Source organism: Lepisosteus oculatus, unplaced genomic scaffold (assembly GCF_040954835.1).
Source record: "Lepisosteus oculatus isolate fLepOcu1 unplaced genomic scaffold, fLepOcu1.hap2 HAP2_SCAFFOLD_70, whole genome shotgun sequence".
Classification (NCBI taxonomy): Eukaryota; Metazoa; Chordata; class Actinopteri; order Semionotiformes; family Lepisosteidae; genus Lepisosteus; species Lepisosteus oculatus.
The window spans coordinates 751,744-894,648 of NW_027168257.1; the positions used below are offsets into that span (position 1 = coordinate 751,744).

Sequence of the window (142,905 nt, forward strand, 5' to 3'; positions counted from 1 at the left end):
CCAATAAATCACTGAGCATATATATATATATAGCACTGTGTTGAAGCTAGAGACCTGTATGTAATAATATGATGCTAAAATGTTATTTTCAGATATATTAATGTAATAAATGATTGCTTATGCTTTATAAACAAATCTAATTAAAATAAAAGCTTAAGTTTTGTATTTATCTTGTATCATAGAACATGATTTTCTTTGTATTTCAAGCCCACAAAGTGTCCAAATGACGCACTACATGATATAAGGAAGATTATCACATGCATATCGGTATTATCTTTCTTATGAAAATGCATTCCTTTCATTACCTTTTACTTTTTAAAATGAACTCAAATTGTGTATAATGTAATAATTTAAGTAGAATAGATTCTAATAATATAATGATCCAGTGTGTTGCACTACTTCACTGCTTCACTGCTCTATGCCGTCTGGAAATAAATCCTCAGACTGCTTACTGCCCTGGGCATGTACCAATAAATTACAGGAGCACATCTATATATCACTGCGTTGAAGCAGGGGACACACAATCACTGCAAACACATCCTAACTACAGTGTTCCAGCACCACTGACCTCATCCAGAACGTATCATTTCTTGAAAGGGATTGCTGTCCGAATGCACATCTGAATCCCAAACAGAATCTCTAGTAAAATACGATCATTTGTGAAACAGGTAAATGACTGTCTCAGGGGCCCATTCCTCATTCTCAAGACACATGTATGCAGTACGTACACCATGCATTGAGCAATAGGGATTAAAGACACCACAGGTAAGGTTAGAAGTCATTCTGACTATATTCTAAAATATTGGACTCATATTCTTATGATGGCTGACATGATGCTGCGTTTAAAACCGGGGTTAATGGACATTATATGACTGTCAATTCTGTTTTGTTTTGGAGACTCTTGGCTGCCTATGTGGTACAGTGCAGCGTGAAGGAAACATTTTCCAAAACTGTGTCAGCTCAAAAGTTGTAAGAGAACCTCTCCAGCTGCTTTAACTCTCTTCATTTTTGTCATTTAATTGTCTGTCGGCACTATGTGGCAGTGTTGCATGACAACCCATCTCACCACGGAAAGGAACCTAACAGCTTTGGTAAGAGAGGAGAAATGGACCTGGCCCGTACAGGGCTCGAACCCACAACCTTGGCGTCACTAGCACCACGCTTTAACCCACTGAGCTAACCGGCCTCACAACAGTGGTCCTCTCTGTGCTGCAAAAAATCGAACTCAGGGAATTTCTTTTGTCCTCCTTTGAATAGAAAGCTGTGTAATTCAGTGTACGGGCTTTCTCATGCAGTTTCATGGTTCTTGTAACCCAAATCCTACACTGGCCTGAAGTGCCCCCCCATTTCACAGCATTCTTCAGCTGATTTAAAATGTACCTAAAGGAGGAGCATTATTGAAGACCATCAATTACCAAGAGCTTTTGTCAAAGGTTTTGGTGGTCATTTTTAATGACCACAGAGCGCTGTGACCTCGGTTTTACATCTCATCCAAAGGACAGCACCCTTTTATAACACAGCTTCTCCGTCACTATGCTGGGGCATTGGGACCTGCACAGACCTCAGGGTGAGCGCCCCCCCGCCGGCACTGTTACGTCCCAGTGTGTGTTCTGTGTGTTTTTCTGTTATGTCCACACTGCTGACCCTTGATTGTTCTCCCTTCCCCATTGGCCAACCATCACACCACTGTTTCAATATGATGTCATCATCAATCAGCCTTCAGCCAATCAGAACATATTTTATTCACTATATAACATGGAGGCTTTCAGAAAGAAAAGGCCTTTTGTTTGACTTTGGTCCTGTTTGGTTTTGGTTTTCGCTTCGCTTCGCTTCGCTTCGCTTCTTGTTATTGCTTCGGCTTCGTTTGTTGGTTTGTATTGCTTTGTGTTTGTGTATTTTCGTATAGCTTCGGCTTTGTTGTTTTGTTGGTTTTACGTTAGTTTCTTTGTACTTTCGTTTGTTTGTGTGTTCATCCATGATTTGTCTTTACCTTGCCCAGGTGTTACATGTTCAACTTATGTGTTCTTTTGTACCCTGTCCTGTTGATTACTCTTGTTTTTCCTTATTTGTATTCCTGGTTCACTTGTATTTTTGTGTGAACTTTTGTATATAAGGTTAGTTTAGGTTGTTGGGTACACTTACACACTTAGTTAATTTTGTATTAGTACACTAGTTTAGTACGGGTGAGTGCCATTTGTCTTGTATGGTTTTGGGTAGTCAGTGCAGGTTAACTAGGGTGTTGAAGACGCAGAAGACCGTGTGTTTCTGGTTTTTCTTTTGTAGTCAGATTAGCTTTCCCTCACTGTCCTAGCCAGCTCCATTTTGTTTGTTATTTTCTTTTCTTTGGCAAAACTCTAGTTCCTTACCCTTATCACGCTTCCTAGTCCCTCACCAAAACCCATCTGCTTCCAAAAGAATTATCCTAAATGTTACACCCCTTTTCCCCTAGACACTTGGGGTCGTAACATTATTGGGGGCTCGTCCGGGATATCAAATTCCCGTCCTAAGGATTTTTTTTTGTGTTGCAGAATTTTGGTGTTGGTACAGGATTTTGATTTGTGGATTGTGTTTTGGCAAGGTACTGTAGTTATGGCTACTTTTGATTTGCGAAAGTTTGTGGAGGAACCTTCCTTTGAGCAGCTGGATAAGTGTAGGAAGGACGAATTGCTCCAAATTGCTGATTACTTCCAGATTCAGGTTTCGACGCAAGCTCTTAAAAGGGACGTCAAGAGACCTGTGATGGATAGATTGGTAGAGTTAGAGGTCATTGCATTAACGAGCAGGTACGCCGGTTCTCCTGGGGCTGGTGCTAAACCTGCTATGGTGGTGGAAGAACAGGACGAGGTGCAGGGGGTGGCTGAAGACTTAGTGGAGGCTGAGGTCAAGGCCACCTTGCCTCCCTTTGAACCGTTCTCTCCGGTCTCCACCGGGTCAAAAAGCGATACTCGCCTGAAAGTTCATTTGGCCCGCTTGCACATGGAGGAAAAAGCCCAAGTACGCCAGGCAGAATTTGAATTGCGCCTTGCAATTCGTAAGATGGAGATCAAGGCGGAGAAAGAGGTTAAGCTCCGACAGCTTGAGCTAGAAGCACGAAAGAATGCTCCTGCTGTGCAGCCGACCCACTCCGAGGCCTCTAGCATGTCTCCTTTGCAAGATCCACTCTCTACCACCTTTGATGTAAGTAAGCACATTGCTTTAGTACCTCTGTTTAGGGAGACGGAAGTTGATTCGTACTTTGGTGCATTCGAGCGAATTGCCACATCACTTCGTTGGCCTAAGGAGGTTTGGTCACTGCTTTTGCAGTGTAGATTAGTGGGCAAAGCTCAGGAAGTTTGTTCTACACTTTCTTTAGAAGAAAGTTTGAATTACAATACTGTGAAAGCTGCTATCTTACGGGCTTATGAATTAGTTCCTGAGGCATATAGACAACGCTTCAGAAATCATCGTAAAGTGTCAGACCAGACATTTGTTGAATTTGCTAGAGAGAAGGGCACTCTCTTTGATAAATGGGTTGTAGCCAGTAAAGTGAGTGACTTTAACTCATTGCGTGAGTTAATGCTCTTAGAGGAATTTAAGAACTGTTTGCCTGAACGCATTGTTGTGTATTTGAATGAGCAAAAAGTAACTACTTTATCGCAAGCCGCTGTTTTGGCAGATGAGTTCGTGCTCACTCATAAGAATGTTTTCATGTCTGTGCGTGCGGAGAAGACTTTGTCTACTCTAAGTTCCCAGTCTCAGTCTCCCCCAGTAAAAACTAGTTCCTCACGTCTTAAAGAGGAGCGTGAATGTTTTTATTGTCACAAGAGAGGTCATATAATTGCAGATTGTTTGGCCCTAAAACATAAGCAGCAGCAACAGCAACATCCTAAGAGTGCTGGGTTTGTTAAGACTGTCTCCCGTTCTGCTATTCCTTTGTCTAGTGAAAACAGTCTCCCTGACCCTAGTTATGAACCATTTATTATGGAAGGATTCATTTCGCTAACAGGTTGTAAGAAAACCGGCTCAGGGACGCCAAATATGTAATCATAGTGGCTCTCTGAAGGCACCAGTTCTGTAGGGTTTGGGCATTTACTGAGACAATTATTAATTGTAGCAGTAAATCACAAAGTTGATTCTTTTGATGGCTTTAGAATCCAACCATGCGACATAACTCAAACAACGCACACACACAGGTACTAATACACGAGGATACATTTATTAATACATAGAATATGCATGTAAACCTAACAGATCTTATCGAGAGGGTTATCAGAATACAAAAGGTATATATTCAGTCAGTTACTAAGTGTTACACATATCAAGAGGACATACGTTCAGTATATCATTCATTTATACCGTTTCGTAATTGAACTTGGTTACAACTTCTACATTAGATACTCAAAACAAGTACATAACTCTTAGGAAATAAATTGATATCAACTGGTTGGGATAACAATTGAATTCTCGAGCTGTAATGCATTGAAGTTGAATACTCATCCAATTTCTGGGGATTCAGATCTCCTGCGGGCACAAAGAAACAGTTGCAGGCTGTTGCTGTCAAATCCGCGCTCTCTGGCTCGGTGCCAGGCTGTGATGTGCGGCTTGCAACGATGCGCTGCTGATGCTCACTGTTGGCTTTAACTAGCAAAGTTTGTGCACAGGAGAAAAGATGACTGTGGGTCCCAGCAAGTCAGGAAGAGGACCTGTTCGTTCCTGATGAAGAGCTAGTTCTGAATAGTGATTCAGCTGTCCACAGTTCCGACCTGTTCACGAGGCTTGCTGCTGGTGCTAACCTCGAGTGGATCCTCTGGTTAGTCTCTGGCAACCTCCGCTCTAGACTCTTAGAACAAAGGAAAGTTCTGGCACTCGGACACACTGGCCGTTCCGTGGTTGTCCGGGCTGAGTCTCAGGATGGTCAGGAGGCGCGCTGCGAGAATGTCCTGCCCTTGGGATCCTTCTGCTCCTGGGCCGTCCTGCCCTGGAATTCTCCTTTGAATTCCCTTTAGAACAGTCCACAGAATCCTCTCCAGAATCTTACTGAATCTTACTGAAGCCGAATCTTGTTGAATCTCTCAGGCTCTCTGTGTTGCCTGTTTTTACCTGGAGGAACTTCAGCTCATTGATTGGTTGAAAGTTCCATGGGCATCAGAGTCCCATGTGGGTTACTCGGCCCTACCAGTCCCTGATTGGTTGATCAAGGTGAGATATGAGTCACTTACTCCTGACACTTAGGAATGCAGTCCAGATGTCCAACTGGCACTCCCTAGACAGATAGGCACCAATGGATGACCATTGATCATGATAGCCAGGCTTAGCTAAGTGCATCCCCCTTTGGGAGCTGTCCTAATCAAACCTTATATCAGCTTGCATGAATAGTTTCTCTGTGGCTGCACCACAGAGATGAACAGAGAAATAATTTGGGAAAGCTCAGAAACACTTAATTATTTCTTATTAATAAGCCTCGCCGCTACAAGGTAAACCAGAAGACCAGAAAACAATTCAAATATTTAGAGATAGTGGAGCAGCCCAGTCATTTATTGTTGTGGATGCACTGCCTTTGTCTGATAAATCTTTCTGTGGTTCGAGTGTATTAGTTCAAGGCATCGAAATGGGTTTTATGAAAGTGCCTTTACACTGTGTACATCTACAATGTGGTTTAGTTACTGGATTTGTTAGAGTTGGGGTATGTCCTTCGCTACCTGTTAATGGAGTAACTCTTATTCTTGGAAATGACCTGGCTGGGGGTAGAGTATAGCATATTGTTTGATTGGTTTTGTCTTCATTGTCCAAACATTAGATGTTTGTTTTTATGGGTGGGGGTGTTACGTCCCAGTGTGTGTTCTGTGTGTGTTTTTTCTGTTATGTAAAACAATGTCAACCATCACACCACAGTTTCAATATGATGTCATCATCAAACAGCCCTCAGCCAATCAGAACACATCTTATTCACTATATAACATGGAGGCTTTCAGAAAGAAGAGGCCTTTCGTTTGACTTCGGTCCCGTTTGGTTTTGGTTTTCGCTTTGCTTCGCTTTGCTTCTTGTTATTGCTTCGGCTTCGTTTGTTGGTTTGTTTTGCTTTGTGTTTGTGTATTTTGGTATAGCTTCGGCTTTGTTGTTTTGTTGGTTTACATTAGTTTCTTTGTTCTTTCATTTGTTTGTGTGTTCTTCCTTGTTTTGTCATTCCCTTGCCCCAGTGTTACATGTTCAACTTTTGTGTTCTTTTGTACCCTGCTCCTGTTTATTACTCTTGTTTTCCCTTATTTGTATTCCTGGTTCACTTGTGTTTTTGTGTGAACTTTTGTATATAAGGTTAGTTTAGGTTGTTGGGTACACTTACACACTTAGTTGACTTTGTATTAGTACACTAGTTTAGTACGGGTGAGTGCCATTTGTCTTGTATGGTTTTGGGTAGTCAGTGCAGGTTAGCTAGGGTGTTGAAGACGCCGAAGACCGTGTGTTTCGGGTTTTCTTTTGTAGTCAGATTAGCTTTCCCTCACTGTCCTAGCCAGCTCCATTTTGTTTATTTTCTTTTCTTTGGCACCACTCTAGTTCCTTACCCTTATCACGCTTACTACTCCCTCACCAGAATCCCCCTGCTTCCAAAAGAATTATCCTAAATGATACACCCCTTTACCCCTAGACACTTGGGGTCGTAACAGACCTCTAACTCGTTTCCTTAGCTTGGATTTAAGCCACGAAGCAGGCTTCTACTGTATAAACGTCTAGAGGAATCACAAGCTATTTGAGAGGCCATCATCCCAGGGGGAACTGACAAAGTCTATGCCTAAACACCTAGCGCAGTCTCTCGAGAGACTGTCAAAAATCGCTTTCTCCTTTTGCGTTGCAAGTAAGTGAAAACGCAGTCTCAACCCAGAGCCACTTGGCAGCAGCGGCACGTAAATACTGTTACTGTTACTGCTCGATACCGACGTTAACCTACTATACCATGTTCAGCCACCGCTAGAAAATGTTCGGCTCTAGTACCGGAGCAAACGACAGGAGGGCCAATGTCGAACAGGCACACGTGTCAGACATGGAGAGCGACTAGGATGGGATTTGAACCCATGCGTGCAGAGCACAATGGATTAGCACTCCATCGCCATCGCCTCGTCGGGGAAACTGGACTGTCCGGACATGAGCTAGCGCGCTCCAGATGATCTTTTTCATTTTTTTCCCTCATACTCGAGGGTCATTTTCCTGTTCCACATGCGATTTCAACATTTTCCTTGGGAGATGTCAAGCCAGCACGCCACTGCTGTGGTTCAGTGGCCAGTGTGGAGTTCAGAGGCCCTGTTGTACACAGAAAGCACATTGAGCTCCTTGGACGTGAAAAGTTAAAGATAAAAGCCATTTGTCATCCTTTCTCTTGGTGTCGATGTTGCTATTGTATGTAAAGGTGGCAACTTGCTCAGCGAGCAGGCGGAGCACACACCGAATGCAGATGTGTCTGAGTGGTGTGTCCAAGTGGCTGCAAAAGGACAGCGCTCCCGGGGTGCCGTGGCTTAGTTGCTTAAAGCACCTGTCTCTTAAACAGGAGATCCTGAGTCCGAATCCCAGTGGTGCCTTCTTTGTTCTGTCTTCTTGAACAGAACTGGTCCTTACAGACAACCGCCTACAGCTAGACTTAATTAAATGCAAGTATTCATTTCCTGTCTTTAACGCGACTTGTTTTTCTTAAAATGGATGCAACTTGCAAAACATGAAATACAAACATTGCTAATCAGCGCTAGCGGCTGGCAAAAAAAAAGAAGTCAGCAATGTTTTTTTTCTTTAACCTTAACCCTGCTAATGGAGAAGAGTTAAACGACCGAGTCTATGCAGCTTAAACGGTGCTCATGTCGGGTTCTTAGCTGAAAGGGTTGTAAATCACGCTCACCCCAGTCCTTAATCTTTTAAAAGGATACAAAATTGAACCTAGTCGCCACATCACATACATCCTGTTCAACGATAAAAAGGTGACATCTATCCTCGATCCAGAGTAAATCCCACTTTGAGGGCATATTGTTTTCCACTTTACCATGAGTTGGGCTCAGCTGCACAGAGGCGAGAGCAGAGCAATGAGGTCACGGGGACAGGGGAGTCACACGCTGGCGGTTTAAACACGCGCAAGAAAACTGAGGGATCCACAGTATGTGGACCCTCCGTGCGCCATCAGTCCGCACTCCGGACTCTGAATCCTGCCATCCAAGTTAAGATCTCGGCGGAACCTGAGGCGCAGTTCCTTCTTAAAACGTAATCTGGTGAGCATTTCTAGAATCGTACTTGTATAGATGCAGCCTTTAATGTGTTGCTAGGTTAAAATTGATGACTTATTGAACTTCAGTAGGAAACTTCCCTCTTGATTTCAGATTTAATTTCTTTATTACAGGGGCGCTTTTATGAAGACAGAGTCATGTTCAGGTACTTTACTTGATGGAGGAAGCATATTTCGGACTCTGTGATCTGCTCACCTGGAAAGGTCTGCTGTACTACTACAAGAGAGAAGTAGAGTCTGGAAGAATGGACAATTTTATGATGCTTTGGAAGATAATGTTTTTTTTTTCTTTGAAATCGAAATGAATCAGAATATCAGTGCAAAAGACAAACTCTTGGTTTGGTTTAATGAGATATGGTTTTAAAACAGACAAAATGTAGAAAACAGGTGTTTCTCACTTTTGGAAAAGAATGGACCGGGGGTAATATTTTACTAGTTGCAGTGCTGATCTCACTGGGTTACAGTCCTGCAGTGTCACACCAGGGCCAGTGGCGCAATGGATAACGCGTCTGACTACGGATCAAGAGATTGCAGGTTCGACTCCTGCCTGGCTCGGGTCGTTTTTAAACGCATCGCGCTACTCCCTAAGTAGTCTATGCTACTTACTGCATTGTAATCGTACCCAGTAAGAGATTTCCTTCATGTAAATGAACTGCACCTGACAGCTTTAGAAAAACACCTGGGCTCAGTACGGTGCTGAGAGCTCAGCGTTGCTGTTCTAATTAGCACGCACTGCATCGGCTATGAGCCCGAACCTTTCAATTATTCCGATCAGTAAGTCAACACGTAGTCCACATGAACGGTAGAAATATTCTCGTCTGTCTCTTGTTTGTATAGAACTGAATGTCCCTGACAATGTACTGTTAGTTTTAATTGAAGAACGGCATTTGTGTTCAAATATACCAGACAAGTTTATGTAACTGCTCATGCGACACTCAGTTGTAATTAGTCAAGAAATAAAGTCGAACAACAGCTGCGGGTTTGATTCTGAACGTATCAGATTGCAGCGCCTTTTACTTCCATTGACAAATGATAGAGATTCGAAGAGAGATCCTTCAGACCAGCAAGCAAACCCACGGCTATTTCGGTTTTCTATCTAGGCAACGTTGGTGTGTGCAATAGCATACATGAAAGCGTGATGCAATTTCTGTGGTTACATTTGTTGCACGTCATGCACAGTAAGAGTGTTTCTAACACCAAATAAAAAGTCAACAATTAGCGATCACGCCTTCTCCTCAGTTAACCCACTGAAACCCTTGCTGTTAACAGTTCTTTACTGCGTGCTTTAAGAGCACCTACACATCGTGTCGGTTCTTACAGCTTTATTCATTAGGTTTTCAAAGGCATAAGTAGAGCACCAGAGGTGCGAACGCAAAATGTGTGGTTATCTGAAGAATTGCTTTCCATGGCAGCGGGGCCAAGCGATTTAGCGTTTTTATAGTACCAGGAAAGGAGAAGCGGCACTCCGCCTCTGCCGCGCAGGCACAAGGTGACGTGCGGCAGACGCCGGAGTCGGCAGGTTTCGAACCTGCGCGGGGAAGCCCCAACGCATTTCGAGCCCATCGCCTTAACCACTCGAGCACGACAAATGCGGGCTCCCCGCCGCCGCATTCCTCCTATAATCAAACACGGACTGCGAGGTGGCTGCGGAAACCTTTTTAAAGTTGCTCTCCGTTAAAAAAAATACCTTTCACAAGATTCGTGCCGGCAGACAGACACGCCTCAGAGGGTTTAAGGCTGGCTTCACGTTCAAATGATAAAGTCCCCCAGTCCGGATGTCAAAATGCAACTTTGGCAGACAGAAAAAACATCAACGAACCAAAAATGTGGACAAGGATTTTACAAGCTGCACCACACTGCACTTTCAAAAGCATTCGTGTTAGACGCAGGAATTGCCTTTGATTTGCGCGCTTACGAACGCCATGGAAAACGAAACAAAACTAAAGCCCTCAGCTCCTGCACTTGATTATAATCCCGTTACGTGTCGAAGCAGGAATTTAAGTCATCCTACCACTGCAACACGGGGAATAGAGGGAAATGAGCACAAGCTACGAATTGTCTCTAATCAGTCCCTACAGTTGTAAGACGCCTGGAAGCGTGCACCCCCATCATTAATCTTTGCGCATCTGTGCAAGGTAAACTCTGGAGCAGTCTCTGAAACGGCTCAAAGGAAACACGTGATTGATTCCATGTGCATCTGGGGTTCATTTCTTATTTACATTTAATTCAAGGGAAAGGCTTGGGTCAGTTTCAGACGGCCTCCAACAGCGAGATTCAAGCGCCCCACCTTCAGCCCAATCTGCGCCGCCAGAACGCCAACGGCTCCTCTGGTCTCCGGGGTGCGGTTGTGGCCCCGTAACCTAAAGTGTTGGTGGCAGACAAATGGAGACTAACAGGTGATGTCCTAGGACATGACTACATTGTGACACTCGGTGGGGATGGTGACCATTGCTTGGAAAAGAGTGCGAGGCCCCTTTAGAAAAACATTTTGTTAACAGGCATTCTGCCTCAGCCTAAACACCTATAGCTTGCAAAGCGCATGCTATTAGACAGGCACCTCTGCAAGACCTTAAGAGTCTCTTAAACTAGTGATAGTAAGGTGTTCCCAATGGGCAATGTTCGGCTTTCAAATCATCTCTCCGTGGAAGCGCCGAGATGCAGCTGTTTAAGGCTTAGAAGCAGCTGACTGTTTTACTACCTAGCTGATCACTGTCAGTCAGGGAGCTTAGAGGTGAAAAGCCTGTCTGAGAGACAATTCGCCGTCGATCAGTTCAATATGTTCCGTACCAGCTCGGCGCACCTGAGATCATCTTGGTAGCCGTGTAGCTCATATGAGTGAAAGCGTGTGTGTCAGGACTCTTACTTGGCCATCCCAACATACGGAATTTCTTCTGTTTCAGCCACTCTGTTGTTGATGTACTCCTTTGTTTTTGTCATGTTGCAAGACCCAGCGTCTTTTGAGTTTTAGATCACAGGCAGACACCCTGACATTCTGCTGTAGAATTTCCTGATACATCTCGGAATTCATCGGTCCCTCGATGATTGCAAGCCGTACAGCCTCCGCCATGCTTCCCAGGTGGGATGAGGTTTTGGAGTTGGTATGCGGTGTTTTGTTATCTCCAAACATAACACTGTGCATATTTACCAACAAGTTCAACTTTTGTCACGTCTGTCCACAGAACATTGTTCCATGAGTTGTGGAACATCCATGTCGTCTTTAGCAAACTTGAGAGGGGCAGTGGTGGTTTTTTTTTGGGGGAGAGCAGTGGTTTCCTCCGTGGTGACCTCGCATGATCACCACTCCTGTTCAGATTTCTTCTTATGGTGGACTCATGAACACAGACGTAAGACAAAGTAAACCACCTGTTTGCTAGATCCCATCCCCACTCAGCTAGTCAAAGATTCCCTCGAAGGACTGGCAGGACCTATAATTAGTATGATGAATGCATCGCTTGCGTCAGGCGTCGTACATGATCAATTTAAGGTAGTGGTTCTTAGACCGCTCCTTAAGAAGTCAAATTTGGATCCACAAGTTCTTAACAACTACAGGCCTGTCTCAAAGGTCCCATTTCAATCTAAAAGTCTTGAAAGAATAGTTGTTGCCCAACATCAAATGGATTCAAATAATATACTTGAGAAATTTCAGTCTGGTTTCTGAAACTGCATTAACAAGAGTCGTAAATTATATTCTCTTAGCTACTGATGCGGGGAATGCAACAGTGCTAGGTTGCAACAGTGCTAGGAATGCAAACTTTAGGTTGCGCTTCTTCATGCTGCATCATTGGCATGAGTGGAGCTTTTTAAACGTCTGTACTTACTGCGCCCCATAAGAAATCGTTTGTCCCTGTTCAAAAGAGATTGTGCGATGTCCTGCAGCGTTCGCAAAGCAAACCTTTGACAGTTTGAATAGAGGAATTTATTCTGCTTCCTGTGCGTGCAGTAGTTACAAACTTGAACGTCTTTACACGATCTCCTGCAGTTTTCAGGGGGCAGGCTTGGTCAGATGGCTTGGAAAAACGCACTGTGTTTCGGCTCGGGAAACATCATGAGCAGTGTCCTGCATGTTTTCTGTGTATAGCTGTCTTTTAACGCATACAGAATTCATTCGAAATCATTGATTTCTCCAATTAACAAGGGTCCCTTAAATGATGAGTCAAAGTAACATCTAATCGGATTAGTTTCCTTAGAGCTGGTTCAGAGTTTGCTCAAGAGTTTACCTATCACAGATGCGCAAAGAAGAATGTTGGGGGTGCACGCTTCAAGGCACCTTACAGCTGTCGGGAGTGATTCGAGACGATTCGTGGCGTGTGCTCGTTCCCATATACCATACGCACCGGCGTGCAGTGCTAGGATGACATACAATACCGCTTGGGCACGTAACGGCGTTATATGCAAGTGCGGGACGTGAGGGTTTTCGTTTGTTCGTTTTGTTTTGCTCTGCTTTGCTTTGTTTTGCTTTCCATCGCGTTGGTAAGAGCGTAAATAAAAAGGCGATTCCTGCGTCTACCACTAATGTAAGAGCTATTTCAAGTGCGACGTGGTGCGGCTTTTCAAATGCTTGTGGGCATTTCTCTGTTGTTGATTCTTTTTTTGTGTGTAACAAAGTGGCATTTTCATGTCCGGACGGGGAGACTTTATCATTCCGACATGAAGCCACCCTTAAGTCCTCTGAGGCGTGTCTGTCTGCAAGGCTTGTATTTTGGAAATGTTTTATTGAAACGGAGAACGACTTTGAAATAGGCTTCCGCCGGCGCCTTGCGATCCAGGTAAGATTGTAGCAAGAACGCAGCGGCAGCAGGGCTTGCTGTAGTCGTGGCCGAGTGGTTAAGGCGATGGACTAGAAATCCATTGGGGTCTCCCCGCGCATGTTCGAATCCTGCCGACTACGTTGTCCGCCTCCAGTCGGTGTGTTTCGGCGCAAGCAAAGAAGCGCGCCTCTTTGCTGTTCCTGGTGGTTTTAAAACGCCCAATCGCTTGTACCCGCTGCCTTGGAAATAAGTTCTTCAGCGTCCGCGAATGGCATTTTGCAGCTGGAAGCAGATGTCGACGCTTTTTGCACAGAGCACCAAAAAAGCGTCTTTTTTGAAGGCCCAGACACTGAGCATTGGTGTTTCAGTGGTAGAATTCTTGCCTGCCACGCGGGAGGCTTGGGTTTGATTCCCGGCCAATGCAGTGGCTTTTGCAGCGAGCGGCTCCATCACTTGCATCCCCTTGCAACTCGCAACTGAAAACCCACTGAAGCTAAGCAGGTGTGAGCCAGGTCAGTACCCGGATGAGGGTAAGCTACAGGGAAAAACAAAGCTTCCAGCTGGAAGCGGTGTTAATGGTGCCGGCGGGGGGGCGCTCACCCTGAGGTCTGTGCGGGTCCCAATGTCCCAGCATAGTGACGGAGACGCTGTGTTGTAAAAGGGCGCTGTCTTTCGGCTGAGATGTAAAACCGAGGTCATAGTGCTCTGTGGTCATTAAAAATGACCACCAAAACCTTTGACAAAAGCTCTTGGTAATTGATGGTCTTCAATAATGCTTCTCCTTTAGGTACATTTTAAATCAGCTGAAAAATGCTGTGAAATGGGGGGACACTTCAGGCCAGTGTAGGATTTGGGTTACAAGAACCATGAAACTGCACGAGAAAGCCCGTACACTGAATTACACGGCTTTCTATTCAAAGGAGGGCAAAAGAAATTCCCTGAGTTCGATTTTTTGCAGCACAGAGAGGACCACTGTCGTGAGGCCGGTTAGCTCAGTTGGTTAGAGCGTGGTGCTAATAACGCCAAGGTCATGGGTTCGGTCCCCGTACGGGCCATGTTCTTTTCTCCTCTCTTACCAAAGCTGTTAGGTTCCTTTCCGTGGTGAGATGGGTTGTCATGCAACGCTGCCACATAGTGCCGACAGACAAGAGTGTTGCGGGAGAAGAGAAAAGTGTTTGAAGATTTAAGAGTGTCTTAGGTGGAGTCAAAATCAAGTGTCACAAATGCAACTGGGAGGATTTCCAATGTTTAATATGGTAAAAATAAGCAGAAGTTATCTGCCGGTCATGGCACAGTCTGCCATGCTTTTGTCAGATACTGTAAAGTGGTGTCGAACTGGAGCCTCACCATTTGCATATGTGAGGCTCCAGTTATACATCGAGTGTCACATTAAATGACAAAAATGAAGAGAGTTAAAGCAGCTGGAGAGGTTTTCTTACAACTTTTGAGCTGACACAGTTTTGGAAAATGTTTCCTTCACGCTGCACTGTACAACATAGGCACCCAAGAGTCTCCAAAACAAAACAGAATTGACAGATAGGAGAAAATTCCCACTCGTCCTGAAGTTCCCAAAATCCAGCACTGAGCGTAAACAAAGTGTCTAAGTAGCGTGGGAATGCTAACCCTAACCCTAGCTGGAGTTTGAGCAATCCAGCACTGAGCGTAAAAAGATGAGTCAAAGTAACGTCTAATCGGATTAGTTTCCTTAGAGCTGGTTCAGAGTTTGCTCAAGAGTTTACCCAGTGGGCATTGATTCGTCGCATATACGTATATTCACGGCGAAAATACGGCTATACGTATATATACGTCGCCTCGACGTATAATCAACGTCGAATTGCAACCGTAAAATCGACGACATTAATAAACGCATATATAACGTCGAAAACACATCTAACACAGTGCCTGAGGCTTTTTACTGTATGTATCGTGTGTGCCGCAACTAGGAGTATACGGCACTCTGCACAGTGTACGAAGTAAATTATTTTCGCAGTAATTAATTTACACTTGTATAATAAATATAGTAAATATAATAAATTAATTACTGCGAAAATAATTTTCTTCGTAAATCCTGCAATCCAGATGATTGGGGTATTGGTGCATGGCTACAGTCTGTGCTAGGAACATGGAGAGGGTCTCTGGTTCAATACATATTTGTGGGTCTGGTATTATTCGTTATGATCATATCGTTAATATCCTGTTTGAAAAACATGTGGACTAAAGCTGCTGCTTCTGTGCTAATTGTACGCCCTGAAGGGATCATGAAGGTCAAAAAATGATTTCATGGGAAAGATTCTCTTATCTAGTGGCAGAACCTGATGGGTAGAACAATATAGCTTTAAGGGGGGTTACCCTTGGGAGTGATTCCCCTAGATGCAAATGATTATTGTGGTTTGTTTGTTCATAATAAGATGTTTTGCAGGAACGGAACAAAGAGAAATTTTACAACTTCAGCTAGTATTGTTCTACAAAACGTCACAGCTGAGGCAGGGGAACAATGTGTAGATTTTTCTAAGAGTTATTACCCAGTTGTTGACCAATCTGTTGACCAATGTTGACCAAAAAAGCCTAGGATTATGCTGGGCTCCAGCCCACAGGGATTTACCTGTGCTGTAAGAACTAATGAGTGAATAAGGAGACTGGATTCTGGTGAAAGACTTCAGGAAAAAGAAATGGTGTTCACTCAGGTGGAGGGGGCTGTACCAGGTGCTGCTGACCACTGCCACTGCTGTGAAGGTCACAGAAATGGTGCCCTGGATTCATGCTTCCCACTGTAAAAAGGTCACAAACGAACTGAACAAAGCGCAGGAGTGATGTCTCCACAAGGACAGATGGGGATAACCTGCTTGGGACTGATGTGCACAGCCTTTTTCCTTTTTATGTAGAAGCCTGTCACCACCCCAAAAGAGGAAGAATCTAAACACGAAGCCTCTTTGTATACAAACTGGCTGAATGAAACTGATAATGAGGGGGATATGAGTAATTTGTGGTATAAATTTATAAATCATACTGTAAAGTTAAAGAAATTTAATGCATCTTGTTATATATGTGCTTTAATGCCTCATTCTACAGCCTCACCCATGCGACTTTTTATGAAATGTACTCTTTTATTAATATCATGTTAGAAGGCTTAGACGCTATCAAACAAGAATTAAGGGGAGTTAGATTAATGGCACTTCAGAACAGGTTCGTGCTGGACCTTCAAAATGCAGCATCTGGAGGAGTCTATGCTTTAGTAGGAGACTCCTGTTGTACATATATTCCAGCTAATGACTATGATTACGGAAATCTTACGCTCGCTATTCAGCATTTAAAAGAACTAAAAGACAAGGTGAATAAAGAGAGAGGCATAAAAGATACACCGGCTTTTCTCTCCTGGTTAGAATCACTGTTTGGGCCAGGGGGAATGTTTTTCTTTTAAGTTACTAACACCGATTATAGGGGCTGTGATACTTGTCTTCCTGTTTTTATGTTGCTGTATGACATGTATTATTCCAATGCTTCGAAATATGGAAATATGGTACCTAGGGGGATAAACTGTTCATCCTTCCAGTCTGGAGAATTGGCAGCTGTCTGACGTCAGTAAGTGATCCTTAAAAAATTAATAGTTCCATGACAGTGTGCATCACCAGAAAATCAATTTCAATGCATTAAAACTCTTGTTATCCTTCTGATCATTGAAGTGTCATTGCCCCAGCACTGTATACTCTTACTTTTGACGCCTGTCTGAAGTTGGATCCATTTCTAAGAATGGTGACTCACATATCCTCATGCTCAACTTTGGCTCAACCACACAAACTATGAAGTTAATCATCTGCTTTTGCTCCAAGATTTATGTTACTAGGCTCTCTCCTGGGGATCCTCGTGCTCAAACATTGCCCTTATTGTGGATGATCCATGACAGAATTCAGGGAATTCAGAATTCTGATACCTCAGCTCAGATTCTGACTGGGCAGACTGTCATTGCCTGGTGTGAATGTGTGCATATCTGTTTTTGTGCATGTTCTGTGGCCTGTTGTACAGTACATCACAAATGAAAGGGAAATGGAAAACTAAAATAAGACTCAAGTGTTTTATCTTTCATTAACAGTGTTTCATTAGTATCTGTGCTAGATCCTGTCATCCACTGCTTACCACGACAGGCTCTAGCACAGGATAGCAGCTAATACATTTAACAATCTCACTGCACAATGTTGTATATTCAAGGGCTGATCTTCTGTACTTTTTCTTTCACTTTTCATTTCCTAGAAACTCAGTCCTGCCAGGAATAATCTGAGAACAAAATCAATCTGAGTGAAAATCTAAGCAGAGGAAGATTGTTTTACAGAGTCAACAAGGTCTTATTCAAGGTCATCAGCACTAACAACATTCTCTCTGGAGACAGGCGATAAGAAAATTGAAAGTGTGTATTGTTACATAACAGCAGAGACTATGAGTTATGCTATCATGAGAGTGGTGATGGATTTTTTTCATTGCTTAGTTTTGCAGGTTCTGTACATTTGAACATTCAAAGTGACTAAAGTAAAGGAGTTTTCCCTTTTTACCACATAATTCCCAAAGATCAACACTAATAGAAAGCCTAATTCCAGCCAAGATTCAATTACTGTCTCTCAGGCATCCCAGCAGTGGATTTCATGACTTCAGACAGCCATCTTTATCAGTGGAGAACTCAATGCTCTGAGGTTTACTGGCAGAGTCTCACACTGGGTAATATGTTGGTAAATAATGTCCTATGGAATTCTACTATTGATAAATTCTACTATGGAACTGCGATGTGTCCTGAAAAAATCTTCTATGATAGTGGTACAGTCCATCACACCCCACCTACAGCCTTTAAAAGAGAAAAAAATATTCTGATATTATGGTGGAAAAAGAGCCCTGGAATCTTTGTAGAAGGACAAAAGACGGAAAGAACGGGCAGTGTAACCATGGCGAAGAGAAGGGAAATATTGGAGAGAGCTTTTTTCATACACTTTTTATCATTGTTTTTCCAGCCCAACAATGATCAACAAATATGGGCAGGCGTCCTGTGCCAAATCCAATCTACCTTTCTTCCAAGCATACAGGAATGTCAGTGAATTAAATATTGACATATGAAAATACCCAAAAATATGCAATCACACATATGCAGTTTGAGCAAACATAAGACAATACCCAAGTACCACAAACTACCAGGCATCATTAGCAGTTCAGGTGGGGAGCTGTGTCAGCATGCGTAGGCTGCAAAGGAACAAGTAATAGGTCTATTCCATGCTTAAAAGAGAAGAAAGAAAACACAACATTTCAGCCGTGGAGCCTTCACACCTGAAGAAGGCTCCACGGCCGAAACGTTGTGTTTTCTTTCTTCTCTTTTCATCTAGTGTCATTAGCCAGTTCCTGTCAAAATAAAATAGAAATGGATAACATTCTAGAGAGAGTTTGAAATACCAAGGTACAATTTAAACCATATTTCTTCCACTACAACCACAATATTTTGGAGAGATCGCTGAGCCTAACTGTTCTGGCATGCCCGTTAGCCTCCGTCCTGCTTCAGCAATGAATGCAACGGGGCACATTCTGAGGGAGATGCGGTCAATCAGGTTGCAGGAAAACCACGCTATGCTTTTTTTTGAGATCCTGAAAAGGACAGAGGGGCCATGTATATGTGTGCAGCTGGATATGTAATTGCAGGTGGCGTAGCAAATTCTGCTGAAGCCCCACTGCCTGGTGTGGACGGTAGCTGTGCATGTTGCAGCAGAATTGTGCATGTGAGATCAAGGGGGCATGTCATGTGTTTGAGCACTTCACTCCCTTCCGGAAGCACGTGATTCCCTGAGTCCAAAAATATTTGTAAGTTCTTTGGATGACCTGTGGACCGATCTTTCACGATGAAGAATTCCTTAAGAAGAATAGATCTCGGCCCACCATCCCAATGCCTCCATCTCAAAACAGCAACCTCCCACTGCCCTTAGTCTGCAAGGCAGTCCTTTCAAGTGCGATGATGACGCCGGGACCTTCGTTGCCTATTGTACGAGCTGAACTTTTGTGCTCATCAATTCAACGCTCTTTCCATCAACTCATCTTGTCTTTTGACGCTTCGTGTTTTGTGCTCCTTTGACTATCGGCATATCGGGTGACTGCAAACACTGAAGTTCTTGCTTACGGAGTGTGGAATAGTGTTTTCAAGTGATCGCTGTTCTGTCATGTTGACGCCGAGTGAATCTTTCTTTGGCAACATGGGCAGGCTGACAGCAGCGCGAGCGAAAGTAATGGCAAATTTCTTGACTTATTTCTGAATGTGAATGTTCTTTAGAAAAGGGATGCGGCGTTGCTTCTCCCCCGTGTAAAGGTCACGCATTCCAGACGTGGTTATGAGCGAACAGTTGCCGCAAGTGTTTGAAAAGAGCAAGAGAGGAAGCAGCCCTGCCCCGTGTGAGGATCAAACTCAGGACCTTCAGATGATGAGACTGACGTGCTACCAACTACGCCAACGAGGCCAGCTGCAGTACACAGCCGGAAAGTTTGCCTCATGGATTTCAGTCGCCCGTTCCCTAATCTTTAGACGCCCTCTGCTGGATGTTGCATTTGCCTTTTGATCTCACCGATACTTTTTTGGTCTGTTTCTGTTGCAAGTCTGTTTTTCAGATCTCACCTAGCACAAGTCTCTCTGACTGAAGTGGCCTCTCTGCTTCAGCATCGTGCCCTCACTCAGCCTTTAAAAACGTCACTCGGACTTCTGACATGCTGACATGAAATGTCAAGAGAGAGTGGCGGAGACGCTTAAGGCAGAGAGAAGATGAAGAGGGGGCGTGGCTGCGAAATGATTGACAGATGCATGACGCTCTCCGTGACCACAGGCTAAAGGACACCTTTCGGCACATCAAGCTCTAAGCACACACCTGGAGGACGTGGGAAATGATCCCGCTACCTCTCGCATGCAAAGCGAGCGCTGTACCATGCAAGCTAACCCCCCTCGCTGGGGCTCATGCCTCGGTGTCGCCTAGTGCCGCTTGTTCCCCTCTTACCGGGTGCAGTTCACTGCCCTTCGTCTGCAAGGCAGTCGTGTAATTGCGGCTTTCTTGACTTATTGATGAAGGTCTGACTGGACGAGCGAATGACGCCTCTCCCCCGTCCTCAAGCTCGCTGACAGAATAAAATGGAAAGTGCTGCCGTGGCTCATTGGTTTAGGGGTATGATTCTCGCTTAGGGTGTGGGAGGTCCTGGGTTCAAATCGCGGATGAGCCCTTGTGTGTTCTTTCTGTCCTCGTCCACAAGACTGGGAACTGATATCCACATCACCTTGCAGCATCTGCTTATGGCAAACGATGGAATGTGACTAATGACTGAACGAGCCTGGTGAATACTCATCACGTGGCACAATGAGAGCGTGCAGTCAGCTGTCCAAGGCAGCAACCTCATTGCTCGTTCAAAAGAACACGTACTGAAAACTCATCACCACTATGTCGTAAATGAGCACCGCGATCGGTTGTTGTCATGCGTCCTTACCTGGGAAATGCAGAAGCAAAAACTGCCCTCTCTCAGCCACCGAAACGTGTGCGGCTCGCCTTGCACTCTCTGCGCCTCGCATATTTATGGAGCTGTCTGCTCTTCTTTCTGTTGAAGTACGCAAGTTATGGGGCGTACTGCAGACTATGATGTGCTCAATGACAGCTTTCAAGATTTGAAAACTATGAGCTTGATGGCTCAAGTCGAACGAATGTGGTTGTTACGCAATTGATGATCAAACGCACGTATTCTAACGATTCGTGAGAGTATGTTCTAAAGGTCCCTGGCTCGATCCCGGGTTTCGGCATTTTGTTTCATCGCGCTCTTTGTTCCTCTCTCCAGCGCCCTCTGCCTAAAGTGACGCGTCCCTTTCTCAGCCCGAAACGCAAGCGAGACACCAGCAGCAGTCCCTACAGGTTTCCGTAGTGTAGCGGCTATCACGTTCGCCTAACACGCGAAAGGTCCCTGGTTCGAGACTGGGTGCAAACAGCCTCTTCTTGCACGCTCCTGCACTTCACAGAGGTCTTGAACCACCAGTCATTTGTTCCCAATGTATTTCCGGTGCCTTCATGCACTCTTGTACCAAACGCACGTTTTTTCTGTACCTGGAGCCGATCATTTGCAATTGGGCTGTCCCGACAGACCAAGACGAGCTCTGTCGGCTCAAAAGCAGCGCAACACCTGCGAGAACAACAGAAAGATTAGTACCCAGCGGGGGCCTCTTAGTGAGCCCAAGATCTAATCAAGAATCGACTCCAGAAACAGGGCTTGGCGCATTGTTCCATACTCCGACCACTCTTGGTGTAAACAGGTCCCTCCTGGTCTCTGCATGAAATGCACTTTCCTGCGTTTGCTTTGGTGTAACTGGCTTCCCATGCATGGGCGAATGTGAAGAAGATCCTTAGTAAGTCATTGAAGAAACCCGAGAAGAGGTCGGAGTGGCCTCTGTCGTTCATCAACGATCCAGTCAGGCAGTACTCCTCTGTAAAGCGCCGTTTGTTCACATCGATTGGCTTTTTTTTGCCTTCATTCATGCAAGTAGTAAAAGCAGACGCCCCTATTCTGCCGTGACCCGGATTTGAACCAGGGTTGTTGCGGCCACAACGCAAAGTACTGACCACTATACAATCACGGCGAGTTACCGATACACACGTGGCAGGGCGGAAAAGGCTGTGCTCTCTTCATGTGACATAATTCGGAAAAGTCCTGACGTTGCATTTCAACTGAGTCCCAGTATACATCGACCCTTCGACACTCTGAGTGACAACTCTCTTGCGTGTTTTCTCATATTTATGTAGTTTGCTTGCATGATGCCCGGAACAGCAGGGTTGTGCACTCCCATATGGTCTAGCGGTTAGGATTCCTGGTTTTCACCCAGGCGGCCCGGGTTCGACTCCCGTTATGGAAACGTGTCAATTTTGCCTCCTGCTTTCCAAAAGATCAGCAGTGTGTACGAAGGAGCCACATTAAAACTACTCAACGTGCAAAACGTGCGAGAAGAGGGGGCGCTTGTTTCCAGCCGAAACTTCTCGCGTGTGAGACGAGCTGACCATCGCTGCAGGAGGTGGGAGGGTCACTCTGGTAGACAGGGCTGACCTTCGGCAATAGGATTTATACTCTCCAAGATGATATTTGCACTTTCTGGAGAGGCGATTTTCTCCACTTCAGTAGCCCGATTTCGTCGATTGCGTGGAGAGGGCTGTAGAATGTGGCGCCGTCTTTCCTGCTCCGTCCATGACAGGCGTGCTGGTCTCTGGAGAGAGAGCACGGTCCATCAGCGCACCCCAATAAAGGCACTGGAAGCAGCTGAATCGCATTGGCGAAGCTCAGCGCTGGGCCGCTGGGCACATCTGACCACAGTTTCCGTAGTGTAGTGGTTATCACGTTCGCCTCACACGCGAAAGGTCCCCGGATCGAAACCGGGCGGAAACAGACCAGACTTCTTCTGTCGCCACGCACAAAATGGGATTGGGGATTGGGGATTCGCCTAGTGATCGAACAGACCCACTCACCTCTTAGTGTGGCGGGATCTGCACAGTGCATGTCGCAGCGCATCCTGCTTTCACTTCAATGCGCGTCCTGATGTACCCCGGTCTCCCGCGTGACAGGTGGGGACAGGTGACAGGTCCTATACTAACGAGGAAGACATCACTCTCTCCGACCCCCGGCATCGTGTCCCGACCCACCGTGCTGGAAGCCGACTCGTGCTGTGATTCCTTTACGGAGCAGAAATGACAACCGAGGAGCCGAGAGATCATTTCAGCATTTCGCGTCTGAACGGAAAACACAAACGACCAACTCGGAATGATTTGCCTTTGACGCTTATCAAAGCGTTCTTTGTGCATCGAACAGACCCACTCACCTCTTAGTGTGGCGGGATCTGCACAGTGCATGTCGCAGCGCTCCCTGCTTTCACTTCAATGTGCTTCCTGATGTCGAGTCGTGTGCCGTGCGGAGGCTCTGAAAGCGAGAGCAATGAAAAGGTGCACGACGCTGTGTTAGAAAACAGAGAAGTGAAAGGCAGTCCTTTCTCTAAGGAGGTAAAAGAAAAGCTACTCCCCGTCGGGGAATCGAACCCCGGTCTCCCGCGTGACAGGCGGGGATACTTGCCACTATACTAACGAGGAAGACATCACACGCTCCGACCCCCGGCATCGTGTCCCGACCCAGCGTGCTGGAATCCGACGCGTGCTGTGATTCCTTTACGGAGCAGAAATGACAACCGAGGAGCCGAGAGATCATTTCAGCATTTCGCGTCTGAACGGAAAACACAAACGACCAACTCGGAATGACTTGCTTTGGACGCTTTTCAAAGCGTTCTTTGTGCACGACAACTGCGCCGCCTAGCAGATACAAATGGGTTGTACAACTTTGAAGTAGCAAATGGAAGAGGGCTAAGCCTCCTCTCTTTTAGCCCAGGTTCGATCTGTCTCCCAGAATCACCAGGGCGCACGCACACACACACACCCATGCCGTTGAAGTACTCTGCTTCATTTCTAAGGGCAACTCAACATTCACTCCTACCCCGAGTGCAGAAAAGACAGCGTCTGCAGCAACAGCAGCTCAGGTCTCTGCACAGGAGCTAAGCTGCCCCCATCTCCTCTGCTCTGCGGCTCCTACTGAGTGGAGTCCTGCCTGGAGCCGTGTTTGCAGGCGGCGGCTCCCCGCACCCTGTCTGTGCGTCGTGTCCAAGAGCTCCTGGGAGGAAGAGAGAGCCCTCCGACTCGGGGGCTTTTCCACGGTCTGTGTGAGGAGGGGCGGGTGTGTCCAGCAGCTTATCGAGCGGAAGCCTGGGGCGGCGGAGAGCTGTGATCGTGCAGACCTTGAGGTGTCACCTCTTTGTCTGCTTTCCCGCCCTCCCTCCGCCCAAGCTCTGCTCCAAAGTAGCCCGGCAACCCCTCACACCTGCACGTGTCACAACCTAAGGTGTGGTCATGAGACACCCATGGGGTGTTGTTCTGTTCTTGCTAATTGTTTCCTGCCCGTCGCAGGCAGGAGTCCATGCGAGGAAGATGCGCTGGACAGAGCTCAGAGGACGCACCTGGGTGGCTTTCCTTCTGAGTGACGTTCCTGCAACACTCTCCCGCTACTCTTGGTGCGCTCATGCCGCAACACAGGAAGGCTGGAGCAGGTGGCTGTGGGCTCTGTGCACCGCCGAAATAGCTCAGCTGGGAGAGCGTTAGACTGAAGATCTAAAGATCCCGGGTTTCGGTGTTTTGTTTCATCGCGCCCTTTGTTCCTCTCTCCAGCGCCCCCTGCCTAAAGTGACGCGTCCCTTTCTCAGCCCGAAACGCAAGCAGCAGCAGTCCCTGCAGGTTTCCGTGGTGTAGCGGCTATCACGTTTGCCTAACACGCGAAAGATCCCCGGATCGAAACTGGGCGGAAACAGACCAGACTTCTTCTGTCGCCACGCACAAAAGGGGATTGGGGATTCGCCTAGTGCTGTGATCGAACAGACCCACTCACCTCTTAGTGTGGCGGGATCTGCACAGTGCATGTCGCAGCGCATCCTGCTTTCACTTCAATGCGCGTCCTGATGTACCCCGGTCTCCCGCGTGACAGGTGGGGACAGGTGACAGGTCCTGTACTAACGAGGAAGACATCGCTCTCCGACCCCCGGCATTGTGTCCCGACCCACCGTGCTGGAAGCCGACTCGTGCTGTGATTACTTTACGGAGCAGAAATGACAACCGAGGAGCCGAGAGATCATTTCAGCATTTCCCGTCTGAACGGAAAACACAAACGACCAACTCGGAATGACTTGCCTTTGACGCTTATATACCTCTTAGTGTGGCGGGATCTGCACAGTGCATGTCGCAGCGCTCCCTGCTTTCACTTCAATGTGCTTCCTGATGTCGAGTCGTGTGCCGTGCGGAGGCTCTGAAAGCGAGAGCAATGAAAAGGTGCACGACACTGTGAAATAAACATTAATAAACGCATATATAACGTCGAAAACACATCTAACACTAGGAGTATACAGCACTCTGCACAGTGTACGAAGTAAATTATTTTCGCAGTAATTAATTATATTTACTATATTTATTATACACGTGTAAATTAATTACTGCGAAAATAATTTACTTCGTACACTGTGCAGAGTGCCGTATACTCCTAGTGTTAGATGTGTTTTCGACGTTATATATGCATTTATTAATGTCGTCGATTTTACGGTTGCAATTCGACGTTGATTATACGTCGAGGCGACGTATATATACGTATAGCCGTATTTTCGGCGTGAATATACGTATATTCGACGAATCAATGCCCACAGCTTGGCATACAAGGGTTTTGTGGAGGGGTCTTGCCACCTGCCTGAAAAAAAAAACAGTAAAATGTTTGAGTGCCTATAGAGTTTCTATTTTTATTTTCTTGAGAAAAGTTGATACCATTTCCTGGAAACCCCGTCCCCCATCAGTGCGCGGTGCCCGGGGAAAAATCTGTAGGGGGGCGTCTGATATTCTGAGCGGGGGTGATATTTCGGTTGAAACGGAGCTGTACGGTGCAGCTACCCAAATGAAATCTCGCAGCTATGCCATTAATTAGTGCTTTATGATAGAAGATATCGACTAGCAATCTGGTATTTGCGATGAAGTTCAGTTTCACATTTTTCGTCACTCTCACTGGAGAGTATTGCCTGGAGCGAAAAGTACCATAAGCGTTCATTTTTGCAGCTACATGGACGTTCTGAATCGTTAAGAAAAAATGTTGTAAAACCAACAGAAAGCACAGACTGCTATAACTAGTCCTAGTTATATAACGATTTTAAGTATAATGATAAACTACTGCAAGGAATCGGTCCACCTGAGCAAACAGGATCGTAATGTTGACACTCAATAACGACACTGATATGTGCAGCTCCTGGACGGATAGCCCTCCTGCCCATCAAACAGACTGAGTGACTGTTCGTGTCATTTAGTGTTGTCTGACCATTGACAAAGTACAACTATTTTTTAGGGCGCAAATTAAGTTAGGTAAATCTTTTTGCCCAAAACTGAAGGGGCAACATTCCCCCCTCCCCCCGTGATGCCAGGCCTGTCCCCATCCTATTCCATAATGTCATTATATATAATACCATACAACAGTGACCGATCCTTACTAACTACATGCGTTAAAATTGCACATCAGCTCATAGCAGGGGGCACATAGCCGCGATGTATTATCAATGTTATATTTCAACCATAATATCGACAACATTAATAAACGCATACGTTGAGAAAATATCGAACCCAGCATATTTTCCGCATATATACCACAATGCATTGCTAGTATTCGTTGGTCACAATTTTGGACACGTTTTTCAAACGTAGAAGTATATCCGCAAATATCTCAGCAATCCTCTTTTGACGAGTAAGTATGAACAATAATAATACTATCTGAATACATACAGATCTTTCTTAATATTATTTTGATTAAAATAGTACGTGAATAAGCAAAAAATGGCACATAAAATAGTGTGAATGGGGAAGATGACACAAAATTGTTTTGCCGTTTCTCTATTCTTATTCTATGTTGTACTTTCAAACTTTGGGTACTCTTTAATTAGGACAGACTTTATTGCTCAACTGCTATGATGCAAGCCAAATTTTATACATTTATTTCAGTTTTGAGCTTAGTAAACCGTTCACTTTTTAGATTATACTAAAGAAGATAATCATCATTTATTTGGGAAGTAATATTATACAATTTTCTCCTAGCTGCGGTGCTGAAGTCCCACCCTACATCAACAGAAAAAGAAATAAAGGAGCATGCAATGTGTTACTTGAAGAATGCATATGAAAGACAGGGGGCCAGGAGATCTGGACACTGAAAATAATAGGTTTTTGGTTCTAACTGTTAGGACAATTAGACAGGGTTTGCAAATAGTGGACAAAAATCGTCTTAACTTCCATTGTAATATTTTTTTTTCTTGGAAATATAGAAGTTGTACATTTTAAAATGTATATTTGAATCAAAATGTGGTTTTGAGTTAGTGTGTTAATGTAATTAGTTTTGTGTTTGTCATTACTATACTGTATATTGCCATGTTACCAGAATTTGTAGCTGAAGTTTAAGACTAGTTGTGTTTTTTATGATTATTGCCCATATGTTGATTGTTGATTGATTGTATACAATGTATAATTTGAAATACATATGTTTCAGGTGTGAATGTGTATTTTCAGAATACATTTCTAAACCTAATCATTGGCTTGGTTTACTTGTTTCTACGCCTATAAAATCTATCTTTGATGTATAATAGACCTCTACCCATATACGTATAATAGACCTTTAATGTTATCCGTATAACAGACCTCTACCCATATACGTATAATAGACCTCTAAAGTTATACGTATAATAGACCTCTAAAGGTATACGTATAATAGACCTCTAACCATATACGTATAATAGTCCTCTAAAGTTATCCGTATAATAGACCTCTAAAGTTATCCGGAACTCCAACCATATATGTATAATAGTCCTCTAAATTTATCCGTATAATAGAACTCCAACCATTTATGTATAATGAACGTCTAAACATAGACGTATAATTGACGTATAACTTTAGACGTATATTAGAATTTCATTCTAGACGAATTGTAGACCACATTTAGACGTCTAAGGTATGCGTTTAATAGACGTATATTATACGTCTTTTGCCCACTGGGACTACTGAATGGCGTAGACCTGAAAATAAAACTCACGCGCAACAGAGATGCTTTCTGCTTAATGAACAACATCGGAGAACACAAACTGAGCGTACTCTCTGCATCTTTGTTTGTGAACGCCGAAGCACTCCTGACGGTCGCACCACTAAATACCTAAATACCCCATAGACCGCGTACAGATGAAAGTCTTCAGCCTGCCTGCAGGGAGCCATGTGTGTAACCAAGAAAACCTCTTTCTCGGACAGTTACCCAAAGTGGTAATTTTGGGGTTTGTGGACAAAGCGGCATTCAGCGGCAGTTTTACACAAAACCCCTTCAAATTTAAACACTACAACATTAACTTTCTGGCTCTCTACACGGACGGTGAACAAATCCCGACTAAACCGCTTCAACCGCTTCAACCAGACTTCCAGAATGGACATTGCGTCGGTGAATATTTTAATCTGGTGGAAACATCCGGGAAGCCTCTGAAAGTCTTTTTTTGTGTGTAACAAAGTTGCATTTTCATGTCCGGACGGGGAGACTTTATCATTCCGACATGAAGCCACCCTTAAGTCCTCTGAGGCGTGTCTGTCTGCAAGGCTTGTATTTTGGAAATGTTTTTTTGAAACGGAGAACGACTTTGAAATAGGCTTCCGCCGGCGCCTCGCGATCCAGGTAAGATTGTAGCAAGAACGCAGCGGTGGCGGGGTTTGCTGTAGTCGTGGCCGAGTGCTTAAGGCGATGGACTAGAAATCTATTGGGGTCTCCCCGCGCAGGTTCGAATCCTGCCGACTACGTTGTCCACCTCCTGTCGTTGTGTTCTGGCGCAAGCAAAGAAGCGCACCTCTTTGCTGTTCCTGGTGGTTTTAAAACGCCAAATCGCTTGTACCCGCTGCCTTGGAAATAAATTCTTCAGCGTCTGCAAATGGCATTTTGCAGCTGGAAGCAGATGTCGACGCGTTTTGCACAGAGCACCAAAAAAGCGTCTTTTTTGAAGGTCCAGGCACTGAGCATTGGTGATTTAGTGGTAGAATTCTCGCCTGCCACGCGGGAGGCTCGGGTTCGATTCCCGGCCAATGCAGTAGCTTTTGCAGCGAGCGGCTCCATCACTTGCATCCCCTTGCAACTTGCAACTGAAAACCCACTGAAGCTAAGCAGGTGTGAGCCAGGTCAGTACCCGGATGAGGGTGAGCTACAGGGAAAAACAAAGCTTCCAGCTGGAAGCGGTGTTAATGGTGCCGGCGGGGGGGCATTCACCCTGAGGTCTGTGCGGGTCCCAATTCCCCAGCATAGTGACAGAGAAATAAACATATTTTGGCAACTTTGGTCACCCCCATTTAACTTCTGGGGCAGGAAAAGCACACTTTTCAAAACTTGTTTTTCAGCTCGAAATAAACGTATTTTTTCAAACCTTGGAATCCCAATGTAGCTGCCTGGCTCATTAGAGCCCACTGAGTCAGCCCTTAACCCCACTGTGCAGAAGCTGTCAAAACGGGTTTTTCAGCAGAAATAAACACGTTTGGGCAACTTTGGTCACCCCCATTTAACTTCTGGGGCAGGAAAAGCACACTTTTCAAAACGTGTTTTTCAGCTTGCTGTGACCTCTGTTTTACATCTCATCCAAAAGACAGCGCCCTTTTACAACACAGCGTCTCTGTCACTATCATAAGTGACTGCCATCATAAGAATATGAGTCCAATATTTTAGAATATAGTCAGAATGACTTCTAACCTTACCTGTGGTGTCTTTAATCCCTATTGCTCAATGCATGGTGTACGTACTGCATAGATGTGTCTTGAGAATGAGGAATGGGCCCCTGAGACCGTCATTTACCTGTTTCACAAATGATCGTATTTTACTAGAGATTCTGTTTGGGATTCAGATGTGCATTCGGACAGCAATCCCTTTCAAGAAATGATACGTACTGGATGAGGTCAAAGGTGCTGGAACACTGTATTTAGGATGTGTTTGCAGTGATTGTGTGTCTCCTGCTTCATCGCAGTGATATATAGATGTGCTCCTGTAATTTATTGGTACATGCCCAGGGCAGTAAGCAGTCTGAGGATTTATTTCCAGACGGCATAGAGCAGTGAAGCAGTGAAGTAGTGCAACACACTGGATCATTATATTATTAGAATCTATTCTACTTAAATTATTACATTATACACAATTTGAGTTCATTTTAAAAAGTAAAAGGTAATGAAAGGAATGCATTTTCATAAGAAAGATAATACCGATATGCATGTGATAATCTTCCTTATATCATGTAGTGCGTCAGTTGGACACTTTGTGGGCTTGAAATACAAAGCAAATCATGTTCTATGGTACAAGTTAAATACAAAACGTAAGCTTTTATTTTAATTAGATTTGTTTATAAAGCATAAGCAATCATTTATTACATTAATATATGTGAAAATGACATTTTAGCATCATAATATTACATAAAGGTCTCTAGCTTCAACACAGTGATATATATATATATATGCTCAGTGATTTATTGGTACATGCCCAGGTCAATAATCAGAATGAGGATTTATTTCCAGACGGGCTACAGGTAGTGTTGTGAAATACTTCAACACACTGGATCGCAGATTTAGACCCCCTGCACTCTTACTCCTTAAAAACCAAAGAAATGAAGATATGTAGCAATCACATTGTAACAGGGGTGACAGTGGCTTAATGCTTATACTAGTGGACTTTTGGTACCTTTAGGGTACGGTGTTCCCTGAAGGGCTCTCAAACCCCGCATTTCAGATGCCTAGCTGTATCACTGATGTGTTGCACCTCAGAATCACTTTTAACCTTACCTCTGGTATCTTTAATCCCTATTGCTCAACGCATGGTGAAAGTATTGCATAATTGTGTCTGAAAATGAGCAATGGGCACCTGAGAGACTCATTTGCCTGTTTCACAAATGATCATATTTGACTAGAGATTCTGTTTGGGATTCAGTTGTGCATTCTGACAGCAATCCCTTTCAAAAAACGATACATTCTGGATGAGGTCAAAGGTGCAGGAACACTGTATGTGTTTGCACTTATTCTGTGTCTCTAGCTTCAACACAGTGATATATATATATATGCTCAGTGATTTTTTGGTACATGCCCAGGGCAATAATCATTATGAGGATTTATTTCCAGATGTGCTAGGGGTAGTGTTGTGAAATACTTCAACACACTGGATCGCAGGTTTAGACCCCCTGCACTCTTACTCCTTAAAAACCTGAAGCGTCTGGCGTCTCGCCGACGTCGAACACCCCCCTCAGGCTGTACTCGTACTCGGCTAACTGCTGTGGAACCCTGCGTGAGAAGCCGTTGGCCACGGTGACGGCTGGCGACCCACAGACGCCCCACTATCGGCCGGCTCCAGCCCCGGCTGGTCCTCTAGAGCCTCCCCACACGGCTCCTCCTCCCGGGCCTGGTAGGGGGCCAGCCGGTCTTGGTGCAGGACCACCACTCTCCCCCGTGTTCGCAACCGGACACGGTAGCAGACCTCGCCCACCACCCAGAGTACCTCAGCGGGCCCCTCCCACGACGGCGCCAGCTTAGGGCTGAGGCATTTGCGGCGGCGCGGGTTGTACACCCAAACCGAGTCCCCGGGCTGGAAGGCAGGCCCCCTGCAGCGCAGGTCGTAGTGCCGCTTCTGCCGGACCCCCGCCTGTGTCAGGTGGGTCCGTGCAAAGCTGTGCACCTGCTGCATCCGCTGCCGCAGGTCCCATTCGTAGTCCGGTCCAGCCAGCGGTGCCGACCCGTCTCCGGGCGACGGGCCGAAGACCAGGTCCACCGGGGTTCACATTTCCCGGCCCAGCATGAGTGAGGCTGGGGTGCACCCGGTGGATTCCTGGACCACGGTCCTATACGCCCAGAGTGCAAGGGGGAGGTGGCGGTCCCAGTCCCGTTGGTGCCGGGACACCAGGGTGGCCAGCTGGGTGGTGAGCGTACGATTAAACCGCGCCACCAACCCGTTGCTCTGGGGATGCAGAGGTGTGGTCCGCGTCTTAGTGATCCCCAGGCGCTGGCACACTCTGGCAAAGACCTGGGACTCGAAGTTACACCCCTAGTCACTATGTAACTCCTCCGGCACCCCCAGCCTGGCAAACATCCCCTCCAGCAGTGCATCGGCCACCGTGGGGGCACTCTGGTCCGGGAGGGCGTAGGCCTCCGGCCACTTCATAAAATAATCCATGGCCACCAAGACGTAGAGGTTCCCGGCCTCGGTGCGCAGAAACGGGCCCAAAACGTCCACCCCCACCCGCTCCATAGGAGCCCCCACCTGGTGTTGTTGGAGGGGGGCCCGAGAGCGCTCGGGGGGACCCTTCTGCGCCACGCACACTGCATACGTTCGGCAGTACCACTCCACGTCCCGGTGGCAAAGACCCCAATAAAAATGGCCTCGGAGGCGCTACAGGGTTTTTTTACTGCCAAAGTGCCCCACGCCCGGCTGGCCATGCACTGCTCGGAGCACCGCCCCGCGGAGCGACCAAGGCACCATCAGCTGCCACCGTACCTCGCCACTGGAGGGTACCCGCCACCCCCGGCGCAGCACCCCGTCCTTTACCTCCAAGGCCTCCCACAGGGCGCAGGGGGCCTTGACGGACTTTGGGTGTGGGGCGAGCTTCTCTCGCGTAGACCGCACTCCGGCTACCACTCCCAGCATGCCCAGCGGTACTACGAGCGCCTAGGGGCGCTTCCTCCTCACCACCAGGCGAGGGCGTTACAATACATAGAATATGCATGTAAAACGAACAGATCTTATCGAGAGGGTTATCAGAATACAAAAGGTATATATTCAGTCAGTTACAAAGTGTTACACATATCAAGAGGACATACATTCAGTATATCATTCATTTAGACCATTTCATAAATGAACCTGGTAATAACTTCTACATTAGATACTGAAAACAAGTACATAACTCTTAGGAATTGAATTGATATCAACTGGTTGGGATAACAATTGAATTCGCGAGCAGTAATGCAGTGAAGTTGAATACTCATCCAATCTCTGGGGATTCAGATCTCCTGCGGGCACAAAGAAACAGTTGCAGGCTTGTTGCTGTCCAATCCGTGCTCTCTGTCTAGGTGCCAGGCTGTGCTGTGCGGGTTGCGACGGTGCGCTGCTGATGCTCACTGACCGGCTAGTTAGTGTTGGCTTTAACTAGCAAAGTTTGTGCACAGGAGAAAAGATGACTGTGGGTCCCAGCAAGTCAAGAAGAAGACCGGTTCGTTCCTGATGAAGAGCTAGTTCTGAATAGTGATTCAACTGTCCACAGTTCCGACCTGTTCACGAGGCCTGCTGCTGGTGCTAACCTCGGGTGGATCCTCTGGTTACTCTCTGGCAACCTCCGCTTTAGACTCTTAGAACAAAGGAAAGTTCTGGCACTCGGACACACTGGCCGTTCCGTGGTTGTCCGGGCTGAGTCTCAGGATGGTCAGGAGGCGCGCTGTGAGAATGTCCTGCCCTTGGGAGCCTTCTGCTCCTGGGCTGTCCTGCCCTGGAATTCTCCTTTGAATTCCCTTTAGAAAACTCCACAGAAATCTCTACTGAATTCCCACTGAATCTCTCAGGCTCTCTGTGTTGCCTGTTTTTACCTGGAGGAACTTCAGCTCGTTGATTGGCTGAAAGTTCCATGGGCATCAGAGTCCCACGTGGGTTACTCGGCCCTACCAGTCCCTGATTGGTTGATCAAGGTGAGATATGAGTCACTTACTCCTGACACTTAGGAATGCAGTCCAGATGTCCATCTGGCACTCCCTAGACAGATAAGCGCCAATGGATGACCATTGATCATGATAGCCAGGCTTAGCTAAGTGCATCCCCCTTTGGGAGCTGTCCCTTATCAAGGGAAACCTTAAATCAGCCTGCATGAATAGTTTCTCTGTGGCTGCACCACAGAGATGAACAGAGAGATGAGGCCTAATTTGGGAAAGCTCAGAAACACTTAATTCTTTCTTATTAATAAGCCTCGCCGCTACACCGCCCAAAGCACTTCTAAAACAGGAGATTCGCGTTTGGGAAAACAGGTCTACGGGTCTGAAACCTGCTCCACGGAAAACAGCTCTGTTGCGCTTTTGATCAAAGGGAGATTCGCTGTTCTTACTTTTTGATGACATAACACCCAAAGGGGCTTCTTTGGAGCTGGATTCCAACCAGCATCCTTAAGTTTCTTGGCGGTATCCTTTACAGTCCTCTGTTCGGTCGACAAGGGACTGAAGGGGGCAGCTTTCCTCACACATACAGTGCAATGTACTGTAGTGTTCCCCTTAATTGAATTCGCAGTTCTGCATCAAACCTCTAACTCGTTTCCTTAGCTTGGATTTAAGCCACGAAGCAGGCTTCTACTGTATAAACGTCTAGAGGAATCACAAACTATTTGAGAGGCCACCATCCCAGGGGGAACTGACAAGTCTATCCCTAAACACCTAGCGCAGTCTCTCGAGAGACTGTCAAAAATCGCTTTCTCCGTTTGCGTTGCAAGTAAGTGAAAACGCGGTCTCAACCCAGAGCCACTTGGCAGCAGCGGCACGTAAATACCGTTACTGTTACTGCTCGATACCGACGTTAGCCTACTATACCATGTTCAGCCACCGCTAGAAAATGCACGGCTCTAGAACCGGAGCAAATGACAGGAGGGCCAACGCCGAACGGGCACACGTGTCAGACATGGAGCGCGACGAGGATGGGATTCGAACCCATGCGTGCAGAGCACAACGGATTAGCAGTCCATCGCCTTAACCACTCGGCCACCTCGTCGAGGGATCTGGGCTGTCCGGACATGGGTTGGCGCGCTCCAGATGATCTTTTTCTTTTTTTTCCCTCGTACTCGAGGGTCATTTTCCTGTTCCACGTGCGATTTCAACATTTTCCTTGGGAGATGCCAAGCCAGCAATTAATTCTCCAGGACCTTAATTCTCTTCTCTTGCAGCATGAGATCATGTCCTTCTTTTGGCTCCCTCCAGTTCTGATAAAAAATCTCATTCTTAGATTTGTTAATTTTTGCAGAGGAAGCCAAAGAGAAATGCTCACAACACTGCAGAGCTCTGCTAATTGAGGTACTGTCAGAGAGGAGCAGGGTGACGTCATCCATGTATAGAGATGTCTTTACCTCTCCTCCCCCACTTCCAGGCACTGGTATCCCATTAATGGCCTGATCCTGGCGCAAGGCACAGGCTAAGGGCTCCGTAGCCAAAACGAATAACAAAGGGGATAATGGGCAGCCCTGCCTCACTACTGAACAGACTTCAAAGGGGTGTGATCTATTGCCATTAACCATTACTCTGCTGTTGCTACCTGTGTACAGCAGGTTAATCCACTTTCTCATGATGGGGCCAAAATTCATGTGCTCAAGTACCGATGTTAAGTACTGCCGGTTTAGGCGGTCAAAGGCCTTTTCTAGGTCTACACCTAAAACGCACAGAGGGAGGGAGCGATCCTCTGAGTACAGACAGACATCCCTCAACAAGGCCAGGTTGTCGCTCATCAGGCGTCCTACTATCCCACAAGTCTGTTCTTTCCCTACCAGTGAGGCCACTACATTTTGTAGGCGCAGGAAAAGGGCTTTGGACAGGATCTTAGTGTCCACGCCTAACAGGCTGAGGGGTCTCCAGTTCTTTATGTCATTCTTTGCTCCTTTCTTAAACAAGAGAGAGATAGTGCCTTCTCTTAAGGAGTCAGGCAGCAATTCTGTCTTATAGCTTTCCTCGAATAGGAGCAGTAGCGGATCCTGAAGCAGATCCCAAAAGGTGCAATAAAATTCTTTAGGGAGCCCGTCAGCACCCGGAGTTTTCCCCTTCTGTAAGCTCTCCATAGCCTGTCTCAGCTCTTCTACTGTCAAATCCCTCTTAAGTACTTCCCTATCTTCTTCACTCAAAACGTTTTCTAGCTTTGAGGTAAAAAAATGAATTTCTTCATCCTTTACCTCTGTAGAGCTGTACAGTCTTGAGTAGAAGGCCTCGGTGCAGGAGAGGATAGCACTCGGCTCTGTTCTCTCTCGTCCCTCCTCATCAACTACACTTTCCATGACAGACTTGGAGCCTACCACTTTCCTGAAAAAGAAGCGAGTACACTTCTCATTTTCTTCCAAGAACTGCACTCTGCTTCTTAACAGCACTCCTCGACTACTTTCTTGGCTATGCTCCGGATGTCCTTTTTTAAAAGGGTGATATCCTCGAGCACATCGAAGCCACTGTGCAGCATCGTGTAGAGACGCTGCAGCTGCCTCTGTTTCCTGGCTAGCACTCCTCTCCGTCTGGCAGCAGCCTTCCTTCCCTCAGCCATGAAAAAGGCCTTTGTCCTCATCTTCACCTCCTCCCACCACTCTCCTACTGACCCGTACAGACACTGCAAGGACAGCCACTGTGATAGTTTCTCCTTGTAGCGGGATACTACCCCCTCGTTCTCTAGCAGCTTTGTGTTGAGTTTCCAGAGGCCTGGGCCAAAGACAGTCCCGCCCTGGAGTTCCACTCTACACCCTAAAGCCTGATGATCTGAGAAGAAGACAGGCTGAAGAGTGACCCCAACAACTTTCACTCTCTCTGAGACAAAGCAATAGTCAATTCTGGAGCTGCTATTCCTCCCTGACCATGTATATCCTGCTGTTGTGGGATATATACATCTATATGTGTCTGAGAGTTTAAAGTCTTGAACTAAGTTTTGCAGGGCCAGTGAGCTGGAATCCAATTTTATCGGAGAGCTAGACTGCCTGTCTGTGTGCTCTAAGATACAATTAAAATCCCCTCCCACTATCACGTCTGTGCTACTTAACAATAGGGGAGAGAGTGCCTTGAGTAGCTCCACCCTTCCTCCCACGTCAGTAGGACAATACACATTGATTAGCGGCAGGTTAACGGTCCCCCATTCCACATCCACACACAGCAACCTGCCATCTATGACCCTCTGAATACTTTTCAATTTGAAAGCCCATCCTTTGAAAAGAATGGCCACGCCAGAGGCTCTGTTGTTATTGTCCCCTGACCAAACAGAAGGCCCTTTATCCCACCTATCTTCAAAGCTTTTATACCTCTCTTGATAGGCTAAAGCACACTCCTGCAACATCAACACATCTCCCTCTCTCTGCTGGAGGTAATCAAAGACACACTGGCATTTAACTCTGTCATTGATACCTCTGGTGTTAAGAGAAATTATGTTTAGAGCCATATTACATAAGAAAGTGGAACCAGTCTTTACAAAACACATTTCTCTTCGGTCTCACCTGTTACCTTCTCTTTTTCTTTTTCTTCTTACCAATTTCCTGCCAGCCATCCTCTGAATGAGCCTTCATCAGGGTGGCAGCAGTAAAAGCGTTCACGGAGTCCATTTCAAGGAAGGGGGTAGAAGGAGGGGTGGAGGGGTTCCAGCTGTCCCCATCGCCATGCTCTCCTTCCTCCTCGCTCGGGGAGAAAACAGAGTCATTTTTCCTTTTCCTCAAGTCCAGCTCCTGGGAGCACCGAGGGGAAAGGGGTGCAGCCGATGCACCAGTCTCCTCTTCCCCCTCAACCACCAGCTGTTGCAGATCCTCCGTGATGGACTGGATGGAGGAGAGGAGGGCATCTGTAGCACTTGCAGAGTCTGAGAAAAGCAGCTCCGCTGAATCCTGGGTATCCTCGCTGGACCCGCTCCACCGGGGGGCCCCACACTGGCCCTCGTTCTGAGGAGCAGGAGTGGGGGAGGGGTCCTCGCTGTTCTCTGGGGTTTTCAAACCCTCGTGCTTGTCTGGTGCAGTCTGCGGTTGTGGGGGCGTAGTGGATTTCTCTTCCACCGGCCCCGGAGCCACAGCAGGACTGATCCTGGCTGGAGGCTGAGACTCTTTGTCCAACAAGGGTTCTTTGTTTGACTTGTTGTTTGCTTTGGCTTTTTCAGGCCGGTTTGGCTGAAACAAGCACTGCCTCATCCTTTCTCATTTTGAGTTTATAGGCGTAGGCGTGAGGGCAGTTCTTAAAAACGTGTCCTTCCGAGCCACATAAATTGCACTTTGGCAGCATTGAACAGTCAGAGGCTTAATGTCCCTGTTTGCCACAGGTCTTGCAGCATTTCACAGTGCAGGACGATGCCAGGTGTCCCACAGCACCACAGCGCCGACACACCTTTGGTTGTCCCACATAAAAAACATAGCCATTGCAGGCGCCCAGCCGGATTGTAGAGGGCAGGTGCCTTAAGCCTCCATTTACATTGTCCGGTAGCAAGCGAACCTCGAATTTCCTTGTTCCTGTTTTTATACCGTCAACATCTCTAACCTCAGTTCCATGGTGGACGGTGCAGTACTGCTTAAGCCAGGTGTGAATGTCCTCCGTCTTTGCCATTTCCGAGAACATAACAACCTCTCTCTCTGTGTCAGAGGCTGCAAGTTGATCTTCTCAAGGGCAGGAACTTTCCCTCTTTTTGCCTCAAACACATCCACACATTGTTCAAACAGAGAATAGGTAGCAAAAACAACCTCAAATGCTTTCTGACCTGGGAGAGCGAAGATGAAATACAAGTGCCGAGGTTCAAAGCCAAGTTCCTTCTGTAACACTTTTCTGCTGAACTGCATACGATCCATGAAGAGGTCATCCAAAAGCTCAAAACGTACAGCATTCTTGCGGGATCCAAAGGTTGCCATCTCAAACTGCAAAACAAACACTGCTTCCACAAAACAAGAAAACAATCCAACTACTCCAACTACAGGCTGATCAAGGTATCTCCCCTGCCAGGTAAGCCGAGAGCCGCAGGCGATGAGCCCGGAGCTGAACGGGCCCCACTGGCTCGTTTGTAAGGCCAGGTGCATTGCCAACCACGACCGGCAGGGGAGAGGACTTGAAGGCGGCCTGGGCTCCTGCAGCTGTCCAGCCACGCACTCTGGTTTCTCTTCATCTCGTACAAATCTTTTGCCTTTTACTAAAGATTTCCATGGAGAGGAGCATGAATGAGTTCCATACAATTTTTGTGCTTCCCTGCCTTTGGGTGGGGCGCAGCTGGGCTGGTCAAAGAGAGAAAACAAAACCGCTCACAATCGCTCTTATTACGGCGACTGTGGCCTTCTGCTCTGCGAGTCCTCGGTCTCCGCCTGTCTGATTGGCGCTCTTTTCTTTGGGGGGCGGGAAGTGTCCGGCCGCAAATATGAAGCGTTACAGCAACGACATGCCATGAGACGATTGATAACGATTTCCATAGGATCCCCGCGGTTGCCTGGCTACCGTCAGCTTTGCGCAGTGGCAGTATCGTAGCCTGTGAGGTTTAGCCGAGGCGCGATTATTGCTAGTTGAAAACTTTTCCCAATACCCCGCTTCCGCCGGTTTCCAATACAATCGGCGAAAGCAATTTTTGAGCAAGGTGTTTAAAGACAGATTTTGTCATGGTAACATCATGGTAGAAAGAAACAAGCTTGTTACGTCTCAACAGAAACGCTCTTTAGCTCTTTCAGCGTTATGCAGAGAACAGCGTCTGTCGAGATCACTTTTGAGTCAGCGCGAAACGCCGTGTGCTGTCAGTTTGATTTCATATTGCTCGTAGCGGCGCCCGGCTTTTGTCTGTCAAACGTTAGGTTGCGCTTCTTCATGCTGCATCGTCGGCATGAGTGGAGCTCTTTAAACGTCTGTACTTACTGCGCCCCATAAGAAATTGTTTGTCCCCGTTCAAAAGAGATTGTGCGATGTCCTGCTGCGTTCACAAAGCAAACCTTTGACAGTTTGAAAAGAGGAATTTATTCTGCTTCCTGTGCGTGCAGTAGTTACAAAGTTGAACGTCTTTACACGATCTGCTGCAGTTTTCAGTGGGCGGGCTTTGTCAGATGGCTTTGAAAAACGCACTGTGTTTCGGCTCGGGAAACATCATGAGCAGTGTCCTGCATGTTTTCTGTGTATAGCTGTCTTTTAACGCATACAGAATTCATTCGAAATCATTGATTTCTCCAATTAACAAGGGTCCCTTTTTGAACCTGCGAGAAGCATTCTTTCAATGTAAAAGATTTACTCCGAGGAAAGGCAGCATGACATTGAGAGTAGCTCAAGCTTTCAGCACCCGTATCGGACTGCGTGTATGCAGACACCGCTCAGAATCCCCTGTAAGATTCTCCCTCAATTCCGTTGTGCAGTGCTTTACCTCTTTCAAAAGGCTTCACTTTCCTAGTCACATTCCAAGACTCATCGAACCCGGGCTGTTTCCTCCAGCGGTATAGTATTGCAGTGAGACAGCACGATGCCTGCAAGACTATGTCACGCTAAACGCCACAGATTGTGTTTGTCCCTTCGTGTCAGTCGTCCTGCAGCCACGGGAAGTGGGACACAAACATGCTGCAATGCTTTCAGGACGTTTGGATTTGTTTGTGCAACATCCGAGAAGAGTACTTGTGGCTTGAATGTGAACTGTACGTGCCCGCCCCCTTTCCTCTGTAGTGCATGAGTTCCTCCCGGCATGCCCTTCGTCATTGTTCTGTCATCTTGTATTTAAAGGGTTGTATTTCTGCTGCTGAAAATAAGCAACGGTTTTCTCACAACGCCCTTTGTTCCCGACGGAGCCCTTGTCTGTCATGAAATTCTTTAAAACCTCAAGCTAGAAGAAGAAGACGACAAATATGAAGCGTTACAGCAAAACATGCCATGAGACGATTGATAACGATTTCCATAGGATCCCCGCGGTTGCCTGGCAACCGTCAGCTTTGCGCATTGGCAGTATCGTAGCCTGTGAGGTTTAGCCGAGGCGCGATTATTGCTAGTTGAAAACTTTTCCCAATACCCCGCTTCCGCCGGTTTGCAATACAATCGGCGAAAGCAATTTTTGACAGTCTCGTCAGAGCGTGACATAGTCTTGCAGGCATCGTGCTGTCTAACTGCAATACTATACCGCTAGAGGAAACAGCCCGGGTTCAATGAGCCTTGGAATGTTACTAGGAAAGTGAAGCCTTTTGAAAGAGGTAATGTCGACGCTTTTTTAACAGAGCACCAAAAAAGCGTCTTTTTTCAAGGCAGGGGTACTGAGCATTGTTGGTTCAGTGGTAGAATTCTCGCTTCCCACGCGGGAGGCTCTGGTTCGATTCCCAGCCAAAGCAGTGGCTTTTGCAGCGAGCGGCTCCATCACTTGCATCCCCTTGCAACTCGCACCTCCTGTCGTTGTATTCTGGCGCAAGCAAAGAAGCGCACCTCTTTGCTGTTCCTGGTTGTTTTAAAACGCCAAATCGCTTGTACCCGCTGCCTTGGAAATAAATTCTTCAGCGTCTGCAAATGGCATTTTGCAGCTGGAAGCAGATGTCGACGCGTTTTGCACAGAGCACCAAAAAAGCGTCTTTTTTGAAGGTCCAGGCACTGAGCATTGGTGATTTAGTGGTAGAATTCTCACCTGCCACGTGGGAGGCTTGGGTTCGATTCCCGGCCAATGCAGTAGCTTTTGCAGCGAGCGGCTCCATCACTTGCATCCCCTTGCAACTCGCAACTGAAAACCCACTGAAGCAAAGCAGGTGTTAGCCAGGTCAGTACCCGGATGAGGGTGAGCTACAGGGAAAGACAAAGTTTCCAGCTGGAAGCGGTGTTAATGGTGCCGGTGGGGGGGCGCTCACCCTGAGGTCTGTGCGCGTCCCAATGCCCCAGCATAGTGACGGAGACGCTGTGTTGTAAAAGGGCGCTGTCTCTTTGGTGAGATGTAAAACCGAGGTCACAGCGCTCTGTGGTCATTAAAAATTACCACCAAAACTTTTGACAAAAGCTCTTGGTAATTGATGGTCTTCAATAATGCTTCTCCTTTAGGTACAATTTAAATCAGCTGAAAAATGCTGTGAAATGGGGGGTCACTTCACGCTAGTGTAGGATTTGGGTTACAAGAACCATGAAACTGCACGAGAAAGCCCGTACACTGAATTAGCAACATCGACACCAAGAGAAAGGATGACAAATGGCTTTTATCTGGAACTTTTCATGTCCAAGGAGCTCAAAGTGCTTTCTGTGTACAACAGGGCCACTGAACTCCACACTGGCCACTGAACCACAGCAGTGGCTTGCTGGCTTGACATCTCCCAAGGAAAATGTTGAAATCGCATGTGGAACAGGAAAATGACCCTCGAGTATGAGGGAAAAAAAAAGAAAAAGATCAACTGGAGTGCGCCAACCCATGTCAGGACAGCCCAGTTTTGTTGATGAGGTGGCCGAGTGGTTAAGGCGATGGACTGTTAATCCATTGTGCTCTGCACACATGGGGTCAAATCCCATCCTTGTTGCTCTCCATGTCTGACACGTGTGCCCGTTCAGTGTTGGCCCTCCCGTTCTTTGCTCCGGTACTAGAGCCGTACATTTTCTAGCGGTGGCTGAACATGGTATAGTAGGCTAACGTCGGTATCGAGCAGTGACAGTAACAGTATTTACATGCCGCTGCTGCCAAGTGGCTCTGGGTTGAGACCGCATTTTCACTTACTTGCAACGCAAACGGAGAAAGCGATTTTTGACAGTCTCTCGAGAGACTGCGCTAGGTGTTTAGGGATAGACTTTGTCAGGTCCCCCTGGGATGGTGGCCTCTCAAATAGTTTGTGATTCCTCTAGAAGTTTATACAGTAGAAGCCTGCTTCGTGGCTTAAATCCAAGCTAATGTAACGAGTTAGAGGTCTGATGCAGAACTGCGAATTCAATGAACGGGAACAGTACAGTACATTGCACTGTATGTGTGAGGAAAGCTGCCCCCTTCTGTCCCTTGTCGACCGAACAGAGGACTGTAAAGGATACCGCCAAGAAACTTAAGGATGCTGGTTGGAATCCAGCTCCAAAGAAGCCCCTTTGGGTGTTATGTCATCAAAAAGTATGAACAGTGAATCTCCCTTTGATCAAAAGCGCAACAGAGCTGTTTTCTGTGGAGCACGTTTCAGACCCGTAGACCTGTTTTATTTGTAGGGCAGGGCGCATTCCCAAACGCGAATCTCCTGTTTTAGAAATGCTTTGGGCGGCGTGAAGTGAAAATAAGAAGTGGGCTCCAGATGCACATGGAAGCAATCAAGTGTTTCATCCGAGCTGTTTCAAAGACTGCCCAAGAGCCTTCCTTTCACAGAGGCGCAACGATTAATGATGGGGGTGCACCCTTCAATGCGCCTTACGACTGTAGGGAGTGATTGAGACGATTCGTAGCGTGTGCTCATTTCTCTCTATTCCCTGTGTTGCAGTGGTAGGATGACGTAAATTACTGCTTCGACACGTAACGGCATTATAATCAAGTGCAGGAGCTGAGCCACGGCGCCCCAGGAGTGTTGTCCTTTTGCAGCCACTTAGACACACCTTTAGAAAAACATTTTGTTAACAGGCATTCTGCCTCAGCCTAAACACCTATAGCTTGCAAAGCGCATGCTATTAGACAGGCACCTCTGCAAGATCTTAAGAGTCTCTTAAACTAGTGATAGTAAGGTATTCCCAATGGGCGATGTTCGGCTTTCAAATCATCTCTCCGTGGAAGCGCCGAGATGCAGCTGTTTATGGCTTAGAAGCAGCTGACTGTTTCACTACCTAGCTGATCACTGTCAGTCAGGGAGCTTAGAGGTGAAAAGCCTGTCTAAGAGACAATTCGCCGTCGATCAGTTCAATATGTTCCGTACCAGCTCGGCGCACCCGAGATCATCTTGGTAGCCGTGTAGCTCATATGAGTGAGAGCGTGTGTGTGTACCACCGTGATTGGATGCCGGCCCTTCTCAAGTCACAGTAAACCTTCTGCTCAAAAAAAGTGAGCTAAAACCTCACTCTGCACAGTAAAACCTCAAAAAAAGTGAGGTTTTATTTAATCTCTGACCAAGGGAAACGTTTCATTTTTTCAAAGAAATGTTTGTTAAAAAATGAAGTCATAGTTCTATGGGATTCAATCAGAGACCGTGCGATATGGAAGTCAGGAACCTAACCCACAGCGCCAACAGCACAGTCACGTGCTGAGTGCTGAAAAAGCACTACAGAAACATTATCGACAGACAATGTACAGTGTGTACTATTCTTGTGTTGCGGTACATGAATATAATTATATCGTTATTAATTTCTAATTTATAACTTTATAAATTTACTTTATAAATTTATTAACGTTATTAATTAATTTCACGACGCACAGACAGGGCGCGGGGAGCTGCCGCCTGCAAACACAGCTCCAGGCAGGACTCCACTCCGCAGGAGCCGCAGAAAAGAGGAGATGGGCAGAGACCTGAGCTGCTGTTGCTGCAGACGCTGTCTTTTCTGCACTCGGGGTAGGAGTGAATGTTGAGTTGCCCTTAGAAATGAAGCAGAGCACTTCAACGGCACGGGTGTGTGTGTGTGCGTGCGCCTGGTGAGTCTGGGAGACAGATCGAACCTGGGCTAAAAGAGAGGGGGCTTAGCCCTCTTCCATTTGTTAGTTCAAAGTTGTACAACCCATTTGTATCTGCTAGGCGGCGCAGTCATCGTGCACAAAGAACGCTTTGAAAAGCATCAAAGGCAAGTCATTCCGAGTTGGTCGTTTGTGTTTTCCGTTCAGACGCGAAATGCTGAAATGATCTCTCGGCTCCTCGGTTGTCATTTCTGCTCCGTAAAGGAATCACAGCACGCGTCGGCTTCCAGCACGGTGGGTCGGGACACGATGCCGGGGGTCGGAGAGTGTGATGTCTTCCTCGTTAGTATAGTGGCAAGTATCCCCGCCTGTCACGCGGGAGACCGGGGTTCGATTCCCCGACGGGGAGTAGCTTTTCTTTTACCTCCTTAGAGAAAGGACTGCCTTTCACTTCTCTGTTTTCTAACACAGCGTCGTGCGCCTTTTCATTGCTCTCGCTTTCAGAGCCTCCGCACGGCACACGACTCGACATCAGGAAGCACATTGAAGTGAAAGCAGGGAGCGCTGCGACATGCACTGTGCAGATCCCGCCACACTAAGAGGTGAGTGGGTCTGTTCGATGCACAAAGAACGCTTTGATAAGCGTCAAAGGCAAGTCATTCCGAGTTGGTCGTTTGTGTTTTCCGTTCAGACGCGAAATGCTGAAATGATCTCTCGGCTCCTCAGTTGTCATTTCTGCTCCGTAAAGGAATCACAGCACGAGTCGGCTTCCAGCACGGTGGGTCAGGACACGATGCCGGGGGTCGGAGAGAGCGATGTCTTCCTCGGTAGTATAGGACCTGCCACCTGTCCCCACCTGTCACGCGGGAGACCGGGGTACATCAGGACGCGCAGTGAAGTTAAAGCAGGATGCGCTGCGACATGCACTGTGCAGATCCCGCCACACTAAGAGGTGAGTGGGTCTGTTCGATCACAGCGCTAGGCGAATCCCCAATCCCCTCTTGTGCGTGGCGACAGAAGAAGTCTGGTCTGTTTCCGCCTGGTTTCGAACCGGGGACCTTTCGCGTGTGAGGCAAACATGATAACCACTACACTACGGAAACGGTGGTAAGATGTGCCCAGCGGCCCAGTGCTGAGCTTCGCCAATGCGACTCAGCTGCTTCCAGTGCCTTTATTGGGGTGCGCTGATGGACCATGCTCTCTCTCCAGAGACCAGCACGCCTGTCATGGACGGAGCAGGAAAGACGGCGCCACATTCTACAGCCCTCTCCACTCAATCGACGAAATCGGGCTACTGAAGTGGAGAAAATCGCCTCTCCAGAAAGTGCAAATATCATCTTGGAGAGTATAAATCCTATTGCCGAAGGTCAGCCCTGTCTACCAGAGTAACCCTCCCACCTCCTGCAGCGATGGTCAGCTCGTCTCACACGCGAGAAGTTTCGGCTGGAAACAAGCGCCCCCTCTTCTCGCACGTTTTGCACGTTGAGTAGTTTTAATGCGGCTCCTTCGTACACAGTGCTGATCTTTTGGAAAGCAGGAGGCAAAATTGACACGTTCCCATACCGGGAGTCGAACCCGGGCCGCCTGGGTGAAAACCAGGAATCCTAGCCGCTAGACCATATGGGAGTGCACAACCCTTCTGTTCCGGGCATCATGCAAGCAAACTACATAAATATGAGAAAACACGCAAGAGAGTTGTCACTCAGAGTGTCGAAGGGTCGATGTATACTGGGACTCAGTTGAAATGCAACGTCAGGACTTTTCCGAATTATGTCACACGAAGAGAGCACAGCCTTTTCCGCCCTGCCACGTGTGTATCGGTAACTCGCCGTGATCGTATAGTGGTCAGTACTTTGTGTTGTGGCCGCAACAACCCCGGTTCGAATCCGGGTCACGGCAGAATAGGGGCGTCTGCTTTTACTACTTGCACGAATGAAGGCAAAAAAAAGCCAATTGATGTGAACGAACGGCGCTTTACAGAGGAGTACTGCCTGACTGGATCGTTGATGAACGACAGAGGCCACTCCGACCTCTTCTCGGGTTTCTTCAATGACTTACTAAGGATCTTCTTCACATTCGCCCATGCAGGGGAAGCCAGTTACACCAAAGCAAACGCAGGAAAGTGCATTTCAAGCAGAGACCAGGAGGGACCTGTTTACACCAAGAGTGGTCGGAATATGGAACAATGCACCCAGCCCTGTTGCTGGAGTCGATTCTTGATTAGATCTTGGGCTTACTAAGAGGCCCCCGCTGGATACTAATCTTTCTGTTGTTCTCGCAGGTGTTGCGCTGCTTTTGAGCCGACAGAGCTCGTCTTGGTCTGTCGGGATAGCCCAATTGCAAATGTTTGGCTCCAGGTACAGAAGGAATGTGCGTTTGGTACAAGAGTGCATGAAGGCACCGGAAATACATTGGGATCAAATGACTGGTGGTTCAAGACCTCTGTGAAGTGCAGGAGCGTGCAAGAAGAGGCTGTTTTCACCCGGTCTCGAACCTGGGACCTTTCGCATGTTAGGCAAACGTGATAACCACTACACTACGGAAACCTGTAGGGTTTGTTGCTGGTGTATCGCTTGCGTTTCGGGCTGAAAAAGGGAAGCGTCACTTTAGGCAGGGGGCGCTGGAGAGAGGAACAAAGGGCGCGATGAAACAAAAAACCGAAACCCGGGATCGAGCCAGGGACCTTTAGAACATACTCTCACGAATCGTTAGAATACGTGCGTTTCATCATCAATTGCGTAACAACCACATTCGTTCGACTTGAGCCATCAAGCTCATAGTTTTCAAATCTTGAAAGCTGTCATTGAGCACATCATAGTGTGCAGTACGCCCCGTAACTTGCGTACTTCAACAGAAAGAAGAGCAGACAGCTCCATAAATATGCGAGGCGCAGAGAGTGCAAGGCGAGCCGCACACGTTTCGGTGGCTGAGAGAGGGCAGTTTTTGCTTCTGCATTTCCCAAGTAAGGACGCATGACAACAAGCGATCGCGGTGCTCATTTACGACATAGTGGTGATGAGTTTTCACTACGTGTTCTTTTGAACGAGCAATGAGGTTGCTGCCTTGGACAGCTGACTGCACGCTCTCATTGTGCCACGTGATGAGTATTCACCAGGCTCGTTCAGTCATTAGTCACATTCCATCGTTTGCCATAAGCAGATGCTGCAAGGTGATGTGGATATCAATTCCCAGTCTTGTGGACGAGGACAAAAAGAGCACACAAGGGCTCATCCGCGAGTTGAACCCAGGACCTCCCACACCCTAAGCGAGAATCATATCCCTAAACCAATGAGCCACGGCGGCACTTGCCATTTTATTCTGTCAACGAGCTTGAGGACGGGGGAGAGGCATCATTCGCTCGTCCAGTCAGACCTTCATCAATAAGTCAAGAAAGCTGCAATTACACGACTGCCTTGCAGACGAAGGGCAGTGAACTGCAACTGGTAAGAGGGGAACAAGCGGCACTAGGCGACACCGAGGCATAACCCCAGCAAGGGGGGTTAGCTTGCATGGTACAGCGCTTGCTTTGCACGCGAGAGGTAGCGGGATCATTTCCCACGTCCTCCAGGTGTGTGCTTAGAGCTTGATGTGCCGAAAGGTGTCCTTTAGCCTGTGGTCACGCCTTGTATGGAAAGCGTCATGCAGCTGTCAATCATTTCGCAGCCACGCCCCCTCTTCATCTTCTCTCTGCCTTAAGCGTCTCCGCCACTCTCTCTTGACATTTCATGTCAGCATGTCAGAAGTCCGAGTGACGTTTTTAATGGCTGAGTGAGGGCACGATGCTGAAGCAGAGAGGCCACTTCAGCCAGAGAGACTTGTGCTAGGTGAGATCTGAAAAACGGACTCGCAACAGAAACAGACCAAAAAAGTATCGGTGAGATCAAAAGGCAAATGCAACATCCAGCAGAGGGCGTCTAAAGATTAGGGAACGGGCGACTGAAATCCATATGAGGCAAACTTTCCGGCTGTGTACTGCAGCTGGCCTCGTAGGCGTAGTTGGTAGCGCGTCAGTCTCATCGTCTGAAGGTCCTGAGTTTGATTCTCACACGGGGCAGGGCTGCTTCCTCTCTTGTTCTTTTCAAACACTTGCGGCAACTGTTCGCTCATAACCACGTCTGGAATGCGTGACCTTTACACGGGGGAGAAGCAATGCCGCATCCCTTTTCTAAAGAACATTCACATTCAGAAATAAGTCAAGAAATTTGCCATTACTTTAGCTCGCGCTTCTGTCAGCCTGCCCATGTTGCCAAAGAAAGATTCACTCGGCGTCAACATGACAGAACAGCGATCACTTGAAAACACTGTTCCACACTCCGTAAGCAAGAACTTCAGTGTTTGCAGTCACCCGATATGCCGATAGTCAAAGGAGCACAAAACACGAAGCGTCAAAAGACAAGATGAGTTGATGGAAAGAGCGTTGAATTGATGAGCACAAAAGTTCACCTCGTACAATAGGCAACGAAGGTCCCGGCGTCATCATCGCACTTGAAAGGACTGCCTTGCAGACTAAGGGCAGTGGGAGGTTGCTGTTTTGAGATGGAGGCATTGGGATGGTGGGCCGAGATCTATTCTTCTTAAGGAATTCTTCATCGTGAAAGATCGGTCCACAGGTCATCCAAAGAACTTACAAATTTTTGGGACTCAGGGAATCACGTGCTTCCGGAAGGGAGTGAAGTGCTCAAACACATGACATGCCCCCTTGATCTCACATGCACAATTCTGCTGCAACATGCACAGCTACCGTCCACACCAGGCAGTGGGGCTTCAGCAGAATTTGCTACGCTACCTGCAATTACATATCCAGCTGCACACATATACATGGCCCCTCTGTCCTTTTCAGGATCTCAAAAAAAAGCATAGCGTGGTTTTCCTGCAACCTGATTGACCGCATCTCCCTCAGAATGTGCCCCGTTGCATTCATTGCTGAAGCAGGACGGAGGCTAACGGGCATGCCAGAACAGTTAGGCTCAGCGATCTCTCCAAAATATTGTGGTTGTAGTGGAAGAAATATGGTTTAAATTGTACCTTGGTATTTCAAACTCTCTCTAGAATGTTATCCATTTCTATTTTATTTTGACAGGAACTGGCTAATGACACTAGATGAAAAGAGAAGAAAGAAAACACAACGTTTCGGCCGTGGAGCCTTCTTCAGGTGTGAGGGCTCCACAGCTGAAATGTTGTGTTTTCTTTCTTCTCTTTTAAGCATGGAATAGACCTATTACTTGTTCCTTTGCAGCCTACGCATGCTGACACAGCTCCCCACCTGAACTGCTAATGATGCCTGGTAGTTTGTGGTACTTGGGTATTGTCTTATGTTTGCTCAAACTGCATATGTGTGATTGCATATTTTTGGGTATTTTCAAATGTCAATATTTAATTCACTGACATTCCTGTATGCTTGGAAGAAAGGTAGATTGGATTTGGCACAGGACGCCTGCCCATATTTGTTGATCATTTTTGGGCTGGAAAAACAGCCACAAAAACAGTCATAAAAAGTGTATGAAAAAAGCTCTCTCCAATATTTCCCTTCTCTTCGCCATGGTTACACTGCCCGTTCTTTCCGTCTTCTGTCCTTCTACAAAGATTCCAGGGCTCTTTTTCCACCATCTTTTTCTTCTTCTTCTTCTTCTTTTTCACAGCCTTAGTCCCAGACTGTCCTGGGGTCAGCTGCTTTGGTTGCTCTTCTCCATTTGTCTCTGTCGAGCACATCTTCTTTACTCACTTCACATACCTCCATATCTTTTCTCACACAATCTATCCATCTCTTTCTAGGCCTGCCTCTTCCTCTGTTACCTTCCACCTCAAATTCCATTACCCTCTTTGTTACTTCCTCAACGTCCCTCCTCATGATATGTCCATACCACCGTAACCTCGCCTCTCGCATCTTCTCAACCACATTCACCACCTTACATCGTCTACGGATTTCTTCATTTCTGATCTTATCCTTCATTGAAATCTGCAGAATCCATCTCAACATCCTCATTTCAGTTCTTCTCATCAAGTTCTCTTCCCTCTTTCCAACTGCCAAGCATTCAGCTCCATATAGTAGTACAGGTCTAATCACAGTCTTGTACATTTTGCACTTTAACTTTCTGGGAATTTTCCTGTCACAGATTATTCCAGTTATCTCTCTCCACTTGTTCCATCCAGCTTTCACTCTTTGTTTTACTGCCTCCAGTGTTTCTCCTCCCTTTACCAGTTTTGATCCAAGGTATTTAAAGTCATCAACTTGTTTCAGTTTTCCTCCATTTGTCTCCTCATTATTGGTCATAGTATCTCCTCTTCTCTCCATTACCATTATTTCAGATTTTTCTGCATTCATTTTCAGTCCACCTTTTTCCAGACTCCTCTGCCATTTGAACACTTTCTCCTGTAGTTCTACTTCTGAGTCTGCCATCAGTGCCACATCATCAGCAAAGATGAGTTCCCAAGGCACTTCTGTTCTTACCTCCTCTGTCAGTGTGTCAATAATGTTTATGAAAAGGAAAGGACTTAGTGCTGATCCTTGGTGTACTCCAACTGTGATTTCAAACTCTTTTGTCTCTCCCTGTTGTGTTATCATCTTCGTAGTTGCATCTCTATAGGTTGCTTGAACTAACTTCACCATGCTTTCTGGTACTCCTTTCTTCCTCAAGCACCAATAAACCACCTCTCTGGGCACACGGTCATATGCCTTCTCCAAGTCCAGAAAGGCCACATACAGCTTTTTCCCTTTCTCTAGTGTCTTCTCCTGTAACTGTCTCATCACAAAAATGGCATCTGTTGTGCTTTTCCCCACTGAGAATCCAAATTGTGAGTTGTGGATCCTGATTATCTTCCTGAGTCTCTTGTCCAGAATTTTTTCCAGGATTTTCAATCCATGTTCCAGAAGTTTTATTCCTCTATAGTTTTTACACTCCATTGGGTCTCCTTTCTCCTTGTAGATGGTAACCATACTGCTTTTTGTCCATTCTTCTGGAATTCTCTCTTCCTTTGCAATATTGTTTAGCAATCTCGTCAGCCACTGAATCCCCTCTTTTTCCACCATAATATCAGAATTTTTTTTTTCTCTTTTAAAGGCTGTAGGTGGGGTGTGATGGACTGTACCACTATCATAGAAGATTTTTTCAGGACACATCGCAGTTCCATAGTAGAATTTATCAATAGTAGAATTCCATAGGACATTATTTACCAACATATTACCCAGTGTGAGACTCTGCCAGTAAACCTCAGAGCATTGAGTTCTCCACTGATAAAGATGGCTGTCTGAAGTCATGAAATCCACTGCTGGGATGCCTGAGAGACAGTAATTGAATCTTGGCTGGAATTAGGCTTTCTATTAGTGTTGATCTTTGGGAATTATGTGGTAAAAAGGGAAAACTCCTTTACTTTAGTCAATTTGAATGTTCAAATGTACAGAACCTGCAAAACTAAGCAATGAAAAAAATCCATCACCACTCTCATGATAGCATAACTCATAGTCTCTGCTGTTGTGTAACAATACACACTTTCAATTTTCTTATCGCCTGTCTCCAGAGAGAATGTTGTTAGTGCTGATGACCTTGAATTAGACCTTGTTGACTCTGTAAAACAATCTTCCTCTGCTTCGATTTTCACTCAGATTGATTTTGTTCTCAGATTATTCCTGGCAGGACTGAGTTTCTAGGAAATGAAAAGTGAAAGAAAAAGTACAGAAGATCAGCCCTTGAATATACAACATTGTGCAGTGAGATTGTTAAATGTATTAGCTGCTATCCCGTGCTAGAGCCTGTTGTGGTAAGCAGTGGATGACAGGATCTAGCACAGATACTAATGAAACACTGTTGAAAGATAAAACACTTGAGTCTTATTTTAGTTTTCTATTTCCCTTTCATTTGTGATGTACTGTACAACAGGCCACAGAACATGCACAAAAACAGATATGCACACATTCACACCAGGCAATGACAGTCTGCCCAGTCAGAATCTGAGCTGAGGTATCAGAATTCTGAATTCCCTGAATTCTGTCATGGATCATCCACAATAAGGGCAATGTTTGAACACGAGGATCCCCAGGAGAGAGCCTAGTAACATAAATCTTGGAGCAAAAGCAGATGATTATCTTCATAGTTTGTGTGGTTGAGCCAAAGTTGAGCATGAGGATATGTGAGTGTAGTGGAAATCTAATGAGTTAATTGATTCTTAAAAATGTAGAGAGCTTTAAAAAAAATATATTGGTGCTTTTAGATAATATTTCAAGGATATAACTGCTATGCTACAGTACGTGCAGAATTTTAGAAAACAGTTCGTCAACAAAGTACACTGTTTAGGTTAGTTTAGAAGACAATGTACCAAAATAATATATGCTGTCTGGGTCATTAGAATTAGCTGAAAGTAACTGATAAGCTTTGAATAACAAATCTAGTTTTCTTCTCTCGCTCTATGATGTAATCTGTTTTCTCTTAGAGAAAGGGGAAGTTTTAGAAGGGACCAAGTGCTGAACTTTTTTACAGCGCAACGTCTTATAAAAACCCTGTACTGCTTGTAACAAATTGAGTCTCTGATGCACTTTGCGAAGTGGCAGCAGGGCTCCCAATATTGCAATATTGAAATAAAGACCTTACTCAGGTGAGAACTCTCTCTTGTGGCTTCCTTGATAGTTAAATTTCCATGACAATTTGGGGGCTCGTCCGGGATCACAAACCTGAACGCGAACGGCTGCTGAAACTCCATCCGGACCCGGACAATTTTAGCAAATTGGACGAACCTCGGAGGATAAACTGTTTATCCTTCCAGAGACGCGTCTGGAGAATTGGCAGCTGTCTGACGTCAGTAAGTGATCCTTAAAAATTAATAGTTTGAGAAGCGAGCCACAGGGGTGTTCTCACGCGGGTTTGATGAGTCTGGGACTCATATAAAGAACTTATCTTAACACAGACGTGTGGTTTTTGCTCTGCGGAGTAGTTAATGTGATAAGGTTCTAAGTAAGGCACCGATCGGTAAAAATGGGAAATTAAAATTCAGAGACGAAAATGGGACCGAGCAGTCCAGCAAAAGTACATGTACGACAAATTCGGAGAAACAATTATAGCCTGGGTTAGGGAAAAAAATTATGTTCATGAACTGTAAAGCTAGGGTAATAGGTGTAAGGGAACTTGCACATAATTTATATATGATAATTAGGGGCCCATAACTATGAAGGATCTTTGTAAGTGAATCAGAATGGACAGAGGAAAGTTGAATTAGGAAAAAGAAGTTTCCTGAAGAAGGGGAAACTTAGAAGAGAAGGAGAAGAAATGAAAGAAAATGAATTGGAAAACTTATTTAATGGAAAGAGGAATCACAGAAATAATGGGAAGCTTAAAAAAAGACTAGTCTTGAAACTAAAGAACAGCAAACTGCAGCTAAAGTCATGGCCATGCGTACTAAAAAGAAAAAGTCTCCACCGAAATTAGAAAGCGGTCCGGAGCCACTTGTTTGTGAAATACCAATGTGCACTTTTTCAGGTCCAGAAAGAACTCCACCATATGTACAGTACATTGACATTGGTCTCCTAGTGAATTATTTGCATTAGTTAAGTCTTTTCCTTAATTGCCTGATGATCGTAAAGAATTTAGAAGAAAGGCAAGCGCCTTGTTCTTGATTGTCTTAAGCCTAATTACAGTGACATAACCTTGTTGCTAGATCATATTGTTCCTAAAGGTTTTCAACATCCTCTAAAAAGGAGGAGGCAGATTGGCGGATACGTGACCCAAATGATGAAGAAGTATCCATCTAAATTAAACCACACGGACATGGGGAGGAAAAGTTAGGCGGCCGCTTCTAAAAAGAGGTAAGGACTCCTCTTTTCTAAAAAGTCCCTTGTCCTCTCCATGTTGCTGTGGTGGGTTCAGGGTTTTCCTGAAGCTGAAGCGAGTACAACAGAAAAATGAGTTAATGGTGTATGTGTTTTAGATGCCTGTTTTGTGAAGGTGGGGTAGAAAAGGAGGGATTGCTGAAGGAATAGCATCTCGCCCTGCCCGTGCGAAAAAATCCAGGTGTTGCATCCTGGTACACGACTGCAGTACGGCTGAAGGTAGCAACTAGAACTGTACTCGAGGAAGAGCCGAAAATGGTAACTCGATTCAACTGTGTGTTTAAAGCCAGGATTTGGAACCTGGTCCGTGTTCCCGAATTGTGATAGTTCGTCAGTTTGTCTCGACTGGGGGATTCCGCGGGGCGCGTGGGAGACGTGAAAATGGTTTGGTGTGAAGGAAAAAAAAGTTTGATTAATCCAAAGTGAAACTTAAAAGAAATATTGACTGTCAGACGGAATTTAGGCTGAACAGGAATGTAGAAAAGTGTATGAACCTTTGGATAAAAATATTTAGAGGAATATTTGAGAATTCAACAGAATATCATAGATGAGACGCAAAAATCCCTGATGGAAAAGCTAAAAGCAATGGCTGAACGAAACGAAGTTGTATATGTAGAAAAAGAGAAAGCAAAAGAAGAAATAGAACGCCTTAAGAGAGAATCTGGGAGAAGGGTGGGAATTAGTGTGGAGATTTTTGAAAGAGCATTACCCACCGAAAACTGATTAGAGAAAATTAACAGCATGTCAGCAGAAGGAAGTGAGGATGTTTTCAGATTTTACAGAAAGGTTTATAGCTTTATGGATAGTATACTCGGGGTTAGCCGATGAAAAGGAAGTGAATGAAGATACTTCCACAGTAATAAAACAAATTTACTTGAGTTGGTTAAAACCTGATGTTGCCAAGAATGTGCAACTATGCTTTCCTGATATTACGAACAGAGACAGATGTGATTTAATAACTCGCGAAGCATGCATGCAGAACTGCGAGCGCTGCAAATGGGTGGTAAAAAGACTCCCAAGGAGGAGAAAAGGGAGCCGCCAGTTTGTCGAAATTATTGTGCGACTTTAATGTTATACCGAGATATAAAACCTCAAAGACAGAACTACTAATAAGCTGGTGTGCAGTTACTAAAAAAAAAAATGTGTTTTTTGGAGAAATTGTAAGAAAGAGGCTTGATTTCACAATTAAAGAACTTGTCAGAAGCTGAAACGAGAGCCGTGTGTGAACTAACAGTTTTAATCTAGTAAGCCCCTCTGTAGCCTTCCTAAATTTATCTCAGGATTTAAATAAAAGTGAAATAATCTTACAGTGTGCAGTAACTGTGGGGCACAGGAGCACAGCTGTCCTGTTTTTAGACTAAAACAGCATAAAGATGTGATATAACGTTTTCTAACGGATAACAGGAGGCTACAGGAGAAGGAGTGTAAGGGTTGTGTTTAAAGCAAATATAAGCTGTCACAGTCTGCTTGGGTAAAGATGTACAGTTTCAACTACTGATGTGGGTGGGGGACACCCCAGACCTATTTTAGGCCCAGACTGCAGCATTTTATAAGGAATAACTGCATGAAATAGCATTTATGTAAACTAACTCAATAGAGTTATGTGATATTGTGATTGTTTTACCTAATGAGGGAATCCATAAGGCCGGACTACTCCAAGTATTGGATCTTGAGAGGAAAAAAAGGAGTATAAAACCAACTACATGATAAAGCCAGGGTGAATGCCTTCTCAGAACGAGCTTGTCTAGTGACGTACTGGTTTAAGGGGGGTAGTGCAGTCTAAAGACAAAATTGCCTTGACCCCTGCAGCAGAAACCGTTTTTGATGTTTTGAAACAAGCTTTCTTGCAGGCACTGGCTCTGGACTGGATTCCCTCAGACGGATCATCTGTATGTAATCTGTATGTAAGTGAAAGAAATGGGTCGTGAGCTGTTGTGCTGGTGCAGGAGCATGGAGATAGGCATCGTCTGGTGGGTGGCCCGGTGGCCAAGGGGCCGTGTTTATGTGTTGTGCAGGCTACCTGCCTGGCTGTATAAACTGTGAATAATCTGGTGTAGAACTAGCAGACCGAATGAAAAGATTTAATTGAAACTTGTAAATATGCTAAATGGAAAATTGTAGCAATTTATATAGACTGTATATATACATTTGGTGTATGCCACAAGTTTGGATGGCAGTGAAGGAATAGGGATTTCCCCAACATGGCAGGGACTCCAGTTAAGAATGCTGGGTTTGTCTCTGAACTGTTAGAAGCTTTGCAGCTGCTGACTGAAGTAGCTGTGGTAAAGTGTAAATCACATAATAAAGAAATGTTTCCAGTAACTCGAGGGAACAACTTTGCAGATGTAGCTGTCAGGTGAGCAGTACTCGTAGAACAGGAGTCTGAGACCCCTGTGAGACCTCTGTTGGTGAAAAGGGGACAGCTACAGGATATTCAGGCTGAGGCCTCTAAAGCAGAGAAAAGGACATGGTTAGAAAAGAGTGTGGTGCTGCCAGCACACTGGACGCTCTGCATGCCCTCACAGCCTAATGCCCTTTATAGCTCGACAAATGCACTCTGTCGGACACCTGGGTGGGGACCGTGTTTGAAGCAGTACCCACTTATGTGGTATCTCAATGTGATGCTTATCAAAGGAACTCAACTACAGTTCAGGTGCAGGTGCTACAGCTCAAAAGGCCTGCTCCTGAGAAACCTTTCACGCAGTAGCAAATGTTTACAATTTACAATTGTAAAGGGAAACCTTGGCTCTTATCATCTGTTTTCCCAGTGGGTTGCTGTCACTGCCTCTGTGTCTACCAAACACTTGATGATGGAGATAAGCCCTCAGTGGGCACTGACCTACCGCTTGTATTATGATCAAGGGACAGGCTGTGGCTGGATTATTCGGGGTGAGATGGACTGAGATCACCCTCAGTCTGCTGGAACAGTGGAATGAAGGAACAGAACTCTAAAAGATCGACTAGACATCAGAATGAAGGAACGCCATGGAATGCGGGCTGGATCAAACAGAACTGTGTAATAGAGCCTGTTTGATATCATCACAAGCCAATCAACAAAACTTCCTGGAGGGATGAATTTGGCTAATGGATTGTTAAATTTGCTAATTCTCTATTGTAATATTGTAGGTTGTTAATTGAAGTGGTGCATGGGGCTGGTGAACAGGTGCTGGACACTTGGAGACCTCCAGTAGAGGGAAGACACGACCTGATACCTGGCGAGTGGGTATGGTGAGGAAGATATACCCTGCCAGATGTTGCAACCCTGCTGGGAAGGACCATATCAAGTGCAACTGACTACCGACTCTGCCATCTGAGTGACAGGACGAGATCGCTGGATCTACGCATTGCGCCGACACCGAACCACTGCACCAGAGACTGAGTGAACATTAATTATTATATTGTAACTGTTTCTGTGTTTGTTGAGCTTCCTGAGGGGGGGCGACAGTGTACCTGTTAAGTGTAATGAGTTTTACTTTGATAAAATGGGGATATGGAATCAATACTTTATCAGTCAGCCACAAATAATAATCAGAGCTCATGTTGGGATTGTATTGCTATAGAAGATGCTCATGGGAGTAATCCCCTTTGATAGAGGTGATTATTTAGGTTTATTGGCATGGGTAAATAGCCCTTCTTTTAGTCTGAGTGTAACTCAGATATATTAAAATGGAAATAACTGTATGCTCCTCGCTATAATCACAGTTTTAGGCCATTCTCTATTAGGGTGATAGACAGCTGTTTAGGTGAGCAAAGACTAAACAGTACTTGTATTCTAGACAATTATTAGCAAATGAATGACTTAGCAAAGCACATCTATGATGAAGAAAAATATATATCATAATTATAATCCAGATAATTGGGGCATTGGTGCATGGCTACAGTCTGTGCTAGGAACCTGGAGAGGGTCTCTGGTTCAATACATATTTGTGTGTCTGGTATTATTCGTTATGATCATACTGTTAATAACCTGCTTGAAAAACATGTGGACTAAAGCTGCTGCTTCTGTGCTAATTGTACGCCCTGAAGGGATCATGAAGGTCAAAAAATGATTTCATGGGAAAGGTTCTCTTATCTAGTGGCAGAACCTGATGGGTAGAACAATATAGTTTTAAGGGGGGTTACCCTTGGGAGTGATTCCCCTAGATGCACATTATTATTATGGTTTGTTTGTTCTTAATAAGATGTTTTGCAGGAACTGACCAAAGAGAAATTTTACAACTTCAGCTAGAATTGTTCTGCAAAACGGCACAGCTGAGGCAGTGGAACAATGTGTAGATTTTTCTAAGAGTTATTACCCAGCTGTTGACCAATCTTGTAAAAAAAACCCTAAGAAAAATGCTGGGCTCCAGCCCACAGGGATTTACCTGTGCTGTAAGAACTAATGCGTGAATAAGGAGACTGGATTCTGGTGAAAGACAGGAAAAAGAAATGGTGTTCACTCAGGTGGAGGGGGCCGTGCCAGGTGCCCTGAATTCATGCTTCCCACTGTAAAAAGGTCACAAACGAACTGAGCAAAGAGCAGGAGTGATGTCTCCACAGGGATAGATGGGGATCACCTGCTTGGGACTGATGTGCACAGCCTTTTTCCTTTTTATGTGGAAGCCTGTCACCACCCAGAAAGAGGAAGAATCTAAACGTGAAGCCTCTTTGTATACAAACTGGCTGAATGAAACTGATAATGAGGGGGATATGAGTAATTTGTGGTACAAATTTATAAATTATACTGTAAAGTTAAAGAAATTTAATGCATCTTGTTATGTATGTGCTTTAATGCCTCATTCTACAGCCTCACCCATGCAACTTTTCCCCCGACCAGTTGATAGTCACATTTCTGAATGCATAAGTCTAGTGGCAGGATTTCCAAAGCCAGATCCAAGATCTTTTCCCACCTTCACCATAACGTATTTGACCTACTCAAAGGGGCATCCATATGCAGCCGGCCTGAAGATAAATAAGTCTACTACAGTAGCATTAGGCTTTGTTTCTCCCAGTGATCCAGCAGTGCATTTTGCTATTCACTTCAATGTTACCAGTAAAAAAGCAGAATGTCCTCCTTTGTGGGATTACCTAAAGAATCACATTACCTGGACTGATTCTCCTGTTAAAATAGCAGTTTACCTGCCTTCTAAGGTTAATCACTCTTATTGCTATGAGAATAAAGGTCGTGGCCCCTCAGTAGGAAGAACAGGAGGCTGTAGCGCCACGGTTACTAACCATACTTTATCTAATGGAACTATGGTTTTGATGGATTGGTATTGGCAATGTGCTACAAAAGTTTATGATAGCCTTCCTCCCCAGTGGAGAGGAGTGTGTGCTCTAGTCACGCTACACCACTCCATTCTCATTGTCCCAGTAAACTCTTACTTGTTAAATTCAATGAAGCCCCTTCAGAGGGAGTCAAGGGTTAAACGCGCTCTCAGTTGGGCTGACAGATATGGTCCAGATATTTCTAAAGTACCAGAAGACCATAGACTATTTACTGCAGCTGAAATGATTTTTTCCTCAGGACTGAGTATTCAGGCAGTAGCTAATGCCCGCTGGTTACAAATTACTCGCTATGAAATGTACTCGTTTATTAACATCACGTTAGAAGGCTTAGACGCTATCAAACAAGAATTAAGGGGAGTTAGATTAATGGCACTTCAGAACAGGTTCGTGCTGGATCTACAAAATGCAGCATCTGGAGGAGTCTGTGCTTTAATAGGAGACTCCTGTTGCACATTTATTCCAGCAAATGAAAATGATTACGGAAATCTTACGCTTGCTATTCAACATTTGAAAGAACTGAGAGACAAGGTGGACAAAGAAAGAGGCATTAAAGATACACCTGCTTTTCTCTCTTGGTTAGAATCACTGTTTGGGCCGGGGGGAATGTGTTTTTTCAAGTTACTAACACCAATTATAGTAGCTGTGATACTTGTCTTCCTGTTTTTGTGTTGCTGTTCGACTTGTATTATTCCAATGCTTCGCAATATGATAATGAATATGTTTGCGCATCAGTATGTTCTGATAAAAACGGAAGAATCTGAAGTATGGGAGCCTCCTGGGAGTCCATATGAAGAATCTAACTTTTAATCATTTTCAAGAATAAAAAGGAGGGAATTGTAGTGGAAATCTAATGAGTTAATTGATTCTTAAAAATGTAGAGAGCTTTGCAAAAAAATATATTGGTGCTTTTAGATAATATTTCAAGGATATAACTGCTATGCTACAGTACGTGCAGAATTTTAGAAAACAGTTCGTCAACAAAGTACACTGTTTAGGTTAGTTTAGAAGACAATGTACCAAAACAATATATGCTGTCTGGGTCATTAGAATTAGCTGAAAGTAACTGATAAACTTTCAATAACAAATCTAGTGTTTTTCTCTCGCTCTATGAGGTAATTTGTTTTCTTTTAGAGAAAGGGGAAGTTTTAGAAGGGACCAAGTGCTGAACTTTTTTTACAGCGCAACGTCTTATAAAAGCCCTGTACTGCTTGTAACTAATTGAGTCTCTGATGCACTTTGCGAAGTGGCAGCAGGGCTCCCAATATTGCAATATTGAAATAAAGACCTTACTCAGGTGAGAACTCTCTCTTGTGGCTTCCTTGATAGTTAAATTTCCACGACAACCCCCTTCCTTGAAATGGACTCCGTGAATGCTTTTACTGCTGCCACCCTGATGAAGGCTCATTCAGAGGATGGCTGGCAGGAAATTGGTAAGAAGAAAAAGAAAAAGAAGAAGGTAACAGGTGAGACCGAAGAGAAATGTGTTTTGTAAAGACTGGTTCCACTTTCTTATGTAATATGGATCTAAACATAAGGCGTGCTGGTCAATGGAGAGAGAGCACGGTCCATCAGCGCTCCCCAATAAAGGCACTGGAAGCAGCTGAATCGCATTGGCGAAGCTCAGCGCTGGGCCGCTGGGCACATCTGACCACAGTTTCCGTAGTGTAGTGGTTATCACGTTCGCCTCACACGCGAAAGGTCCCCGGATCGAAACCGGGCGGAAACAGACCAGACTTCTTCTGTCGCCACGCACAAAAGGGGATTTGGGATTCGCCTAGCGCTGTGATCAAACAGACCCACTCACCTCTTAGTGTGGCGGGATCTGCACAGTGCATGTCGCAGCGCATCCTGCTTTCACTTCAATGCGCGTCCTGATGTACCCCGGTCTCCCGCGTGACAGGTGGGGACAGGTGACAGGTCCACGTGACAGGTCCTATACTAACGAGGAAGACATCTCTCTCTCCGACCCCCGGCATCGTGTCCCGACCCAACGTGCTGGAAGCCGACTCGTGCTGTGATTCCTTTACGGGGCAGAAATGACAACCGAGGAGCCGAGAGATCATTTCAGCATTTCGCGTCTGAACGGAAAACACAAACGACCAACTCGGAATGATTTGCCTTTGACGCTTATCAAAGCGTTCTTTGTGCATCGAACAGACCCACTCACCTCTTAGTGTGGCGGGATCTGCACAGTGCATGTCGCAGCGCTCCCTGCTTTCACTTCAATATGCTTCCTGATGTCGAGTCGTGTGCCGTGCGGAGGCTCTGAAAGCGAGAGCAATGAAAAGGTGCACGACGCTGTGTTAGAAAACAGAGAAGTGAAAGGCAGTCCTTTCTCTAAGGAGGTAAAAGAAAAGCTACTCCCCGTCGGGGAATCGAACCCCGGTCTCCCGCGTGACAGGCGGGGATACTTGCCACTATACTAACGAGGAAGACATCACACGCTCCGACCCCCGGCATCGTGTCCCGACCCAGCGTGCTGGAAGGCGACGCGTGCTGTGATTCCTTTACGGAGCAGAAATGACAACCGAGGAGCCGAGAGATCATTTCAGCATTTCGCGTCTGAACGGAAAACACAAACGACCAACTCGGAATGACTTGCTTTGGACGCTTTTCAAAGCGTTCTTTGTGCACGACAACTGCGCCGCCTAGCAGATACAAATGGGTTGTACAACTTTGAAGTAGCAAATGGAAGAGGGCTAAGCCTCCTCTCTCTTAGCCCAGGTTCGATCTGTCTCCCAGAATCACCAGGGCGCACGCACACACACACACCCGTGCCGTTGAAGTACTCTGCTTTATTTCTAAGGGCAACTCAACATTCACTCCTACCCCGAGTGCAGAAAAGACAGCGTCTGCAGCAACAGCAGCTCAGGTCTCTGCACAGGAGCTAAGCTGCCCCCATCTCCTCTGCTCTGCAGCTCCTACGGAGTGGAGTCCTGCCTGGAGCCGTGTTTGCAGGCGGCGGCTCCCCGCACCCTGTCTGTGCGTCGTGTCCAAGAGCTCCTGGGAGGAAGAGAGAGCCCTCCGACTCGGGGGCTTTTCCACGGTCTGTGTGAGGAGGGGCGGGTGTGTCCAGCAGCTTATCAAGCGGAAGCCTGGGGCGGCGGAGAGCTGTGATCGTGCAGACCTTGAGGTGTCACCTCTTTGTCTGCTTTCCCGCCCTCCCTCCACCCAAGCTCTGCTCCAAAGTAGCCCGGCAACCCCTCACACCTGCACGTGTCACAACCTAAGGTGTGGTCATGAGACACCCATGGGGTGTTGTTCTGTTCTTGCTAATTGTTTCCTGCCCGTCGCAGGCAGGAGTCCATGCGAGGAAGAAGCGCTGGACAGAGCTCAGAGGGCGCACCTGGGTGGCTTTCCTTCTGAGTGACGTTCCTGCAACACTCTCCCGCTACTCTTGGTGCGCTCATGCCGCAACACAGGAAGGCTGGAGCAGGTGGCTGTGGGCTCTGTGCACCGCCGAAATAGCTCAGCTGGGAGAGCGTTAGACTGAAGATCTAAAGATCCCGGGTTTCGGTGTTTTGTTTCATCGCGCCCTTTGTTCCTCTCTCCAGCGCCCCCTGCCTAAAGTGACGCGTCCCTTTCTCAGCCCGAAACGCAAGCGAGACACCAGCAGCAGTCCCTGCAGGTTTCCGTGGTGTAGCGGCTATCACGTTCGCCTAACACGCGAAAGGTCCCCGGTTCGAGACCGGGCGGAAACAGCCTCGTTTTGCATGCTCCTGTACTTCACAGAGGTATTGAGCGACCGGTCATTTGTTCCCAATGTATTTCCGGTGCCTTCATGCACTCTTGTACCAAACGCACGTTCCTTCTGTATGCGGAGCCGATCATTTGCAATTGGGCTGTGCCGACAGATCAGGACGAGCTCTGTCGGCTCAAAAGCAGCGCAGGACCTGCAACAACAACAGAAAGATTAGCATCCAGCGGGGGCTTCTTAGTGAGCCCAAGATCTCATCAAGAATCGGCTCCAGCAACAGGGCTGGGCGCATTGTTCCATTCTCCGACCACTCTCGGTGTAAACAAGTCCCTCCTGGTCTCTGCTTGAATTGCACTTTCCTGCGTTTGCTTTGGTGTAACTGGCTTCCCCTGCATGGGCGAATGTGAAGAAGATCCTTAGTAAGTCATTGAAGAAACCCGAGAAGAGGTCGGAGTGGTCTCTGTCGTTCATCAACGATCCAGTCAGGCAGTACTCCTCTGTAAAGCGCCGTTCGTTCACATCAATTGGCTTTTTTTTGCCTTCATTCGTGCAAGTAGTAAAAGCAGACACCCCTATTCTGCCTTGACCCGGATTCGAACCGGGGTTGTTGCGGCCACAACACAAAGTACTGACCACTATACGATCACGGCGAGTTACCGATACACACGTGGCAGGGCGGAAAAGGCTGTGCTCTCTTCGTGTGACATAATTCGGGAAAGTCCTGACGTTGCATTTCAACTGAGCCCCAGTATACATCGACCCTTCGACACTCTGAGTGACAACTCTCTTGCGTGTTTTCTCATATTTCTGTAGTTTGCTTGCATGATGCCCGGAACAGCAGGGTTGTGCACTCCCATATGGTCTAGCGGTTAGGATTCCTGGTTTTCACCCAGGCGGCCCGGGTTCGACTCCCGGTATGGGAACGTGTACATTTTGCCTCCTGCTTTCCAAAAGATCAGCACTGTGTACGAAGGAGCCGCATTAAAACTACTCAACGTGCAAAACGTGCGAGAAGAGGGGGCGCTTGTTTCCAGCCGAAACTTCTCTCGTGTGAGACGAGCTGACCATCGCTGCAGGAGGTGGGAGGGTCACTCTGGTAGACAGGGCTGACCTTCGGCAATAGGATTTATACTCTCCAAGATGATATTTGCACTTTCTGGAGAGGCGATTTTCTCCACTTCAGTAGCCCGATTTCGTCGATTGCGTGGAGAGGGCTGTAGAATGTGGCGCCATCTTTCCTGCTCCGTCCATGACAGGCGTGCTGGTCTCTGGAGAGACAGCACGGTCCATCAGCGCACCCCAATAAAGGCACTGGAAGCAGCTGAATCGCATTGGCGAAGCTCAGCGCTGGGCCGCTGGGCACATCTGACCACAGTTTCCGTAGTGTAGTGGTTATCACGTTCGCCTCACACGCGAAAGATCCCCGGATCGAAACCGGGCGGAAACAGACCAGACTTCTTCTGTCGCCACGCACAAAAGGGGATTGGGGATTCGCCTAGTGCTGTGATCGAACAGACCCACTCACCTCTTAGTGTGGCGGGATCTGCACAGTGCATGTCGCAGCGCATCCTGCTTTCACTTCAATGCGCGTCCTGATGTACCCCGGTCTCCCGCGTGACAGGTGGGGACAGGTGACAGGTCCTGTACTAACGAGGAAGACATCGCTCTCCGACCCCCGGCATTGTGTCCCGACCCACCGTGCTGGAAGCCGACTCGTGCTGTGATTACTTTACGGAGCAGAAATGACAACCGAGGAGCCGAGAGATCATTTCAGCATTTCGCGTCTGAACGGAAAACACAAACGACCAACTCGGAATGACTTGCCTTTGACGCTTATATACCTCTTAGTGTGGCGGGATCTGCACAGTGCATGTCGCAGCGCTCCCTGCTTTCACTTCAATGTGCTTCCTGATGTCGAGTCGTGTGCCGTGCGGAGGCTCTGAAAGCGAGAGCAATGAAAAGGTGCACGACACTGTGAAATAAACATTAATAAACGCATATATAACGTCGAAAACACATCTAACACTAGGAGTATACAGCACTCTGCACAGTGTACGAAGTAAATTATTTTCGCAGTAATTAATTATATTTACTATATTTATTATACACGTGTAAATTAATTACTGCGAAAATAATTTACTTCGTACACTGTGCAGAGTGCCGTATACTCCTAGTGTTAGATGTGTTTTCGACGTTATATATGCATTTATTAATGTCGTCGATTTTACGGTTGCAATTCGACGTTGATTATACGTCGAGGCGACGTATATATACGTATAGCCGTATTTTCGGCGTGAATATACGTATATTCGACGAATCAATGCCCACAGCTTGGCATACAAGGGTTTTGCGGAGGGGTCTTGCCACCTGCCTGAAAAAAAAAACAGTAAAATGTTTGAGTGCCTATAGAGTTTCTATTTTTATTTTCTTGAGAAAAGTTGATACCATTTCCTGGAAACCCCGTCCCCCATCAGTGCGCGGTGCCCGGGGAAAAATCTGTAGGGGGGCGTCTGATATTCTGAGCGGGGGTGATATTTCGGTTGAAACGGAGCTGTACGGTGCAGCTACCCAAATGAAATCTCGCAGCTATGCCATTAATTAGTGCTTTATGATAGAAGATATCGACTAGCAATCTGGTATTTGCGATGAAGTTCAGTTTCACATTTTTCGTCACTCTCACTGGAGAGTATTGCCTGGAGCGAAAAGTACCATAAGCGTTCATTTTTGCAGCTACATGGACGTTCTGAATTGTTAAGAAAAAATGTTGTAAAACCAACAGAAAGCACAGACTGCTATAACTAGTCCTAGTTATATAACGATTTTAAGTATAATGATAAACTACTGCAAGGAATCGGTCCACCTGAGCAAACAGGATCGTAATGTTGACACTCAATAACGACACTGATATGTGCAGCTCCTGGACGGATAGCCCTCCTGCCCATCAAACAGACTGAGTGACTGTTCGTGTCATTTAGTGTTGTCTGACCATTGACAAAGTACAACTATTTTTTAGGGCGCAAATTAAGTTAGGTAAATCTTTTTGCCCAAAACTGAAGGGGCAACATTCCCCCCTCCCCCCGTGATGCCAGGCCTGTCCCCATCCTATTCCATAATGTCATTATATATAATACCATACAACAGTGACCGATCCTTACTAACTACATGCGTTAAAATTGCACATCAGCTCATAGCAGGGGGCACATAGCCGCGATGTATTATCAATGTTATATTTCAACCATAATATCGACAACATTAATAAACGCATACGTTGAGAAAATATCGAACCCAGCATATTTTCCGGTTATATACCACAATGCATTGCTAGTATTCGTTGGTCACAATTTTGGACACGTTTTTCAAACGTAGAAGTATATCCGCAAATATCTCAGCAATCCTCTTTTGACGAGTAAGTATGAACAATAATAATACTATCTGAATACATACAGATCTTTCTTAATATTATTTTGATAAAAATAGTACGTGAATAAGCAAAAAATGGCACATAAAATAGTGTGAATGGGGAAGATGACACAAAATTGTTTTGCCGTTTCTCTATTCTTATTCTATGTTGTACTTTCAAACTTTGGGTACTCTTTAATTAGGACAGACTTTATTGCTCAACTGCTATGATGCAAGCCAAATTTTATACATTTATTTCAGTTTTGAGCTTAGTAAACCGTTCACTTTTTAGATTATACTAAAGAAGATAATCATCATTTATTTGGGAAGTAATATTATACAATTTTCTCCTAGCTGCGGTGCTGAAGTCCCACCCTACATCAACAGAAAAAGAAATAAAGGAGCATGCAATGTGTTACTTGAAGAATGCATATGAAAGACGGGGGGCCAGGAGATCTGGACACTGAAAATAATAGGTTTTTGGTTCTAACTGTTAGGACAATTAGACAGGGTTTGCAAATAGTGGACAAAAATCGTCTTAACTTCCATTGTAATATTTTTTTTCTTGGAAATATAGAAGTTGTACATTTTAAAATGTATATTTGAATCAAAATGTGGTTTTGAGTTAGTGTGTTAATGTAATTAGTTTTGTGTTTGTCATTACTATACTGTATATTGCCATGTTACCAGAATTTGTAGCTGAAGTTTAAGACTAGTTGTGTTTTTTATGATTATTGCCCATATGTTGATTGTTGATTGATTGTATACAATGTATAATTTGAAATACATATGTTTCAGGTGTGAATGTGTATTTTCAGAATACATTTCTAAACCTAATCATTGGCTTGGTTTACTTGTTTCTACGCCTATAAAATCTATCTTTGATGTATAATAGACCTCTACCCATATACGTATAATAGACCTTTAATGTTATCCGTATAACAGACCTCTACCCATATACGTATAATAGACCTCTAAAGTTATACGTATAATAGACCTCTAAAGGTATACGTATAATAGACCTCTAACCATATACGTATAATAGTCCTCTAAAGTTATCCGTATAATAGACCTCTAAAGTTATCCGGAACTCCAACCATATATGTATAATAGTCCTCTAAATTTATCCGTATAATAGAACTCCAACCATTTATGTATAATGAACGTCTAAACATAGACGTATAATTGACGTATAACTTTAGACGTATATTAGAATTTCATTCTAGACGAATTGTAGACCACATTTAGACGTCTAAGGTATGCGTTTAATAGACGTATATTATACGTCTTTTGCCCACTGGGACTACTGAATGGCGTAGACCTGAAAATAAAACTCACGCGCAACAGAGATGCTTTCTGCTTAATGAACAACATCGGAGAACACAAACTGAGCGTACTCTCTGCATCTTTGTTTGTGAACGCCGAAGCACTCCTGACGGTCGCACCACTAAATACCTAAATACCCCATAGACCGCGTACAGATGAAAGTCTTCAGCCTGCCTGCAGGGAGCCATGTGTGTAACCAAGAAAACCTCTTTCTCGGACAGTTACCCAAAGTGGTAATTTTGGGGTTTGTGGACAAAGCGGCATTCAGCGGCAGTTTTACACAAAACCCCTTCAAATTTAAACACTACAACATTAACTTTCTGGCTCTCTACACGGACGGTGAACAAATCCCGACTAAACCGCTTCAACCGCTTCAACCAGACTTCCAGAATGGACATTGCGTCGGTGAATATTTTAATCTGGTGGAAACATCCGGGAAGCCTCTGAAAGTCTTTTTTTGTGTGTAACAAAGTTGCATTTTCATGTCCGGACGGGGAGACTTTATCATTCCGACATGAAGCCACCCTTAAGTCCTCTGAGGCGTGTCTGTCTGCAAGGCTTGTATTTTGGAAATGTTTTTTTGAAACGGAGAACGACTTTGAAATAGGCTTCCGCCGGCGCCTCGCGATCCAGGTAAGATTGTAGCAAGAACGCAGCGGTGGCGGGGTTTGCTGTAGTCGTGGCCGAGTGCTTAAGGCGATGGACTAGAAATCTATTGGGGTCTCCCCGCGCAGGTTCGAATCCTGCCGACTACGTTGTCCACCTCCTGTCGTTGTGTTCTGGCGCAAGCAAAGAAGCGCACCTCTTTGCTGTTCCTGGTGGTTTTAAAACGCCAAATCGCTTGTACCCGCTGCCTTGGAAATAAATTCTTCAGCGTCTGCAAATGGCATTTTGCAGCTGGAAGCAGATGTCGACGCGTTTTGCACAGAGCACCAAAAAAGCGTCTTTTTTGAAGGTCCAGGCACTGAGCATTGGTGATTTAGTGGTAGAATTCTCGCCTGCCACGCGGGAGGCTCGGGTTCGATTCCCGGCCAATGCAGTAGCTTTTGCAGCGAGCGGCTCCATCACTTGCATCCCCTTGCAACTTGCAACTGAAAACCCACTGAAGCTAAGCAGGTGTGAGCCAGGTCAGTACCCGGATGAGGGTGAGCTACAGGGAAAAACAAAGCTTCCAGCTGGAAGCGGTGTTAATGGTGCCGGCGGGGGGGCATTCACCCTGAGGTCTGTGCGGGTCCCAATTCCCCAGCATAGTGACAGAGAAATAAACATATTTTGGCAACTTTGGTCACCCCCATTTAACTTCTGGGGCAGGAAAAGCACACTTTTCAAAACTTGTTTTTCAGCTCGAAATAAACGTATTTTTTCAAACCTTGGAATCCCAATGTAGCTGCCTGGCTCATTAGAGCCCACTGAGTCAGCCCTTAACCCCACTGTGCAGAAGCTGTCAAAACGGGTTTTTCAGCAGAAATAAACACGTTTGGGCAACTTTGGTCACCCCCATTTAACTTCTGGGGCAGGAAAAGCACACTTTTCAAAACGTGTTTTTCAGCTCGCTGTGACCTCTGTTTTACATCTCATCCAAAAGACAGAGCCCTTTTACAACACAGCGTCTCTGTCACTATCATAAGTGACTGCCATCATAAGAATATGAGTCCAATATTTTAGAATATAGTCGGAATGACTTCTAACCTTACCTGTGGTGTCTTTAATCCCTATTGCTCAATGCATGGTGTACGTACTGCATAGATGTGTCTTGAGAATGAGGAATGGGCCCCTGAGACCGTCATTTACCTGTTTCACAAATGATCGTATTTTACTAGAGATTCTGTTTGGGATTCAGATGTGCATTCGGACAGCAATCCCTTTCAAGAAATGATACGTACTGGATGAGGTCAAAGGTGCTGGAACACTGTATTTAGGATGTGTTTGCAGTGATTGTGTGTCTCCTGCTTCATCGCAGTGATATATAGATGTGCTCCTGTAATTTATTGGTACATGCCCAGGGCAGTAAGCAGTCTGAGGATTTATTTCCAGACGGCATAGAGCAGTGAAGCAGTGAAGTAGTGCAACACACTGGATCATTATATTATTAGAATCTATTCTACTTAAATTATTACATTATACACAATTTGAGTTCATTTTAAAAAGTAAAAGGTAATGAAAGGAATGCATTTTCATAAGAAAGATAATACCGATATGCATGTGATAATCTTCCTTATATCATGTAGTGCGTCAGTTGGACACTTTGTGGGCTTGAAATACAAAGCAAATCATGTTCTATGGTACAAGTTAAATACAAAACGTAAGCTTTTATTTTAATTAGATTTGTTTATAAAGCATAAGCAATCATTTATTACATTAATATATGTGAAAATGACATTTTAGCATCATAATATTACATAAAGGTCTCTAGCTTCAACACAGTGATATATATATATATATGCTCAGTGATTTATTGGTACATGCCCAGGTCAATAATCAGAATGCAGACGGGCTACAGGTAGTGTTGTGAAATACTTCAACACACTGGATCGCAGATTTAGACCCCCTGCACTCTTACTCCTTAAAAACCAAAGAAATGAAGATATGTAGCAATCACATTGTAACAGGGGTGACAGTGACTTAATGCTTATACTAGTGGACTTTTGGTACCTTTAGGGTACGGTGTTCCCTGAAGGGCTCTCAAACCCCGCATTTCAGATGCCTAGCTGTATCACTGATGTGTTGCACCTCAGAATCACTTTTAACCTTACCTCTGGTATCTTTAATCCCTATTGCTCAACGCATGGTGAAAGTATTGCATAATTGTGTCTGAAAATGAGCAATGGGCACCTGAGAGACTCATTTGCCTGTTTCACAAATGATCATATTTGACTAGAGATTCTGTTTGGGATTCAGTTGTGCATTCTGACAGCAATCCCTTTCAAAAAACGATACATTCTGGATGAGGTCAAAGGTGCAGGAACACTGTATGTGTTTGCACTTATTCTGTGTCTCTAGCTTCAACACAGTGATATATATATATATATGCTCAGTGATTTTTTGGTACATGCCCAGGGCAATAATCATTATGAGGATTTATTTCCAGATGTGCTAGGGGTAGTGTTGTGAAATACTTCAACACACTGGATCGCAGGTTTAGACCCCCTGCACTCTTACTCCTTAAAAACCTGAAGCGTCTGGCGTCTCGCCGACGTCGAACACCCCCCTCAGGCTGTACTCGTACTCGGCTAACTGCTGTGGAACCCTGTGTGAGAAGCCGTTGGCCACGGTGACGGCTGGCGACCCACGGACGCCCCACTATCGGCCGGCTCCAGCCCCAGCTGGTCCTCTAGAGCCTCCCCACACGGCTCCTCCTCCCGGGCCTGGTAGGGGGCCAGCCGGTCTTGGTGCAGGACCACCACTCTCCCCCGTGTTCGCAACCGGACACGGTAGCAGACCTCGCCCACCACCCAGAGTACCTCAGCGGGCCCCTCCCACGACGGCGCCAGCTTAGGGCTGAGGCATTTGCGGCGGCGCGGGTTGTACACCCAAACCGAGTCCCCGGGCTGGAAGGCAGGCCCCCTGCAGCGCAGGTCGTAGTGCCGCTTCTGCCGGACCCCCGCCTGTGTCAGGTGGGTCCGTGCAAAGCTGTGCACCTGCTGCATCCGCTGCCGCAGGTCCCATTCGTAGTCCGGTCCAGCCAGCGGTGCCGACCCGTCTCCGGGCGACGGGCCGAAGACCAGGTCCACCGGGGTTCACATTTCCCGGCCCAGCATGAGTGAGGCTGGGGTGCACCCGGTGGATTCCTGGACCACGGTCCTATACGCCCAGAGTGCAAGGGGGAGGTGGCGGTCCCAGTCCCGTTGGTGCCGGGACACCAGGGTGGCCAGCTGGGTGGTGAGCGTACGATTAAACCGCGCCACCAACCCGTTGCTCTGGGGATGCAGAGGTGTGGTCCGCGTCTTAGTGATCCCCAGGCACTGGCACACTCTGGCGAAGACCTGGGACTCGAAGTTACGCCCCTAGTCACTATGTAACTCCTCCGGCACCCCCAGCCTGGCAAACATCCCCTCCAGCAGTGCATCGGCCACCGTGGGGGCACTCTGGTCCGGGAGGGCGTAGGCCTCCGGCCACTTCATAAAATAATCCATGGCCACCAAGACGTAGAGGTTCCCGGCCTCGGTGCGCAGAAACGGGCCCAAAACGTCCACCCCCACCCGCTCCATAGGAGCCCCCACCTGGTGTTGTTGGAGGGGGGCCCGAGAGCGCTCGGGGGGACCCTTCTGCGCCACGCACACTGCATACGTTCGGCAGTACCACTCCACGTCCCGGTGGCAAAGACCCCAATAAAAATGGCCTCGGAGGCGCTACAGGGTTTTTTTACCGCCAAAGTGCCCCACGCCCGGCTGGCCATGCACTGCTCGGAGCACCGCCCCGCGGAGCGACCAAGGCACCATCAGCTGCCACCGTACCTCGCCACTGGAGGGTACCCGGCACCCCCGGCGCAGCACCCCGTCCTTTACCTCCAAGGCCTCCCACAGGGCGCAGGGGGCCTTGACGGACTTTGGGTGTGGGGCGAGCTTCTCTCGCGTAGACCGCACTCCGGCTACCACTCCTAGCATGCCCAGCGGTACTACGAGCGCCTAGGGGCGCTTCCTCCTCACCACCAGGCGAGGGCGTTACAATACATAGAATATGCATGTAAAACGAACAGATCTTATCGAGAGGGTTATCAGAATACAAAAGGTATATATTCAGTCAGTTACAAAGTGTTACACATATCAAGAGGACATACATTCAGTATATCATTCATTTAGACCATTTCATAAATGAACCTGGTAATAACTTCTACATTAGATACTGAAAACAAGTACATAACTCTTAGGAATTAAATTGATATCAACTGGTTGGGATAACAATTGAATTCGCGAGCAGTAATGCAGTGAAGTTGAATACTCATCCAATCTCTGGGGATTCAGATCTCCTGCGGGCACAAAGAAACAGTTGCAGGCTTGTTGCTGTCCAATCCGTGCTCTCTGTCTAGGTGCCAGGCTGTGCTGTGCGGGTTGCGACGGTGCGCTGCTGATGCTCACTGACCGGCTAGTTAGTGTTGGCTTTAACTAGCAAAGTTTGTGCACAGGAGAAAAGATGACTGTGGGTCCCAGCAAGTCAAGAAGAAGACCGGTTCGTTCCTGATGAAGAGCTAGTTCTGAATAGTGATTCAACTGTCCACAGTTCCGACCTGTTCACGAGGCCTGCTGCTGGTGCTAACCTCGGGTGGATCCTCTGGTTACTCTCTGGCAACCTCCGCTTTAGACTCTTAGAACAAAGGAAAGTTCTGGCACTCGGACACACTGGCCGTTCCGTGGTTGTCCGGGCTGAGTCTCAGGATGGTCAGGAGGCGCGCTGTGAGAATGTCCTGCCCTTGGGAGCCTTCTGCTCCTGGGCTGTCCTGCCCTGGAATTCTCCTTTGAATTCCCTTTAGAAAACTCCACAGAAATCTCTACTGAATTCCCACTGAATCTCTCAGGCTCTCTGTGTTGCCTGTTTTTACCTGGAGGAACTTCAGCTCGTTGATTGGCTGAAAGTTCCATGGGCATCAGAGTCCCACGTGGGTTACTCGGCCCTACCAGTCCCTGATTGGTTGATCAAGGTGAGATATGAGTCACTTACTCCTGACACTTAGGAATGCAGTCCAGATGTCCATCTGGCACTCCCTAGACAGATAGGCGCCAATGGATGACCATTGATCATGATAGCCAGGCTTAGCTAAGTGCATCCCCCTTTGGGAGCTGTCCCTTATCAAGGGAAACCTTAAATCAGCCTGCATGAATAGTTTCTCTGTGGCTGCACCACAGAGATGAACAGAGAGATGAGGCCTAATTTGGGAAAGCTCAGAAACACTTAATTCTTTCTTATTAATAAGCCTCGCCGCTACACCGCCCAAAGCACTTCTAAAACAGGAGATTCGCGTTTGGGAAAACAGGTCTACGGGTCTGAAACCTGCTCCACGGAAAACAGCTCTGTTGCGCTTTTGATCAAAGGGAGATTCGCTGTTCTTACTTTTTGATGACATAACACCCAAAGGGGCTTCTTTGGAGCTGGATTCCAACCAGCATCCTTAAGTTTCTTGGCAGTATCCTTTACAGTCCTCTGTTCGGTCGACAAGGGACTGAAGGGGGCAGCTTTCCTCACACATACAGTGCAATGTACTGTAGTGTTCCCCTTAATTGAATTCGCAGTTCTGCATCAAACCTCTAACTCGTTTCCTTAGCTTGGATTTAAGCCACGAAGCAGGCTTCTACTGTATAAACGTCTAGAGGAATCACAAACTATTTGAGAGGCCACCATCCCAGGGGGAACTGACAAGTCTATCCCTAAACACCTAGCGCAGTCTCTCGAGAGACCGTCAAAAATCGCTTTCTCCGTTTGCGTTGCAAGTAAGTGAAAACGCGGTCTCAACCCAGAGCCACTTGGCAGCAGCGGCACGTAAATACCGTTACTGTTACTGCTCGATACCGACGTTAGCCTACTATACCATGTTCAGCCACCGCTAGAAAATGCACGGCTCTAGAACCGGAGCAAATGACAGGAGGGCCAACGCCGAACGGGCACACGTGTCAGACATGGAGCGCGACGAGGATGGGATTCGAACCCATGCGTGCAGAGCACAACGGATTAGCAGTCCATCGCCTTAACCACTCGGCCACCTCGTCGAGGGATCTGGGCTGTCCGGACATGGGTTGGCGCGCTCCAGATGATCTTTTTCTTTTTTTTCCCTCGTACTCGAGGGTCATTTTCCTGTTCCACGTGCGATTTCAACATTTTCCTTGGGAGATGCCAAGCCAGGAATTAATTCTCCAGGACCTTAATTCTCTTCTCTTGCAGCCTGAGATCATGTCCTTCTTTTGGCTCCCTCCAGTTCTGATAAAAAATCTCATTCTTAGATTTGTTAATTTTTGCAGAGAAAGCCAAAGAGAAACGCTCACAACACTGCAGAGCTCTGCTAATTGAGGTACTGTCAGAGAGGAGCAGGGTGACGTCATCCATGTATAGAGATGTCTTTACCTCTCCTCCCCCACTTCCAGGCACTGGTATCCCATTAATGGCCTGATCCTGGCGCAAGGCACAGGCTAAGGGCTCCGTAGCCAAAACGAATAACAAAGGGGATAATGGGCAGCCCTGCCTCACTACTGAACAGACTTCAAAGGGGTGTGATCTATTGCCATTAACCATTACTCTGCTGTTGCTACCTGTGTACAGCAGGTTAATCCACTTTCTCATGATGGGGCCAAACTTCATGTGCTCAAGTACCGATGTTAAGTACTGCCGGTTTAGGCGGTCAAAGGCCTTTTCTAGGTCTACACCTAAAACGCACAGAGGGAGGGAGCGATCCTCTGAGTACAGACAGACATCCCTCAACAAGGCCAGGTTGTCGCTCATCAGGCGTCCTACTATCCCACAAGTCTGTTCTTTCCCTACCAGTGAGGCCACTACATTTTGTAGGCGCAGGAAAAGGGCTTTGGACAGGATCTTAGTGTCCACGCCTAACAGGCTGAGGGGTCTCCAGTTCTTTATGTCATTCTTTGCTCCTTTCTTAAACAAGAGAGAGATAGTGCCTTCTCTTAAAGAGTCAGGCAGCAATTCTGTCTTATAGCTTTCCTCGAATAGGAGCAGTAGCGGATCCTGAAGCAGATCCCAAAAGGTGCAATAAAATTCTTTAGGGAGCCCGTCAGCACCCGGAGTTTTCCCCTTCTGTAAGCTCTCCATAGCCTGTCTCAGCTCTTCTACTGTCAAATCCCTCTCAAGTACTTCCCTATCTTCTTCACTCAAAACGTTTTCTAGCTTTGAGGTAAAAAAATGAATTTCTTCATCCTTTACCTCTGTAGAGCTGTACAGTCTTGAGTAGAAGGCCTCGGTGCAGGAGAGGATAGCACTCGGCTCTGTTCTCTCTCGTCCCTCCTCATCAACTACACTTTCCATGACAGACTTGGAGCCTACCACTTTCCTGAAAAAGAAGCGAGTACACTTCTCATTTTCTTCCAAGAACTGCACTCTGCTTCTTAACAGCACTCCTCGACTACTTTCTTGGCTATGCTCCGGATGTCCTTTTTTAAAAGGGTGATATCCTCGAGCACATCGAAGCCACTGTGCAGCATCGTGTAGAGACGCTGCAGCTGCCTCTGTTTCCTGGCTAGCACTCCTCTCCGTCTGGCAGCAGCCTTCCTTCCCTCAGCCATGAAAAAGGCCTTTGTCCTCATCTTCACCTCCTCCCACCACTCTCCTACTGACCCGTACAGACACTGCAAGGACAGCCACTGTGATAGTTTCTCCTTGTAGCGGGATACTACCCCCTCGTTCTCTAGCAGCTTTGTGTTGAGTTTCCAGAGGCCTGGGCCAAAGACAGTCCCGCCCTGGAGTTCCACTCTACACCCTAAAGCCTGATGATCTGAGAAGAAGACAGGCTGAAGAGTGACCCCAACAACTTTCACTCTCTCTGAGACAAAGCAATAGTCAATTCTGGAGCTGCTATTCCTCCCTGACCATGTATATCCTGCTGTTGTGGGATATATACATCTATATGTGTCTGAGAGTTTAAAGTCTTGAACTAAGTTTTGCAGGGCCAGTGAGCTGGAATCCAATTTTATCGGAGAGCTAGACTGCCTGTCTGTGTGCTCTAAGATACAATTAAAATCCCCTCCCACTATCACGTCTGTGCTACTTAACAATAGGGGAGAGAGTGCCTTGAGTAGCTCCACCCTTCCTCCCACGTCAGTAGGACAATACACATTGATTAGCGGCAGGTTAACGGTCCCCCATTCCACATCCACACACAGCAACCTGCCATCTATGACCCTCTGAATACTTTTCAATTTGAAAGCCCATCCTTTGAAAAGAATGGCCACGCCAGAGGCTCTGTTGTTATTGTCCCCTGACCAAACAGAAGGCCCTTTATCCCACCTATCTTCAAAGCTTTTATACCTCTCTTGATAGGCTAAAGCACACTCCTGCAACATCAACACATCTCCCTCTCTCTGCTGGAGGTAATCAAAGACACACTGGCATTTAACTCTGTCATTGATACCTCTGGTGTTAAGAGAAATTATGTTTAGAGCCATATTACATAAGAAAGTGGAACCAGTCTTTACAAAACACATTTCTCTTCGGTCTCACCTGTTACCTTCTCTTTTTCTTTTTCTTCTTACCAATTTCCTGCCAGCCATCCTCTGAATGAGCCTTCATCAGGGTGGCAGCAGTAAAAGCGTTCACGGAGTCCATTTCAAGGAAGGGGGTAGAAGGAGGGGTGGAGGGGTTCCAGCTGTCCCCATCGCCATGCTCTCCTTCCTCCTCGCTCGGGGAGAAAACAGAGTCATTTTTCCTTTTCCTCAAGTCCAGCTCCTGGGAGCACCGAGGGGAAAGGGGTGCAGCCGATGCACCAGTCTCCTCTTCCCCCTCAACCACCAGCTGTTGCAGATCCTCCGTGATGGACTGGATGGAGGAGAGGAGGGCATCTGTAGCACTTGCAGAGTCTGAGAAAAGCAGCTCCGCTGAATCCTGGGTATCCTCGCTGGACCCGCTCCACCGGGGGGCCCCACACTGGCCCTCGTTCTGAGGAGCAGGAGTGGGGGAGGGGTCCTCGCTGTTCTCTGGGGTTTTCAAACCCTCGTGCTTGTCTGGTGCAGTCTGCGGTTGTGGGGGCGTAGTGGATTTCTCTTCCACCGGCCCCGGAGCCACAGCAGGACTGATCCTGGCTGGAGGCTGAGACTCTTTGTCCAACAAGGGTTCTTTGTTTGACTTGTTGTTTGCTTTGGCTTTTTCAGGCCGGTTTGGCTGAAACAAGCACTGCCTCATCCTTTCTCATTTTGAGTTTATAGGCGTAGGCGTGAGGGCAGTTCTTAAAAACGTGTCCTTCCGAGCCACATAAATTGCACTTTGGCAGCATTGAACAGTCAGAGGCTTAATGTCCCTGTTTGCCACAGGTCTTGCAGCATTTCACAGTGCAGGACGATGCCAGGTGTCCCACAGCACCACAGCGCCGACAAACCTTTGGTTGTCCCACATAAAAAACATAGCCATTGCAGGCGCCCAGCTGGATTGTAGAGGGCAGGTGCCTTAAGCCTCCATTGACATTGTCCGGTAGCAAGCGAACCTCGAATTTCCTTGCTCCTGTTTTTATACCGTCAACATCTCTAACCTCAGTTCCATGGTGGATGGTGCAGTACTGCTTAAGCCAGGTGTGAATGTCCTCCGTCTTTGCCATTTCCGAGAACATAACAACCTCTCTCTCTGTGTCAGAGGCTGCAAGTTGATCTTCTCAAGGGCAGGAACTTTCCCTCTTTTTGCCTCAAACACATCCACACATTGTTCAAACAGAGAATAGGTAGCAAAAACAACCTCAAATGCTTTCTGACCTGGGAGAGCGAAGATGAAATACAAGTGCCGAGGTTCAAAGCCAAGTTCCTTCTGTAACACTTTTCTGCTGAACTGCATACGATCCATGAAGAGGTCATCCAAAAGCTCAAAACGTACAGCATTCTTGCGGGATCCAAAGGTTGCCATCTCAAACTGCAAAACAAACACTGCTTCCACAAAACAAGAAAACAATCCAACTACTCCAACTACAGGCTGATCAAGGTATCTCCCCTGCCAGATAAGCAGAGAGCCGCAGGCGATGAGCCCGGAGCTGAACGGGCCCCACTGGCTCGTTTGTAAGGCCAGGTGCATTGCCAACCACGACCGGCAGGGCAGAGGACTTGAAGGCGGCCTGGGCTCCTGCAGCTGTCCAGCCACGCACTCTGGTTTCTCTTCATCTCGTACAAATCTTTTGCCTTTTACTAAAGATTTCCATGGAGAGGAGCATGAATGAGTTCCATACAATTTTTGTGCTTCCCTGCCTTTGGGTGGGGCGCAGCTGGGCTGGTCAAAGAGAGAAAACAAAACCGCTCACAATCGCTCTTATTACGGCGACTGTGGCCTTCTGCTCTGCGAGTCCTCGGTCTCAGCCTGTCTGATTGGCGCTCTTTTCTTTGGGGGGCGGGAAGTGTCCGGCCGCAAATATGAAGCGTTACAGCAACGACATGCCATGAGACGATTGATAACGATTTCCATAGGATCCCCGCGGTTGCCTGGCTACCGTCAGCTTTGCGCAGTGGCAGTATCGTAGCCTGTGAGGTTTAGCCGAGGCGCGATTATTGCTAGTTGAAAACTTTTCCCAATACCCCGCTTCCGCCGGTTTCCAATACAATCGGCGAAAGCAATTTTTGAGCAAGGTGTTTAAAGACAGATTTTGTCATGGTAACATCATGGTAGAAAGAAACAAGCTTGTTACGTCTCAACAGAAACGCTCTTTAGCTCTTTCAGCGTTATGCAGAGAACAGCGTCTGTCGAGATAACTTTTGAGTCAGCGCGAAACGCCGTGTGCTGTCAGTTTGATTTCATATTGCTCGTAGCGGCGCCCGGCTTTTGTCTGTCAAACGTTAGGTTGCGCTTCTTCATGCTGCATCGTCGGCATGAGTGGAGCTCTTTAAACGTCTGTACTTACTGCGCCCCATAAGAAATTGTTTGTCCCCGTTCAAAAGAGATTGTGCGATGTCCTGCAGCGTTCACAAAGCAAACCTTTGACAGTTTGAAAAGAGGAATTTATTCTGCTTCCTGTGCGTGCAGTAGTTACAAAGTTGAACGTCTTTACACGATCTGCTGCAGTTTTCAGTGGGCGGGCTTTGTCAGATGGCTTTGAAAAACGCACTGTGTTTCGGCTCGGGAAACATCATGAGCAGTGTCCTGCATGTTTTCTGTGTATAGCTGTCTTTTAACGCATACAGAATTCATTCGAAATCATTGATTTCTCCAATTAACAAGGGTCCCTTTTTGAACCTGCGAGAAGCATTCTTTCAATGTAACAGATTTACTCCGAGGAAAGGCAGCATGACATTAAGAGTAGCTCAAGCTTTCAGCACCCGTATCGGACTGCGTGTATGCAGACACCGCTCAGAATCCCCTGTAAGATTCTCCCTCAATTCCGTTGTGCAGTGCTTTACCTCTTTCAAAAGGCTTCACTTTCCTAGTCACATTCCAAGACTCATCGAACCCGGGCTGTTTCCTCCAGCGGTATAGTATTGCAGTGAGACAGCACGATGCCTGCAAGACTATGTCACGCTAAACGCCACAGATTGTGTTTGTCCCTTCGTGTCAGTCGTCCTGCAGCCACGGGAAGTGGGACACAAACATGCTGCAATGCTTTCAGGACGTTTGGATTTGTTTGTGCAACATCCGAGAAGAGTACTTGTGGCTTGAATGTGAACTGTACGTGCCCGCCCCCTTTCCTCTGTAGTGCATGAGTTCCTCCCGGCATGCCCTTCGTCATTGTTCTGTCATCTTGTATTTAAAGGGTTGTATTTCTGCTGCTGAAAATAAGCAACGGTTTTCTCACAACGCCCTTTGTTCCCGACGGAGCCCTTGTCTGTCATGAAATTCTTTAAAACCTCAAGCTAGAAGAAGAAGACGACAAATATGAAGCGTTACAGCAACGACATGCCATGAGACGATTGATAACGATTTCCATAGGATCCCCGCGGTTGCCTGGCAACCGTCAGCTTTGCGCATTGGCAGTATCGTAGCCTGTGAGGTTTAGCCGAGGCGCGATTATTGCTAGTTGAAAACTTTTCCCAATACCCCGCTTCCGCCGGTTTGCAATACAATCGGCGAAAGCAATTTTTGACAGTCTCGTCAGAGCGCGACATAGTCTTGCAGGCATCGTGCTGTCTAACTGCAATACTATACCGCTGGAGGAAACAGCCAGGGTTCAATGAGCCATGGAATGTGACTAGGAAAGTGAAGCCTTTTGAAAGAGGTAATGTCGACGCTTTTTTTTTTTTGGCGTGGTACTAATAACGCCAAGGCTGGGGTTCGAGCCCCGTACGGGCCAGGTCCTTTTCTCCTCTCTTACAAAAGCTGTTAGGTTCCTTTCCGTGGTGAGATGGGTTGTGATGCAACGCTACCACATAGTGCCGACAGACAATTAAATGACAAAAATGAAGAGAGTTAAAGCAGCTGGAGAGGTTTTCTTACAACTTTTGAGCTGACACAGTTTTGGAAAATGTTTTCTTCACGCTGCACTGTACCACATAGGCAGCCAAGAGTCTCCAAAACAAAACAGCATTGACAGTCATATAATGTCCATTAACCCCGGTTTTAAACACAGTATCATGTCTGCCATCATAAGAATATAAGTCCAATATTTTAGAATATAGTCAGAATGTCTTCTAACCTTACCTGTGGTGTCTTTAATACCTATTGCTCAATGCATGGTGTACGTACTGCATACATGTGTCTTGAGAATGAGGAATGGGCCCCTGAGACATTTACCTGTTTCACAAATGATCGTATTTTACTAGAGATTCTGTTTGGGATTCAGATGTGCATTCGGACAGCAATTCCTTTCAAGAAATGATACGTTCTGGATGAGGTCAAAGGTGCTGGAACACTGTATTTAGGATGTGTTTGCAGTGATTGTGTCTCCTGCTTCAACGCAATGATATATAGATGTGTTCCTGTAATTTACTGGTACATGCCCAGGGCAGTAAGCAGTCTGAGGATTTATTTCCAGACGACATAGAGCAGTGAAGCAGTGAAGTAGTGCAACACACTGGATCATTATATTATTAGAATCTATTCTACTTAAATTATTACATTATACACAACTTGAGCTCTCAGCACCGTACTGAGCCCAGGTGTTTTTCTAAAGCTGTCAGGTGCAGTTCATTTACATGAAGGAAATCTCTTACTGGGTACGATTACAATGCAGTAAGTAGCACAGGCTACTTAGGGAGTAGGCTGATGTGTTTAAAAACGACCCGAGCCAGCAGGAGTCGAACCTGCAATCTCCTGATCCGTAGTCAGACGCGTTATCCATTGCGCCACTGGCCCTGGTGTGACACTGCAGGACTGTAACCCAGTGAGCTTAGCACTGCAACTAGTAAAATATTACCCCCGGTCCATTCTTTTCCAAAAGTGAGAAACACCTGTTTTCTACATTTTGTCTGTTTTAAAACCATATCTCTTTAAACCAAACCAAGAGTTTGTCTTTTGCACTGATATTCTGATTCATTTCGATTTCAAAGAAAAAAGAAACATTACCTTCCAAAGCATCATAAAATTGTCCCTTCCTCCAGACTCTACTTCTCTCTTGTAGTAGTACAGCAGACCTTTCCAGGTGAGCAGATCACAGAGTCCAAAATGAGCTTCCTCCATCAAGCAAAGTACCTGAACATGACTCTTTCATCATAAAAGCGCCCCTGTAATAAAGAAATTAAATCCGAAATCAAGAGGGCAGTTGCCTACTGAAGTTCAAGAAGTCATAAATTTTAACCTAGCAACACATTAAAGGCTGCATCTATACAAGTACGATTCTAGAAATGCTCACCAGATTACGTTTTAAGAAAGAACTGCGCCTCAGGTTCCGCCGAGATCTTAACTCGGATGGCAGGATTCAGAGTCTGGTGTGGAATGATGGCGCACGGAGGGTCCACATACTGTGGATCCCTCAGTGTTCTTCCGCGTGTTCAAACCGCCAGCGTGTGACTCCCCTGTCCCCGTGACCTCATTGCTCTGCTCTCGCCTCTGTGCAGCTGAGCCCGACTCATGGTAAAGTGGAAAAAAATATGCCCTCAACGTGAGATTTACTCTGGAGTGAGGATAGTTGTTACCTTCTTATCGTTGAAACGGATGTATGTGATATGGCGACTAGGTTCTTCTCCATTAGCAGGCTTAAGGTTAAAGAAAAAAACATTGCTGACTTCTTTTTTTTTTGCCAGCTGCGAGCGCTGATTAGCGAGGTTTGTATTTCATGTTTTGCAAGTTGCATCCATTTTAAGAAAAACAAGTCGTTCAAGACAGGAAATGAATACTTGCATTTAATTAAGTCTAGACGTATGCGGTTGTCCATAATGACCAGTTCTGTTTGAGAACACAGAACAAAAAAAGGCACCGCTGGGATTCGGACCCAGGATTTCCTGTTTACTAGACAGGCGCTTTAACCAACTAAGCCACGGCGCCCCGGAAGTGCTGTCCTTTTGCAGCCACTTGGACACACCACTCAGACACATCTGCATTCGGTGTGTGCTCCGCCTGCTCGCTGAGCAAGTTGCCACCTTTACATACAATAGCAACATCGACACCAAGAGAAAGGATGACAAATGGCTTTTATTGGACTTTTCATGTCCAAGGAGCTCAATGTGCTTTCTGTGTACAGCAGGGCCACTGAACTCCACACTGGCCACTGAACCAAAGCAGTGGCTTGCTGGCTTGACATCTCCCAAGGAAAATGTTGAAATCGCATGTGGAACAGGAAAATGACCCTCGAGTATGAGGGAAAAAAAAGAAAAAGATCAACTGGAGTGCGCCAACCCATGTCAGGACAGCCCAGTTTTGTTGACGAGGTGGCCGAGTGGTTAAGGCATGGGGTCGAATCCCATCCTTGTCGCTCTCCATGTCTGACACGTGTGCCCGTTCGGTGTTGGCCCTCCTGTTCTTTGCTCCGGTACTAGAGCTGTACATTTTCTAGCGGTGGCTGAACATGTTATAGTAGGCTAACGTCGGTATCGAGCAGTCACAGTAACAGTATTTACATGCCGCTGCTGCCAAGTGGCTCTGGGTTGAGACCGCGTTTTCACTTACTTGCAACGCAAACGGAGAAAGCGATTTTTGACAGTCTCTCGAGAGACTGCACTAGGTGTTTAGGGATAGACTTTGTCAGTTCCCCCTGGGATGATGGCCTCTCAAATAGTTTGTGATTCCTCTAGACGTTTATACAGTAGAAGCCTGCTTCGTGGCTTAAATCCAAGCTAAGGAAACGAGTTAGAGGTCTGATGCAGAACTGCGAATTCAATGAACGGGAACAGTACAGTACATTGGACTGTATGTGTGAGGAAAGCTGCCCCCTTCTGTCCCTTGTCGACCGAACAGAGGACTGTAAAGGATACCGCCAAGAAACTTTAGGATGCTGGTTGGAATACAGCTCCAAAGAAGCCCCTTTGGGTGTTATGTCATCAAAAAGTAAGAACAGCGACTCTCCCTTTGATCAAAAGCGCAACAGAACTGTTTTCCGTGGAGCAGGTTTCAGACCCGTAGACCTGTTTTATTTGTAGGGCAGGGCGCATTCCCAAATGCGAATCTCCTGTTTTAGAAATGCTTTGGGCGGCGTGAAGTGAAAATAAGAAATGGGCTCCAGATGCACATGGAAGCCATCAAGTGTTTCATCCGAGCTGTTTCAAAGACTGCTCAAGAGCTTTCCTTTCACAGAGGTGCAATGATTAATGATGGGGGTGCACCCTTCAATGCGCCTTACGACTCTAGGGAGTGATTGAGACGATTCGTAGCGTGTGCTCATTTCCCTCTATTCCCCGTGTTGCAGTGGTAGGATGACGTAAATTTCTGCTTCGACACGTAACGGCGTTATAATCAAGTGCAGGAGCTGAGGGCTTTTGTTTTGTTTCGTTTTCCATGGCGTTTGTAAGCACGCAAATCAAAGGCAATTCCTGCGTCTAACAGGAATGTAAATGCTTTGGAAAGTGCAGTGTGGTGCAGCTTGTAAAATCCTTATCCACATTTGTGGTTTGTTGATGTTTGTTCTGTCTGCCAAAGCTGCATTTTGACATCCGGACGGGGAGACTTTATCATTTGAACGTGAAGCCAGCCTTAAACCCTCTGAGGCGTGTCTGTCTGCTGGCACGTATTTTGTCAAAGGTATTTTTTTTTTTTTAACGGAGAGCGACTTTGAAAAGGTTTCCGCAGCCACGTCGCACTCCGTGTTAGATTAAAGGAGGAATGCGTCGATGGCGAACTCGCTGTAGTCGTGGCCGAGTGGTTAAGGCGATGGACTCGAAATCCGTTGGGGACTCCCCGCGTAGGTTTGAATCCTGCAGACTATGGCGTCTGCCGCACGTCTCCTTGTGCCTGCGCGGCAAAAGCGTGGTGCCGCTTCTCCTTTCCTGGTACTATAAAAACGCTAAATCGCTTGGCCCTGCTGCCATGGAAATGAGTTCTTCAGATTACCACACATCTTGCGTTCGCACCTCTGGTGTTGTACTTATGCCTTTGAAAACCTAATGAATAAAACTGAAAGAACCGACACAATATGTAGGTGCTCGTAAAGCACGCATTAAAGAACTGTTAACAGCAAGGGTTTCAGTGGGTTAACTGAGGAGAAGGCGTGATCGCTAATTGTTGACTTTGTATTTGGTGTTAGAAACATTCTTACTGTGCATGACGTGCAACAAATGTAGCCACAGAAATTGCATCACGCTTTCATGTATGCTATTGCAGACACCAACGTTGCCTAGATAGAAAACCGAAATAGCCGTGGGTTTGCTTGCTGGTCTGAAGGATCTCTCTTCGAATCTCTATCATTTGTCAATTGAAGTAAAAGGCGCTCCAATCTGATACGTTCAGAATCAAACCCGCAGCTGTTGTTCGACTTTATTTCTTGACTAATTACAACTGAGTGTCGCATGAGCAGTTACGTAAACTTGTCTGATATATTTGACAAATGCCGTTCTTCAATTAAAACTAACAGTACATTGTCAGGGACATTCAGTTCTATACAAACAAGAGACAGACAAGAGAATGTTTCTACCTTTCATGTGGACTACGTGTTGACTTAATGATCGGAATAATTGAAAAGTTCGGGTTCATAGCCGATGCAGTGCGTGCTAATTAGAACAACAGCAACGCTGAGCTCTCAGCACCGTACTGAGCCCAGGTGATTTTCTAAAGCTGTCAGGTGCAGTTCATTTACATGAAGGAAATCTCTTACTGAGTACGATTACAATGCAGTAAGTAGCACAGACTACTTAGGGGAGTAGCCCGATGCGTTTAAAAACGACCCGAGCCAGGCAGGAGTCAAACTTACAATCTCCTGATCCATAGTCAAACGCGTTATCCATTGCGGGACTGCAACCCGATGAGCTCAGCACTGCAACTAGTAAACTATTACCCCCGGTCCATTCTTTTCCAAAAGTGAGAAACACCTGTTTTCTACATTTTGTCTATTTTAAAACCATATCTCTTTAAACCAAACCAAGAGTTTGTCTTTTGCACTGATATTCTGATTCATTTCGATTTCAAAGAAAAAAAAACCTACCTTCCAAAGAATCATAAAATTGTCCCTTCTTCCAGACTCTACTTCTCTCTTGTAGTAGTACAGCAGACCTTTCCAGGTGAGCAGATCACAGAGTCTGAAATGAGCTTCCTCCATCAAGCAAAGTACCTGAACATGACTCTGTCTTCATAAAAGCGCCCATGTAATAAAGAAATTAAATCTGAAATCAAGAGGGCAGTTGCCTACTGAAATACAAGAAGTCATCAATTTTAACCTAGCAACACATTAAAGGCTGCATCTATACAAGTACGATTCTAGAAATGCTCACCAGATTACGTTTTAAGAAGGAACTGCGCCTCAGGTTCCGCCGAGATCTTAACTCGGATGGCAGGATTCAGAGTCCGGAGTGCGGACTGATGGCGCACGGAGGGTCCATATACTGTGGATCCCTCAGTGATCTTCCGCGTATTCAAACCGCCAGCGTGTGACTCCCCTGTCCCCGTGACCTCATTGCTCTGCTCTCTCCTCTGTGCAGCCGAGCTCGATTCACGGTAAAGTGAAAAAAAAAGGTGCCCTCAACGTGAGATTTACTCTGGAGCGAGGATAGATGTTACCTTTTTATTATTGAACAGGATGTATGTGATGTGGCGACTAGGTTCAATTTTGTATCCTTTTAAAAGATTAAGGACTGGGGTGAGCGGGATTTACCACCCTTTCAGCTAAGAACCCGACGTGCGGACCGTTTAAGCTGCATAGACTCAGTCGTTTAACTCTTCTCCATTAGCAGGGTTAAGGTTAAAGAAAAAAAACATTGCTGACTTCTTTTTTTTTGCCAGCCGATTGCGCTGATTAGCAAGGTTTGTATTTCATGTTTTGCAAGTTGCATCCATTTTAAGAAAAACAAGTCGCGTTAAAGACAGGAAATGAATACTTGCATTTAATTAAGTCTAGCTGTAGGCGGTTGTCCATAATGACCAGTTCTGTTCAAGAACACAGAACAAAAAAGGCACCGCTGGGATTCGGACCCAGGATTTCCTGTTTACTAGACAGGCGCTTTAACCAACTAAGCCACGGCGCCCTGGGAGTGCTGTCGTTTTGCAGCCACTTGGACACACCACTCAGACACATCTGCATTCGGTGTGTGCTCCGCCTGTTCGCTGAGCAAGTTGCCACCTTTACATACAATAGCAACATCGACACCAAGAGAAAGGATGACAAATGGCTTTTATCTGGAACTTTTCATGTCCAAGGAGCTCAATGTGCATTCTGTGTACAACAGGGCCACTGAACTCCACAATGGCCACTGAACCACAGTAGTGGGTTGCTGGCTTGACATCTCCCAAGGAAAATGTTGAAATCGCATGTGGAACAGGAAAATGACCCTCGAGTACGAGGGAAAAAAAAGAAAAAGATCATCTGGAGCGCGGCAACCCATGTCTGGACAGCCCAGTTTCCTAGATGAGGTGGCCGAGTGGTTAAGGCAATGGACTGCTAATCCACTGTACTCTGCACGCATGGGTTTGAGTCCCATTCTCGTCACTCTCCATGTCTGACATGTGTGCCCGTGTGCCTTTGGCCCTCCTGTTGTTTGCTCCAGTACTAGAGCCGTACATTTCCTAGCGGTGGCTGAACATGGTATAGTAGGCTAACGTCAGTATCGAGCAGAGACAGTAACAGTATTTACGTGCCGCTGCTGCCAAGTGGCTCTGGTTTGAGACCGCATTTTCACTTACTTGCAACGGAAATGGAGAAAGCGATTTTTGACAGTCTCTCGAGAGATTGCGCTAGGTGTTTAGGGATAGACTTTGTCAGTTCCCCCTGGGATGATGGCCTCTCAAATAGTTTGTGATTCCTTATACAGTAGAAGCCTGCTTCGTGGCTTAAATCCAAGCTAAGGAAACGAGTTAGAGGTCTGATGCAGAACTGCGAATTCAATGAACGGGAACACTACAGTACATTGCACTGTGTGTGTGAGGAAAGCTGCCCCCTTCTGTCCCTTGTCGACCGAACAGAGGACTGTAAAGGATACCGCCAAGAAACTTTAGGATGCTGGTTGGAATCCAGCTCCAAAGAAGCCCCTTTGGGTGTTATGTCATCAAAAAGTAAGAACAGCGAATCTCCCTTTGATCAAAAGCGCAACAGAACTGTTTTCCGTGGAGCAGGTTTCTGACCCGTAGACCTGTTTTATTCGTAGGGCAGGGCGCATTCCCAAACGCGAATCTCATGTTTTAGAAATGCTTTGGGCGGCGTGAAGTGAAAATTAGAAATGGGCTCCAGATGCACATGGAAGCAATCAAGTGTTTAATCCGAGCTGTTTCAAAGACTGCTCAAGAGCTTTCCTTTCACAGAGGCGCAACGATTAATGATGGGGGTGCACCCTTCAATGCGCCTTACGACTCTAGGGAGTGATTGAGACGTACGTAGCGTGTGCTCATTTCCCTCTATTCCCCGTGTTGCAGTGGTAGGATGACATAAATTCCTGCTTCGACACGTAACGGCATTATAATCAAGTGCAGGAGCTGAGGGCTTTAGTTTTGTTTCGTTTTTCATGGCGTTCGTAAGCGCGCAAATCAAAGGCAATTCCTGCGTCTAACAGGAATGTAAATGCTTTGGAAAGTGCAGTGTGGTGCAGCTTGTAAAATCCTTGTCCACATTTGTGGTTTGTTGATGTTTTTTCTGTCTGCCAAAGTTGCATTTTGACATCCGGACGGGGAGACTTTATCATTTGAAAGTGAAGCCAGCCTTAAACCCTCTGAGGCATGTCTGTCTGCCGGCACGTATTTTGTCAAAGGTATTTATTTTTTTTTAACAGAGAGCGACTTTGAAAACGTTTCCGCAGCCACCTCGCACTCCGTGTTAGATTATAGGAGGAATGCGGCGGGGGTGAGCTCGCTGTAGTCGTGGCCGAGTGGTTAAGGCGATGGACTCGAAATCCGTTGAGAACTCCCTGCGCAGGTTTGAATCCTGCCGACTATGGCGTTTGCCACACGTATCCTTGTGCCTCTGTGGCAAAGGCGAAGTGCCGCTTCTCCTTTCCTGGTACTATAAATACGCTAAATCACTTGGCCCTGCTGCCATGGAAATGAGTTCTTCAGACCTCTGGTGCTCTACTTATGCCTTTGAAAACCTAATGAATAAAGCTGAAAGAACCGACACGATATGTAGGTGCTCGTAAAGCACGCAGTAAAGAACTGTTAACAGCAAGGGTTTCAGTGGGTTAACTGAGGAGAAGGCGTGATCGTTAATTGTTGACTTTTTATTTGGTGTTAGAAACACTCTTACTGTGCATGACGTGCAACAAATGTACCCACAGAAATTGCATCACGCTTTCATGTATGCTATTGCAGACACCAACGTTGCCTAGATAGAAAACCGAAATAGCCGTGGGTTTGCTTGCTGGTCTGAAGGATCTCTCTTCGAATCGCTATCATTTGTCAATAGAAGTAAAAGGCGCTGCACAGAGAGGATCACTGTCGTGAGGCCGGTTAGCTCAGTTGGTTAGAGCATGGTGCTAATAACGCCAAAGTCGTGGGTTCGAGCCCCTTACTGGCCAGGTCCTTTTCTCCTCTCTTACCAAAGCTGTTAGGTTCCTTTCCGTGGTGAGATGGGTTGTCATGCAACGCTGCCACATCGTGCCGACAGACAATTAAATGACAAAAATGAAGAGAGTTAAAGCAGCTGGAGAGGTTCTCTTACAACTTTTGAGCTGACACAGTTTTGGAAAATGTTTCCTTCACGCTGCACTGTACCATATAGGCAGCCAAGTGTCTCCAAAACAAAACAGAATTGACAGTCATATAATGTCCATTAACCCCGGTTTTAAACGCAGCATCATGTCTGCCATCATAAGAATATGAGTCCAATATTTTAGAATATAGTCAGAATGACTTCTAACCTTACCTGTGGTGTCTTTGATCCCTTTTGCTCAATGCATGGTGTACGTACTGCATACATGTGTCTTGAGAATGAGTAATGGGCCCCTGAGACAGTCATTTGCCTGTTTCACAAATGATCGTATTTTACTAGAGATTCTGTTTGGGATTCAGATGTGCATTCAGACAGCAATCCCTTTCAAGAAATGATACGTTCTGGATGAGGTCAAAGGTGCTGGAACACTGTATTTAGGATGTGTTTGCAGTGATTGTCTGTCTCCTGCTTCAACGCAGTGATATATAGATGTGCTCCTGTAATTTATTGGTACAAGCCCAGGGCAGTAAGCAGTCTGAGGATTTATTTCCATACGGCATAGAACAGTGAAGCAGTGAAGTAGTGCAACACACTGGATCATTATATTATTAGAATCTATTCTACTTAAATTATTACATTATACACAACTTGAGTTCATTTTAAAAATTAAAAGGTAATGAAAGGAATGCATTTTCATGAGAAAGATAATACCGATTTTTCATGTGATAATCTTCCTTATATCATGTCGTGCATCATTTGGACACTTTGTGGGCTTGAAATACAAAGAAAATCATGTTCTATGGTACAAAACAAATACAAAACTTAAGTTTTTATTTTAATTAGATTTGTTTATTAAGCATAAGCAATCATTTATTACATTAATATATGTGAAAATGACATTTTAGCACCATAATATTACATACAGGTCTCTAGCTTCAACACAGTGATATATGCTCAGTGATTTATTGGTACATGCCCAGGGCAATAATCAGAATTAGTATTTATTTCCATACGGGCTACAGGTAGTGTTGTGAAATACTTCAACACACTGGATCGCAGATTTAGACCCCCTGCACTCTTACTCCTTAAAAACCAAAGAAATGAAGATATGTAGCAATCACATTGTAACAGGGGTGACAGTGACTTAATGCTTATACTAGTGGACTTCTGGTACCTTTAGGGTACGGTGTTCCCTGAAGGGCTCTCAAACCCCGCATTTCAGATGCCTAGCTGTATCGCTGATGTGTTGCACCTCAGAATCACTTTTAAACCTTACCTCTGGTATCTTTAATCCCTATTGCTCAACGCATGGTGAAAGTATTGCATAAATGTGTCTGAAAATGAGCAATGGGCACCTGAGAGACTCATTTGCCTGTTTCACAAATGATCATATTTGACTAGAGATTCTGTTTGGGATTCAGTTGTGCATTCTGACAGCAATCTCTTTCAAAAAATGATTTTACCTTATCGCAGCTTTGCCCTTCTTGCCTCTTTGGACAATATCTCCATCTTGTGGTCGTTGTTGGTAATGTCTAGACAATATCTCCATCTTGTGGTCGTTGTTGGCAATGTTTTCTTATGCCCTTTTTTATTTCAATTCTCTATTAGTTGATTCTAGAATCTCTACAATAGAGTTGAAAACATCAGTTTTATAGCAGACAATATGACATTATTTATAGTCCAATTAGAAATTTATTACCCTGTTTTTAACATAATAACAAATTAAAATTGATTAAAACTAAGTTTGGAACACCAGGGAACATAAAAAATGATTTTTAGGAAAACCATGAGGTTCTCTGTGTCCGATGCCTGCAAGGGGAGAAAGCTAGAATCCTTTGATTTTTCAAAATTTGAAAATAAACATTATATAACAACAGCTTTCATTCCTAGGAGTGAAAAACAACCATTTTTGAAGACATATTAGTTTCTAAAACACTACAATAAAGTTAAAAACATCCATTTTATATCACATTATTTTTTGTGAAATAATTAAATTGGCTTATTTCTCTCGCATTAAATTGGCTACAAATGCAAGAATTCAACCAGATATTCTTGTAAAATGTATAGTGTTGCATTGCAGTTAGTTAATGTAGTTAGTCCATAGTCAGCAATCTAAACTTTATTGTTAAGCTTTAATGATTGATGTTGTACCAGTAACCTTTAGAAATACTATAGTACTTCACAAATGCTTTGTGTGTTTGGAAATCTTTTGAGTAAAAGCCTTATAAAAATAGGTTTAGTTTTTACAGGACATCACAAAGAAATAGGATGGTATAATTCTTATAATTGCTTAGTGATTGTATTTGGAAGATTATGCACTAAACAGACTTCAGGAATGCCAGTGGATCATTGTGCTATTTGGAATTATTCCAAAAATCAAGTGACCTCTTTGCTGAAGTATTTTTAGTATTATTTATTTAGTATTAATAAAGAATAGATTTATTAAAGTCATGCGATGTGCAAGCGGGATATGTAAAATAATTGAAAATAAAGTTTTTTATTATTGTTATAGAGAAACATGATCAGATTTTCCCTGGTTCAGAAAAAAAACGATTAAAATCTGTAATCTTTCCACTTGTATGTCATCAGACATTAACGAGTACAACCCCCCTCTCTGCCGGAGTGCTGGCTGTGACGAATTAAACCAATTTCACAGGTATTTTCAAAGTAGGAAGTACAGTGTTAACTAGTAGATGGCCTCCTCAATGAAATCGCTTCAACATGCTAATGCGTTGGTGTAACAGTCCGGGCGTGGCAAGCTTCCAATGTCAACTCGACTCGATTGGAAGACAATGAACGTATTTTAGCCCTAAATGAATTAATAGCAAACATGGTTTACATAAAAGACATTTTTCCAAGAAAGTTCATAATAATACGATCTATAGTTGAAATCTGAGCCTAAATATAAAGAAAAAAGCATTTTCAGAGAGCAATCACGCTGTGTTTATGTAGAAAAAGCGATTAGGTTTATGAGCAATCTAATTATCTATTCGCTTAAAACGCTATATAAAATAAAGTTTATTTAAAGATGAATGATAAGTGTCGCAGTTTAAATAATTTTCGTAGTAGGGCTTGGACAGATTCCAAGTGCATTTTTGCAATTTACGTTGCATTGTCCAATGTGATGTTGTAATACAGTTTAGAATACAGTAAGTCTAAACTGTATCAGCTTTATTTATGGGTTGCAATTTAGAAAAAGTCAAAAACCGCACTCAAAATGCAATTTAGAGCTTTCTGGCAAGAGGAGACACCCAAATTATAATGTAACATGCCACTGTTTGTGCATGAACAAAGTTATACTGCAATTTTCCTTAGATTCGCAATTAAAAAAAATAATTTTTTTGAATCCCCGGCCGAACACATTCCATTAGAATCAGCACTTTTATACAGTATATCGCCTTTAAACACATATATTTAAACACGCGTTTACGATTTAAATCAAAACGCGATTCAAATCAATATAAATGTTTATTTTGTAACGCATAGGTGACTATTCATTGTTATTAAAAAGACGTAAATTCGATCATGTTGTGATATTTAGAAATATAAATTTGTTTTGATGCGAGTGAGGTTTTATTTAATCTCTGACCAAGGGAAATGTTTCATTTTTTCAAAGAAATGTTTGTTAAAAATTAAAGTCATAGTTCCATGAGATTCAACCACAGACCATGTGACATAGGAGTCAGGAACCTAACCCACAGCACCACCAGCGCAGACACATGCTGAGGGCTGAAAAAGCACTACAGAAACATTATCGACTATAAAATAATGTAATTAGGCACAGAAGAAGTTTACAGCACAGTACAATAATAAATGCTGACCATGACTTTAGAAGCATAAATTACCTTACACTCAATTTAAACACAAGCTGTCTTTAGCCCTCTAAGCTGGTTCATACAGAAATGTAGAGAACCAGGCTCAGAACACACAGCTTCATTAGCGAATACATATGCAGAACAACTAGAGAAGATGTTTTACAGAGGATGGATTTTTAGAAACATCCCATCAGTGACATCACTGAAGTCAACTCCTAGGTAACTGTCGTGTGGATAGTTTCACAAGAATCAGACAAAGGTTTAAGCATCACTTATTTTAGATAAAACTGCAAAAAAACAACAACAACCCATAATGTACTTCTTTGCGGCTCTGTTTGCCCAAATCATATATTCACAACGTGAAATTAGAAAATAATATTACGTAACCAAAAACCGCAATATGGAAACAGAACCTGTGTAATTGTTGACAGATGATGTACTCGTAACATTTTTACAAGACGAACTACAACATTTAAAAAATGACTTGTATGTACTTGATATCTCTAATCAATCCACTGCACTGCATTAAAACAAAACGAAAACTAAAACGCCCTGGGCATACCGTTTCGCGCTTCTTATCAGTTGCTCAAAAGCAATTTGACCGTATGAAATGCATAATATAAACCTAGAAACATATACGTGAGGAGTATTTACGTAGTATCGGTGTCAAGACATACCTCTCAAATACTGTAAATCAAGTTAAAAATATCTCAAGACCGATTCTGGTCATAATGAAACCATGTTTCGTGTATGTTTTCTTTAAAGTACCGAGACCAGCCATATACTGTATGTTTATGTTCCAAAATTAATATCGTTTATGGCCTTCACACGTGTTGCAGTATGCTCCTATTCTTTTTATGCTCAGGCACTAAGATTTCCCTTCAGTGGTAAAATTCCAAATAAATATTCAATACTTAAACGGGCACAGTTAAGACATTACATATACATATACATATACATATACAAACTGTATACAGTACAGTTTGCATACGGTAATATGTTTATGTTCCTAAATCAACCTCTTTTATGAGCATGTGAAAGGCATGGTGAATCGATTCTCAAAAATTACTGTACTTTGCATGATTGGAAAAAAATGCGTGATTGCGAAATGCTGTGGTGTTACTTTTACAAAGACGGTCAATGAAAAAAATAATGTGGACCAGGGCAATACTTTGAGTTTACAGCTTGTCCAAGTTCATTTATTATTAATACTATTAGTAATATCTTCATTAAAGACTTTGATGGCTACAGCTCAAACATGAGAAGTTGAGCTTTATTAGCGCCACCTTGCGGAAATTCCGGATACTATTATTTTGCTAGCGGTATTTACCGGTAACTCGCGGTATTTACCGGTAACTTGTGGTAGACTGCGTACAGCGTACGCCCGCGCATTTTGAATGGCTGCATCTGTAGCAATCATATTGTAGCAGACACTCAATTGCCTGTTTCACAAATGATCATATTTTACTAGAGATTCTGTTTGGGATACGGATGTGCATTCTGACAGCAATCTCTTACAAAAAATGATTTTACCTTATCGCGGCTTTGCCCTTCTTGCCTCTTTGGACAATATCTCCATCTTGTGGTCGTTGTTGGTAATGTCTAGACAATATCTCCATCTTGTGGTCGTTGTTGGTAATGTCTTCTTATAGATAGATACTTTATTGATCCCGTGAGGGAAATTGCAGTGCAACAGCAGCTTAACACACACAACACAGCCACAGTGTAACAATTATATAATAATAGTACAATACTGTATATATACTGTATATATATATGAAACAGAAATAGAAACAGAAACAGGAATCGCTTACTACCTGGAGAATCTCTGTAGGAATATCTAGCATTTATCAATGGAAATAAAAGCTGCTTTAATACAGTGCATGTTCAAACTCAAACCCTCAGCTGCTGTTCTTGTTTGTTTTGGGACAAATTGCAACTGAGCATCGCATGAGCCGTTACGTACCCTTATCTGTTAGGGAATTTCAAGGGAGGAGTTAGGTCAGAATGGGTAGGCTGCAAAACAACAAGTAAAGATTTATTCCGAGATGAAACGTTGTGGCGGTTTTCTTATCTTTTCAGCATGGACTAAACTTTTACGTGTTCCTTATATGCTATATATGTATATATTAGCACCAATGTCGTTCTTAAAAACTAACATGAAATTGTCAGGGACATTCACCTATATACAAAGACGAGACAGACAAAGTAATAATTCTATATTAACGTGGCCTACATATTGACGCAATGATCGAACTAAGTGACGTGTTCTGATTCAGATCCCCTGCAGTTCATGCCAATTAGAACAATAGCAATGCTGAGTCCTCCCCACCCTACTGAGCACAAATTCAGCTGCTCTCCAGTTCTGTTCTGCATGTTTTTTCATTGCAATTGAGCTCGGAGCTGGAGATGATCTCCATACAGTTCTGTGTTAACTAGCCCGCACTTGCGTGCTAATTTACGGGTTGTGGCAGATGCTTTTCTATAGTTCATATACATGACGGCAACCTGTTACCGAGGAACCTGAGAGGTTTAAAAGCCTCACAAACCAGGCAGGACTCAAACCTACAATCTTCTGATCCAAAGTCAGACGCGTAATCCATTACGCCACTGGCCCATAGAACATGTGTTTGCATTCCACCACAGAGAGCTCTACACTGCTACCAGTAGTACACTTCCCCATCTAAATTTTCACAGCAAGAAACTTGTGTTTCCTACTATTTTTATCAGGTTTAAAATATCATCTCCTTAAAACAGAAAAAGTGTTGGTGTGTCGTGCTGAAATTCTGATTGATTTTGAATTCAAAGAAAAAAGGTTTTCTTCCAAAACACCGTGAAATTGTCACATCTTGCAGACAATAGGTGTATTCCATGTTGAAAAGAGAAGAAAGAAAACCATGGAGCCTTTTACAGGTGTGAGGCTTCTTCAGGTGTGAGAAGACCTCACGGCCGAAACGCTGTGTTTCCGTTCTTCTCTTTTCAGCATGCAATAAACCTATTACTTGTTCCTTTGCAGCCGAGGCATGCTGACGTAGCTACCCAGCTGAACATCTTGCAGACTCTACAGTACTTCTCTCCTGTAGAAGTAAAGCAGGGCTTGCTGGGTGAGCTTTTGCTCCGGTAAATTAGGTCACGTGTCATGTTAAATCACTTCTTCTAAACACAACATTTGCTGGTGCTAGCTTTCCCCATGAAAACAGACATTTCCCTTACAGTACATGACATATCGTTTTTATTCTATCAATAAGTATAGAAATAAAACAAAAGAAAAAATGTTGTCGCCAAAGAATGCACAGTTCTGTCGCCTTGGGGAGGTGTCAAGGGCATTGAGCTCCTTGGACATGAGAAGTGCCAGATAAATGCCATTTCTCATCATTTCTCTTGGCGTCAGTTCTGCTATTAAATGGGACGGAGGCAACGGGCTCAGAGAGCAGGTTAAGTGCACACCGAACGCAGATGTGTCCAAGTGTCTGTAAAAGCACGGTGCTCTGCTGGCGCTGTTCCCTAGTGGCTTAAAGTGCCTGCCTAGTAAGCAGGCGATCCTGGGTCTGAATACCAGCGGTGCCTCTCTCCGTGTCTTGTTGTGCCGCATGTCTCATTTCAGACAAACATGTACAGCTTGGTTCAGTTTAATGCAAGAATTCATTTCCTTTCTGGAATAACTTGTTTTTGAAGAAATCCATACAGCTTGTGAAAGATGAAATCCATTTCTTGGTTGTCAGTGGAAAAAGATTGCCGGCTGCAAGAAGCGCAAGTGATTGTTTTCTTTGACCATAAACCTGCAAATGTAGGGCGCACAAAAGACTGTCAGACTCTGTGGTGCTGAAAAGTTGGTGGTTCAAGCCCCTCCAGTATGCGTGTCTCAGTTTTTCCAATGTAAACATCATCACCATTGCTAAAGAAGATGGCGCAGAAGGCTCCACAGCCGAAACGTTGTGCTTCTTTTCTTCTCTTTTCAGCATGGAGTAAACCTTTGCTTTATCCTTTGCAGCCTAAGCATGCTGACGCAGCTACCTTTCTCTTAACACGCCTCAATCATTATTCACCAAAACGATCAGCAGAATAAGTCGCCTTTGTGGTGATGTCACTCCTCTGCTTCACAAATGTCCTTAGTGACGGGCCATTTCTTTCTGCCATTTTTCCGGAGCGGTTATTGATTGCTCCATCATTTCCCTCTTACTTTCCATCACTAGATTGAAAAAAAAAAACAGAAACAGGCTGACAGGACGACAATCAAATTGCAAAAACTCATCAAAGCACTCGATAGAGTATTTGAATCCACAAGTAGCTACGAGCAACTTTGTCCTGGCTTGCATGAAAGTCGGAAAATGTCAAAAAGAAAAAGATGGTGGCTTTTTCATATTCGTTCTTTTATTTTTAGTTCGTTGCTTCTTCTGTCCATTGTCCTCCTGCCTGGCTCTTGACCTGTGACTGTTTGAACGCACACAGTAGACTTTCATGCAGGGGATTTGTCCTGAGCCTCTGTGAAAGACCCACCCACCCCCATAAATAACTGCTCTAGAAACACATGAATGCAAAACTAAACCACAGCTTAAAGAGGAGCTTGTCATGACCGCCAGGCAGTTAAGACCAACTCTTAAGCAATCTAAACAGCACCAGCAGCGGGTGATTATTAACAAACGCCGCCGCACGAGTTAACCCACCTGCACACACTCCACCGTGCGGTACGCAGTGCTATTTTTACCATCTTTACCTGCTTCCCGCTGGTATTGAGTCTACTCCTTGAGAGCTCTACCTGGCGTTTTTTCCATTACCTCGTTTATTCTGGATATTGGACTCCCCTTCTGCCTTTTCGACTTTGGACCTCGCCTCTCACCTCGGACTGTTTGCCACCAGTGTTCTCCCTGGATTACGACTTACCTTACGCCTCTTGACCACGAAACAAAGCAAAGCAGAGCAAAACAAAATGAACAAACGAAAACCCTCACGTCCCGCACTTGCATATAACGCCGTTACGTGCCCAAGCGGTATTTTACGTCATCCTAGCACTGCACCCCGGGGCGTACGGTATATGGGAACGAGCACACGCCACGAATCATCTCGAATCACTCCCTACAGCTGTAAGGCACCTTGAAGCATGCACCCCCAACATTCTTCTTTGCGCATCTGTGAAAGGTAAACTCTTGAGCAAACTCTGAACCAGCTCTAAGGAAACTAATCTGATTAGACGTTACTTTGACTCATCTTTTAAGGGACCCTTGTTAATTGGAGAAATCAATGATTTCGAATGAATTCTGTATGCGTTAAAAGACAGCTATACACAGAAAACATGCAGGACACTTCTCATGATGTTTCCCGAGCCGAAACACAGTGCGTTTTTCCAAGCCATCTGACAAAGCCCGCCCACTGAAAACTGCAGCAAATCGTGTAAAGACGTTCAACTTTGTAACTACTGCACGCACAGGAAGCAGAATAAATTCCTCTTTTCAAACTGTCAAAGGTTTGCTTTGCGAACACTGCAGGACATCGCACAATCTCTTTTGAACGGGGACAAACGATTTCTTATGGGGCACAGTAAGTACAGACGTTTAAAAAGCTCCACTCATGCCGACGATGCAGCATGAAGAAGCGCAACCTAACGTTTGCATTCCTAGCAAATTCCTTTTATTTTTTGATAAATAAAGACAGTCTTGTTTAACAAACAACACACACAACATTTTACATTGTCAATTCAATTCAAATCAATGTATTTCTATATAGCGCCTTTCACAACAAGGTTGTCCCAAGGCACTTAACAATGCAAGTTGTTAAGAGCCTTGTGTCTAATATGCCGCCTAGGTAACGTGCTGTCTCTTTGAGGCAAATGTTTAAATCCTCTGAGTTAAGTGCTGAAGTTATAGTAGTCCTATCAGTATTGTTGCCTCCGATCAACAGATCCTCATTTTTCTCAGAGTTGAGTAACAAAAAGTTTTCACACATCCAAGTATTTCCTTCCTTAATGCATTTAACTAAACTGATAATAGAAGAGTTGTCGTTTGGTGTAAACAAAATGTTTATTTGAGTGTCATCAGCATATGAATGAAAGTTCATATTATTTTTTCAGATTATCCTACCTAGCAGCAGCATGTAGAGAGAGAGAGCAATATTGGTCCCAGCACTGATCTTCTGGTACCCCAAATTGAACTGGTGACATTGATGAAGCAGTACAATTATTAGATATTTGAACATAATGAAAACGATGAGTAAAATGTGAAGTAAACCACTGAAGGACGGTTCCAGATAAGCCAACCTCAAACTCAAGCCTGTGTAACAAAACAGAGAGGTCAACCGTGTCAAAGGCAGCTCTAAGATCTAGAAGCACAAGCACTGTTGCATTCCCCGCATCAGTAGCTAAGAGAATATCATTTACGACTCTTGTTAATGCAGTTTCAGAAACCAGACTGAAATTTCTCAAGTATATTATTTGAATCCAGATACGATTGACGTTGGGCAACAACTATTCTCCCAAGACTTTTAGATTGAAATGGGACCTTTGAGACAGGCCTGTAGTTGTTAAGAACTTGTGGATCCAAATTTGACTTCTTAAGGAGCGGTCTAACAACCGCTACCTTAAATTGATCAGGTACAACGCCTGACGCAAGCGATGCATTCATCATACTAATTATAGGTCCTGCCAGTCCTTCGAGGGAATCTTTGACTAGCTGAGTGGGGATGGGATCTAGCGAACAGGTGGTTGACTTTGTCTTACGTCTGTGTTCATGAGTCCACCATAAGAAAAAATCTGAACAGGAGTGGTGATCATGTGAGGTCACCATGGAGGAAACCACTGCTCTCCCCCCAAAAAAAACCACCACTGCCCCTCTCAAGTTTGCTAAAGACCACATGGATGTTCCACAACTCCTGGAACAATGTTCTGTGGACAGACGTGACAAAAGTTGAACTTGTTGGTAAATGTGCACAGCGTTATGTTTGGAGATAACAAAACACTGCATACCAACTCCAAAACCTCATCCCACCTGGGAAGCATGGCGGAGGCTGTACTGCTTGCAATCATCGAGGGACCGATGAATTCCAAGATGTATCAGGAAAATCTACAGCAGAACGTCAGGGTGTCTGCCTGTGATCTAAAACTCGAAAGACGCTGGGTCATGCAGCATGACAAAAACAAAGGAGTACATCAACAACAGAGTGGCTGAAACAAAAGAAATTCCGTATTTTGGGATGGCCAAGTAAGAGTCCTGACCCCAATCCCATTGAAGTGCTGTGGCGTGATCTGAAGCAGGCCGTTCAGTGCAAGACATCCCAAAAATATACATGAACTGAAACAGTTTTTCATAGAGGAATAGGCCAAAATACCTCCTAACCGCTGCTCAGGTCTGACCAGCCGCTACAGAAAGTGGGGGTTGAGGTTTTTGTCATAAAGGAGGTTCCACTAGCTCCTTAATATAAGGGTTCACGTACTTTTTCCATCAATGACCTTGATTGTTTAAACCATTTGGTCAATAAAGAAACAGCAATGTCAAATGTTGGGCGTGTGTTGTTTGTTAAATCAGACTCTCTTTATTAATTATTATGACTTAGATAAAGATAAGATCACATGTTAGGAGCCATTCATGCAGAAATCCACATCATTCCGAAGGGCTGTTTACAAAAGTTTTTCTCCCAACTGTATGTGAGAGAAAAGCAGAGACGCTCACTGAGTAAGGTGGGGTTGCAGCTTTGCAAATCAAAAGGACATTTGTACGCTCAAAATGGGACAGGAGCACCCCAGATGGGACTCAAACCCACAATCCCTGGCTTAGGAGGCCAGTGCCTTATCCATTAGGCCACTGCGCCACACTGGGTTGGGTCGATCATGCTGATGAAGAGCCAGTTTTTTTTTCCTTTGCTTTTTCAAAGGGATCCCCAAAATTAGGAAAGTTAGGCAGCAGAAGGTTTACTGTGACCTGAGAAGGACCGGCATCCAATCACGGTGGTACACACAGACACGCTCTCACTCATCTGAGCTACACGGCTACCAAGATGATCTCAGGTGCGCCGAGCTGGTACGGAACATATTGAACTGATCGACGGCGAATTGTCTCTCAGACAGGCTTTTCACCTCTGAGCTCCCTGACTGACAGTAATCAGCTAGGTAGTGAAACAGTCAGCTGCTTCTAAGCCTTAAACAGCTGCATCTCGGCGCTTCCACAGACAGATGATTTGAAAGCCAAACATCGCCCATTGGGAACACCTTACTATCACTAGTTTAAGAGACTCTTAAGGTCTTGCAGAGGTGCCTGTCTAATAGCATGCGCTTTGCAAGCTATAGGTGTTTAGGCTGAGGCAGAATGCCTGTTAACAAAATGTTTTTCTAAAGGGGCCTCGCACTCTTTTCCAAGCAATGGTCACCATCCCCACCGAGTGTCACAACGTAGTCATGTCCTAGGACATCACCTGTTAGTCTCCATTTGTCTGCCACCAACACTTTAGGTTACGGAGTCACAACCGCACCCCGGAGACCAGAGGAGCCGTTGGCGTTCTGGCGGCGCAGATTGGGCTGAAGGTGGGGCGCTTGAATCTCGCTGTTGGAGGCCGTCTGAAACTGACCCAAGCCTTTCCCTTGAATTAAATGTAAATAAGAAATGAACCCCAGATGCACATGGAATCAATCACGTGTTTCCTTTGAGCCGTTTTAGAGACTGCTCCAGAGTTTACCTTGCACAGATGCGCAAAGATTAATGATGGGGGTGCACGCTTCCAGGCGTCTTACAACTGTAGGGACTGTTTAGAGACAATTCGTAGCTTGTGCTCATTTCCCTCTATTCCCCGTGTTGCAGTGGTAGGATGACGTAAATTCCTGCTTCGACACGTAACGGCATTATAATCAAGTGCAGGAGCTGAGGGCTTTAGTTTTGTTTCGTTTTCCATGGCGTTCGTAAGCGCGCAAATCAAAGGCAATTCCTGCGTCTAACACGAATGTAAATGCTTTTGAAAGTGCAGTGTGGTGCAGCTTGTAAAATCCTTTTCCACATTTGTGGTTTGTTGATGTTTTTTCTGTCTGCCAAAGTTGCATTTTGACATCCGGACTGGGGGACTTTATCATTTGAACGTGAAGCCAGCCTTAAACCCTCTGAGGCGTGTCTGTCTGCCGGCACGAATCTTGTGTAAGGTATTTTTTTTTTAACGGAGAGCGACTTTAAAAAGGTTTCCGCAGCAACCTCGCACTCCGTGTTAGATTATAGGAGGAATGCGGCGGCAGCGAGCTCGCTTTTGTCATGGCCGAGTGGTTAAGGCGATGGACTCGAAATGCGTTGGGGACTCCCCGCGCAGGTTCGGAACTTGCCGACTCCGGCGTCTGCCGCAAGTCGCCTTGTGCCTGCGCGGCAAAGGCAAAGTGCCGCTTCTCCTTTCCCGGTACTATAAAAACGCTAAATCGCTTGGACCCGCTGCCATGGAAAGCAGTTCTTCAGATTACCACACATTCTGCGTTCGCACCTCTGGTGCTCTACTTATGCCTTTGAAAACCTAATGAATAAAGCTGAAAGAACCGACACGATATGTAGGTGCTCGTAAAGCACGCAGTAAAGAACTGTTAACAGCAAGGGTTTCAGTGGGTTAACTGAGGAGAAGGCGTGATCGCTAATTGTTGACTTTTTATTTGGTGTTAGAATCACTCTTACTGTGCATGACGTGCAACAAATGTAGCCACAGAAATTGCATCACGCTTTCATGTATGCTATTGCAGACACCAACGTTGCCTAGATAGAAAACCGAAATAGCCGTGGGTTTGCTTGCTGGTCTGAAGGATCTCTCTTCGAATCTCTATCATTTGTCAATGGAAGTAAAAGGCGCTGCAATCTCATACGTTCAGAATCAAACCCGCAGCTGTTGTTCGACTTTATTTCTTGACTAATTACAACTGAGTGTCGCATGAGCAGTTACGTAAACTTGTCTGGTATATTTGAACACAAATGCCGTTCTTCAATTAAAACTAACAGTACATTGTCAGGGACATTCAGTTCTATACAAACAAGAGACAGACAAGAGAATATTTCTACCTTTCATGTGGACTACGTGTTGACTTACTGATCGGAATAATTGAAAAGTTCGGGTTCATAGCCGATGCAGTGCGTGCTAATTAGAACAACAGCAACGATGAGCTCTCAGCACCGTACTGAGCCCAGGTGTTTTTCTAAAGCTGTCAGGTGCAGTTCATTTACATGAAGGAAATCTCTTACTGGGTACGATTACAATACAGTAAGTAGCACAGGCTACTTAGGGAGTAGCCTGATGCGTTTAAAAACGACCCGAGCCAGGCAGAAGTCGAACCTACAATCTCCTGATCCGTAGTCAGATGTGTTATCCATTGCACCACTGACCCTGGTGCAACACTGCAGGACTGCAACCCGGTGAGCTCAGCACTGCAACTAGTAAAATACCCCCGGTCCATTCTTTTACAAAAGTGAGAAACACCTGTTTTCTACATTTTGTCTGTTTTAAAACCATATCTCTTTAAACCAAACCAAGAGTTTGTCTTTTGCTTTGATATTCTGATTCATTTCGATTTCAAAGAAAAAAAAACTACCTTCCAAAGCATCATAAAATTGTCCCTTCTTCCAGACTCTACTTCTCTCTTGTAGTAGTACAGCAGACCTTTCCAGGTGAGCAGATCACAGAGTCCGAAATGAGCTTCCTCCATCAAGCAAAGTACCTGAACATGACTCTGTCATCATAAAAGCGCCCCTGTAATAAAGAAATTCAATCTGAAATCAAGAGGGCAGTTGCCTACTGAAATACAAGAAGTCATCAATTTTAACCTAGCAACACATTAAAGGCTGCATCTATACAAGTACGATTCTAGAAATGCTCACCAGATTACGTTTTAAGAAGGAACTGCGCTTCAGGTTCTGCCGAGATCTTAACTCGGATGGCAGGATTCAGAGTCCGGAGTGCGGACTGATTGCTCACGGAGGGTCCATATACTGTGGATCCCTCAGTGATCTTCCGCGTGTTCAAACAGCCAGCGTGTGACTCCCCTGTCCCCGTGACCTCATTGCTCTGCTCTCTCCTCTGTGCAGCCGAGCCCGATTCACGGTAAAGTGAAAAAAAATATCCCCTCAACGTGAGATTTACTCTGGAGCGAGGATAGATGTTACCTTTTTATCATTGAACAGGATGTATGTGATGTGGCGACTAGGTTCAATTTTGTATCCTCTTTAAAAGATTAAGGACTGGGGTGAGCGTGATTTACCACCCTTTCAGCTAAGAACCCGACGTGCGCACCGTTTAAGCTGCATAGACTCGGTCGTTTAACTCTTCTCCATTAGCAGGGTTAAGGTTAAAGAAAAAAAACATTGCTGACTTCTTTTTTTTTTGCCAGCTGCTAGCGCTGATTAGCAAGGTTTGTATTTCATGTTTTGCAAGTTGCATCCATTTTAAGAAAAACAAGTCGTGTTAAAGACAGGAAATGAATACTTGCATTTAATTAAGTCTAGCCGTAGGCGGTTATCCACTGGGATTCAGACCCAGGGTCTCCTGTTTACTAGACAGGCGCTTTAACCAACTAAGCCACAGCGCCCCGGGAGTGCTGTCCTTTTGCAGCCACTTGGACACACCACTCAGACACATCTGCATTCGGTGTGTGCTCCGCCTGCTCGCTAAGCAAGTTGCCACCTTTACATACAATAGCAACATCGACACCAAGAGAAAGGATATCAAATGGCTTTTATCTGGAACTTTTCATGTCCAAGGAGCTCAATGTGCTTTCTGTGTACAACAGGGCCACTGAACTCCACGCTGGCCACTGAACCACAGCAGTGGCTTGCTGGCTTGACATCTCCCAAGGAAAATGTTGAAATCGCATGTGGAACAGGAAAATGACCCTCGAGTACGAGGGAAAAAAAAGAAAAAGATCATCTGGAGCGCGCCAACCCAGTTGGGACAGCCCAGTTTTGTTGACGAAGTGGCCGAGTGGTTAAGGCGATGGGTTGCTAATCCATTGTGCTTTGCACGCATGGGTTCAAATCCCATCCTTGTCTGTTTCCATTCTGTTTTTGATCCCTATTGCTCAATGCACAGTGAAAGCATTGCATACATGTGTCTGACAATGAGAAATGGGCCCCTGAGACAGTCATTTGCCTGTTTCACAAATGATCGTATTTTACTAGAGATTCTGTTTGGGATTCAGATGTGCATTCGGACAGCAATCCCTTTCAAGAAATGATACGTTCTGGATGAGGTCAAAGGTGCATCATTTGGACACTTTGTGGGCTTGAAATACAAAGAAAATCATGTTCTATGGTACAAGATAAATACAAAACTTAAGCTTTTATTATAATTAGATTTGTTTATAAAGCATAAGCAATCATTTATTACATTAATATATGTAAAAATAACATTTTAGCATCATACGTTTAGTATATTTAGTCCCTAATGCTGAAAGAAATGATCATAGAACATGACTTCTAACCTTACCTGCGGTGTTTTTGATCCCTATTGCTCAATGCACAGTGAAAGCATTGCATACATGTGTCTGACAATGAGAAATGGGCCCCTGAGACAGTCATTTGCCTGTTTCACAAATGATCGTATTTTACTAGAGATTCTGTTTGGGATTCAGATGTGCATTCGGACAGCAATCCCTTTCAAGAAATGATACGTTCTGGATGAGGTCAAAGGTGCTGGAACACTGTATTTAGGATGTGTTTGCAGTTATTCTGTGTTTCTAGCTTCAACCCAGTGATATATATACAGTGCCTTGCGAAAGTATTCGGCCCCCTTGAACTTTTCAACCTTTTGCCACATTTCAGGCTTCAAACATAAAGATATACATTTTTTATTTTATGTGAAGAATCACCAACAAGTGGGACACAATTGTGAAGTGGAACGAAATCTATTGGATTTTTGAAACTTTTTTAACTAATAAAAAAATGAAAAGTGGGGCGTGCAAAATTATTCGGCCCCTTTACTTTCAGTGCAGCAAACTCACTCCAGAAGTTCAGCGAGGATCTCTGAATGATCCAATGTTGTCCTAAATGACTGATGGTGATAAATAGAATCCACCTGTGTGTAATCAAGTCTCTGTATAAATGCACCTGCTCTGTGATAGTCTCAAGGTTCTGTTGAAAGCGCAGAGAGCATCATGAAGACCAAGGAACACACCAGGCAGGTCCGTAATACTGTTGTGGAGAAGTTTAAAGCCGGATTTGGATACAAAAAGATTTCCCAAGCTTCAAACATCCCAAGGAGCACTGTGCAAGCGATCATCTTGAAATGGAAGGAGTATCAGACCACTGCAAATCTACCAAGACCTGGCCGTCCCTCTAAACTTTCAGCTCAGACAAGGAGAAGACTGATCAGAGATGCAGCCAAGAGGCCCATGATCACTCTGGATGAACTGCAGAGAACTACAGCTGAGGTGGGAGAGTCTGTCCATAGGACAACAATCAGTCTTACACTGCACAAATCTGGCCTTTATGGAAGAGTGGCAAGAAGAAAGCCATTTCTCAAAGATATCCATAAAAAGTCTCGTCTAAAGTTTGCCACAAGCCACCTGGGAGACACCCCAAACATGTGGAAGAAGGTGCTCTGGTCAGATGAAACCAAAATCGAACTTTTTGCCCACAATGCAAAACGATATGTTTGGCGTAAAAGCAACACAGCTCATCACCCTCAACACACCATCCCCACTGTCAAACATGGTGGTGGCAGCATCATGGTTTGGGCCTGCTTTTCTTCAGCAGGGACAGGGAAGATGGTTAAAATTGAGGGGAAGATGGATGCAGCCAAATACAGGACCATTCTGGATGAAAACCTGTTGGAGTCTGCAAAAGACCTGAAACTGGGACGGAGATTTATCTTCCAACAAGACAATGATCCCAAACATACAGCAAAATCTACAAAGGAATGGTTCACAAATAAACGTATCCAGGTGTTTGAATGGCCAAGTCAAAGTCCAGACCTGAATCCAATCGAGAATCTGTGGAAAGAGCTGAAAACTGCTGTTCACAAACGCTCTCCATCCAACCTCACTGAGCTCGAGCTGTTTTGCAAGGAAGAATGGGCAAGAATTTCAGTCTCTCGATGTGCAAAACTGATAGAGACATACCCCAAGCGACTTGCAGCTGTAATCGCAGCAAAAGGTGGCTCTACAAAGTATTAACGCAAGGGGGCCGAATAATTTTGCACGCCCCACTTTTCATTTTTTTATTAGTTAAAAAAGTTTCAAAAATCCAATAGATTTCGTTCCACTTCACAATTGTGTCCCACTTGTTGGTGATTCTTCACATAAAATAAAAAATGTATATCTTTATGTTTGAAGCCTGAAATGTGGCAAAAGGTTGAAAAGTTCAAGGGGGCCGAATACTTTCGCAAGGCACTGTATATATGCTCACTGATTTTTTGGTACATGCCCAGGGCAATAATCATTATGAGGATTTATTTCCATATGTGCTAGAGGTAGTGTTGTGAAATTTTTCAACACACTGGATCGCAGGTTTAAACCTGCACTCTTACTCCTTAAATACCAACAAATGCAGATATGTAGCAATCATATTGTAGCGGACACTCATTTGCCTGTTTCACAAATGATCATATTTTACTAGAGATTCTGTTTGGGATACGGATGTGCATTCTGACAACAATCTCTTTCAAAAAATGATTTTACCTTATCGCAGCTTTGCCCCTCTTGCCTCTTTGGACAATATCTCCATCTTGTGGTCATTGTTGGTAATGTCTAGACAATATCTCCATCATGTGGTCGTTGTTGGTAATGTCTTCTTATGCCCTTTTTTATTTCAATTCTTTATTAGTTGATTCTAGAATCTCTACAATAGAGCTGAAAATATCAGTTTTGTAGCAGACAATATGACATTAGTTATAGTCCAATTAAGACTTTATTACCCTGTTTGTAACATAACAAATTAAAATTGATTAAAACTAAGTTTGGAACACCAGGGAACATAAAAAATGATTTTTAGGAAAACCATGAGGTTCTCTGTGTCCAATGCCTGCAAGGGGAGAAAGCTAGAATCCTTTGCTTTTTCAAAATTTGAAAATAAACATCATATAACAACAGCTTTCATTCCTAGGAGTGAAAAACAACCATTTTTGAAGACATATTAGTTTCTAAAACACTACAATAAAGTTAAAAACATCCGTTTTATATTACTTTTAGTATTTTTAGTGAAATTAGTCATTTATTGCACTATTTTTAATATAATCTCTAATTAAAAGTGAATAGAATTAAGTTTGGAGCAACAAGGAACACAAAAAAAAAAGATTTTAAGGAAAAAAAATGATGTCTTCTGTGCCAGGTCCTGCAAGGGGAGAAAGCTAGAATCCTACCCAGGCTCCTGGAGCTCTGTCCTGGCTAAAGGAGGGTGAATCCATCCCCTTCAAAGCTCCATGAAAAAATGATCATTTAAAATTTGAAAAAATAAACATGATATAACAACAGCTTTCATTCCTAGGAGTGAAAAATAACCATTTTTGAAGACATAGTAGTTTCTAAAACACTACAATAAAGTTGAAAACATCCGTTTTATATTACATTATTTTTTGTGAAATTAGTCATTTATTGCACTATTTTTAATAAAATCTCTAATTAAAAGTGATTAAAATTAAGTTTGGAACAACAAGGAACACACAAAAAAAAAAAAAGATTTTAAGGAAAAAAATGATGTCTTCTGTGCCAGGTGCCTGCAAGGGGAGAAAGCTAGAATCCTACCCAGGCTCCTGGAGCTCTGTCCTGGGTAAAGGAGGGTGAATCCATCCCCTTCAAAGCTCCATGAAAAAATGATATTTTTAAATCTGAAAAAAAACATTATAGAACAACATCTCTTGGTCCACAGAGTGCAAAAATCCAACTTTGAAGAAAATCCATTGACTGATCCCCGAATCCTGAAGTTTCTTCGCATGATATCGGGCTTGCAACCACTTTCTGGAAAATGAAAAATGCCAAAAATGAAAAAAAAGTTATCAATTCTAGAGCCTAAGAGGAAAATAAGACAAATGTATATCTCCAAATAATTTTATGTGCTTCAGAAGAGCCCAGGAAAGTTTTTTGCATACATGAAACCATGCCCGTTTGCACGTAAGCAGACATGGTTGCACACACGACTGCATGAAAGCACGCGTGCATGCAAAATCATCCTGTTAAGCATTTGAAAAGCCGCACCACGGCGCACTTGAAATAGCTCTTACATTAGTGGTAGACGCAGGAATCGCCTTTTTATTTACGCTCTTACCGACGCGATGGAAAGCAAAACAAAGCAAAGCAGAGCAAAATAAAATGAACAAACGAAAACCCTCACGTCCCGCACTTGCATATAAAGCCGTTACGTGCCCAAGCGGTATTGTACATCATCCTAGCACTGCACCCCAGGGCGTACGGTATATGGGAACGAGCACACGCCACGAATCGTCTCGAATCACTCCCTACAGCTGTAAGGCGCCTTGAAGCGTGCACCCCCAACATTCTTCTTTGCGCATCTGTGAAAGGTAAACTCTTGAGCAAACTCTGAACCAGCTCTAAGGAAACTAATCCGATTAGACGTTACTTTGACTCATCCTTTAAGTGACCTTTGTTAATTGGAGAAATCAATGATTTCGAATGAATTCTGTATGCGTTAAAAGACAGCTATACACAGAAAACATGCAGGAAACTGCTCATGATGTTTCCCGAGCCGAAACACAGTGCGTTTTTCCAAGCCATCTGACAAAGCCCGCCCACTGAAAACTGCAGCAGATCGTGCAAAGACGTTCAACTTTGTAACTACTGCACGCACAGGAAGCAGAATAAATTCCTCTTTTCAAACTGTCAAAGGTTTGCTTTGCGAACGCTGCAGGACATCGCACAATCTCTTTTGAACGGGGACAAACGATTTCTTTTGAGGCGCACTAAGTACAGACGTTTAAAAAGCTCCACTCTTGCCGACCATGCAGCATGAAGAAGCGCAACCTAACGTTTGCATTCCTAGCACTGTTGCAACCTAGCACTGTTGCATTCCGCGCATCAGTAGCTAAGAGAATATCATTTAAGGCTCTTGTTAATGCTGTTTCAGAAACCAGACTGAAATTTCTCAAGTATATTATTTGAATCCAGATACGATTGACGTTGGGCAACAACTATTCTCTCAAAACTTTTAGATTGAAATGGGACCTTTGAGACAGGCCTGTAGTTGTTAAGAACTTGTGGATCCAAATTTGACTTCTTAAGGAGCGGTCTAACAACCGCTACCTTAAATTGATCAGGTACAACGCCTGACGCAAGCGATGCATTCATCATACTAATTATAGGTCCTGCCAGTCCTTCGGGGGAATCTTTGACTAGCTGAGTGGGTATGGGATCTAGCGAACAGGTGGTTGACTTTGTCTTACGTCTGTGTCCATGAGTCCACCATAAGAAGAAATCTGAACAGGAGTGGTGATCATGCGAGGTCACCACGGAGGAAACCACTGCTCTCCCCCCCAAAAAAACCACCACTGCCCCTCTCAAGTTTGCTAAAGACCACATGGATGTTCCACAGCAACTCCTGGAACAATGTTCTGTGGACAGACGTGACAAAAGTTGAACTTGTTCAACTCAAAATCAAAGGATTCTAGCTTTCTCCCCTTGCAGGCATTGGACACAGAGAACCTCATGGTTTTCCTAAAAATCATTTGTTATGTTCCCTGGTGTTCCAAACTTAGTTTTAATCAATTTTAATTTGTTATTATGTTAAAAACAGGGTAATAAGTTTCTAATTGGACTATAAATAATGTCATATTGTCTGCTATAAAACTGATGTTTTCATCTCCATTGTAGAGATTCTAGAATCAACTAATAGAGAATTAAAATAAAAAAGGGCATAAGAAGACATTACCAATAACGACCACAAGATGGAGATGTTGTCTAGACATTACCAACAACGACCACAAGATGGAGATATTGTCTAGACATTACCAACAACGACCACAAGATGGAGATATTGTCCAAAGAGGCAAGAAGGGCAAAGCCGCGATAAGGAGATTGCTGTCAGAATGCACATCCGGATCCCAAACAGAATCTCTAGTCAAATATGATCATTTGTGAAACAGGCAAATGAGTCTCTCAGGTGCCCATTGCTCATTTTCAGACACATTTATGCAATACTTTCACCATGCGTTGAGCAATAGGGATTAAAGATACCAGAGGTAAGGTTTAAAAGTGATTCTGAGGTGCAACACATCAGCGAAACAGCTAGGCATCTGAAATGCGGGGTTTGAGAGCCCTTCAGGGAACACCGTACCCTAAAGGTACCAGAAGTCCACTAGTATAAGCATTAAGTCACTGTCAGCCCTGTTGCAATGTGATTGCTACATATCTTCATTTCTTTGGTTTATAAGGAGTAAGAGTGCAGGGGGTCTAAATCTGCGATCCAGTGTGTTGAAGTATTTCACAACACTACCTGTAGCCCGTCTGGAAATAAATCCTCATTCTGATTATTGACCTGGGCATGTACCAATAAATCACTGAGTATATATATATATCACTGTGTTGAAGCTAGAGACCTGTATGTAATAATATGATGCTAAAATGTTATTTTCACATGTAAGAAAACCGGCTCAGGGACGCCAAATATGTAATGTTGCCATAGCAAAATTAAATGTAGTGGCTCTCTGAAGGCACCAGTTCTGTAGGGTTTGGGCATTTACTGAGACAATTATTAATTGTAGCAGTAAATCACAAAGTTGATTCTTTTGATGGCTTTAGAATCCAACCATGTGACATAACTCAAACAACGCGCACACACAGGTACTAATACACGAGGATACATTTATTAATACATAAAATATGCATGTAAACCTAACAGATCTTATTGTTCGTTTTGTTTTGCTCTGCTTTGCTTTGTTTTGCTTTCCATCGCGTTGGTAAGAGCGTAAATAAAAAGGCGATTCCTGCGTCGACCACTAATGTAAGAGCTATTTCAAGTGCGCCGTGGTGCGGCTTTTCAAATGCTTAACAGGATGATTTTGCATGCACGCGTGCTTTCATGCAGTCGTGTGTGCAACCATGTCTGCTTACGTGCAAACGGGCGTGGTTTCATGTATGCAAAAAACTTTCCTGGGCTCTTCTGAAGCACATAAAATTATTTGGAGATATACATTTGTCTTATTTTCCTCTTAGGCTCTAGAATTGATAACTTTTATTTCATTTTTGGCATTTTTCATAATTTTCCAGAAAGTGGTTGCAAGCCCGATATCATGCGAAGAAACTTCAGGATTCGGGGATCAGTCAATGGATTTTCTTCAAAGTTGGATTTTTGCACTCTGTGGACCAAGAGATGTTGTTCTATAATGTTTTTTTTCAGATTTAAAAATATCATTTTTTCATGGAGCTTTGAATGGGATGGATTCGCCCTCCTTTAGCCAGGACAGAGCTCCAGGAGCCTGGGTAGGATTCTAGCTTTCTCCCCTTGCAGGCACCTGGCACAGAAGACATCATTTTTTTCCTTAAAATCTTTTTTTTTGTGTTCCTTGTTGTTCCAAACTTAATTCTAATCACTTTTACTTAGAGATTATATTAAAAATAGTGTAATAAATGACTGATTTCACTAAAAATAATGTAATATAAAACTGATGTTTTTAACTTTATTGTAGTGTTTTAGAAACTACTATGTCTTCAGAAATGGTTATTTTTTACTCCTAGGAATGAAAGCTGTTGTTATATGATGTTTATTTTCAAATTTTGAAAAAATCAAAGGATTCTAGCTTTCTCTCCTTGCAGGCATCGGGCACAGAGAACCTCATGGTTTTCCTAAAAATCATTTGTTATGTTCCCTGGTGTTCCAAACTTAGTTTTAATCAATTTTAATTTGTTATTATGTTAAAAACAGGGTAATAAGTTTCTAATTGGACTATAAATAATGTCATATTGTCTGCTATAAAACTGATGTTTTCAACTTCATTGTAGAGATTCTAGAATCAACTAATAGAGAATTGAAATAAAAAAATGGCATAAGAAGACATTACCAACAACGACCACAAGATGGAGGTATTGTCTAGACATTACCAACAACGACCACAAGATGGAGATATTGTCCAAAGGGGCAAGTAGGGCAAAGCCGCGATAAGGTAAAATCATTTTTTGGAAGAGATTGCTGTCAGAATGCACATCCGTATCCCAAAGATAATCTCTAGTAAAATATGATCATTTGTGAAACAGGCAAATGAGTGTCTGCTACAATATGATTGCTAGATATCTGCATTTGTTAGTTTTTAAGGAGTAAGAGTGCAGGGGGTTTAAGCCTGCGATCCAGTGTGTTGAAGTATTTCACAACACTACCCCTAGCACATCTGGAAATAAATCCTCATAATGATTATTGCCCTGGGCATGTACCAAAAAATCAGTGAGCATATACATATATCGCTGTGTTGAAGCTAGAGACACAGAATAAGTGCAAACACATCCTAAATACAGTGTTCCTGCACCTTTGACCTCATCCAGAATGTATCGTTTTTTGAAAGGGATTGCTGTCGGAATGCACAACTGAATCCCAAACAGAATCTCTAGTCAAATGTGATCATTTGTGAAACAGGCAAATGAGTCTCTCAGGTGCCCATTGCTCATTTTCAGACACAATTATGCAATACTTTCACCATGCGTTGAGCAATAGGGATTAAAGATACCAGAGGTAAGGTTTAAAAGTGATTCTGAGGTGCAACACATCAGCGATACAGCTAGGCATCTGAAATGCAGGGTTTGAGAGCCCTTCAGGGAACACCTTACCCTAAAGGTACCAGAAGTCCACTAGTATAAGCATTAAGTCACTGTCACCCCTGTTACAATGTGATTGCTACATATCTTCATTTCTTTGGTTTTTAAGGAGTAAGAGTGCAGGGGGTCTAAATCTGCGATCCAGTGTGTTGAAGTATTTCACAACACTACCTGTAGCCCGTCTGGAAATAAATCCTCATTCTGATTATTGACCTGGGCATGTACCAATAAATCACTGAGCATATATATATATATATCACTGTGTTGAAGCTAGAGACCTGTATGTAATAATATGATGCTAAAATGTTATTTTCACATATATTAATGTAATAAATTATTGCTTATGCTTTATAAACAAATCTAATTAAAATAAAAGCTTAAGTTTTGTATTTATCTTGTACCATAGAACATGATTTTCTTTGTATTTTAAGCCCACAAAGTGTCCTTTGATCTCTATTCTGTGGTAATCCACGATGACCCCGTTCTTCAGGTGATTCATCATGTCCTCCCTCGCCTGTTGAGAGGCCATCCTGATCTCTTCTGCCGTGGCGTGCTTCATAAACGCCCTCTTCAAATGAGCAGGAAGCTGATCAAAAGTATTCAGGCACATCTTGCACACCAGGGGAATCCTCGCGGGTTTCCTTTGAAAATAAATAATACCATCTGTGTATAGAAACAAGCTAAGACTGATTTATTAAATTATCCTTAAAATTCTCTCTCATAGTTTGAGCATAATGATTTTATTGCATTTATATAAGAATTGCTCATTGCTCCAAAATAAATAATGGTTTCATAAAAAATTGAACACTTACTTGGTCTCAGTCACAGACTTTCCAATAGAAGCCATTGTGGAGTTCAGCAACTGCAGGTCCTAGAAGTGGGGAAGGAATTTTAAAAGAGAAATTGAATTACAATACAGAAGGAATGGCTGAGGGTTCACTGAAATATATAAATATACAAATTCCAAAGACTGAGTCCATATAGAAACAACTACTTTTCATTTTCAGTATAAGAAAAAAAAAACATTATCTTCCAAAGCATCATAAAATTGTCCCTTCTTCCAGACTCTACTTCTCTCTTGTAGTAGTACAGCAGACCTTTCCAGGTGAGCAGATCACAGAGTCCGAAATGAGCTTCCTCCATCAAGCAAAGTACCTGAACATGACTCTGTCTTCATAAAAGCGCCCCTGTAATAAAGAAATTAAATCCAAAATCAAGAGGGCAGTTGCCTACTGATTTCGTACTAATCGTACTTGTATAGTTGTATCTATACAAGTGCGATTCTAGAAATGCTCACCAGATTACGTTTTAAGAAGGAACTGCGCCTCAGGTTCCGCCGAGATCGTAACTCGGATGGCAGGATTCAGAGTCCGGAGTGCGGACTGATGGCGCACGGAGGGTCCACATACTGTGGATCCCTCAGTGATCTTCCGCGTATTCAAACCGCCAGCGTGTGACTCCCCTGTCCCCGTGACCTCATTGCTCTGCTCTCTCCTCTGTGCAGCCGAGCCCGACTCACGGTAAAGTGAAAAAAAAAGATGCCCTCAACATGAGATTTACTCTGGAGCGAGGATAGATGTTACCTTTTTATCATTGAACAGGATGTATGTGATGTGGCGACTAGGTTCAATTTTGTATCCTCTTTAAAAGATTAAGGACTGGGGTGAGCGTGATTTACCACCCTTTCAGCTAAGAACCCGACTTGCGCACCGTTTAAGCTGCATAGACTCGGTCATTTAACTCTTCTCCATTAGCAGGGTTAAGGTTAAAGAAAAAAAACATTGCTGACTTCTTTTTTTTTTGCCAGCCGCTAGCGCTGATTAGCAAGGTTTGTATTTCATGTTTTGCAAGTTGCATCCATTTTAAGAAAAACAAGTCGCGTTAAAGACAGGAAATGAATATTTGCAAGTCTAGCCGTAGGTGGTTGTCTGGAAGGACCAGTTCTGTTTGAGAAGACAGAACAAAGAAGGCACTGCTGGGATTTGAATCCAGGATCTCCTGTTTACTAGGCAGGTGCTTTAACCAACTAAGCCACGGTGCCCCGGGAGCACTGTCCTTTTGCAGCCACTTGGACACACCACTCAGACACATCTGCATTCGGTGTGTGCTCCGCCTGCTCGCTGAGCAAGTTGCCACCTTTACATACAATAGCAACATCAACACCAAGAGAAAGGATGACAAATGGCTTTTATCTGGAACTTTTGATGTCCAAGGAGCTCAATGTGCTTTCTGTGTACAACAGGGCCACTGAACTCCACACTGGCCAGTGAACCACAGCAGTGGCTTGCTGGCTTGACATCTCCCAAGGAAAATGTTGAAATCACATGTGGAACAGGAAAATGACCCTCGAGTACGTGGGGAAAAAAAGAAAAAGATCATCTGGAGCGCGCCAACCCATGTCCGGACAGCCCAGTTTTGTCGACAAGGTGGCTGAGTGGTTAAGGTGATGGACTGCTAATCCATTGTGCTCTGCAGGCATGGGTTCGAATCCCATTCTCATCGGTCTCCATGACTGACACGTATGCCTGTTCGACGTCGGCCCTCCTGTTGTTTGCTCCGGTGCTAGAGCTGTACATTTTCTAGCAGTGGCTGAACATGGTATAGTAGGCCAACGTCGGTATCGAGCAGTGACAGTAACAGTACTTACTGCGCCCCATAAGAAATCGTTTGTCCCTGTTCAAAAGAGATTGTGCGATGTCCTGCGGCGTTCGTAAAGCAAACCTTTGACAGTTTGAAAAGAGGAATTTATTCTGCTTCCTGTGCGTGCAGTAGTTACAAAGTTGAACGTCTTTACACGATCTGCCGCAGTTTTCAGTGGGCGGGCTTTGTCAGATAGCTTGAAAAAACGCACTGTGTTTCAGCTCGGGAAACATCATGAGCTGTGTCCTGCATGTTTTCTGTGTATAGCTGTCTTTTAACGCATACAGAATTCATTCAAAATCATTGATTTCTCCAATTAACAAGGGTCCCTTTTTGAACCTGCGAGAAGCATTCTTTCAATGTAACAGATTTACTCCGGGGAAAAGCAGCATGACATTGAGAGTAGCTCAAGCTTTCAGCACCTGTATCGGACTGCGTGTTTGCAGACACCGCTCAGAATCCCCTGTAAGATTCTCCTTCAATTCCGTTTTTCAGTGCTTTAGCTCTTTCAAAAGGCTTCACTTTGCTAGTCACAATCCAAGGCTCATGACAGCATTTGAAAACATTCGCCACTGCGTTGGCCGGGAATCGAACCCGGGTCAACTGCTTGGAAGGCAGCTATGCTCACCACTATACCACCAACGCACACCCACAGGAAGCCTGCAGGACACCACCAGAGAATGCTTTTTTTAATTTTTTTTTTATTAAACAGAATTTACAAATACAAATACAACAAGAGGATCAGAGTCATGTACAAGAGAAAAAAAACGCAGCAGAAAAAAGCATTTAACTACCAGAGGTAATTAAGTAATTATGTGATCAAATTGTATATTTTACACGTATCATATTTTCCTTGCTTTAATATTTCTCAATTATTTATAAACTTTAGTTTCAACATGCATGCGTTTCCTGTAAAAAATAAAACTCAGCACACAGTTTTTCTTTTAACAACATTTCGAGTACCTCTGGCATTCATGAAAAAGACATACACAAAAGCAAATAACTAACTCTAAGACTGTCTAAACTATTGAGTTTTTCAAAGAACCAGAACTATAACAGTCCTTAACACTTAACTACACCATTCCAAACTAACACTAAAGAAACACTAGTATATACTGGTATAACAAATATAACCAAACATAATCATTAACTGAGCAGTCACTGGGAGCAAATCTCCTTCCCGTCCACAAAGGCCCTCGCTCCCACAAAGTAGGCTCTCCTCCCCTCTCTTCTGGCAGCTTCAACCTGGGGCCACAGCTGGTTCCTGGTACTCCTGTCCGCGGCAGACAGGTCCTCTGCAAACCTCAGTTTGTTCCCATTCAAATACTCATTCCCCCTCGCCGCTCGCCACAGCATGTCCCTCGCCGTCCTCTTGGTGAACTGTATTATAATCGATCTGGGGCGCACTTGCCCAGACATGTTCGCTCTCCCGAGCCTGTGAACAAAGTCAATGGCCGATATTACGTCCTCCTGGTCCGGCAGGGTCCTTTTACAGATACCCTTCACTGTTGCAACAAGGTCCTTATCACGTTCCTCTTTAACTCCAAATAATTTTAAATTCCATCATCGACGGTATCTATCTACATCGTTCACTTTCAATTCAAGTTCTTTAATATGCTTTTCTTGTTTGGTATTTACTTGTTTAAGAACTTTTACTTCACTCTTTAAGTACGCTGGGCAAACGTCCCGAGATCGAATTCTTCCGCGACGGGGGTACCTTTAAAGCGGAGACGACGGCACCGAAAATTTTTGGCGCGCCCTCTCTTTAAAGCCCTGGCCAAATACGAAGACAGTACGTACAGTTATAATTCAAACGGAATTAAAAACTACACATCCCAGTTACCATGGTGGTGCTTGTGATCATTGCGTTTAACCAACGAAACAGGGCGAAAAATCAGTCACATGACTTTGGGGCAGAGTTTCGAAAGCTTAACCTCAGCAACAAAGCGAAATTTACACGATAGGCTACCTCAAACTGTCAGTTACACGACTGTGTATGTCGCTTAAGCCACTCCTATTTGGCATTTTAGTTATGGAGGCGAGACGACGCCCCCCCCCCCCCCTCTCTGGGTGCCTGATTTGCCGCCATCTTTAACCGCTTCGTGTCCAAATCGCAGTAGCTACGCGTACGAAATAAAGTTCATCCCAGCTACAAAACATATATATTTTTGTGGTAAGAGGGAGCAAAACATCAGTATTTACTGCTATTAATTAGTGTACGATTTATAGTTGAAATCTGAGCCTAAATATAAAGTTAAAATCTCGACAAAGCAATGTAGGAAATACAGAGAAAAGAAATCCTTTCTGACATCTAAAATCAGTTTCGATCAAGGTCTCTAAAACGAACAAGAAAAAGAGGATTTTCGGAGGGCAATTACGCTGTGTTTATATAGGATAAGTGATCTATGAGCAATCTAATTTCTTGTTCGTTTAAAACAGTGAAATGTCAGCTCCAAAAGATCGCACCAGAAACAGCACTCTCTCTGCCTGTCATAGACGTTCAGGAAAGGCTGAATGAAGTCATGTCAAGAACAATAATTCGGTGATCAATAATAACAGTTGTAGGACAAGAAACAAAAGATAATGAAAACTTCTTTAGGCTAAAACTCAAGTTCATTCTACAAATTAAGGCAAATGAAAATTCAGGATGTTAAAGTGCTAGAGGTGTAAAAAATACAAAAATGCACATGAGTAAAAAGTTTTAGAAATGGAGCAGGTGTTGCTTTGAAATAAGCAAACAGAAAAAAAGCCATGACTAAAGTGCAGAAGAGGGATGCAGGAACACTTGCTTAGATATACAAAAAAAATCACAAAAAGGTGTATGTTACAAAAGAACATGCAAACATGTTCATCATGTACATCAATTTCCCTTCACGATCAATAAAGTCTTATCTATAAACATGAAACAGAGTGAGGAATCAGAAAATTAGCATGCATAAAAAACAGCAATTCTGTCAATAAGCCCTAAATGAATTAATAGCAACCATGGTTTCATGGAGGGCTTCTCAGATAGTTGGGCATTCAGGTAGATTGCCAGGTGAAAGGATTTGTAAACATACTTTGTTAAAGCAAGTCAGTTTTTTCTGCAACACATAAAAGACATTTTTCCAAGAAAGTTTAGCCTTTGTCACTAATGAAACCACTAAATAAAGACATAAATATAGAAATCTTAAGATTTTGTTATTCAATGTTGGTAGCAGGATGAACTGTGCTAAGTGTATATTTTGTCGCAGCTTTGCTGCAAGATGTTAACAGTGAAAAAAGGTATTTAGAAATGAGTTATTTCAAGAAGAAAATGTTCAGAATAATTGCAAATCTAGCAGGATAGAGAAAGCACAGAAAACAGGCAGTTAGATTGATCAGATTAATATGAAAAGTTATTTAGCAAAGGGAATGAGAAGAGTGACAAACTAGTATGCTTTAGATCTTTTTACAGTATCTGGACCAGGGAAAACTGATCATGTTTCTCTATAACAATAATAAAAAACTTTATTTTATATATCACCTTTAAAAGTGACATCTCAAAGCAATACAGTAGATATAAAAACAGATAAAAGGACCACAGATTACAAAGTAAATACATATAAGAAAGACAAGCAGTTAGAGGTGCTACCAAAATTAGAAAATGAAGCAGATACAGACACTAAGTCTTCTGAAAAGAAAGGTTCTGAGGTTAGATTTAAATGCACTCAGGGTACGTGACTGATATCACTGGGAATACAAATTGAGAGCTCTGGGGTGCAGCTAGAGAAGACCCTGTCACCCACAGAATGTAGATGTTCTTGAGGACAGCTAGAAGACCAGAGTCAGACGGACAAAGGTGGGGAGTAGACAGATAATAAGCCATATACTGTAGGTACTGAATGAGGATGAGGATTTTGAAGTTGACTCAAAACCTGATAGGTAACCAATGCAAGGACTTGAAAACAGGTGTAATGCATCCCTGATAGGATTCTCGCTGTCATATTCTGAACATATTGAAGATTGCTCAGTGTGGATTTAATTTCCCCAGTGAACAGGATGTGCATTTATTAATTCTAGAAAAAAAAGCCTTTCTTGATTTCTCTAGTTCTTAGTTTCTCTAGTTCCCTTTAAAATAAACTATTATTCCACAATGCAGATTATTATATGGACAGTATTTACACATGATATTTGTGATTTAAAGAAATGAACACAAGCAGCTTTTCGAGATTTAAGTGTTGGCTGAGTTATTGCAGGATAAAAAACTAGAGATGTTGGTAAGAAGATAATTTTGGGATAGCTGAGGAATACACTGATAACAAGAACACTTCCTAATGGGGTTAGGCATACTTTTGATGAAGATGATGAAGTTAACAGACTGTATGTTTACATAGATACTGAAATGAGGATTGTATTTTAGATTTTGTGTAGTTGCTAGCATTGAACTGTGTGTTGGATGGACATGAATTGAAGGAATGGGCAAACATCGCTGATGCGGATCCACAGAGCCAGCATATTAAGATGTTTATAATTAGAGGCAATTTGTTTAAATAACTAGGTATGGATACTGATGTGCAAGAGAGTTGGAAAGGCTGTTTACTTAAGCCAGCACTATAAAATATTTTATTCTCAGTGAGATGCTGCCATTTCATAGTGGGTTTCTAACACTGTGTATAGTTCAATCCACACAGTGCCTTTACTTCCATCCATTTCTAATCTCTTTATCCAGTACAGAGGATTTGGAGCCTATCCCAGTAAGCAACAGACACAAGGCAGAATACACCCTGGACATAGCGCCAGTCCATCACAGGACAGACAGACACAAACACACACACACCAGGGCCAGTTTTCCCATAAACCAATTAACTTACCAGTATGTTTTGGAGTGCAAGAGGGAGTCATATCACACATATGGAGAAAAACCATGTAACCCAGAGAGAACATGCAAACCCCACACACACAGGATGGGACCTGGGACCCCAGTGCTCCAAGATAGCAATGCTAACCACTTTGCCACCATTATAAATGGATGGATATCTTAGTTATCTTTCTAGTTCACAGGTTTGCATGCAAAATTTAATTTTGAAAGCCACTGAGACATCAGGTACTACTGTTGTATTTATGAAAAAGAAACAAAACAAAAAGCATACTAACAACTGTGCCATCCTACTCTTTAGTTAATACAATTTATTATTTATAAATAGTTAACATTGTTAGCAAAATATTTTGAATTATATTTAACCCTATTTTTTCTTTAGTTTTGTATTTAACTTATTATATGATAGTCAGATTTAATGTATATTTGAACAATGAAAATATATTTTTACAAGATGCGGGGGAAAGTGCAACAAATTATTACAGTGCTAAATTTAATATTGATTGCTAATAGTTTATGCTAACACCTAACTTTCTTAATTAGATGTATTTAAAACAGTGAACTAAGTGTAACATACCATTCAGAAATACAATCGAGAATAGTTTTGTGGTGTTTGTATGGATGAAACGTTTCTAAAATGTATAACGTAACAAAATTAAAGACGATTAAAATCTGTAATCTTTCCACTTGTAATGTCATTAGACAGAACAAGACGTTTCTGCTTTGTCTAAGGATGGTATCAAAAAGTAGTCTAGGTGGTGAGAAAGCTGTGTTTAATGATAATTAAGTGACTTAAAAGTAAAAAGAGATGGTTCATATTGCTTGATTAATTTTAAAAACTAAGTTATAAATGCAGACGCGATCGCTGCCGTAAGCGCTCCAGGCAGTAGAACGTTCGTTCTGTACTGCTGCGCTCCGCGCCTCCTCCCTCTCTCGGTGCCGCGCCCCTCTCTGACGGAGGGCAGTGGGCGGTACGCTATTTTCAGAGCCTCTGATTGGGAAAAAAAGACCTGCTGATCAGTTTCACACACCAGGAAGAGAAAAGAATGGGATTTTTTCTCTTCGAAACGTGTGTTGTCTTTATGAAATTCGTGTATTTTAAACGTTTAATTAAGAAGTAAAAACCTTACAGCGTACACAAAGATTCTGAGCTGATCACGAGGAAGAAAAATCACCCATTTTTCGCGCATAAAAAGTGGTTTTTAACTCTCAAAACCTGTTTTTATATGTTTTAAAGTCGTGCAATGTCTAAGTTAAGCAGGAAAACATCATTATATCTCATTATTTATTTATTTTTTTTAAAATTTAAAAATCGTTTGCCCAGCCTACTTTAAGTCTTCAACCTCTTTAAACACACAGTCCATGGACTTTTTAAGACTTTCGATTGCGACTGTATTAGATCAAATCACTTCCTTCAGCTCACCCATGCTCTGTGCCATCATGTTGAAGATGTTGGTCTGGAGCTCCTCCAGCGTCAGGTCGCCCCTTCCTCTCTTGGCTGCCGGGGTTTTCACAGGTGTGCTGGGCAGGGACTCCGGCTCTTCCTCTGGCAGCTGAGTCTCACTTGGGCTGCGAGCGCTCGCGTACGAGCGCATCTCCAGCACTCTTTCCACGTCCCCTCCAGCTGCTTCACTTTTCCCTTTAGTTGCCATCAATTTTCTTGTAGTGCTATACATATACGATTGAGGTTTCTTAGACTTCTCCTTCGAAGACCCAGCACTCTCTTTTCTTTTCCCAGTGTTACTCATATCGAAATTCTTAAACCTAAAAAAAATCGTTTTTTTTTCTTTCAATTATAACTGAAGTTTAAACAAGTAGTGTTAAGTCCTTATTTTTCTGTAGTCAAAAAAAGCAAAAATTAACATTTAGGTCATGAAAAACTCAAAAAAAATCCTCAACCACTAAACTTTACCTCCCACCTGAGCGCCATCTTGAACGCCCCTACCACCAGAGAATGCTCACGATTTCGGAAGCTGTCTCCGGGACGTGCTGATTCCACACATCCTGAATAAATCATGATATTGTTAGTTGCTGTAGCTAGACGTTCAAATGAGTTTCATGGCCAGATGGACTGTTTCCTCCACCGGTATAGTATTGCAGTGAGACAGCACGATGCCTGCAAGACTATGTCACGCTAAACGCCACAGATTGTGTTTGTCCGTTCGTGTCAGTCATCCTGCAGCCACGGGAAGTGGGACACAAACATCCCGCAATGCTTTCAAGACGTTAGGATTTGTTTGTGCAACATCCGAGAAGAGTACTTGTGGCTTGAATGTGAACTGTACGTGCCCGCCCCCTTTCCTCTGTAGTGCATGAGTTCCTCCCGGCATGCCCTTCGTCATTGTTCTGTCATCTTGTATTTAAAGGGTTGTATTTCTGCTGCTGAAAAGAATCAACGGGTTTCTTTGTTCCCAACGGAGCCCTTGTCTGTCATGAAATTCTTCAAAACCTCAAGCTAGAAGAAGACGACAAATATGAAGCGTTACAGCAACGACATGCCATGAGACGATTGATAACGATTTCCATAGGATCCCCGCGGTTGCCTGGCAACCGTCAGCTTTGCGCAGTGGCAGTATCGTAGCCTGTGAGGGTTAGCCGAGGCGTGATTATTGCTAGTTGAAAACTTTTCCCAATACCCCGCTTCCGCCGGTTTGCAATACAATCGGCGAAAGCAATTTTTGACAGTCTCGTTAGAGACTGAGCAAGGTGTTTAAAGACAGATTTGGTCATGGTGACATCATGGTAGAAAGAAGCGAGCTTGTTCCCAGTGGGCATTGATTCGTCGAATATACGTATATTTACGGCGAACGTACGGCTATACGTATATATACGTCGCCTCAACGTCGAATTGCAACCGTAAAATTGACGACATTAACAAACGCATATATAACGTCGAAAACACATCTAACACAGTGCCTGAGGCTTTTTACTGTATGTATCGTGTGTGCCGCAACTAGGAGTATACGGCACTCTGCACAGTGTACGAAGTAAATTATTTTCGCAGCAATTAATTTACACGTGTATAATAAATATAGTAAATATAATAAATTAATTACTGCGAAAATAATTTACTTCGTACACTGTGCAGAGTGCCGTATACTCCTAGTTGCGGCACACACGATACATACAGTAAAAAGCCTCAGGCACTGTGTTAGATGTGTTTTCGACGTTATATATGCGTTTATTCATGTCGTCGATTTTACGGTTGCAATTCGACGTTGATTATACGAACCCAGCATATTTTCCGGTTATATACCACAATGCATTGCTAGTATTCGTTGGTCACCATTTTGGACACGTTTTTCAAACGTAGAAGTATATCCGCAAATATCTCAGATATCCTCTTTTGACGAGTAAGTATGAACAATAATAATACTATCTGAATACATACAGATCTTTCTTAATATTATTTTGATTAAAATAGTATGTGAATAAGCAAAAAAATGGCACATAAAATAGTGTGAATGGGGAAGATGACACAAAATCGTTTTGCCGTTTCTCTTATTCTTATTCTATGTTGTACTTTCAAACTTTGGGTACTCTTTAATTAGGACAGACTTTATTGCTCAACTGCTATGATGCAAGCCAAATTTTATACATTTATTTCAGCTTTGAGCTTAGTAAACCGTTCATTTTTTAGATTATACTAAAGAAGATATTAATCATCATTTATTTGGGAAGTAATATTATATAATTTTCTCCTAGCTGCGGTGCTGAAGTCCCACCCTACATCAACAGAAAAAGAAATAAAGGAGCACGCAATGTGTTACTTGAAGAATGCATATGCAAGGCAGGGGGCCAGGAGATCTGGACTCTGAAAATAATAGGTTTTTGGTTCTAACTGTTAGGACAATTAGACAGGGTTTGCAAACAGTGGACAAAAATCGTCTTAACTTCCATTGTAATATTTTTTTTCTTGGAAATATAGAAGTTGTACATTTTAAAATGTATATTTGAATCAAAATGTGGTTTTGAGTTAGTGTGTTAATGTAATTAGTTTTGTGTTTGTCATTACTATACTGTATATTGCCATGTTACCAGAATTTGTAGCTGAAGTTTAAGACTAGTTGTGTTTTTATGATTATTGCCCATATGTTGATTGTTGATTGATTGTATACAATGTATAATTTGAAATACATATGTTTCAGGTGTGAATGTGTATTTTCAGAATACATTTCTAAACCTAATCATTGGCTTGTTTTACTTGTTTCTACACCTATAAAATCTATCTTTGATGTATAATAGACCTCTACCCATATACGTATAATAGACCTCTAATGTTATCCGTATAATAGACCTCTAACCATATACGTATAATAGACCTCTAAAGTTATACGTATAATAGACCTCTAACCATATACGTATAATAGACCTCTAAAGTAATCCGGAACTCCAACCATATATGTATAATAGTCCTCTAAATTTATCCGTATAATAGAACTCCAACCATTTATGTATAATGAACGTCTAAATATAGACGTATAATTGACGTTTAACTTTAGACGTATATTAGAATTTCATTCTAGACGAATTGTAGACCACATTTAGACGTCTAAGATATGCGTTTATTAGACGTATATTATACGTCTTTTGCCCACTGGGTTACGTCTCAACAGAAACGCTCTTTAGCTCTTTCAGCTTTATGCAGAGAACATCGTCTGTCGAGATCACTTTTGAGTCAGCGCGAAACGCCGTGTGCTGTCAGTTTGATTTCGTATTGCTCGTGGCGGCGCCCGGCTTTTGTCTGTCAAACGTTAGGTTGCACTTCTTCATGCTGCATCGTCGGCATGAGTGGAGCTTTATAAACGTCTGTACTTACTGCGCCCCATAAGAAATCGTTTGTCCCCATTCAAAAGAGATTGTGCGATGTCCTGCAGCAAACCTTTGACAGTTTGAAAAGAGGAATTTATTCTGCTTCCTGTGCGTGCAGTAGTTACAAAGTTGAACGCCTTTACACGATCTGCTGCAGTTTTCAGTGGGCGGGCTTTGTCAAATGGCTTGGAAAAACGCACTGTGTTTCGGCTCGGGAAACATCATGAGCAGTGTCCTGCATGTTTTCTGTGTATAGCTGTCTTTTAACGCATACAGAATTCATTCGAAATCATTGATTTCTCCAATTAACAAGGGTCCCTTAAAGGATGAGTCAAAGTAACGTCTAATCGGATTAGTTTCCTTAGAGCTGGTTCAGAGTTTGCTCAAGAGTTTACCTTTCACAGATGCGCAAAGAAGAATGTTGGGGGTGCACGCTTCAAGGCGCCTTACAGCTGTAGGGAGTGATTCGAGACGATTCGTGGCGTGTGCTCGTTCCCTTATACCGTTCGACCCGGGGTGCAGTGCTAGGATGACGTACAATACCGCTTGGGCACGTAACGGCGTTATATGCAAGTTCGGGACGTGAGGGTTTTCGTTTGTTCGTTTTGTTTTGCTCTGCTTTGCTTTGTTTTGCTTTCCATCGCGTTGGTAAGAGCGTAAATAAAAAGGCGATTCCTGCGTCTACCACTAATGTAAGAGCTATTTCAAGTGCGGAGTGGTGCGGCTTTTCAAATGCTTGCGGGCATTTCTCTGTTGTTGATTCTTTTTTTGTGTGTAACAAAGTGGCATTTTCATGTCCGGACGGGGAGACTTTATCATTCCGACATGAAGCCACCCTTAAGTCCTCTGAGGCGTGTCTGTCTGCAAGGCTTGTATTTTGGAAATGTTTTTTTGAAACGGAGAACGACTTTGAAATAGGCTTCCGCCGGCGGCTCGCGATCCAGGTAAGATTGTAGCAAGAACGCAGCGGCGGTGGGGCTTGCTGTAGTCGTGGCCGAGTGGTTAAGGCGATGGACTAGAAATCCATTGGGGTCTCCCCGCGCAGGTTCGAATCCTGCCGACTACGTTGTCCGCCTCCAGTCGGTGTGTTCCGGCGCAAGCAAAGAAGCGCGCCTCCTTGCTGTTCCTGGTGGTTTTAAAACGCCCAATCGCTTAAACCCGCTGCCTTGGAAATAAGTTCTTCAGCGTCCGCGAATGACATTTTGCAGCTGGAAGCAGATGTCGACGCGTTTTGCACAGAGCACCAAAAAACCGTCTTTTTTGAAGGCTCAGGCACTGAGCATTGGTGGTTCAGTGGTAGACTTCATGCCTGCCACGTGGGAGGCTCGGGTTCGATTCCCGGTCAATGCAGTGGCTTTTGCAGCGAGCAGCTCCATCACTTGCATCCCCTTGCAACTCGCAACTGCAAACCCACTGAAGCTAAGTAGGTGCGAGCCAGGTCAGTACCCGAATGAGGGTGAGCTACAGGGAAAAACAAAGCTTCCAGCTGGAAGCGGTGTTAATGGTGTCGGCGGGGGGGCACTCACCCTGAGGTCTGTGCGGGTCCTAATGCCCCAGTATAGTGACGGAGATGCTGTGTTGTAAAAGGGCGCTGTCTTTTGGATGAGATGTAAAACCGAGGTCACAGCGCTCTGTGGTCATTAAAAATGACCACCAAAACCTTTGACAAAAGCTCTTGGTAATTGATGGTCTTCAATAATGCTTCTCCTTTAGGTACATTTTAAATCAGCTGAAAAATGCTGTGAAATGGGGGGGCACTTCAGGCCAGTGTAGGATTTGGGTTACAAGAACCATGAAACTGCACGAGAAAGCCCATACACTGAATTACACGGCTTTCTATTCAAAGGAGGGCAAAAGAAATTCCCTGAGATCGATTTTTTGCAGCACAGAGAGGATTGATGTCATGAGGCCGGTTAGCTCAGCTGGTTAGAGCGTGGTGCTAATAACGCCAAGGTCACGGGTTTGAGCCCCGTACAGGCCAGGTCCTTTTCTCCTCTCTTACCAAAGCTGTTAGGTTCCTTTCCGTGGTGAGATGGGTTGTCATGCAACGCAGCCACATAGTGCCGACAGACAAGAGTGTTGCGGGAGAAGAGAAAAGTGTTTGAAGATTTAAGAGTGTCTTAGGTGGAGCCAAAATCAAGTGTCACAAATGCAAGTGGTTGGATTTCCAATGTTTAATATGGTAAAAATAAGCAGAAGTTATCTGCCGGTCCGGCACAGTCTGCCATGCTTTTGTCATATACTGTAAAGTGGTGTCGAACTGGGTGTCGATCTGGAGCCTCACCATTTGCATATGTGAGGCTCCAGTTATACATCGAGTGTCACATTAAATGACAAAAATGAAGAGAGTTAAAGCAGCTGGAGAGGTTTTCTTACAACTTTTGAGTTGACACAGTTTTGGAAAATGTTTCCTTCACGCTGCACTGTTCAACATAGGCAGCCAAGAGTCTCCAAAACAAAACAGAATTGACAGATAGGAGAAAATTCCCACTCGTCCTGAAGTTGCCAAAATCCAGCAGGTGGATTTTGGGAACGGCATACAGACCCCTGACACAAGTGGTCTGTGCCAGGGGTCTGTATGCCGTTAACCATGCCGCCATACCAGTAGCACCACCACAGTCTTAAAGGAAACCGGTGTAACAACATGTCCGGGTAACTTGTTCCATTCACCCGCAGCTCTTTGTGTAAGGATGTGCCACATATGTGGCGTTTTTCACACAGCAGCTGTATCGACGAGCGGTGAAAAAAGTGTGGTGGAAACGTCGGACCCTAAGGTGGTGACTGCATCGGAGACGGCTGTTAAGACACTGACCAAAACCAAACGTGTCAAGCCTTCGGAGAGAAATAATAACACGCCTAAAGACTTGGTGTTTGGTGATGTGGGAGACTCAGTGCGGTATATTGCACAGTTAGTATCAAAGGTGGGCACTAATGAGGTGGATAAAAAGCGGGGTTTAGAGAATCTAAGAGCCGCTTTAGCAAGTGTACATTCAGTGTTTCCAAAACCGATCCAGGTTTACGCCGCTAGACTCTTAGACGTTTTTTCTAAAGAAGATGCTGATCTAACCTCTGGATTTCGTTACCTGATAATGCTATTTCATGGTGCACTGGCGAAGACCCACCGGGATAAATGACTAAACATGTGCATGGTGCAGTCCAGAGAATATTGGATGAACTTTCTCCAAACATCGGGGCGAATGATTTTGTACAGCTGCGTTTGACTGCGGGTGGTTTTAACAAACCCTTGTTCTCACGCAGGAGACAACCCGGAGAATTAAATGCTGCTGATTTTTTAAGCCACATCTCAGACCTCTTACAGAGCCACACAGAAATTCTCACCGATGACAGCCTCCGATTAGTGGTGACGATAGTTAGGAATATGCAGGGGGGTGCCCGTCGAAGATTTAAATCCGTTCTGGGTAATTGCTCAGAAAAAAGCGCACCTTATCGACTTACATTACACGGGCGGTAATCTGTGTTTCACCAGGAGTGTGTACGGTTTGTTGAATGAAGGTTGTACCAATGGGGAAATGTTACAGGGCGCTAAACGAATGCACAAAGAGTTGGGTTTTTCAGAGAATCAGAAAATGAGTTTGTCAGACATTACCGCTTTTGAAAAACATTTAAAGGTGGTCATTAAAATTTTGTACCACGACCAGGGTGATTGAAAATATTTTACAACGGGGCCCACACCACCTAATTCTAAAATACTTTTTGTTCTACTGCATGAAGAGCATTTTTATGGGGTTTTAAATATTAAAGCTTTTGTGGGGGCGGCATATTTTTGCACTAACTACCATGCGGCGTATAGCCACAAGAACGCACACGCCTGTGTTAAAGCTTGTAAAACCTGTTTAGATCCCCAGTGTTGCGAAATTGATGCAGAAATTCAGAATTGCCCGGCCTGTAAGGTCTTTTGTCGTAGCTCTCAATGTTTGGCGAGACACTTTCGGAATGCAGCGACGGGTGTTAGTAAGTGTGAGCGCAGGGTCTTTTGTGAGAAATGTGAGGTTTATAACCTCTCTAGTCACAAATGTAAAGAGAAACTGTGCTCGCATTGTAACAACGTGATCGACACCCCTGACACACATTTGTGCTACTGTACATACTGCCTTTGGACAACCCCAAAATTTCAAACAAGTACATTTTTTTTTACTTTGAATGCATGCAAGAAACGGGGACACACATACCAAATTACATCCATGCCCTTCATATTAACAATAAACGAAGCTGGGAATTTTATGGTGAAACTTGTCTAAAGGATTTTGTGTGTAAATTTATCGATAGACGTTTCAAAAACCATACATTCATATCGCACAATGGCAAGGGATATGACAATTACCTAGTAATCAGACAGTTGTAAGATGAAAAGATGGACGTTGAACTAATTAATCAGGGTGGTAAGATAATGTGTATGACCGTAAAAGCTCTGAACATCAGATTTATCGATTCTTTAAACTTTCTACCTATGAAATTAAGCAAACTGTCGGCCGCCATGGGGTTCCCCGGGGGTAAGGGTCATTTTCCACACTTGATGAACACTTCAGAAAACCAAAATTATGTCAGCCCGATGCCGCCGCCAGAACTTTACGGCGTTAACTACATGCTGCCGAGGGAGAAAGCCGAGTTTTTGGTTTGGTATGAAGAATGCAAGGGAAGTGTGTTTAACTTACAGAGAGAGTTGAAACGTTACTGCCAGTTGGATGTGGCAATTCTAAGAGAAGGCTGTGTCAGGTTTTGGGACGAGGTCATGAATATGACCAGACAGACACGCGTGACTGAGTCAGGGGCCGCCTGCGTTGTGTGCATCGACCCCTTTCAGTTTGTGACCATCGCTAGTGTCTGCATGGCCATGTTCAGACTTATGTTTTTACAGGAAGAGACGATAGCGTTGCTACCCCATGACAATTACCACCACCAGCAAAAACGATTTTCTACACCCAGCATTCAGTGGCTTATGTACATCGAACACACAGAGCCCGTTAAAATCCAACACGCGTTAACCACGGCCGGTGAGTTCAAGGTTGGTCAAAGCTGAAAGCTCAAAGCTGAAATAAATGTATAAAATTTGGCTTGCATCATAGCAGTTGAGCAATAAAGTCTGTCCTAATTAAAGAGTACCTAAAGTTTGAAAGTACAACATAGAATAAGAATAGAGAAATGGCAAAACGATTTTGTGCCATCTTCCCCATTCACACTATTTTTATGTGCCATTTTTTGCTTATTCACGTACTATTTTAATCAAAATAATATTAAGAAAGATCTGTGTGTATTCAGATAGTATTATTATTGTTCATACTTACTCGTCAAAAGAGGATTGCTGAGATATTTGCGGATATACTTCTACGTTTGAAAAACGTGTCCAAAATGGTGACCAACGAATACTAGCAATGCATTGTGGTATATAACCGGAAAATATGCTGGGTTCGATATTTTCTCAACGTATGCGTTTATTAATGTTGTCGATATTATGGTTGAAATTTAACATTGATAATACATCACGGCTATGTGCCCCCTGCTATGTGCTGATGTGCAATTTTAACGCATGCAGTTAGTAAGGATCGTACTGTTGTATGGTATTATATATAATGACATTATGGAATAGGATGGGGACAGGCCTGGCATCACGGGGGGAGGGAGGAGTGTTGCCCCTTCAGTTTTGGGCAAAAAGATTTACCTAACTTAATTTGCGCCCTAAAAAAATAGTTGTACTTGGTCAATGGTCAGACAACACTAAATGACACGAACAGTCACTCAGTCTGTTTGATGGGCAGGAGGGCTATCCGTCCAGGAACTGCACATATCAGTGTCGTTATTGAGTGTCAACATTACGATCCTGTTTGCTCAGGTGGACCGATTCCTTGCAGTAGTTTATCATTATACTTAAAATCTTTATATAACTAGGACTAGTTATAGCAGTCTGTGCTTTCTGTTGGTTTTACAACATTTTTTTCTTAACGATTCAGAACGTCCATGTAGCTGCAAAAATGAACGCTTATGGTACTTTTCGCTCCAGGCAATACAAACCGTGAGAGTGACGAAAAATGTGAAACTGAACTTCATCGCAAATACCAGATTGCTAGTCGTTATCTTCTATCATGAAGCACTAATTAATGGCATAGCTGCGAGATTTCATTTGGGTAGCTGCACCCTACAGCTCCGTTTCAACCGAAATATCACCCCCCCCCCTCAGAATTTCAGACGCCCCCCTACAGATTTTTCCCCGGGCACCGCGCACTGATGGGGGACAGGGTGTCCAGGAAATGGTATCAACTTTTCTCAAGAAAATAAAAATAGAAACTCTATAGGCACTCAAACATTTTACTGTTTTTTTTTCAGGCAGTAAATTACGTAAATTACTGCTTCGACACGTAATGGCATTATAATCAAGTGCAGGAGCTGAGGGCTTTTGTTTTGTTTCGTTTTCCATGGCGTTCGTAAGCACGCAAATCAAAGGCAATTCCTGCGTCTAACACGAATGTAAATGCTTTTGAAAGTGCAGTGTGGTGCAGCTTGTAAAATCCTTGTCCACATTTGTGGTTTGTTGATGTTTTTCTGTCTGCCAAAGTTGCATTTTGACATCCAGACGGGGAGACTTTATCATTTGAACGTGAAGCCAGCCTTAAACCCTCTGAGGCGTGTCTGTCTGCCGGCACGTATTTTGTGAAAGGTTTTTTTTTTTAACTGAGAGCGACTTTGAAAAAGTTTCCGTAGCCACCTCGCACTCCGTGTTAGATTATAGGAGGAATGCGGCGGCGGCGAGCTCGCTGTAGTCGTGGCCGAGTGATTAAGGCGATGGATTCAAAATCAATTGGGGACTCCCTGCGCAGATTTGAATCCTGCCGACTACGGCGTCTGCCGTATGTCGCCTTGTGCCTGCGCGGCAAAGACGAAGTGCTGCTTCTCCTTTCCTGGTACTAAAAGAACGCTAAATCGCTTGGCTCTGCTGTCGTGGAAATAAATTCTTCAGATAACCACACATTTTGCGTTCGCACCTCTGGTGCTCTACTTATGCCTTTGAAAACCTAATGAATAAAGCTGAAAGAACCGACACAATATGTAGGTGCTCGTAAAGCACGCAGTAAAGAACTGTTAACAGCAAAGGTTTCAGTGGGTTAACTGAGGAGAAGGCGTGATCGCTAATTGTTGACTTTGTATTTGGTGTTAGAAACACTCTTACTGTGCATGACGTGCAACAAATGTAGCCACAGAAATTGCATCACGCTTTCATGTATGCTATCGCAGACACCAACGTTGCCTAGATAGAAAACCGAAATAGCCGTGGGTTTGCTTGCTGGTCTGAAGGATCTCTCTTCGAATCTCTATCATTTGTCAATGGAAGTAAAAGGCGCTGCAATTTCATACGTTCAGAATGAAACCCGCAGCTGTTGTTCGACTTTATTTCTTGACTAATTACAACTGAGTGTCGCATGAGCAGTTACGTAAACTTGTCTGGTATATTTGAACAAAAATGCCGTTCTTCAATTAAAACTAACAGTACATTGTCAGGGACATTCAGTTCTATACAAACAAGAGACAGACAAGATAATATTTCTACCTTTCATGTGGACTACGTGTTGACTTACTGATCGGAATAATTGAAAAGTTCGGGTTCATAGCCGATGCAGTGCATGCTAATTAGAACAGCAAAGCTGAGCTCTCAGCACCGTACTGAGCCCAGGTGTTTTTCTAAAGCTGTCAGGTGCAGTTCATTTACATGAAGGAAATCTCTTACTGGGTACTATTACAATGCAGTAAGTAGCACAGACTACTTAGGGAGTAGCCCGATGCATTTAAAAACAACCCGAGCCAGGCAGGAGTCGAACCTACAATCTCCTGATCCCTAGTCAGACGCGTTATCCAGTGTGATACTGCAGGACTGTAACCCAGTGAGATCAGCACTGCAACTAGTAAAATATTACCCCCGGTCCATTCTTTTCCAAAAGTGAGAAACACCTGTTTTCTACATTTTGTCTGTTTTAAAACATTATCTTCCAAAGCATCATAAAATTGTCCCTTCTTCCAGACTCTACTTCTCTCTTGTAGTAGTACAGCAGACCTTTCCAGGTGAGCAGATCACAGAGTCCGAAATGAGCTTCCTCCATCAAGCAAAGTACCTGAACATGACGCTGTCTTCATAAAAGCGCCCCTGTAATAAAGAAATTAAATCCGAAATCAAGAGGGCAGCACAGTGGGCAAAAGACGTATAATATTCGTCTATTAAACGCATACCTTAGACGTCTAAATGTGGTCTGCAATTCGTCTAGAATCTCTGCACTGTGTACGAAGTAAATTATTTTCGCAGTAATTATTTACATTAACGAAGAGCATAACGCGTGTACTGTATACACTGCAAGTACAACCCCCCTCTCTGCAGGAGTGCTGGCTGTGACGAATTGAAACGGTTTCACGGGTATTTTCAAAGTAGGAGGCGAGATTTCCAGCGAAAGACACCCCCCCTCAAAAACCCAGTAAATACAGTACTTACTAGTTAAAGGCTAGGCTCCCGACTACGGCGAAAGGAACCCTTCTTTCATTAGAAGACAATGAACATATTTTAGCCCTGAATGAATTAATAGCAAACATGGTTTACATAAAAGACATTTTTCCAAGAAAGTTTAGCCTTTGTCACTAATGAAACCACTAAATAAAGACATAAATATAAAAATCTTAAGATTTTTAAAATACATGACTTTGCTAAAATTTATTTGAAAATAAAAACAATTACAACCGCCAGGGGAGAGAGAGAACAGGGGAGGGATGTTGGTTTTGCATAAGGGGCGGGGCTATGGAAATTAGGTCTGTTTGGGAATGTGTAGTTACATTTTCTGGCTGTTTGTGAATTATCGTTGTTGAGTATGGAGTGTTGAGGTATTGATTTTGTGTAATGCTTTATGTTGAAAATTGAGGTTGATTTTGTTTATGATAAACAGGATAAACTGGGATGGGAGGAAGGTTTGGTTTTGCATAAGGGGCGGGATTATGATAATTGGAGGACTTTGCGAGAGTAAAATGGTTTGATTATTTGATTTTGTATTGTGGTTGTTATCTATGTTTTTGGTTGGTATTATGTTTATATGGATGTTTTTGTTGGTTGGTTGTTATTATGGTTATTAATAATACGATCTATAGTTGAAATCTGCGCCTAAATAAAAAGAAAAAGCAAGTGATTAGGTTTATGAGCAATCTAATTACTTATTCGTTTAAAAAGCTATATAAAATAAAGTTTATTATTAATTTGCTGGACAGAGCGGTGAACATTATTATGCATGAGACAAAGATAACGATCCTGATCAGTTTAGAAATCTGTGTACGCTGTAAGGTTTTTACTTCTTAAACTTTTAAAATACACGTTTAGAATTGAAAGAAATCCTCTTCCTGGTATAGCACACCAGCACGTCTTTTTTCTCCAATCAGAGGGGTGTCAGATGGTGTCAGCCAATCACCATTCTGCGTTGGGTAGCAACGGGTGACTGTTCTCAGGCGGAAGATGTAAACAGCTTAATGTTCGTGTTAAATAATTTTTTTTAATTAAAATTCATTCTATACAGCAATCGCATATTTGGGTACCGTTTCATAAAACTTTCATGCTTAAAATGTTTAGGGAGAAATGGAAGACTGGTGTGTATTTTTTCTTTAAACTACCAAGACCAGCCATACACAGTACAGTTTACATACATACAGTAATGTTTATGTTCCTAAATTAATATCGTTTATGACCTTCAGATGCGTTATGCTCCTCTTCTTTTTATGCTCAGCTACTAAAATTTCCCTTTAGTGGTAAAATCCATATAAATATTCAAAACTAAGCGGATTAAAATGTGGACAGCAAAGACATTAAATGATTAAATCTTTGCACTACCAACCAATGCACCACGAGTGCCCCTGTCGGTCATTTTGGCCAGCCAATCACTTGTCCTGCGGTACCCTCCGGTGCCCCGCGGTGGCTTGTGGGTAGGTTATTGTACCGCGGGTTTTTACCGCGCATTTTGAATGGCTGCATCTATTAAACGCATACCTTAGACGTCTAAATGTGGTCTGCAATTCGTCTAGAATCTCTGCACAGTGTACGAAGTAAATTATTTTCGCAGTAATTAATTTACACGTGTATAATAAATATAGTAAATATAATAAATTAATTACTGCGAAAATAATTTACTTCGTACACTGTGCAGAGTGCCGTATACTCCTAGTTGCGGCACACACGATACATACAGTAAAAAGCCTCAGGCACTGTGTTAGATGTGTTTTCGATGTTATATATGCGTTTATTCATGTCGTCGATTTTACGGTTGCAATTCGACGTTGATTATACGTTGAGGCGACGTATATATACGTATAGCCGTATTTTCGCCATAAATATACGTATATTCGACGAATCAATGCCCACTGGGAAGGCGCATTGAAGGGTGCACCCCCATCATTAATCGTTGCGCCTCTGTGAAAGGAAAGCTCTTGAGCAGTCGTTGAAACAGCTCGGATGAAACACTTGATTGCTTCCATGTGCATCTGGAGCCCATTTCTTATTTTCACTTCACGCCGCCCAAAGCATTTCTAAAACAGGAGATTCGCGTTTGGGAATGCGCCCTGCCCTACAAATAAAACAGGTCTACGGGTCTGAAAGCTGCTCCACGGAAAACAGTTCTGTTGCGCTTTTGATCAAAGGGAGATTCGCTGTTCTTACTTTTTGATGACATAACACCCAAAGGGGCTTCTTTGGAGCTGTATTCCAACCAGCATCCTAAAGTTTCTTGGCGGTATCCTTTACAGTCCTCTGTTCGGTCGACAAGGGACAGAAGGGGGCAGTTTTCCTCACACATACAGTGCAATGTACTGTAGTGTTCCCGTTCATTGAATTCGCAGTTCTGCATCAGACCTCTAACTCGTTTCCTTAGCTTGGATTTAAGCCACGAAGCAGGCTTCTACTGTATAAACGTCTAGAGGAATCACAAACTATTTGAGAGGCCATCATCCCAGGGGGAACTGACAAAGTCTATCCCTAAACACCTAGCGCAGTCTCTCAAGAGACTGTCAAAAATCGCTTTCTCCGTTTGCATTGCAAGTAAGTGAAAACGCGGTCTCAACCCAGAGCCACTTGGCAGCAGCGGCACGTAAATACTGTTACTGTCACTGCTCGATACCGATGTTAGCCTACTATACCATGTTCAGCCACCGCTAGAAACTGCATGGCTCTAGTTCTGGAGCAAACGACAGGAGGGCCAACGTCGAACGGGCACACATGTCAGACATGGAAACCGACGAGAGTGGGATTCGAACCCATACATGCAGAGCACAATGGATTAACAAGCCATCGCCTTAACCACTCAGCCACCTCGTCAACAGAACTGGACTGTCCCAACTGAGTTGGCGCGCTCCAGATGATCTTTTTCTTTTTTTTCCCTCGTACTCGAGGGTCATTTTCCTGTTCCACATGCGATTTCAACATTTTCCTTGGGAGATGTCAAGCCAGCAAGCCACTGCTGTGGTTCAGTGGCCAGTGTGGAGTTCAGTGGCCCTGTTGTACACAGAAAGCACATTGAGCTCCTTGGACATGAAAAGTTCCAGATAAAAGCCATTTGTCATCCTTTCTCTTGGTGTCGATGTTGCTATTGTATGTAAAGGTGGCAACTTGCTCAGCGAGCAGGCGGAGCACACACCGAATGCAGATGTGTCTGAGTGGTGTGTCCAAGTGGCTGCAAAAGGACAGCACTCCCGGGGCGCCGTGGCTTAGTTGGTTAAAGCGCCTGTCTAGTGAACAGGAGACCCTGGGTCTGAATCCCAGCGGACAACCGCTAGACTTAATTAAACACAAGTATTCATTTCCTGTCTTTAACATGACTTGTTTTTCTTAAAATGGATGCAACTTGCAAAACATGAAATACAAACCTTGCTAATCAGCGCTAGCAGCTGGCAAAAAAAAAAGAAGTCAGCAATGTTTTTTTTCTTTAACCTTAACCCTGCTAATGGAGAAGAGTTAAACGACCGAGTCTATGCAGCTTAAACGGTGCGCACGTCGGGTTCTTAGCTGAAAGGGTGGTAAATCACGCTCACCCCAGTCCTTAATCTTTTAAACAGGATACAAAATTGAACCTAGTCGCCACATCACATACATCCTGTTCAATGATAAAAAGGTAACATCTATCCTCACTCCAGAGTAAATCTCACGTTGAGGGCATATTTTTTTTCACTTTACCGTGAATCGGGCCCGGCTGCACAGAGGAGAGAGGACGGTGACAGGGGAGTCACACGCTGGCGGTTTGAATACGCGGAAGATCACTGAGGGATCCACAGTATATGGACCCTCCGTGCGCCATCAGTCCACACTCCGGACTCTGAATCCTGCCATCCGAGTTAAGATCTCGGCGGAACCTGAGGCGCAGTTCTTTCTTAAAACGTAATCTGGTGAGCATTTCTAGAATCGTACTTGTATAGATGCAGCCTTTAATGTGTTGCTAGGTTAAAATTGATGATTTCTTGAACTTCAGTAGGAAACTGCCCTCTTGATTTCGGATTTAATTTCTTTATTACAGGGGCGCTTTTATGAAGACAGAGTCATGTTCAGGTACTTTGCTTGATGGAGGAAGCTCATTTCGGACTCTGTGATCTGCTCACTTGGAAAGGTCTGCTGTACTACTACAAGAGAGAAGTAGAGTCTGGAAGAAGGGACAATTTTATGATGCTTTGGAAGATAATGTTTTTTTTTTTCTTTGAAATCGAAATGAATCAGAATATCAGTGCAAAAGACAAACTCTTGGTTTGGTTTAAAGAGATATGGTTTTAAAACAGACAAAATGTAGAAAACAGGTGTTTCTCACTTTTGGAAAAGAATGGACCGGGGGTAATATTTTACTAGTTGCAGTGCTGATCTCACTGGGTTACAGTCCTGCAGTGTCACACCAGGGCCAGTGGCGCAATGGATAACGCGTCTGACTACGGATCAGGAGATTGCAGGTTCGACTCCTATCTGGCTCGGGTTGTTTTTAAACGCATCGGGCTACTCCCTAAGCAGTCTGTGCTACTTACTGCATTGTAATCGTACCCAGTAAGAGATTTCCTTCATGTAAATGAACTGCACCTGACAGCTTTAGAAAAACACCTGGGCTCAGTACGGTGCTGAGAGCTCAGCGTTGCTGTTCTAATTAGCACGCACTGCATCGGCTATGAGCCCGAACCTTTCAATTATTCCGATCAGTAAGTCAACACGTAGTCCACATGAACGGTAGAAATATTCTCTTGTCTGTCTCTTGTTTGTATAGAACTGAATGTCCCTGACAATGTACTGTTAGTTTTAATTGAAGAACGGCATTTGTGTTCAAATATACCAGACAAGTTTACGTAACTGCTCATGCGACACTCAGTTGTAATTAGTCAAGAAATAAAGTCGAACAACAGCTGCGGGTTTGATTCTGAACGTATGAGATTGCAGCGCCTTTTACTTTCATTGACAAATGATAGAGATTCGAAGAGAGATCCTTCAGACCAGCAAGCAAACCCACGGCTATTTCGGTTTTCTATCTAGGCAACGTTGGTGTCTGCAATAGCATACATGAAAGCGTGATGCAATTTCTGTGGCTACATTTGTTGCACGTCATGCACAGTAAGAGTGTTTCTAACACCAAATAAAAAGTCAACAATTAGCAATCACGCCTTCTCCTCAGTTAACCCACTGAAACCCTTGCTGTTAACAGTTCTTTACTGCGTGGTTTACGAGCACCTACATATCGTGTCGGTTCTTTCAGCTTTATTCATTAGGTTTGCAAAGGCATAAGTAGAGCACCAGAGGTGCGAACGCAAAATGTGTGGTTATCTGAAGAATTGCTTTCAATGGCAGCGGGTCCAAGCGATTTAGCGTTTTTATAGTACCAGGAAAGGAGAAACGGCACTTCGCCTTTGCCGCGCAGGCACAAGGCGACGTGCGGCAGACGCCGGAGTCGGCAAGTTCCGAACCTGCGCGGGGAATCCCCAACGCACTTAACCACTCGGCCACGACAAAAGCGAGCTCGCTGTCGCCGCATTCCTCCTATAATCTAACACGGAGTGCGAGGTGGCTGCGGAAACCTTTTTAAAGTCGCTCTCCGTTAAAAAAAAATACCTTTCACAAGATTCGTGCCGGCAGACAGACACGCCTCAGAGGGTTTAAGGCTGGCTTCACGTTCAAATGATAAAGTCCCCCAGTCCGGATGTCAAAATGCAACTTTGGCAGACAGAAAAAACATCAACAAACCACAAATGGTTTTTACAAGCTGCACCACACTGCACTTTCAAAAGCATTTACATTCGTGTTAGACGCAGGAATTGCCTTTGATTTGCGCGCTTACGAACGCCATGGAAAACGAAACAAAACAAAAGCCCTCAGCTCCTGCACTTGATTATAATGCCGTTACGTGTCGAAGCAGGAATTTATGTCATCCTACCACTGCAACACGGGGAATAGAGAGAAATGAGTACACGCTACGAATTGTCTCTAATCAGTCCCTACAGTTGTAAGGCGCCTGGAAGCGTGCACCCCCATCATTAATCTTTGCGCATCTGTGCAAGGTAAACTCTGGAGCAGTCTTTGAAACGGCTCAAAGGAAACACGTGATTGATTCCATGTGCATCTGGGGTTCATTTCTTATTTACATTTAATTCAAGGGAAAGGCTTGGGTCAGTTTCAGACGGCCTCCAACAGCGAGATTCAAGCGCCCCACCTTCAGCCCAATCTGCACAGCCAGAACGCCAACGGCTCCTATGCTCTCCGGGGTGCGGTTGTGACCCCGTAACCTAAAATGTTGGTGGCAGACAAATGGAGACTAACAGGTGACGTCCTAGGACATGACTACATTGTGGGGATGGTGACCATTGCTTGGAAAAGAGTGCGAGGCCCCTTTAGAAAAACATTTTGTTAACAGGCATTCTGCCTCAGCCTAAACACCTATAGCTTGCAAAGCGCATGCTATTAGACAGGCACCTCTGCAAGACCTTAAAAGTCTCTTAAACTAGTGATAGTAAGGTGTTCCCAATGGGCGATGTTCGGCTTTCAAATCATCTCTCCGTGGAAGCGCCGAGATGCAGCTGTTTAAGGCTTAGAAGCAGCTGACTGTTTTACTGCCTAACTGATCACTGTCAGTCAGGGAGCTCAGAGGTGAAAAGCCTGTCTGAGAGACAATTCGCCGTCGATCAGTTCAATATGTTCCGTACCAGCTCGGCGCACCTGAGATCATCTTGGTAGCCGTGTAGCTCAGATGAGTGAGAGCGTGTGTGTGTACCACCGTGATTGGATGCCGGTCCTTCTCAGGTCACAGTAAACCTTCTGCTGCCTAACTTTCCTAATTTTGGGGATCCCTTTGAAAAAGCAAAGGAAAAAAAAACTGGCTCTTCATCAGCGTGATCGACCCAACCCAGTGTGCCCCAGTGGCCTAATGGATAAGGCACTGGCCTCCTAAGCCAGGGATTGTGGGTTCGAGTCCCATCTGGGGTGCTCCTGTCCCATTTTGAGCATACAAATGTCTTTGTGGTTTGCAAAGCTACAACTCCACCTTACTCAGTGAGCGTCTCTGCTTTTCTCTCACATACAGTTGGGAGAAAAACTTTTGTAAACAGCCCTTCGGAATGATGTGGATTTCTGCATGAATGGCTCCTAACATGTGATCTTATCTTTATCTAAGTCATAATAATTAATAAAGAGATTCTGATTTAACAAAGAACACACACCCAACATTTGACATTGCTGTTTCTTTATTGACCAAATGGTTTAAACAATCAAGGTCATTGATGGAAAAAGTACGTGAACCCTTATATTAAGGAGCTAGTGGAACCTCCTTTATGACAAAAACCTCAACCCCCACTTTCTGTAGCGGCTTGTCAGACCTGAGCAGCGGTTAGGAGGTATTTTGGCCTATTCCTCTATGCAAAACTGTTTCAGTTCATGTATATTTTTGGGATGTCTTGCGCTGAATGGCCTGCTTCAGATCACGCCACAGCACTTCAATGGGATTGGGGTCAGGACTCTTACTTGGCCATCCCAACATACAGAATTTCTTCTGTTTCAGCCACTCTGTTGTTGATGTACTCCTTTGTTTTTGTCATGTTGCAAGACCCAGCGTCTTTTGAGTTTTAGATCACAGGCAGACACCCTGACATTCTGCTGTAGAATTTCCTGATACATCTCGGAATTCATCGGTCCCTCGATGATTGCAAGCCGTACAGCCTCCGCCATGCTTCCCAGGTGGGATGAGGTTTTGGAGTTGGTATGCGGTGTTTTGTTATCTCCAAACATAACGCTGTGCACATTTACCAACAAGTTCAACTTTTGTCACGTCTGTCCACAGAACATTGTTCCAGGAGTTGTGGAACATCCATGTGGTCTTTAGCAAACTTGAGAGGGGCAGTGGTGGTTTTTTTGGGGGGGAGAGCAGTGGTTTCCTCCGTGGTGACCTCGCATGATCACCACTCCTGTTCAGATTTCTTCTTATGGTGGACTCATGGACACAGACGTAAGACAAAGTAAACCACCTGTTTGCTAGATCCCATCCCCACTCAGCAAGTCAAAGATTCCCTCGAAGGACTGGCAGGACCTATAATTAGTATGATGAATGCATCGCTTGCGTCAGGCAACGTACATGATCAATTTAAGGTAGTGGTTCTTAGACCGCTCCTTAAGAAGTCAAATTTGGATCCACAAGTTCTTAACAACTACAGGCCTGTCTCAAAGGTCCCATTTCAATCTAAAAGTTTTGAGAGAATAGTTGTTGCCCAACGTCAATCGTATCTGGATTCAAATAATATACTTGAGAAATTTCAGTCTGGTTTCTGAAACTGCATTAACAAGAGTCGTAAATTATATTCTCTTAGCTACTGATGCGGGGAATGCAACAGTGCTAGGAATGCAAACTTTAGGTTGCGCTTCTTCATGCTGCATCATTGGCATGAGTGGAGCTTTTTAAACGTCTGTACTTACTGCGCCCCATAAGAAATCGTTTGTCCCTGTTCAAAAGAGATTGTGCGATGTCCTGCAGCGTTCGCAAAGCAAACCTTTGACAGTTTGAATAGAGGAATTT

General features: G+C 44.3%; 30 non-coding genes across 30 annotated transcripts; 21 read left to right on the plus strand and 9 right to left on the minus strand.

Moving 5' to 3' along the window:
- The first annotated feature begins 8,718 nt into the window (after positions 1-8,718).
- Positions 8,719-8,791, plus strand: trnar-acg (transfer RNA arginine (anticodon ACG)). Its single transcript has one exon. It is a non-coding gene; the product is annotated as a tRNA-Arg (tRNA).
- Positions 8,792-21,529: 12,738 nt separating this feature from the next.
- Positions 21,530-21,601, minus strand: trnah-gug (transfer RNA histidin (anticodon GUG)). Its single transcript has one exon. It is a non-coding gene; the product is annotated as a tRNA-His (tRNA).
- A 201-nt stretch (positions 21,602-21,802) lies between these two features.
- Positions 21,803-21,874, plus strand: trnae-uuc (transfer RNA glutamic acid (anticodon UUC)). Its single transcript has one exon. It is a non-coding gene; the product is annotated as a tRNA-Glu (tRNA).
- Positions 21,875-22,325: 451 nt separating this feature from the next.
- Positions 22,326-22,398, plus strand: trnav-cac (transfer RNA valine (anticodon CAC)). The gene has a single exon. It is a non-coding gene; the product is annotated as a tRNA-Val (tRNA).
- A 623-nt stretch (positions 22,399-23,021) lies between these two features.
- Positions 23,022-23,093, minus strand: trnad-guc (transfer RNA aspartic acid (anticodon GUC)). Its single transcript has one exon. It is a non-coding gene; the product is annotated as a tRNA-Asp (tRNA).
- Positions 23,094-34,259: 11,166 nt separating this feature from the next.
- On the minus strand, positions 34,260-34,341 carry trnas-gcu (transfer RNA serine (anticodon GCU)). The gene has a single exon. It is a non-coding gene; the product is annotated as a tRNA-Ser (tRNA).
- A 4,075-nt stretch (positions 34,342-38,416) lies between these two features.
- Positions 38,417-38,533, plus strand: LOC138233717 (U5 spliceosomal RNA). Its single transcript, XR_011187646.1, has one exon. It is a non-coding gene; the product is annotated as a U5 spliceosomal RNA (small nuclear RNA).
- Positions 38,534-38,763: 230 nt separating this feature from the next.
- On the plus strand, positions 38,764-38,908 carry LOC138233686 (U4 spliceosomal RNA). The gene has a single exon (XR_011187615.1). It is a non-coding gene; the product is annotated as a U4 spliceosomal RNA (small nuclear RNA).
- A 1,307-nt stretch (positions 38,909-40,215) lies between these two features.
- Positions 40,216-40,357, plus strand: LOC138233674 (U4 spliceosomal RNA). The gene has a single exon (XR_011187603.1). It is a non-coding gene; the product is annotated as a U4 spliceosomal RNA (small nuclear RNA).
- Positions 40,358-44,149: 3,792 nt separating this feature from the next.
- Positions 44,150-44,221, plus strand: trnad-guc (transfer RNA aspartic acid (anticodon GUC)). The gene has a single exon. It is a non-coding gene; the product is annotated as a tRNA-Asp (tRNA).
- A 1,145-nt stretch (positions 44,222-45,366) lies between these two features.
- Positions 45,367-45,438, minus strand: trnae-uuc (transfer RNA glutamic acid (anticodon UUC)). The gene has a single exon. It is a non-coding gene; the product is annotated as a tRNA-Glu (tRNA).
- Positions 45,439-45,639: 201 nt separating this feature from the next.
- trnah-gug (transfer RNA histidin (anticodon GUG)) lies at positions 45,640-45,711 on the plus strand. Its single transcript has one exon. It is a non-coding gene; the product is annotated as a tRNA-His (tRNA).
- Positions 45,712-60,547: 14,836 nt separating this feature from the next.
- Positions 60,548-60,620, plus strand: trnav-cac (transfer RNA valine (anticodon CAC)). Its single transcript has one exon. It is a non-coding gene; the product is annotated as a tRNA-Val (tRNA).
- Positions 60,621-61,254: 634 nt separating this feature from the next.
- Positions 61,255-61,326, minus strand: trnad-guc (transfer RNA aspartic acid (anticodon GUC)). The gene has a single exon. It is a non-coding gene; the product is annotated as a tRNA-Asp (tRNA).
- Positions 61,327-62,522: 1,196 nt separating this feature from the next.
- trnav-aac (transfer RNA valine (anticodon AAC)) lies at positions 62,523-62,595 on the plus strand. The gene has a single exon. It is a non-coding gene; the product is annotated as a tRNA-Val (tRNA).
- Positions 62,596-63,442: 847 nt separating this feature from the next.
- Positions 63,443-63,514, plus strand: trnae-uuc (transfer RNA glutamic acid (anticodon UUC)). Its single transcript has one exon. It is a non-coding gene; the product is annotated as a tRNA-Glu (tRNA).
- Positions 63,515-63,965: 451 nt separating this feature from the next.
- trnav-cac (transfer RNA valine (anticodon CAC)) lies at positions 63,966-64,038 on the plus strand. Its single transcript has one exon. It is a non-coding gene; the product is annotated as a tRNA-Val (tRNA).
- A 9,894-nt stretch (positions 64,039-73,932) lies between these two features.
- On the minus strand, positions 73,933-74,014 carry trnas-gcu (transfer RNA serine (anticodon GCU)). Its single transcript has one exon. It is a non-coding gene; the product is annotated as a tRNA-Ser (tRNA).
- Positions 74,015-78,089: 4,075 nt separating this feature from the next.
- LOC138233718 (U5 spliceosomal RNA) lies at positions 78,090-78,206 on the plus strand. Its single transcript, XR_011187647.1, has one exon. It is a non-coding gene; the product is annotated as a U5 spliceosomal RNA (small nuclear RNA).
- A 230-nt stretch (positions 78,207-78,436) lies between these two features.
- LOC138233687 (U4 spliceosomal RNA) lies at positions 78,437-78,581 on the plus strand. The gene has a single exon (XR_011187616.1). It is a non-coding gene; the product is annotated as a U4 spliceosomal RNA (small nuclear RNA).
- A 1,308-nt stretch (positions 78,582-79,889) lies between these two features.
- LOC138233675 (U4 spliceosomal RNA) lies at positions 79,890-80,031 on the plus strand. Its single transcript, XR_011187604.1, has one exon. It is a non-coding gene; the product is annotated as a U4 spliceosomal RNA (small nuclear RNA).
- A 2,247-nt stretch (positions 80,032-82,278) lies between these two features.
- Positions 82,279-82,352, minus strand: trnat-agu (transfer RNA threonine (anticodon AGU)). Its single transcript has one exon. It is a non-coding gene; the product is annotated as a tRNA-Thr (tRNA).
- A 1,792-nt stretch (positions 82,353-84,144) lies between these two features.
- On the plus strand, positions 84,145-84,226 carry trnas-cga (transfer RNA serine (anticodon CGA)). The gene has a single exon. It is a non-coding gene; the product is annotated as a tRNA-Ser (tRNA).
- A 2,173-nt stretch (positions 84,227-86,399) lies between these two features.
- On the minus strand, positions 86,400-86,473 carry trnat-agu (transfer RNA threonine (anticodon AGU)). Its single transcript has one exon. It is a non-coding gene; the product is annotated as a tRNA-Thr (tRNA).
- A 1,816-nt stretch (positions 86,474-88,289) lies between these two features.
- On the plus strand, positions 88,290-88,371 carry trnas-cga (transfer RNA serine (anticodon CGA)). Its single transcript has one exon. It is a non-coding gene; the product is annotated as a tRNA-Ser (tRNA).
- A 28,419-nt stretch (positions 88,372-116,790) lies between these two features.
- Positions 116,791-116,862, minus strand: trnag-ucc (transfer RNA glycine (anticodon UCC)). Its single transcript has one exon. It is a non-coding gene; the product is annotated as a tRNA-Gly (tRNA).
- A 6,747-nt stretch (positions 116,863-123,609) lies between these two features.
- On the plus strand, positions 123,610-123,751 carry LOC138233667 (U4 spliceosomal RNA). The gene has a single exon (XR_011187597.1). It is a non-coding gene; the product is annotated as a U4 spliceosomal RNA (small nuclear RNA).
- Positions 123,752-126,850: 3,099 nt separating this feature from the next.
- On the plus strand, positions 126,851-126,932 carry trnas-aga (transfer RNA serine (anticodon AGA)). The gene has a single exon. It is a non-coding gene; the product is annotated as a tRNA-Ser (tRNA).
- Positions 126,933-127,773: 841 nt separating this feature from the next.
- trnai-aau (transfer RNA isoleucine (anticodon AAU)) lies at positions 127,774-127,847 on the plus strand. The gene has a single exon. It is a non-coding gene; the product is annotated as a tRNA-Ile (tRNA).
- Positions 127,848-141,253: 13,406 nt separating this feature from the next.
- On the plus strand, positions 141,254-141,326 carry trnar-ccu (transfer RNA arginine (anticodon CCU)). Its single transcript has one exon. It is a non-coding gene; the product is annotated as a tRNA-Arg (tRNA).
- The last annotated feature ends 1,579 nt before the right edge of the window (positions 141,327-142,905 follow it).